This window comes from Gopherus flavomarginatus, chromosome 1, assembly GCF_025201925.1.
Source record: "Gopherus flavomarginatus isolate rGopFla2 chromosome 1, rGopFla2.mat.asm, whole genome shotgun sequence".
NCBI classification, from domain to species: Eukaryota; Metazoa; Chordata; order Testudines; family Testudinidae; genus Gopherus; species Gopherus flavomarginatus.
The window spans coordinates 363,658,304-363,802,482 of NC_066617.1; the positions used below are offsets into that span (position 1 = coordinate 363,658,304).

At 45.9% G+C, this 144,179-nt stretch overlaps 1 protein-coding gene across 2 annotated transcripts; it reads left to right on the plus strand.

The window, feature by feature from the left end:
• Positions 1–15,128: 15,128 nt before the first annotated feature.
• PGM2L1 (phosphoglucomutase 2 like 1) lies at positions 15,129–114,002 on the plus strand. Of its 2 annotated transcripts, XM_050935915.1 has the most exons (15): positions 15,129–15,548; positions 24,956–25,009; positions 40,676–40,843; positions 71,026–71,132; positions 77,612–77,696; positions 79,688–79,771; positions 81,983–82,176; positions 83,828–84,017; positions 84,195–84,292; positions 91,206–91,386; positions 102,484–102,577; positions 104,976–105,105; positions 107,942–108,131; positions 109,644–109,777; positions 111,619–114,002. In XM_050935915.1, the coding sequence occupies exons 1-15, from the start codon at positions 15,450–15,452 to the stop codon at positions 111,719–111,721; spliced, it is 1,911 nt and encodes a 636-aa protein (XP_050791872.1). In that variant the 5' UTR covers positions 15,129–15,449; the 3' UTR covers positions 111,722–114,002. The 2 variants fall into 2 exon arrangements, with proteins under 2 accessions (XP_050791872.1, XP_050791932.1); XM_050935975.1 differs by lacking the exon at positions 24,956–25,009 and having other exon boundaries at positions 15,131–15,548.
• Positions 114,003–144,179: the final 30,177 nt, after the last annotated feature.

Below are 144,179 nucleotides of genomic sequence, written 5' to 3' on the forward strand. Positions count from 1 at the left end.
CACAAAGAGCCCAATTATGCCTACATCTGTCACATTAATTTACTACATTAAGTAGTAAATTACTCTGCAAAAGCCCTGGAGGGCCTGATTCAAAGTAACTGGAAAGACTCCAAAATCATGTTGACTCTTCCCCAACAAATTATGTTCATCTATGTGTCTGACAATTCTGTTCTTTACTATAGTCAACCAGTTTGCCCGGTACTGAACTCAGGCTTACTGGCCTCCCAATTGCCAGAATCACCTCTGAAGCCCTTTTTAAAAATTGGTGCCATTAGCTATCCTCCACTAATCTGTTACAGAAGCTGATTTAAATGATAGGTTACAGACAACAGTTAGTAGTTCTGCAATTTCACATTTGAGTTCCTTCAGAACTCTTGGGCGAATACTGTCTGGTCCCGGTGACTTATTACTGTTTAATTTATCAATTTGTTCCAAAACCTCCTCTAATGACACCTCAATCTGGGACAGTTCCTCAGATTTGTCACCTAAAAAGAATGGCTCAGGATTGGGAATCTCCTTCACATCCTCAGCTGTGAAGACCAATGCAAAGAATTCATTTAGTTTCTCCGCAATGGCCTTATCGTCCTTGAGTGCTCCTTTAGCATCTCAATCGTCCAGTGGCCCCACTGGTTGTTTAGCAGGCTTCCTACTTCTGATGTACTTACATTTTTTTTTTGCTATTACTTTTTGAGTCTTTGTCTAGCTGTTCTCCAAATCCTTTTTTGGCCTTCCTAATTATATTTTTATACTTCACTTGACAGAGTTTATGCATCTTTCTATTTTTCTCACTAGGATTTAACTTCCACTTTTTAAAGGATACCTTGTTGCCTCTCACTGCTTCTTCTACTTTGTTGTTTAGCCACTGTAGAACTTTTTTGGGTCTCTTAGTATGTTTTTTAATTTGGGTTATACATTTAAGTTAAGCCTCTATTATGATGTCTTTAAAATGTTTCCATGCAGCTTGCAGTGATTTCACTTTTGGCAGTGTACCAATTTCTGTTTAGTTAACGTCTTCATTTTTGCATAGTGCCCTTTTCTGAAATTAAATGCTACTGTGTTGGGATGGTGTGGTATTTTCCTCACCAAAGGGATGTTTAATTTAATTATATTATGGTCACTATTACCAAGCGATCCAGCTATATTCATGTCTTGGACCAGGTCCTGTGCTCCACTTAGGACTAAATGAAGAATTGCCTCTCCTCTTCTGGGTGCCAGGACTAGCTGCTCCAAGAAGCAGTCATTTAAAGTGTCAAGAAACTTTATCTCTGCATCCAGTCCTGAGGTGACATGTACCCAGACAATATGGGATAGTTGAAATTCCCCATTATTATTGAAGTTTTTTTATTTGTATAGCCTCTCTAATCTCCCTAAGCATTTCAGTCACTATCACCATCCTGGTCAGGTGGTCAGTAATATATCCCTACTGCTAGATTCTTATTATTAGAGCATGGAATTTCTATCCAAAAGAGATGCTATGGTCCAGTTTGGTTCAAATTTTTTTTACTTCATCTGACTACGCTTTCTTTCACATATAGTGCCACTCCCCAACCAGCATGACCTGTTCTGTCCTTCTGATATATTTTGTACCCTGGTATTACTGTGTCCCATTGAATATCCTCATTCCACCAAGTTTCTGTGATGCCTGTTATATCACTATCCTCATACACGAGGCACTCTAGTTCTCTCATCTTATTATTTAGGCTTCTAGCATTTGTATAAAAGCACTTTAAAAAATTTGTCATTTTTTAGCTGTCTGCCATTACATGATGTCATTGAATGGGACTCTTTTTCAATTGACTATTTCTCATCAGATCCTACCTGTATTTTATCATCTTCCATCCTCTCCTCCTTACTAAGACATAGAGAATCTCCATTAATAGATCCTCCCCTAAGGAATGTCTCTGTCCGAACCACATGGTCCTCCGCACCTGTTGGCTTTTCCCCAGCCCTTAAAATCAAAAAGGTCATAGAGCAGTTTTTAAACTAAGTGCCAGCAATCAGATTTCATTTTGGTTTAGGTGGAACCCATCCTTCCTGTATAGGCTCCCCCTTTCCCAAAAGTTTCCCCAGTTCCTAATAAATCTAAACCTCTCCTCCCTATACACACATCTCATATACACATTGAGACTCTGCAGTTCTGCCTGTCTAACTGGCCCTATGCGTGGAACTGGAAGCATTTCAGAGACTGCTACCATAGAGGTCCTGGACTTCAATCTCTTACACAAGTAGCCTATTTGGCCTCCAGGACCTCTCTCCTATTCTTCCCTATGTCATTGGTACCTACATGTACCACGAACACCATCTCCTCCTCAGCACTACACATAAGTCTATCTAGATGTCTCAAGAAATCGTCAACTTCGCACCAGGCAGGCAAGTCACCATGCGGTTCTCCCGGTCATCGCAAACTCAGCTGTCTATGTTTCTAATGATCGAATCCTGCGTTACTATTACCAGTCTCTTCCTAATAACTGAAGTTCCCTTCCCTGGAGAGGTATCCTCAGTGTGAGAGGATACCATGACATCATCTGAAAGAAGGGTCCCAACTATGAGATCATTTCCCTTTGCTCCAGTTGTAAGTTCTCCTTCCCTGAGACTTCCATCTTCCTCAACAGCACAGAGGCTGTCAGACAGGGGTGCGGCAGGATGGGACTGTTCTACTGTGTCCTGGAAAGTCTCATCTATGTACTTCTCTGTCTCCCTTAGTCCCTCCAGTTCAGCTACTCTGGTCTCTAAAGCCTGTACATGGTCTCTGAGGGCCAGGAACTCCTTGCACCAAATGCACACATATGCCACCGGCCCATAGGGCAGGTAATCATACATGCTGCATTGAGTGCAATAAACTGGATAGCCCCCACTCTGTTGCTGGACTTCTGCCTGCATTCTCTTTCTACTCCTGCAGCTCATCTCTTTGTTGTTGTTTTTTTTATCGGATGGTGTTTTTGGCCTTAAGTAAGTTTAAAGAATATTAGGTGTAAGTATGTCCCCACTCTCCCATGCCTCCTCTAAACTCCCTCGCAAAACTCCTGTTAGCTGCTCTTGTTCATTAGCTCAGTAGGAACCTATGTTACACAGGAATGCCAGACTGGAGCAGACTCAAGGCCCATCGAATATCTTGTCTCAGGGGAAGGTGTAAGAACCCCACATTAGGCATATGTAGAATAATCTTTTCCCCATATTTAGGGTCCTACCAAATTCATGGCCCTGAAAAACATGTCACGGACCATGAAATCTGGTGTCCCCCTGTGAAATCTAATCTTTTGTGTGCTTTTACCCTATACTATACAGTTTCCATGGGGGAGACTGGCGTTTCTCAAATTGGGGGTCCTGCCAGAAAGGGGGTTGCAGGAGGGTCACAAGGTTATTTTAGAGGGGTCATGGTATTGCCACCCATGCTTCTGAGCTGCCTTTAGAGCTGGATGGCCGGAGAGTGACAGCTGTTGGCCAGGCACCCAGCTCTGAAGGTAGTGCCTCTGCCAGCAGCAGTGCAGAAGTAAGGGTGGTAATACCATACCATGCCACACTTTCTTCTGTGCTGCTGCTGGCAGCAGCTCTGCCTTCAAAGCTGAGCTTGTGGCCAGCAGCTGTTGCTTTCCAGCTGCCCAGCTCTGAAGGCAGCACCACCACCAGCAGCAGTGCAGAAGTAAGAGTAACAGTACCACAGTCCCACTACAATAACCTTGCAACCCCTCCACCCCAACAAATCTTTTTTGGGTCAGGACCCCTACAATTATAACCCCATGAAATTTCAGATTTAAATAGCTGAGATCATAAAATTCACAAATTTTGAAATCCTATGACCATGAAATTGACAATAATGGCCTGTGAATTTGGTAGGGCCCTACCCAAAATTAGGCTTTGTCTCGGTCTTTAATAGAGATTGCTTTAAACTCTGAATCATGAAGTTTGCTATCCCCTCCAAAAATATTATTAATCAAGATAACTCTGGCTATTCTTGTTATCCATATAAATGTCCAATCCTTTTTTGAATCCTGTTAAGTTCTTGGCCTCTGTGACTTCCTGTGCCAAGGAGTTCCACAGTCTAATTACACAGTGTGTGCAAAAGTGTTTCCTTTTATCAGCTTTAGATTTCCCATCTTTTAATTTCATTGAATGTCCCCCTTATTCTTGTGTTATTAAGATAGGGGAAAGAAGTTCCTGATCTACCTTCACTAGGCCATTCATTGTTTAATAGACTTTTATCATGCCCACTCATAGTAATCTCCTTTCTATGGTACCAAGCCCAGTGTTTTCAATCTGTCTTCATATGAGAGTTTTTCCAGGTCCTTGGTCCTTCTCCTCACCTTCCTCTGACCCACCTCTAATCTAGGGCACAATCTTGCACTAATCTGGTCAAGCCACATCACAGCCAGGGCTGTCAAAGTGTTTCTAAATGCATGATGGAAAATATAATTATGAAAACTAAGCTTTCTATGCCTGGATGTAAGTGATGTCTCTCCCCCGCCCTGCGGTGCATAATAATGTCAGAAGCTTGTCCACACAAGAGCCTGCACTGGGAAATCAGTGACGCTGGAAATGCCTGATAGAGCATTCCTTCTGGCATCTAAAGCTGTCAAAGATACTTAGTGGAGCAGGCTTCCCCAGGGAGTCGATGCATGGAGTGGTTACACTGAAGCTGAGTGTGCTTTCTCAGTAGCTTTTCTTGCCCCTCTTGACTTGGGCAGTGAGGGAAAGTATTTGGTTCCAAGCCATTATGCATTGCCCCTATTCCAGTGGTGCAGCTCAGCCCTCTCATACACTCCTCTATGTGAATCTCTTACCACCTGGGTGGTTTCTTTTCTCCTTTACCTCGTCTCCTCCAGTGACAAAAAAAGAAGCCTCGCTATGGAACCCAGAACACTTACCATAAGTGGGGGATTGCGGAGAATCCCAGGAGGGAGCGCCTTCTGCCTCCCCACCTCATCTGATTGCCCTGGGAGAGGTGAAGACGTTGGGCAACAATTCAGGTGAGGGAGGGTGTGAGGGTTATTGGTGATGACAAGGAGATGGGAGGGATTACGTGGCGAGCTGGGTTTTAAGGAGGAATTTGCAGAAAGAAAGAGATTTCTAGTCAGATGAATCCAAGGAGACTGCTCTGTGCACAGGGGCAGTCTGACAAAAGGCACAGTGCAAAGAGTGAGGGGAAGAAGATAAACGGATTGTATCACCTTTCCACATCATTGTGCCATGATCTGTAACAACCAGCTCTGAATCTCCACCTTGCTCTATCTATGCACCTCGGTCATATAACCTACATTACCCCTCCCCCTGCCATTCCACTCCTAGGTCTCTTCAGCAGAGACTGGGCCTTGTGCTGAACTGTGTGGTATTTGTGATGCAGACAAAATGTCCAGTGGTTTGGCCATTGACCTGCTAAACCCAGGGTTATAAGTTCAGCCCTTAAGGGGGCCACTTAGGGATCTGGGGCAAAATCAGTACTTGGTCCTGCTAGTGAAGGTAGGGGGAAGGACTCAACCCTAGCACACTATCCTACTGCACTATTTAGCTCCCTGTAAATACTTTTAGTCCACGTATGTGGCCGCCGATTAAAGCCTAGATTAAATACTCAGTCACACTAACCTATAAAATGCCATTTACTCTAATGGCTAGAGCACAGGATTAGGAGGCAGGGAGATCCTGAAACCTTACTTCCCTTAACCTGGGGAGTCAGGGCCACATTCTATTACTGGCAGGGTTGCAGGTCTGTACGCGAGAGCAGAATGTAACTCACGGTATTAAGCAAAAAGCAAAACACCCCAGTTCTCCTGAGAAGTATTGGTATGAGCTGTCAGAAGACATCCTCCCTGGTTTGAATTGATTTGCAAATTAGATACCATTAACTCTGGCTTGAATAGAGACTGGGAATGGCGGAGTCATTACACTACTTGAATCTATTTCCTTATGATAACTATCCTTACACCTCTTGTCAACTGTCTGTAATTGACCATCTTGATTATCGCTTCAAAAGTTTTTTTTCCTGCTGATAACAGGTCATCTTAATTAATTAGCCTCTTAGAGCTGGTATGGCATCTTCTCTGTATGTATATATATACTCTTCTTATATGTTCCATTCTATGCATCCGATGAAGTGGGCTGTAGCCCACAAAAGCTTATGCTCAAATAAATGTGTTAGTCTCCAAGGTACTTCTGTTCTTTCTTCTGGCAGGATGATTACCAGTATCTAGAAAGCGAATGTGGCTGACTCAGAGTCCGGGAAATCATCCTAACCTTCCTTGCAATCTGGTGCCAGAATATTAACTGGTGGATTCAAACAGGACCTCATATATTCTGTTGGATCTGTGTATTCAGGGCCCAATCCTGCTTTCAGCAAGGTCGGTGGGTATTTTGTCATTACCTGCAGTATGGGGGCAGGATTAGTTCTTTACTAGACTGACATCAATAGCCTATCAGAATTAAGATGCAGAATTCTAAAGCTGTTTCCTAATCCCTCTGCCCATTACTATAGAGTCCTTCACATTTCCCTGCCTCTTCCTTTTGTTTGTGATGCACCCTCCAGGCCTTTGCTGGTTCATTGAGACAAAGCACAGATGATCTGACCCCAGATCAGATTGGAAGATTCATTCAGAAACCAAGTGACATCAGTCCTCCCTGCAGCATGCTAGTCATTTGGCTGAGATGCTGTTGCAGTCTGGGTTTAAGGTTGCACTGGTTTTCTGGAAACACATTACTGTTAGAAGAACTGGAGTACTTGTGGCACCTTAAAGATTACCAAATTTATTTCAGCATAAGCTTTTGTGAGCTACAGCTCACTTCTTCGGAGCTGTAGCTCACGAAAGCTTATGCTGAAATAAATTTGTTAGTCTCTAAGGGTATGTCTACACTACGGGATTATTCCGATTTTACATAAACCGGTTTTATAAAACAGATTGTATAAAGTCGAGTGCATGTGGCTACACTAAGCACATTAATTCGGCGGTGTGCATCCATGGTCCGAGGCTAGCGTCGATTTCCGGAGCGTTGCACTGTGGGTAGCTATTCCGTAGCTATCCCATAGTTCCCGCAGTCTCCCCCGCCCCTTAGAATTCTGGGTTGAGAGCCCAGTGGCTGATGGGGCAAAAATCATTGTCGTGGGTGGTTCTGGGTAAATGTCATCAGTCATTCCTTCCTCTGGGAAAGCAACGGCAGACAATCATTTCGCGCCCTTTTCCCCTGGATTGCCCTGGCAGACGCCATAGCATGGCAACCATGGAGCCCATTCAGCTTTTTTTTTTACAGTCACCGTATGTGTACTGGATGCCGCGGACAGAGGCGATACTCCAGCGCTACACAGCAGCATTCATTTGCTTTTGCATGATAGCAGAGATGGTTACCAGTTGTTCTGTACCATCTGCTGCCAGTGTAACTTGGCAATGAGATGACGGTTATCTGTCTTTCTGTGCTGTCTGCTGCTATCATGGGTGGCCCTGGCTGAGATTGGCCAGGGGCGCAAAAGCAAAACTGGGAATGGCTCCCCGAGTCAATCCCTCCTTTATGGTTTCTAAAAATAGAGTCAGTCCTGCCTAGAATATGGGGCAAATGTACTAGAGAAGCAGTGTATCAGAGAGTACAGCTGCTCTGTGTCAGATCCCGCAGAAATGATGAGCTACATGCCATTCATGGGGGGTGCCCCTGCAACAACCCCACCCATTGCTTCCCTCCTCTCCCAACCTTCCTGGGCTACCGTGGCAGTGTCCCCCCCATTTGTGTCATGAAGTAATAAAGAATGCAGGAATAAGAAACACTGTGTTTTTAGTGACATAAAATGAGGGGGAGGCAGCCTCCTGGTGCTCTGATAGTCCAGGCAGGACATTAAGCAGTGTAGGGGAGAGGAGCCCAGCATCCCACTGCTGTGATAGTCGAGGCAGTACAGAATCTTTTCTTTTCACATGAAAGGGAGGGGGCTGACTGAAGCTCAGCCCCCAGTTGTTATGATGAAGACGTTTACCAACCGTTCTGTACCATCTACTGGGAATGACCAGGAGTCATTCCTATTTTCACCCAGGTACCCCCTGTCAGCCTCACCTGAAGCCAGCCAGGAGCACTCACGGGTTGATAAGAAGGACGGTTACCAGTCCTACTGCACCGTTTACCACCGGGGAGGGGAGAGGAGTGGATACTGCTCTTCACTGCTGCAGCATCGCGTCTACCAGCAGTATTCAGTAGACATAGGGTGATATTGAAAGAAGTCAAGAAACGATTTCTTTCCCTTTTCTTTCACGTGTGGGGGGAGGGAGTAAATTGACGAGCTATTCCCTGAACCACGCCGGACAATGTGTTTGACCCTGCAGGCTCTGGGAGCTCAGCCAAGAATGCAAATACTTTTCGGAGACTGCTGGGGACTGTGGGATAGCTGGAGTCCTCAGTACCCACTCCCTCCCTCCATGAGCATCCGTTTGAGTCTCTGGCTTCCCGTTACGCTTGTCACGCAGCACTGTGTAGCCTGTAGATTTTTTTTTCAAACGCTTCGGCATTTCGTCTTCTGTAATGGAGCTCTGATAGAACAGATTTGTTTCCTCATACAGCGATCAGATTCAGTATCTCCTGTACGGTCCATGCTGGAGCTCTTTTTGGATTTGGGACTGCATTGCCACCCGTGCTGATCAGAGCTCCACGCTGGGCAAACAGGAAATGAAAATCAAAATTTCGCAAGGCTTTTCCTGTTTACCTGGCCACTGCATCCGAGCTGAGATTGCTGTCCAGAGTGGTCACAGTGGTGCACTGTGGGATACCGCCCAGAGGCCAATACCGTCGATCTGCGGCCACACTAACCCTAATCCGATATGGTAATACCGATTTTAGCGCTACTCCTCTCGTTGGGGAGGAGTACAGAAACCGATATAAAGAGCCCTTTATATCGATATAAAGGGCCTCGTAGTGTGGATGGGTACAGCGTTAAATCGGTTTAACGCTGCTAAAATCGGTTTAAACGCGTAGTGTAGACCAGGCCTAAGTTGCCACAAGTACTCCTGTTCTTTTTGCGGATACAGACTAACATGGCTGCTACTCTGATTACTGTTAGAGAGACAAAGAAAGGAACTGTGTTACCACAGTATCATTACAGTGTAAACTGAGAGGCACAGAATGAGCATGGGGCATGCAGGTTAAATAAATAATGATGAGACACAAAAGGAGCACTGCAGAACAAGGGCATGGGTATGTACAGTACTGCTGACTCTGCTGGCATGTAATTTCTCAAGAGACCCACTGTGCTTATCTTGCATGATCTTGATTTCTAAGAAAATCTGAAGGTGGGAAGGGAAGTAAATGGAAACATTATGGGAGACCAATATTGAATAGGATTTAAAGAATCTGGAATAAACAATATACAGAGTGATTATGATGAAAACACTGGCCATAATCAAAAAAAAGTACCTAGTAAATTCAGGACCAGATTTTCAGCTGCAAATGTAAATCAGAGCAGCTTCATTAAAGTCAATGGTGCTATCCCAATCTACACCAGATGATGTATGGATCCAGCCCATAATAATGATTCCCTGGATTATACTAACTGATTTTGCATGTACAACTGAATTTTGACTAATGACCATATCACGGTGTTGTTAATATGTATTACACTTATCGAAAAGTAAAATATATTTTAAAAAGTTAAAAAATGATGCATCACTATTCAGAATGGTTAGTTATATGATACTGCTACCCTTTGGCCTAACTGTAGTCCCACTGAAGTCATGATAAAATTCCCATTGACTGAGGAACAGCAGTAAGCGCTTGTTCACTAGATCATATACTTGCAAATCCTGAAGTTTATTATTTTAAACAATATGTTAGCTTTCATTTTTCAAAGATATTATTTTCTCTGCATTTTAAAACAAACACTTTTTTTGGCCTAAACGATGATCACCTACCTCTTTGCAGTTGTCATGCTACATACCATGGCCACTCCTAGCTTCATGACAACAAGGCCAGACCTCACATCCTCCTATTGCGAAAATGCAAGCCACTTGCCACACAAGTGGAAGGAGAAGCTTTAGAGGCAGTGAACTTCCATACAAGGTTCCTTTCAGCCAGCTAGTCTCCCTTTTCATCAGAGTAGCTAGCAATAGGGTGCCTGGTACCAGAGTGATCCAAACCCACAGAAAGCAAGACGTCACTCACACTCTCTTTTTACAGTCCCTGTGGCTTTGCTCATTGGCAATTCCTGGTGAATGAGAGTTGGCAGCTGTATATTCTGCTCTGGGACAGAGAGTCAATTAACCTTTACTTTCCCAACTACCCAGGCAGGCTACACATACCTTTTCACACCAATTAGTCTGTTCATGTTTGTCTCTAGGGATGTGGCTTCCTTGGCCTTTCTCAGTTAATTGTCCCATTGGACAACTGACTTTACTGTTACGTTTTCCCCTCATGGCTGGATTCAGCTCTACAAGTTTATCGTATTGCCACTCTCCAACATTCAGAACCATGTGTCTGACTCCAAAAATTGTAAGATTAGGTTAAAAATCATCGAATTTACAAAAATAATAAAAGCTGGGTTCTTTTAATTGCCTTTTGGTTTCTGAGCACTTAGCGTTCACTTTTTCCAGCTAAAACCATGAAAGTTTGCAGCACTGGGTTACAATGAGAGTCAGTTGCATCTCTCTGCACCACTAACCTCATCCACCACACTGGCGGAGGTGTCTGTGGGGAGGGGCAGAGGGTGTTTCTATGGCTGAAACTCCACTGGTGAAGGTTGTAGCTGTGATCTACTGACTCAGCATAATCCCAGCCCCCTCAGCCACTCTACCTGACCAGCATCGCCCTTTTTGGGCAGCACCAGTCCCCTCTGGCTGACCCCTCCCCCTCTTATAGGAATAATTCTTCCAGGGCTTCCAGGCTGCCTCTATTACACCTTTTTACAGGGTGCAGCATACGCTCTGCCCTGAATGGGGTCAGTCCCTGGCTAGCGTGGAGAAGGATCAGGGGCCATCTCTTCCCTGCTTGGGGAGGCTAATACCAATGTGGTCACTAGCCTGAGGCAACCCTTCTCCTGTTTGAGTGCAAGGACTGTGATTGTGTCTGGCCCTTATGCAGGGCAAGCCAGACAGTGGAAATGCTACATCCTCTGTCTCTCTTGCACATCTATACAGGGACAGATACAACCTGGCCTTAGGATAGCTTCTTTGCATTACTTCTCTCAGTCAGCTTCAGCAATTCCTCCCTCTTTCGGTGCTATTAACCCTGACATATATCGGGCCAGTTGTCATATCCCACATTGTCGTCTTCTCTCTAGGATGAACATCTAAAATCTCCTTAATCCCTTCCAAGCGCTACAGCCTGGAATCCTTTTATTTTATTGCCCATGCTTTGGAGTCCCTCCAGATGGCTTTCATCTGTTTTCTACCAGCGAGCCTCAAACTGTGCATGGTACTTCACATCCAAAGCTCTCAAAAAAGAAATCATTGCTCCATTAACAATGCTGAGGGCCATTCTCTAGTCTTGGAGACACTTGGACGGCTCCCATGAGTTCCAAACATGACCCTAGATGTTGTGGCCAGTGCTGTGGGTAAGTGCTGTGAGACCCGGATGTCCACGGAGCAAATAAAAATAAACCGGAGTTTTCCTCTTCCACTGAGTTGTTTTATTTATAACTGGCATTCTGCTTTCCAGGTGATTGTCAAGTGCAGGTGTGTCACCCCAGACTCTATGAGCAGGAAATTAAGGGAAAGGGATGGTCTACATTTTGGGAGTTTCCTACAGTGGTATGTTTTATTATTATTATTTATATTATCGTAGCATCTAGGAGCTCCGTTCATATACCAGGGCCCCGTTGTACTAGGCAGAACAAAAAGACGGTCCCTGCCCCAAGGAGCTTACAGTCTAAGTACAAACCAAGAGACAACAGACAGGTATAAACAGATGAGAAGCACAAGAAGTCAGAATGACAGGCAATGTTCTCAGCACACCAGCACCCTAACTGTTGTCAAGTTAGTTGTAGGGTGTGTGTGGTGGCTTCCTCCAGGATTTATAACTTCCGCTGACCCAAATCCTCAGGCCTGACTCTGTTGCCAGAGGGTACCAACTCCCATTGCCTTGAATGGGATTCAGTTGTATCCTGCAGCCAGAAAACAGGGTGTCTTGGGAAGCTGACTCAAAATCCTTGAGACTGGTCCAAACTACTGTAAAATTAGATCAACATTTTCCATGGGATGGATAGCTCTCTCGTATACCTCAAGCTTTTAAATAGCTTTTGTTGTTATCCTGGTACATATTATTTAACTGAAGCTGCTTGCCTCCCATTTGAGTTGTATCCCACATTTTTTTTGGTCCCGTTCCCTTCTTCCACCCACATTGTATCCCTTCATTGTCTCTCCTTTCATTCTCTAGCCCCGCGTGCCTCCCCCACCCCATGAATTTCTTACACCCACAACTGTGATATCCCCATTCTTTTTTATCTCCCTTGATTTCAACCAGTCCCTAGACTGACATTACCAGGTCAGGCTTTTGTTTCCCTGCACAGCTCATAAACCACAGTCACCGCCTCCTGCACTGATGGTTTGGCCAGAGACTGAAACCATCACATTTCTCTGCAGTCAGTGCCTCCTATCACTATGGAAACGGAAGCAAGGATGTGCTGCAGAGATGTGATCACTACAATGGCTTAGTGGGGAATTGATAGGGTATGTGAGCAAATTCAACGTGAGTGGAGAGTGGAGGGGACATCAGTTATAATTTTCTTTTTGTGGTGGTTTAGCTCCAGCTGAGGCACAGCTGGAAATGCTGCTAAACAAAGGGTTTATTCCATAGATTAAAGGGCTTTTTCCTCACTTGCTGGAAGGCGGATGAGAACAGTCAATTTGGATCACAGAAATGTTCCAGGGATTTGCAATTTACAGATGACAGTGTAACTGACAATAAATGCTCATTTTCTTTAACTAGCAACTGGCTACTAAGTATTCTGAGCCAACATAAAAGGAAGGAATGATGAAGCAACTGGAGAGGATTTTCTTTGCTCATAGATGTGGCTTTTTTGGACAAAAGAATGACCTACTGGGTCACATCCATGGTCCTGTATCCTGTCTTCCAACAGTTGCTGGTTCTGGATGGTCCAAAAGTAATGAACAGAACAGGGCAATTTATCAAGTGATCCAACCCATTGTCCAGGCCCAGCTTCTGGCAGTTGAAGGTTTAGGAACACCCATAGCGTTGGGTTACATCCCTGACTATTTTGGCTAATAGCAATTGAAGGCTCTATTCTCCAGATATTTATCTAATTATTTTTTGAACCTGGTTATCCTTTTGGCTTTTACAACATCCCCTGATGAGTTCCACAGTTGGACTGTGCATTGTATGAAATACTTGGAAAAAATAACCCCAACTATACATACAATATGTTGGGGGCTAATTTAGCTACAACGAGTCAGGAAAAAGATCTTGGGAGTCATCGTGGATAGTTCTCTGAAGATGTCCACACAGTGGAAAAGAGGTCAAAAAAGCAAACAGGATGTTAGGAATCATTAAAAAGGGGATAGAGAATAAGACTGAGAATATATTATTGCCCTTATATAAATCCATGGTACGCCTACATCTCGAATACTGTGTACAGATGTGGTCTCCTCACCTCAAAAAAGATATACTAGCACTAGAACAGGTTCAGAAAAGGGCAACTAAAATGATTAGGGGTTTGGAGAGGGTCCCATATGAGGAAAGATTAAAGAGGCTAGGACTCTTAGCTTGGAAAAGAGGAGACTAAGGGGGGATCTGATAGAGGTATATAAAATCATGAGTGATGTGGAGAAAGTGGATAAGGAAAAGTTATTTACTTATTCCCATAATACAAGAACTAGGGGTCACCAAATGAAATTAATAGGCAGCAAGTTTAAAACAAATAAAAGGAAGTTCTTCTTCACGCAGCGCACAGTCAACTTGTGGAACTCCTTACCTGAGGAGGTTGTGAAGGCTAGGACTATAACAGCGTTTAAAAGAGAACTGGATAAATTCATGGTGGTGAAGTCCATAAATGGCTATTAGCTAGGATGGGTAAGGAATGGTATCCTTAGCCTCTGTTTGTCAGAGGATGGAGATGGATGGTAGGAGAGAGAGAGATCACTTGATCATTGCCTGTTAGGTTCACTCCCTCTGGGGCACCTGGCATTGGCGACTGTCGGTAGACAGATACTGGGCTAGATGGACCTTTGGTCTGACCCGGTAGGGCCATTCTTATGTTACTTCCTTTTGTTAGTTTAAAACCTGCTGCCTTTTAACTTCATTGGGTGACCCCTGGTTCTTGTGTTATGCCAAGGGGTAAATAACTTTCCTATTGACTTTCTCTACATCATTTATGATTTCATACACCTCTATTATACTCCCCCTCCCACCTCGAGACACAGGCTAAGGGCACCTGTTGGGCAGGCATGCTTGTGAGAACAGCTAAGCTTCACTTATGGCAAACCCTTCTGCTTTCCTTCTTAAGTGGGATGGGCTCCTGGAATCCTCCCTGCCAAGCGCTGAGCCCACTCAGCTGCTCTGTGACCTGCACTTCCTGTCTTAAACTCTTGGTGTGTTCAGCAGCTGCTCCCCGCCAGAGGCGGCTGCACATCACTGGTGGTGTGTGCACTTGATTTAGTTGAGGTTGGTTCTGCTTTGAGCAGGGAGTGGGACTACATAACGTGCTGAGGTCCCTTCCAGCCCTGATCGTCTATGATTCGCTAGGCCCCATCCTGCTGCCATCAAGCTGGGATTTGCCACGGGGAGCCCCAGTGGTCCATGGCTGCTTGAGGGATCTCAGGGCCCTGGAGAGAGAGTCTCCCCCCGAGAAGGGAACACTTGGTGGGCACCCGCAATGGTTCAGCCCTAGCCGCCTACGCACTGGCAGCGTCCAACCCCGAGAGAGAGAGAGAGAGAGAGAGAGAGTAGGGACTGCCGGGAACTGGAGTCCCTTACTCTCTCGATTCTCCTCCCACATCTCGACCCGCGAAGGGAGGGAGAACTACATTTCCCGTGGGGCACCGCGAGACGGGCCCTAGAGGGACTGGCACGCAGCAGCGCCGGCCGCAGGCGGTGGCGGGCGGGGCGCGGGGCCAGGAGCGCGCGTGCCGGGGTGGTGCCGCTGGCCCTGGGTGGGCGTGGCCTGGAACGGTGCTGCGGCGACCGTTGGGGCGGAGCCGGCGAAGGGGTGGGGCTGCGGCTGGTAGTGTTGTTGATAGTGGTCGGCTCGCGGAGTGCGCGGCGAAGGGACCGTTACTCTGAGGCGACGCAGTCTGGCGGCGGGAGGGCGCCTGAGGGGTCTGTCCTCGCGCCCGTACAACCCCCCCCCCTTGCGCAGTGCCCGCCGCGTGAGCCCGGCTCGCGTCGGGGTCCCTGTCCCGAGGCGGGGACGCCCCCTGCGCCATCGCCCCTTGTCCCGGGCTGAGGCACCGAGCAGCGACCCCGCCCGGGCGATGCGCTTGGCCGTGCTGGGCGCCGGCAGGTGATTCCCCAGCGTCCGCTGCTCGTGCGATCCGCCCGCCGCCGCCATGGGGGACGGGGACGTCAACTCCAACCTGCTCATCGCCCGCAGCACCGGGGACGCGCAGCTGGACAAGGCGGTCGGGCAATGGCTCAGCTGGGACAAGGTGGGTGCCCGCCCCGCCGGCCTGCGCGTGGCAGCCGGGCAGCCCCCTGATGGGCGGAGGTGCCTGCGAGCGTGTGCCCTGCCCGGGAGCGGCCGGGGCCGAGTCGCTGGGTGTGTGTGCGCGTGTCTGGGAGCTGCTGCCTGCCTGGGGGGGTGTGTGTGTCTGGGAGCTGCTGCCTGCCTGGGGGGGGGTGTGCGCGCGCGTGTCTGGGAGCTGCTGCCTGCCTGGGGGGGTGTGTGTGTCTGGGAGCTGCTGCCTGCCTGGGGGGGTGTGTGTGTCTGGGAGCTGCTGCCTGCCTGGGGGGGTGTGTGTGTCTGGGAGCTGCTGCCTGCCTGGGGGGGTGTGTGTGTCTGGGAGCTGCTGCCTGCCTGGGGGGGTGTGTGCGCGCGCGTGTCTGGGAGCTGCTGCCTGCCTGGGGGGGTGTGTGCGCGCGCGTGTCTGGGAGCTGCTGCCTGCCTGGGGGTGTGTGTGTGCGCGTGTCTGGGAGCTGCTGCCTGCCTGGGGGGGTGTGTGCGCGCGCGTGTCTGGGAGCTGCTGCCTGCCTGGGGGGGTGTGTGCGCGCGCGTGTCTGGGAGCTGCTGCCTGCCTGGGGGGGTGTGTGCGCGCGCGTGTCTGGGAGCTGCTGCCTGCCTGGGGGGGTGTGTGCGCGCGCGTGTCTGGGAGCTGCTGCCTGCCTGGGGGGGTGTGTGCGCGCGCGTGTCTGGGAGCTGCTGCCTGCCTGGGGGGGTGTGTGTGTGCGTGTGTCTGGGAGCTGCTGCCTGCCTGGGGGTGTGTGTGTGCGCGTGTGTGCGTGTGTCTGGGAGCTGCTGCCTGCCTGGGGGGGTGTGTGTGTGTGTGTGTGCGCGTGTCTGGGAGCTGCTGCCTGCCTGGGTGTGTGCGTGTCTGGGAGCTGCTGCCTGGGTGTGTGCGCGCGTGTCTGGGAGCTGGGGGGGTTCTGGTCCTGCCTTCTGGCATGATCATCTTGTCTGACCCCCCCTGTAAATCAGAAGCCCCAGAGCCCACCCGTGAGCCCTGCACTAAACCCTCCAAACGGAATTAGACCCAAGTATGACAGCCCGCAGGGGTAGCGGGCGTGTCTGCCTCTGGGAGTGACTGGGTTGCGCAAAAGGGCATCCTGTGGGGTTATCATCTGGTCACTGCCAGGACTGGCTGAGAGCTCTCCGATGGAAGGCTACATTCCCCCAGCCATCGCAGGTTTTATCCCACCAAGGTGCACTTTGCAGTTCCTTAAAAAGAGTATTTTAGTCGCCACTAGATACTGCTGTCTTAAGACATTTAAAAAACAAACAAACATGACCACTTTGTGTGTGTGCGGGGCGGGGGTGTCTTTGTTCTCTCTGAGGACACGTTAATTTGGCGTTAGTTGGCTTTGCCCTTGGTAATGCGTTTATCTTCCTCATAGTGTCTCTTGTTTTTTGTCAATAAGTGTCAGATCTGGTCTCATGACATCTCATTCCAGTTCTCCTTCTCCTTTGCCCAGTAACTGATGCTCCTTTTATGAGGTTGTCCGACTGCTCAGGTGGCGATGAGCTGACTGCTCTCACCCTTCTCCCTTGTTGCATGAAAAATATATGTGGGAAAGAATGTGGCATGTGAAGATCCTGGAATCACAGATGGGAGTAAACACTATGTTGTGTTTGTAATCTGTTTAGCCCATAATGCAGCCTATAAGAAGATGCATTGATTGGCAGATAAATTACTGAATGCATTGCTTTATGTGGAGAAGCTCTTTTCAAATAAATCTCAGAGAGAATTAATCTGGCCCTAATGTAGAAAGGCAACATAAGAAACTTTTTGTGGTGATTTGACAGGTTCTGAAGGGGGCATTCAATATGAAAAAGGCAAAAAAATTAAATGGGCAAACATTTTTAATGCAATGTATAACTAACCTAAAGGAATACACTACCTTAGAATATTGTGTTGTAAATACTAAAAAGGATGAGGCATCTATATAAATAGGGATAGCATTTACACATACTCTGTCTGTCTTAAAAAAATAAAGGCTATAATACTTCATGGCACAAGCTCACCACCAGCTGGGGTCAGTGAGCCAGATCATCCACTGGTATTACATAATTAGATGAATTATGGTGTTGGAATGCTTTCATCTGAAGCACTGAGTATTAGCTGTTGTCCCTGATAACAGACTAGATGGCTTATTAATTTGTTTTGATATGAGAGTTCCATTATTAGGCTTGATCCTGCAAAGACCTGTCTCCCACTGAAGCCAAAATTGCTTACATGTGATAAACATTTGCAGGATTTGGCTCATTGTAGGATATCAAAGCTCTTATAAATTTCATTGATTGTAAGAACTCTTTTTGTAAAGAGAATATTTTGGCTAGTACTGAATGCAGTCACCTGAAACCTAGCAACTGCTTAATAGCACATGCACAGCTGCTTGGGACAAGAAGTAAAGAATACCTTGTATTGACATTAAAGGAGTTTAAAAACAATAGGAACATGGATAATTACCAATATAAAGTATATTTACGCTGAATGATGTGAGTCTACTGTGACTTGACTTTCTGAATCTGGAAAACTAATGTGTAAACATAGACTTATGTCATTTCTTCAACATTAAACATAAAGATTGGAGTTCTAGCATGCTATTTTAAAAATAGAATGAGGCACCAAAAGGGCTGCACAACTATGCCGGTTTTCACAAAACACTAAAATTTAATGCTAGGATGTATTCAGGATCCAATATTGTGGATTATCTGGCTAATAATTTTTCATGTAAAGATTGATCAATTCTAAAACCAAAAGGGACCATTGTGGTAATCTAATCTGACCTCCTGTACAACACAGGGCATAGAACTTCCACAAAGTAAATCCTGGGTACATTTGTCAGGTTAAAAATTGTTTGCTTGCTTTTTAAAAAGCTTCCTGACCTGTGTTACTAAACACCTAAGATTAATAATGAATTTTAAAAAATCTAATTTACGAAGTTTACACTTTTAGACAATGGGAATAAAGTGTCAAAATCACTTTGTTTACACTAGCTTTTAAGTCAGTTTCACTTCGTGCTTGTGCCTGATTTCCAGAACTGCACCCTGAAGTGCAACATCTTCAGATCCAAACACCAGGCCTTATCCAGCAAACATCTCATTGAGTGAATGTATTTGAACAAAGCATGAAGGTAAAATGAGCAGGATTTTTGGTTTTTTGTCTCCTGAAATGATGCTAAATAGAAGAACATTTAAAGCAGGTTTCTTAAACACTAAATTTTAATAAGAGCTGCAAAAGCAGAACATATGTAATATGACATCTTTATCAAAATGAATATAGTGAATTAGATTTTTTTAATTAATCAGAATCTTTATGGTCTTTTGTGTTGTTTGATTTTAAACTCCTTAATTATGATAGCTTTCCTTTGGCCAAATGCCAAAGACAAAGCAAATGCCTTGCACATAAATGATTGATTTGCTTCTGTGAAGCTTTCATCCCATAGCATTGTCATTGTAAACAGATACTACTTGTCTCCATTTTAAAACCAGTTTCTTGAAGCCTAATTAATACACAACCCTCGCCTTTAAACTGTTATCATTTTAGGTTTTTAATGTACCTGCAACTGCCTGTGGCTAACAGAAACACCCACTTTAGCCATTCATCCGCAGTGCCCGAGAGGAACAATAGGAAACCATTTGACTCCAGGCTAAATAGCACTAGCTTGCTAATGTTGTCTTTTCCTTAATCTGAGAGGAAAAGGAACTGTAGGATGCTTTCCAAAGAATAACATAAGTAGGCGTTTGTACAAAGGAAACTTTCACTAATCTAAATTCTGTTTCCATCACAGTTTTCCATTTGTTTCCTTTTCTGCTCATTTCCTTTTTCTTAATTTCCTCTCTTATTGTCAGTTTTTTTTGTTGATCCTTGTCTCACTTTTCTATGCTGAAAAATTAGCATTTTCAAGTTTACAAGATACAGCAGCATCCTGTTTCCCCCCCACCCCTGTCGTCAGTCCTCTTCATCTGTAGACCACATACTTGACCAAATGAAACACTAGCCTATTCTGCTATGAGCATTTCCCCCTTTCCTTGGTCCTATTTTTCATGTCTGAATTCTTTTTATTTTCCCTTTTGCTCTCCCAAGATTGAGTTTGGGCATGTACAGACTTCTCAGAAAGGGGTCCCAGGACAAGGTATTTTTGAGCAGAACTTCTCCCACATGGAGCTGACTGTAGGGTCCCAACCTCAGTTGCGTGTTTTCATTAGATGACTTTTTATATAGTGCCGGACTATGCTTCTCGAGTGGCATGAAAACAAGATTTCACTGAAGATCTGATATAATCCTTTTATAAGGCCCTTGTCAACATAGTGTCTGAGAACCTGTTGTGGAGAGCAATGAAAAAGGCATCTAATATGAACCTGGAGGATCAAATACTGGATTCATACCTGAGGAATTTTCCAGGGCAGCAGTATATCTAGTGAAGGTTTGGAGCAACTAAATAAAAAAACAGGAGCCTAAAGGGAGGGATTTATATCTCTGTCTGGAAAAATGTAGTAATGTGCATAATGAAGGGGTATCTATCTGAGAGGTAAGTTCTCAATCAGCATTTTAAAAATAAATGCTTATGCTCTATTGGCCAGCTGCAGGTTTGTTGCTAGTTAGTTCCTGCAGAGCCTACATTCTCCAATGCAGAGATGGGCAAACTATGGCCCAGGAGCCGCATCCGGCCCTTCAGGCATTTTAATCTGGCCCTCAAGATCAAGCTGGGGAGCAGGGTCTGGTGCTTGCCCTGCTTCAGCCGGGGAGGGGGTTTGGGGGCTTGCCCTGTTCCACGCATGCTAGGGCTTCGTGCGACTCCTGGAAGCAGCAGCACGTCCCCCCTCCACCTACTACGTGTAAGGGCAGCCAGGGGGCTCTGCACACTGCCTCCATTGGCCCACAGCCCCTAATTGCGTGCGGATTCATGGCCTGCCATATGATTTTCATACCCAGGTGTGGCCCTCGGGCCAAAAAGTTTGCCCACCCCTGCTCTAGTGGATATCTGATTACTTGAGCATGCTCAGTGGAGGAGACCTGACTTTATCAGTGTTGACTATATGTGATATTAAGTTCTGGGGTTGAGTAAGTGGAGAATCCTCATAATGGGACTATTGATGTCGCTCTTTTCCTGAGAAGAGTGATTATTATGCTGATGTCAAGTAGCAGAAGACTGCAAAGTTTCTATCTGAACACCAAGTGGCGAAAGCCTGACTTGTGGAACTGCAGTAATTCTGGATGTGCAGATCCCTGTGAGGAGTCCCATTGATTTAAGTGGAGCTCTGCCAGCACAGTGGTGCACTTGCACAGAGCTTATTGCAGACTCAGGCCTTGGCTGGTGGCTATGATCCTTGATGTGGACTGGTAGTGGTGGCTGTGTATACACAGAGGATTATGACAGATGAGCTATTTCACTTTGAAAAGATGCTGCAGTGCCTCTGTGCTGTAGCTTTCATATTTTTGTTGTTATAAAGTTACATTTAAAGATAAAACTAAAATAGGTGCATTGATGAAATTAATATAAGATCTTTCTCCTTACAAAACCTTTAAAGCACGTTTCTCCAAGCAACAATTACAAATTGAGCACAACTAATTGTCAGAAGCGAAAGAGAAGAAATATTCTGAAATCACTCCATATGCGTTTCAGTGGCCAAAGGATTATTATAAAGTTGAAGGACAAAAGTGAAAATCGTAGCCATAATTCACTGTGGGTAGATTTTGGGGATAGCAAAAGTATCTCTAAGTGCAAATAAGGCCATAGGGAACTAGCAGCTCAACTAAATAAGAAGCTGTATGGTAAGGCAATACATTGGTATTAGTTTTTTAAAATTGAACTTAAGATGTACTGGCAACCAGTCTTCAAAAAATTAAAACCACTACACTGTTAGTATTTGTTAGTGAAGAATCCTTGGTGCTATGTTAAGCCAGACTTGTGGAGAGGCTTGAAAAATGCATTACTATGGTCTATTGCACACTGGAGTGTACAAGTCTAGAGATGTCTGCCATGTCAACCTAGGCAAACGTGTTGATGCTTTGAATTATTTCTGAGGTAAAAAGAACAAATGTCAAATGATCTGTAACAAGAGTCGATAAGGATCCCTAGTTAAAAGAACTGCTGTTCTGTATAGATTCAGGTGATACAGTGAACTAAAATTGATGTTGAGAACTAAATAGCACTTCATCTCTGAGGATATCTTGTAACAAAAATAGAAAAGGTCTATAAAGATCTTGTGTACAAGGAGAAACTAAAAAGAGTAGAATAATGTAGCTTAAACAGAATAAGGAAGAAATGGAGGTATCAAACTGACTAGAGTAATTTGAAGTAAATGTAGGAGTTGGGATACACAGTTTAAGTCAATCAAAACTAAAGTATTCTTTCTAACAGGTGGAAATACTAGAAAAAGCTAAACATTTTAAATATCTTATTTGCTTTGAAGTCTTCATGCAACTTCCTTTTTCATTTCCTTCAGCTCTTTTAGTGCAAATCAATAAAATCAATTTCCCTTTCATTGTTAATTTCACTTCCAGGTTCTCAATACAGCAATGTTTTTAGGTTTTGCTGAGATCCTAAGAATCTCTCTGGTAAAAGATTAATTGTTCTGTAACAGTACCTGTCTGACAAACTCACTACACCCAACATATTGCTCTCATAGTATTTATCCAAAGAAGGTAAAGTGTGAGGCATCTAATAAAAATTTGTCATACTGATTCTCATATTCATTGCATGATGTAGGTACATGGGATATTTGAGTTGCGTATATGTTCTCAAAAAAGCTTTAAAACCTGCAGGCAAACAGGTTTTGCCAGACAAAGGGATGTAGAGTCACCTATCGGTCTTGATTCATATGTAGATTAAGCATTGGAAGCTCTGTTTTGTATATGGTGTCAACAGGAAGATGTGAAAAAGCTTAAAGTCAGCACACCAGGAACAGAATCACTGGGGGCCATCCTGACCATGGGGACAAAAACAATGAGTTTTGGGAAATGCACAAAGTCATTTTGTTTGCTTTCGCTGAGGAAGCAAAAAGAACAGTACTTTTTGCATTCATGAGATAAGCTGTTTTAAACAAAACTTTAATAGGCTAAAAACCTAACTTCAGATCTTGTATTTATTGTGAAGGTGCAAATGCTAGTAAGTTGAGATGATTAATAATGAATAAACAGATCTTTGGATTTTTTTTCTACAATAGAATTTAAAAATCAAGAATGTGGTATAAGTGGTACTATCAGGGTGACAATGCTTTAAACTATATGTTAGAGATGCATTAGTTGTGTCACAGAAAATTCTAAACTCCATGTTGCTCAGGAACATTTATAAAATACTTACAGTCCTATTGGATTTTTAGGGACGGATCCTGCTTCCATTTGAAAACATTAATAAAACATCCACTGACCTGCAATAATTATAGCAGGAATTTTAAGTTTTGTATAGGCTGATGGCCATGGATTTGTGTACTTTGCAATTCTGTGGCTGTGGAATTTATTTTAGAATTGTGTTCCAGAATGAGTATTTTTTATATTTAAAAAACAAAAAGCTTTTAGTCCTTATGGATGGGAAGAAAACATAAATGCAAACAGTGTATCTAATACAATGTTTGCAGAAAGATAGGAACAATAGTTCTGAGGTGTGAACTGTCCTATTATCTCAATTAGTGTTTTTTCTGAAACCTAATTATGGCAGTTAAAAATGCAACTTTCACTACTGATCATGTTGTCATCACTCACTTTCTCAGGTGCCAAAAGTCCCAACTGTCTCCTCTGCTGCCAAAACTGTTTCCCCTGATTTTTATACTTCATCTGTTTGTCTTCAGTACAAACTGTGCAGCACATTGAAAATTTAAAAAAAAACGGAGTAGCAGAAAAGTGAATTCAACTGAGGCTATATTCTGATTGTAGTAATCAATTTGATATTCAGTAAAATCTTAATTTGTTAATCTAATTGAAGATGTCACAGAATTTTCAACCCTGGAATGTCTCAGGGTTCTGTGGTTTTGCCATGGAATATGTGACTCTGCTTGGGGAGTTTCATAAGTCGGCACTCAAACTTGATATGTGTGTCAGGAGGGAGAAGGAATCTATCGATACATCTACTGTCAATTCTAGAGTAACGCTTCAAAATTAGTTCCACAATACTTGCAATGTAAGCAAAAGTAATTTTGTATTGAAGCATGAAAACAGTAAGTCTGCCTCTCCTGATCATTAGTCTTAGGCCATGGCTACACTGGCACTTTACAGCGCTGCAACTTTCGCGCTCAGGGGTGTGAAAAAACACCCCCCTGAGCGCTGTAAGATACAGCGCTGTAAAGCCTCAGTGTAATCAGTGCTGCAGCGCTGGGAGCGCGGCTCCCAGCGCTGCAAGCTACACCCGTAAGGGATGTGGTTTACGTGCAGCGCTGGGAGAGCTCTCTCCCAGCGCTGGCGCTCTGACTACACTCACACTTCAAAGCGCTGCCGCGGCAGCGCTCCCAAATTTCAAGTGTAGTGCTTCAGAATGTCAGTCTAGAGCAGTATGCTTTCTGCAAATGTTCTAACTTCCCTGGACAAAATCGGGATGTGTAGGGGGTACAGAGGATTTAATATCTTCCTACTAGAGAACACTTTCAGGTAATCCAGATCATTCTTTTTGTAATACACCTCTACCTCGATATAACACTGTCTTTGGGAGCTGAAAAACCTTACTGTGTTATAGGTGAAACCACGTTATATCGAACTTGCTTTGATCCACTGGAGTGTGCAGCCCTGCCCCTCCTGCCCCCAGAACGCTGCTTTACTGCGTAGTATTCAAATTTGTGTTATATTGGGTCATGTTATATCCGGGTAGAGGTGTACCTTCTTCAAATCCAGGGACAAGGTTGTATTCTGTCACTGAGCCTCCTCCCCCATGTTTGGTTTTTTTTTTTTTTTTTCCATTTCATGTGCTAATTCATTTGAACTAGAAAGTGCCATGCAAGCTGAATTAAATTTAAAATTCAATTCAGATTAGCTTTAGTTAAAATGGGTTTAAGATATCTAATCTATCTATCAGTTAAACTCTCAGATCTGGTTTAGAAAGCAATTTGAGATGAGATCCTTCTCTTTCTTTATTTTATATTATTTTAAAGTTGAGCTAGTTCAGTGCAGCAGTGAAAGAAAATGATTCTAGGACAGTGACTTATTCCAATATCTATGCAAATATGTTGGCAGGAACAATATTCAAACTTGATGTTGCTTAGAGAGGAAATCATCTTTGTTGGTGCCTGTGGTGCTGTGTTGTTAGATAAATGTATTACATTTTGCTGTAGTTTTGTTGGTTCAAGGCTAACAGTTCTCGGTAGCTTTTGTTATTTACCTAACAATTCAGTCTTATTCCTCTTGTTTTCCAAATGGAATTTCCCTTCAGTTTCCAAAGAATATTCTTAAAATATATATTTTTTATTTAGCTTTCTGAAATCTTGTTTGGAGGGCTTACTGAGAGTGCCTACAAGGTGAAAAAGGTAGGAATTTTTATTACTAGTTTGTGCTTTTATAGATAAATATTGTTGCATTTATACACCTCATAGTAGGTTTTGTAACAAATCTTAACAATAGGGTTAAAATAACTATGTAATAGAATGCTAGGTGGCTTTTCCTTTAGTCCAAACCTTTGGTTTAACTGAAAACTGTACAGAAATAATTACTTATCGGAGGGAATATCTTTTCATAAGAATGGTGCACCAAACCCATTGGGAAGGGAACACTTGATCCAGTGCAGGGATTTGATCTCTGCTGGCCAGGCAGGGTGTGGGAGTGATGAGGGCAGCATGCTCATTTGCTTTGTGGGGGTGTTATATTTGCACTGCCTTTGAACAAAACCACTTATCCCCCAACAATGTTTAGACAACAGACTGAACAGCACAGACTCTTCAAATAGTAGCATAAGGAAGGTTGCTCTGTTGGGGCCTTTAAGGATGCTAGAGTGTCCTGGAGCATCTGTTTTATAAAACAAGGAAAACTTAAAAATAATTGAGGAGCAACTGCTAGGTTTTTTCACCTTAAAAGGTTTCAGTAAAGCCTCCTGTCACAGTAATTCTGGCAGCTGCCAAGAGGAGGCATGTAAGTCTACATCTGTATTTGATTTATTTTAACTATTCTCTTCTGACCCTTCTGTTTTATATTAATCGAATTTGGTCTGAATTCATGCCTGTGTCTGTTTCTACAATGCTTGTTTTCTGTAGCCTGAAGAGCATAATTCTAAGTAGCACATCCTCTGTGCTTTTGGTTAGTTCAGTAAAAGGTATTGTTTAACTTAAATAAACTTAATAAAGGTTGTTATAGGAAAAAGGTCTGTTGTATAAAGGTTTTGGTTCTTATACAAGGATCTTTCAGCTGTGTGTCTAGTCTGAGTTAAGGTTTACTTGTACCCCAGAAATATAATGGAATGCTGCATACTTTTACTAATCCCCTGCATCTTTCCTGAGCCCTATATTCATTTTCAGCCAGTGCTAAAGTTACTCTCAGTGAGAAGCATAATGGTGCAGTGATGCTGAAAGCTTTCCTGTACAATACAGTGCCTTTGAAATAGGGCGTGTCAGTTTTTTTCCTTTACTTCATGCACTCCCGGTTGTATTAAATCCATGCCACACAAATCTTAATTTTCAATGAGTATGCCGATTGCTGGTTCCTGTTTGTCTTATGGATCTAAGAACTGAACCTTTATAAGTGAGCCACTGCACACCTGAAAAACTGAGTACAGTAGAATTTATTTAATACACATATCTCTTTAAAAAAAACAACAAACAACAAAAACCTGGTTGTCTCACTGCACTTCTCAGTGAAGCTATAATAACACAAGCTGTGGTGATCGATTGATTAATGACAGGTTTCAGAGTAGCAGCCATGTTAGTCTGTATCCGCAAAAAGAACAAGTACTCCTGTTCTTTTTTCGATTGATTAATGTAAGACTCTGCTCTTACAAAATACACTTGTGTGTATATTTTTTGAATATTGTGTACAGTACAGTATTGAGTATTGAGATGGTGCCAAACTGGTATGACCCAACTGAATGAACGGTGAGAACGTGGCTTGACATGACTGAACTGTGAAAGAGTATTCTGGGAGAAGACTCCTTTTCTTAGCTTCAGGCAGATGCCAGAAGTGAAACTGACTGGCTCTGTGTTGCGTGTGTGATCAGTACTGATCTTTGCATTAGCAAATGTGTCCACTTGAAAGCAAACAACATGTGTTGAACATCTTGAGTGGAGCATAGGCTGACTGGGGTATCTCGACCCTGTAGAAGGACATCACGCAGGGGCTGAAGTGAGTGATTCATCAGGGAGTGAGTGTGGGGGGTAATGTTCAGTTAGCACCACTCTGCAGTCTCCTCCTAAAGTATTAGGTAAAAACTAATAACCACATTCCCACTGGGCATGCTTTTAAGATGTGAATCCTTTGAGGAAAAAGTATAAAAATCAAGCAAATTAAATTATGTTGGGGATTCCTTAATTGACACTTGAAGAAGCTGCTAGACAGAGTAGCCAAAACTCTGGTCCATGGGCTTGAGTAGGATTGTGACCGGAGGGGTTTCCAGGCAGCCAAGGCCTTGCCTCAAGGGAATCAGAGACAGACCAGAGGGCTGAGGAGATCAGACCTGGAGAGAAGAAGCCATCCGTAAAGTTGGTGACCACCTTCTCTGCGAAGCAGGGACTGAGTAAATCTAGCGCAGGGCTTGTTTGTGTATGTTTGTGAAAGAGAGGCTCGCTGAGAGGAATGTATAGCTCTTAACATATGGTTCTTAATGTCTAACATATATGAATTATGTGCATAATGTAACCCTTTACCACTTGTGTAATTCCTTTTCAATAAACTGCTGTGCGTGCAAGATAATTATTGTGGAACTTTTCTCACTGGTATCACAGTAATCTGCTCCAATGGGAGCCATTAAAGATCCATTTCAGGGGTAGTAGTACCCCCTGGTGCCAACATTGAGCACAAAGAATTAAATATGGCTAACCAGATTTTGAAAAGTTCCAATCCCAGGCCAAAATTGTATAGGAGTCAGAGATCCCTGAAAAAGATTCAGGGCTAGTCAACAGTGGGAACTTGCATGGGCATAGCTTAATCTCTCAGGGATGTGAAAAATCCACACCCTTAAGAGACATAGCTACACTGACCTATCCCTTGATGTAGACAGAGTTAATTCGATGGAAGAATTCTTCTGTTGAGCTAGCTACTACACCGCTACCCTGATATAATGCCACCCGATATAACATGAATTCACATATAACATGGTAAAGCAGCGCTCCGGGAGGGGTGGGGCTGTGCACTCTAGTGGATCAAAGCAAATTCGATATAACGCAGTTTCACATATACCATGGTAAGATTTTTTTGGCTTCTGGGGATAGTGTTATATCGAGGTAGAGGTGTACCTCTTGGCATAAGTAATCCACCTCCCCCAGCTGGAGAACCTCTCTCATTGACCTAGATAGTGTCTATGCTGACACACCACAGCAGCATAGCTGCAGCTGGGCCACTGTAGCAGATTAAGTGTAGACAAGTCCTTAGAATTAAAATGTTGCCAGCTGTGCTGGCATAATGGTAGCTATGCGTACAATGGTGTAATGGTTTTTAGCTTCAAGGTATGGGAATGTTGACCATAAAATCACAGCTTTAATTGCCTTTGGATAAATTTGATGTAGACGACTCACTAATATAACAAATCTTTCAATTTTTAAACCACAATATGCTGGTCTAGTGGATGGGAGAAAGCAGCAGATGTGATCTATCTTGGTTTTAATAGGCTTTTGATACATTCCTACATGACATTCTCATAAGCAATCTGGGGAAATGTGATCTAGATGAAATTACTGTAAAGTGGGCACAAACTCTTTGAAGAATCATATTCAGAATAGTTATTAATAGGACTTACTTAGTGGGCTCCCCTGGGGGTCTATCCTGGGTCTGGGACAGGTCAGTATTTTCATTAATGACTTGAATAATGGAGCGGAGATTATGGTTATAACCGTTGCAAATGACACTAAGCTCTGAGGAGCTGCACATTGAAGGACAGGATCAGAATTCAAAATGACCTTCACAAATAAGAGAATTGGTCTGAAATCAACAAGATGAAATTCAATAAAGACAAGTGCAAAGCACTGTACATAGGAAGGAAAAATCAAATGCACAACTACAAAATGGGGAATAACTGTCAAGGTGGTAGTTCTGCAGAAAAGAATCTGGGACCTATAGTGGATCAGAAACTGAACGTGAGCCAACAATGATGCAGTTACAAAAGAGGTTAATAAAATTCAGGAGTGTAGTAACAAGAGTGTTGTATGTAAGGGTATGGCTACACTTGCAACTTCAAAATGCTGCTGCGGGAGTGCTCTCGCGGCAGCGCTTTGAAGTGAGAGTGTGGTCACAGCGCCAGCGCTGGGAGAGCTCTTTCCCAGCGCTGCAGGTACTCCACCTCCCCATGGGGATTAGCTTACAGTGCTGGGAGCCGTGCTCCCAGCGCTGGGGCACTGTTTACCCTGGCACTTTACAGTGCAGTAACTTGCTGCACTTTGTGTGTTTTTTTTTTTTTCACCCCTGAGCGAGAAAGTTGCAGTGCTGTAAAGCGCCAGTGTAGCCAAGGCCTAAGATATGGGAGGTAATGGTCCTCTGCTAGGCATTGGTGAGGTCTCAGCTGGCGTACTGTGTCCAGTTTGGGGTGCCAGACATCAAGAAAGATGTGGACAATGTAGAGAGAGCCCAGAAGAGATGGTAAAAGGTTTAGAAAACCTGACATGAGGAAAGTTTGAAACAAACCAACAAAAAAAACCACCTGGGCATGTTTAGTTTCAAGAAAAGAAGGCTGAGGGGGGACTTGATAAGTTTTCAAATATCTTATAAAGAGGACAGTGAGTGAGTGATCATGTCCACTGAAGGTAGAACAAGAACTAAGGCTTAATCTGCACTAAGGGAGGTTTAGATTAGATATTATGAAAAGTTGTGTAATTACCAGAGTAGTTAAGCACTGGAATAGGTTATGAAGGGAGGCTGTGGAATCCTCATCACTGGAGGTTTTAAAGAACAGCTTGGACAATCAGCTGTCAGGGATGGTGTAGAACGGTTTACTTGGCCCTGCCTCAGTGCAAGGGACTGGATTAGATAAACTCGTGAGGTCCCTTCCAATCAGAGCCGTCCCTAGGGTATGGCAAATCAAGGTGACTGCCTCGGGCCCCGCGCTTTGAGGGGCCCCATGCTTCGTGAGGAGGCGGGGGGGTGGTGGTGGTGACGAGGAGCCCCCCTACCAACCTCCTCCTCTCCCCAGTGCCTTCTGCCTGCCAGTGGCCCCGCCAATCAGCACCTCCCCCTCCCTGCCTCCTAGCACCTACTGCCAATCAACTGTTTCACAGTGCCTGGAGGCGCACTGGGGGAGGAGCAAGGGTGCAGCGGGGGAGGGGGCAGAACTGTGTGGGGAAGAGGTAGGGTGGGTGTGGATCTGGGTGGAAGCACCCACTGGCCGATAGAAACTCGAGACCTGTGTCCTGGGCCCCCTACCCTCCCTAGGTAGCTTTCAACAGATAAACATCTGTTGAAAGCTTTGGGATTTACTAATTTTAGGCTCATAACTGGTACATTTAAAAAGATTCTAGTAATCACCTAGCTACTGAACAAGACCCTAACAAATTTATAATTCATTCTGGAAATTCTTGGCTGCTTTTCTTCCTGTGTAATGCACATCAGATAATTTCTTTTTGGTGCACCAGTGTTATTGGTGTTAGTACGCTTTTGTGGCAGTGGCAAACTTGTATTGGTAAAATATGCATTCAGGCTATGTTTAAATTGCACTACTTAAACCTAATTATTTTTGCAGAATGTACTTGTGACTGTAAGAGCACCCCAGTTGGGTGCTCTCTGGTATGTAACAGTAAATCTCAGCTGGCCTGACCAGCTCGACACACCTCACACTGTTGCCATGATATTCGTTTAAAAGTTGTCTTGTAATATATCATTTGAAAACTAATACCACATTGGTTGCTGATATCACTGGGAAATGTGTGTAATAACACTGTGTGTGAAATTATGGATGCTTTAATACTGTGTTTTAGAGACTGTAAACAGACAAAGGAGGCAAACCAGGCTCTTTTCCAGACAAAGGAGAAGGGCAAAAACCTCTTTGTCTCAATTGCAAACAGAGCCAGGTGTGACCAGAGGCTGGAACAATGGGCTGTTCACTTGCTTCGGAGATTGCAGGAAGATTATTTGCATTGTAAGCCACAGAAGACTGCAGAAGTGGTGTCTGCTCCCTACTGGATATAGGAAGCTGAGCCTCCAGGAGGGCTTTTTGACTTTGAAGACAAAAACTTTGGGGATATAAAGATCTGCTTGAAAGACTTCTAGGGGATCTGCCAACTGAGAGAAGCAAAGTGCTACCTCCTTTGACCTATGAAAGATGGCTTCTCCTGCTAATCCTGCTGGAGAATGCTGACCCATTGATGTGAGTAAGAAACTAGGTTAGGCAAAGATGTATCTTGCTAGAGTTAAGTTTTAGACACTAGAAATAATATTATTTTTGTTTATAATCCTTTCATATCTCTTGCACTTTAACAAACATATTTAAGAGCGTTATTTTAATAAACCTATCCTTAGTTTTACTACAGACCATCTCAGTGCTGCATATTGGCGTGGAGTGTATAACTCCAGCTGAGCTAACCAGTTGCTGTGTGTCCTGGCTTTTTGGAGGTAGTGAAATTGGTGTTACTGAGCACTCAGAAGTAAGAGGGACAGGATGCTGCAGGGAGACAGTTTTGGGGTGAGTTGGGACTGGAGGAGGTGTTGGGGGTGACCCTGCATGGAGTAGCTAGTCTGGTGGAAGCAGGGATGAAACCACTGTGCTGTGAGCATGCTGCTTTTGTATCAAGATTCTGAGCCAAAGCTGTGCAGCCCAGAGACACCCAGAGTTAGAGGGCAGGCAGGACAAAACCTCTTACTGGTTGGGGTGAACTCCCAAACTGTCTCAGTACTACAGTACATTTACTAGCATAACGTACAGTTATATGATGGTAAAACTAAAGTATTTATCAGAATAAATGACTAAATAGGATTGTGATGTAGCGTCTTTCATCTTCTTAGGGTTGGCTGGCTTGCAGAACCGTAAGCAAGCGAAAATATGGTAATCTGCAATGAGTCTTTCAATTAGCATAAAATGAAATTCTCTTTTAGCTTGAAAGTAAAACCCTCATTTTCGGTACACCTGCTTTTTGCCAGTATTGGCTCTGTCCCGGCAACCAGTTCAAATAGGAAAAATGAATCTAAACTAGATTAAATTCCTTTTTGGTGCACCAGCATTATTGGTGGTAGCACGCTTTTGAGGGGAACTAGCTGTTGCTGAACAGTGAGCTGAGAGAACTTGTGCACTGTGGTATTTGTCTTTTTGTGCATTTTAAACTAAATATTGCATTATTCTCTACCGTTCAGGGCTAATTTCCCATTGGTTGAAGAGTTTAAGTAGGTCAGACTTTTGGGCCTAAATTGCTTTTTCTAATGAAGGATCATTAGTTTTGACTGGAGAAAAATGTTAAGCTATTATTTTAATCCTCTCTACAGCGTTTCTCTTAAGTGTAGCAGAAGCCGAGTCATGCCAGGCAGTGCTAGCTCTAGCAACTGGCTGACCTTTGTGTGGTAAATGTCAACGTGCTCACTCAGTCTTTCAGATTCCAGTTGCCTTTTTTTTAACCTGTGTTTAGGACACTGCCTTAAGCTACTCTCTGAAGAACCGCTTCTCTAGTCTAAGCCATACTGTACCCAGTGTATGCATACAGTTGGGCTATCTGATTATTACAACACTTAATTGTGTTATAGCTATGTATTAATTGTATTACAGCTCAGTCTGCTTTGTTGGTGAGGCAGCTTTGAGTCTTGGGTTGTGTCTACACTACAAATGCTGCAGTGGCGCAGCTATGCTGCTGTATTACTGTAGTGTAGACATTACTACAGCGATGGGAAAACCCCTTCCATTGCAGTAATAATGAGTACCTTCAAGTACCTCTTGAGAAGTAGTAGCTAGGTTGATGGAAGAATTTTTTTCCATCAACCTAGCATTATCTGCGCCTTGACTAAGGTTGGCTTAACTATGTCTCTTGGGTGTGAATTTTTCATACTCCATAAGCAATATAGCTAGATTGACTGACTGACTGACTGAAGTTTTAGGTAAACCAGACCTTGGTTACAGCTTTCATAGATTGATTTCCAAGGCCAGAATGGACCACTGTAATCATCTAATCTGACCTCCTGAATAATACAGGCCATAGAACTTCTCCAGATAATTCCTAGAGCAGATCTTTTAGAAAAACATCCAGTTGTGATTTAAAAATCATCAGTGATGGCGAATCCACCACAATCCTTAATAAGTTGTTCCAGTTGTTAGTTCCTCCAACCATTAAAAGGTATGCCATATTTCCAGTCTAGAAGTTGAATATAGATAAATACAGTCTAGCCATTGGATCATGTTATACCTTTCTCTGATAAGCTGAGGAGCCCTTTATTAAATATTTATTCCCCATGTAGATTCTTGTAGTCTGTAATCAAGTCTCTGAACCCTCTCCAGTGTATCATTATCCTAGAATCGCGGGCATCAGAACTGGACACTGTATTCCAGGAGTGGTTGCACTGTTGCCAGTTTGTAGAGATAAAATAACCTCTCTACTCCTACTTGAGATTCCCCTGTTTGTGCATCCCAGGATTACATTAGCCTTTTTGGCCACAGCATCACAGTGGGAGATCATGTTCAGCTGACTGAAAAATGATATGGAGGTTGTGGTGGACAATCACTGCTTCCCAGGATAGAATTCCCCATTCTGTAAGTTTTTGGCTCACTTTTTTTTTTCTGTTTCTAGATGTACACATTTTCATTTAGCCAGGTTAAAAACTGTTTGCCTGCACCCAGTTTACCAAGCAATCCAGATCACTCTGTATCAGTGACCTGTCCTCTTCATTGTTTACCATCTGCAAATTTTCAGTGACTATTGTTTTTTTCCAGCTTGAGAGAAATAACTATCAAACATTACACCACCACATCCAGTTCAGGGTGTTCTCTGCTCAATTGTGTTGAAAAGGCTTCGTTGCTCCATGCTCTCTTTACAAGATGCCTGGAAGGAACTTTCATTTCTGTCTGTTGAACTGGTTCTCCTCTGTATTTGAGGGCTAAAAAGCTTTGCAAGGTGCCTCATAAAATAGAAGGATTCTCACAACACTGTATAAACTAAGAAGTCTGAACAGTGCCATAAAAGTAAGACGACCAGTTTTCTACTTAAGTATTTTATAATCTAAGGGTCTGATGATCTGTAGTTTTGTTTGGGTAAATGCTAGACTCCAGGGGGTAGAACCTTTTCTAGGTAGTACCATACAAATTGATGATGCTATAATCAATATAACTTTTATAAACTATTAAACGGTACATAATCAGTAATAGCAAAGTAGGAGTTCTCCAGTGCGATATGAGGCACTACTTCTGAGTGGATGCTTAGCACTAGTAAGGGCCACTGTGGTGGCATGGCTCCTGTAGTGAGCTCTAGGAGGCAGTGCACAGGTACTGAGCCTCCTTGCTGCCATTCATAAAATCTGTAGATTAAAGGACTGAGTCCCATTCCAGACTCTCAGGGAGGACTGTCCTGCCCTCATCTTGCTCTGGCATATGAGTAGGTGAAAAATGGAAGTACAAACTCAGTTTCCTATAGCTTATGGAGGCTATTCTCATGTATGGGGCAATTCTTCCCTAAGTAAATGGGTAGGTGTCCTTTTCAGAGTCTCATCTTCTTCCTCCACAGATCTGCTTCCTGTGTTGTCATTATATCCATGTTAACAACAGTAGGAAACACAGAATTTTAAACAGTTAATTTAAAAAATGTTTTCAACCTTCTTTCTGCCCTAACTCTCCATATCCTGTTAATCCAAGGCACTCTGGGTGAGAATGCTGTGATAATTTTGTCCTTCAACTTTCCCTTCAGCATATTTCTCTAACTGAGCTTTTACTTTTTTCAGATAGCTTTGTCCCTTGCTGATGTAAAAGAGGTAGTAGTACCAAGGGAAATGGTGGCAGATTTTGCCTCTTGCTGCTGCTGAATGAGTTCTGTGGGACAGGGCTCTTAATATATACACATGAACACATTGCCCCCCCCCCGCCAGCAAAAGATGTGGGGGAGGAGGAGTGCTTGAGGATCATATCCTTTGCCTCTTCTTTGATCATCTGCCTCAACACTGTCCTTGTGCTGAGTTTCTGAATGGATGGGGCACCTCCAACGGCCCTCACGGTCCTGTGTTACCTGCAGTGTTGTTTGCAGAGGGCTGGAGAAGCAGCATTTAAAAAAATTCCCCCTCCCAACCTACTTTCTGTAATAACTAAAATAACAAACTACAAGCAAGCACACTTCCATACTTCAAGCAAAAGGTCCCCCTGAAGTAGACCTCTGGCCATCCTGCCAACATATTCTATACAATATCTCATTTCATAGAACAGAACGTGTCACTGGACTTTTAAATACAGTAGAACCTCAAAGATATGAACACCAGAGTTAGACTGACCAGTCAACCAGACACCAAGTGAAGCTGTAAGTAACCAATCAAGCAGCAGCCGAGACCGTGGCGCCCCCCCCCCCCAAAAAAAGGCAAATACTTTACTGTACCTGTATTGCATCTTAAAGGTAGGCACATCTGGGCCATCTGTCTCCACCCTACTCCCACCCCCACGTGTGGGGCAGCCACTTACAGCAAGACACTGGGGTTGCCAGTCCAAGGCAGCCGGAGCCAGCCAGCAGAGCAGGAGCAGTGCTGGGATCTGCATTGCTTTCACCCCACCTCCCGCCTGACGGGGGCAGGCTGTTTTCAGACACATCTCTGCAGATAGGAGGACAAGCTTGCAAACTCATGCAGGGGCTGAGTAGGGAGCAGCTCAACTGCTGCTGAAGCATGGCCTAGAGTGCTGGATCTGGAGCCCGAACTGTGCTTTATTCAGAGTTACAAACATTTCAAAGTTACGGACAACCTCCATTCCCAAGGTATCTGTAACTGTCTGAGGTTCTACTGTAGGTATTCTGAGCAAGTTGAGGGCTTTCCATAGCATCTGCTTCCCCCCCTGCCCCCCATCACATACCCTTTCTATACCCAGAAAACTTGCAGAGTCCTCCACGTATCAAATAAGATTCAGTCTTCAATAATGTTCTACTCTTCTTTCAAGGTACTTGTCCACTGATCTCAGTGTGGGGGCCACAGTGGATGGACAGCCAGAGGAGGCAAAGAATTCTTAAGTGATCAGTGAAATAACGAGGGCTTAGATTGCCTAATTTAATGTCATCAAGGGAGGATAGGGGAGGGCCATTATATTTCATTTAAACTGGTGAATGTGATTGCAGCAAATTAATTCTTTTTTTTACATTTAAAAATGTACTCTGCACTGCGTGCACACCCAGATATCTCAAATTCTTGAATACATGTGACATTCTGTACCTTGAGGGAACACCCTGCACCCCCATGTTCATCCTAGTAATATGATTGTGTGGTATGCAGAGTTTGTCATGTGGGGTGTCTTTGGAAGGCTCATGATGCACTGAGCATTGTTGTTATAGTAATGTTATAGGTTATAATTTTTATGTATATAGGTATGAGACTGAAAAAGTGTATTTATAGCTTAAAACAAGCCCAGACACAAACTCTCCAAGAGCAGAGAGGCAGTTCATACCTCATCAGGGCACGTATGGGACAAACCCAGCCCAGCGTCACAGGAACAAAGAACACTGGCCTAGGCGGCAAGAAAGGATCTGTTGGACTCTCGAGTGAGTCACTGCCCTTCCCTTGGTCAGTTTGAGACTGTGATGAGGTAATGCTCCCTTGACTCTGACAGGGCGGGGGCGGATGGGGGCAAAACCAAGAGGGAAGAAAGAACATGATAAAAGGGAGAGACGTTTGCCATGCTCTTCCTCTCTTCCACTTCCATCTATAGACCTCACCACCAAGCGACTGAGGCACTGATCAAAGGGGAAAGCCTGGCTGAAGGCCAACCAGCCAACCTCTGGTGAGAAGCATCTAGGTTTGTAAGGCCACTGAAAGTGTTCAGATCAGCTTAGAATGCGTTTTTGCTTTTATTTCATTTGACCAAATTCGACTTATCTTTTGACTTATTATCACTTAAAATTTATCTTTTGTAGTTAATAAATCTGTTTGTTCTACCTGAAGCGGTGTGTTTGGTTTGAACCATGTCAGAGTCCCCTTGGGATAACAAGCCTGGTACATATCAATTTCTTTGTTGACGAACTCATATAAGCTTGCAGTGTCCAGTGGGTATAAGTGGACACTGCAAGGCCATGGTTTCTAGGGATGTGTCTGGGACCAGAGATATTGGCTGGTGTCATTCGGTTGCACAATCCAGGGAGCAGTTTACATGCCAGAGGCTGTACATGAACAGCCCAGGAGTGGGGGCTCTCACAGCAGAGCAGGGTAAGGCTGGCTCCCAGAGTCAAGGATTGGAGTGACCTAGCAGATCACTGATCTGGATAACACCAGGGTAACCTCACATGTAAGGAGGCTTTGCAATACTACAGCTTGGGTGAGCACTAATCAGAGGTCAGTTAAAACCAGTGTTGGAGTTAAGCCAGGTCTTGTCTGCCAACCGGTGTCTAGAGTTAAACAGCAATTATTAAGGTGTCAAACATGGTGACTAGACTCGCTAACTGTTTAGCTGAAATTTTATACTGAGATTCACCGTGATGTGTTGACCACAGCCATACGGAGACAAAATGGAACCGCCTTCTAGCCATGGGCTCTCTATTAAACTTGTTTCCTCTGGAAACTGGTCTTTGAATATGTTACACCCAGCGGGGCCGAGCCCTGACAGTTCTGTACTCTCTGATTTATCTGGTATCCTGAAAGATGATGGTAAAGAGGGTGAGACTAGTGCTGGCAGGTGAAATCCAGTACTGATGTAACATTATTCATGGAATTCAGGGGTTAGCCCAGAAGCTCCTTGGTGTGAATTCATCCTTGGACCAGCACTACTGATTTCAGTGTTTCTACAACTGGGATGGATTTAACCCTGTTGTCCAAAAATCAGAAATAGATGTACGGAACTGCATTTCCTGATACTCACAACATCTTTGTAGAACCTGCAGTGTAGATGGGCTCTGAAGCACATCAGTCATTTTTATCCAACCACTTCTCCCAAAATAACCTACTGTACTTGGATCACTTCCAGTCTGACTTCCACCCTTTCACAGCACTGGAACTGCTCTTCTGGTAGTGTTCTTTGACCTCTTTTGTTTTGACTATGGCTCCCTGCTATTTTTCCTTTTAACCCATTTTATTCACCTGTTACATACGCAAAGTGAAGGAAATATTTTATCTGCAGTCTGTTCAAGATAGCATGGTGGGGATGAATGTGACTCTGTCATCTTAGTTTGTCTGATATAGATAACAAAGCTGAAACTGTCCAATCCTCACCCCCTTTCATACATGTATTTTGACTGTACCAAATGTAAGATGTACTGTAAGCACACTGATCCTGAGTAAGAATTCCAGAGAATGTGTACTGAAGGACTATCCCTGAAGTGAACAGATGCCAGTTCAGATGCTGCTATATCCTAGTGACCTAGAGGAAATCTACAGTGGACAAGATCCTGATGATCTTGTAGAGCATGACTGTTTAAACACTTCTCTGGGAGGGAGGGGGGAGAGAGAGAGAGAAAGGAGCAACCCCAAAGAATTTTCCTTATTCACCAACCCTGGTATTTCTTCAGTGTCTTTTGATGCCAAACCTCAGGAGATGGGGAGAAGTCTTTAAGAAAGTCTTGGAAAATGTCAAGGAAATAGAGCAGCTACTTTTTCAGATGCAGTATATTCAGAATGCCTTATTGATGTTCTTTAAATGTCTGTTAAAGGGGGCCCACATTTTACATCAAGGTTCACCGAGGAAGTAGCTTCTTGATGTAAGTTTTTAAAGGTGTTCCAAGCACCTGCAGCTCCCACTGAAGTCAGTTGTAGCAGCTCTGGAAATGGGGCCATCCATATTACCTTGTGCATAGAATAACTTTAAAGAACAAATGGTGTATGTGTGGTGCAGGGGAGAAGTGAAGGTCGAGAAAGGCCTGTGTAAGGCTGAGATGGAAACGTGGAGAGGGGAAGCATTGGAACAAATAGTCAGTTAGCATAGGCGTTTATTACACACAGTGCTGGCGGAGTGTCTCCTTGCTTATTAGGCTCAAAAACACTGCCAATCAATTATAATAGAATATAACATTTTCCCCGCCCATGGAAAATCTATATCTAAAACCAGCCTCCACACTTCCAGCTTCCCCCGGCAAACACCAGGAAAACAATGCAGAAAACATTCTGAGGTTGCACAGTTGGAAATAAAAAGGGTCCAACTTCAATGTTAATCAGCTGTTGTGCAGCATAAGACATAAAGATGTGCCTTTTGTAATAAGCAGTAATACTTTACCCCAAAGAGGAATAGTAAATGGTTCATATGTACCATGTAGTATAAATACAGTGTACACCAGGGGTTCTCAAACTGGGAGGTCAGGACCCCTCAGAGTCACGAGGTTATTACATGGGGGGTCACGAGCTGTCAGCCTCCACCCCCAAACCTCGCTTTGCCTCTAGCATTCATAATGGTGTTAAATGTATAAACAAGTGTTTTTAATTTGTAAGGGGGGAGGTCACACTCAGAGGCTTGCTATGTGAAAGGGGTCACCACTAAAATAGTTTGAGAACCACACTCTTGTATTCTTCTGGATAAACCTCTAATTTATGTAATTCAGCCTTGCTTCAAATCAAGCAATAAAAGTTGCTGTCGGAACTGCAGTTTCTGCTTTGCATTGCCAGACTTTATAATGAACTGTGCAATCTTCACATTGCATGAATGCTGGGTTTTAAAATATTTTAAAATAGTTTTTACAATTCTGATTAAATTATTGGTACATCACAGTAGTAATTTTGTCACTACTTAGAGACACTGAAGCTGCTTGTGCATTCATATTTACATTGGCCTTACATAAAAAAAAAAAAAAAAATCTTGTCCTAACCATTTTTTTTTACTACTGTGGGTACTCACAGATCGAAAACACGTTTGATGCTGAATGTAACTTGAATATCCTGCACATGTCCTGACTGTGACACCAACTCAATTGTTGCTTGATTCCTCTGCTTGTCTCTCTCACCAACAGAAGTTGGTCCAATAAACGATATTTCACCCACCTTGTGTCTCTAATATCCTGGGACCAACACAGTTACAACAACACAGCATATCCTCTGCTTGAGTAACTTAATGCTAAACTGGACAAAGCACTAGAGAATGGTTCTGCATTAGCCGCTATAAACAAATAAGATTACCTAATGCTGTAGGGGGTAGTGTTTTGAAAGGTACCCTTGGAGCCCAACTCCCTCTGACTAACGGTGCCTTTGAAAATTTACCTGTCTTTTTAAATTCTCAATTCCTGGTGCCACTGACAAGCAATTTTGTTGCAGCTCTTTGAAATATAAACTACTGTAAGCTATCTGGTTCTGGGTCTTAACTTTGGAAAGGAACATCTTCTGGAGTACAATTCACTTCTTTAATTATTAAGTCATGCATAATTAGACTTTGACTTTATCAGTTTGATGGATAATATAAACACGTTTGTTTTTAAGCGTTTTTCTGACTTTTATGCAACTTTTCACAGCTGCAGGAAATTATGGGGTATTTCAGACAATAGGAAGGTCAGAGTATAATTATTAATAACAGTGGGTATTGAGATTCAGAAAGTTAAAGCTTTGTAACTGCTAAAACACAACTAGTTAACATCACTTGTCAAAATATACAAAGTATATTTGAGCCTTGACTAAATTCTAGCAAGCTCTCAAGCAGCATTTTTCTTTATTTGCCTATACGTAAATTTTGATTATTATAGATGAGAATATTTGTGTTGATATGCATAATTGAATATGTTTGAATAGAGAACATGTTAGAAGTGACAAAGGTTAGAGTAAAGAGTGATCCTTTCTTCCAACATGGAAATTGTATTATAAAAGAGCTTGGCTTGTGGACACGGAGGCCACTTCTTCCTATCCTGTGAATTAGAGAATTATTTTAACACAAACTGCACTGCAGCAGTAATTGTTCCATCAGATCCTCCTTGAGCAGTGGGAACAGAACCTTTGTTTTTCTTTTGCAGAACCCTAAAACAAAAGAGCAGATTGAAAACCTGGTACGGAATGGGATGAACAAAGAGCTGCGGGATCGCCTCTGTTGCAGGCTGACCTTTGGGACTGCTGGACTTCGTTCTGCCATGGGGGCAGGCTTTTGCTACATTAATGACCTTACAGTGATCCAGTCAACACAGGTAACCTGGGTAGCACTCTACAGGCAGACTTCTTTTGTTTATAATTTCATAGTAATCATCTTGATCACTTACAATTATGCCTTTCATCTTCAAAATTCACAATGCATTTAAACTTACTTGAAGCTATATATATGAATTGTGTCACCCATTACTGAAATCCAGCCTCGTGGGTGGGAATGTGGCAACTGTTCAACAGTACACAGCAACACCAAAAGGACAGGAAGTGTAAAAATACTCATCCAGCTAAATCTGCCCAAGGCATCTTAGGTAGGCCGGATGTAATTACCTAAAATGGAGTTTTGCCAGGGAGCTAAAGCTTTTTGTGTTAACTTCAGGGGACTCATCTGACATGACATGAGCAACCAAAATGCTCTTGTTTGCAGGTCTTTGAAAGATGTAAATAATGAGAAGGAATGTTCTGTATTCTCTATTTTTAGGGTTTCTGTACCCCTCCTCCCCCAGCATGAGAGCAGCTATCTAGTGAGGGAGGGGGGTGCTTGCCCTTTCGAGAGGGTCCGAGTGTGAATTGAGAATGTTTTTCTTAATATTGTGTATGGTTATTGTGCATACCTCAGTTTCCCCTATGTGCTGCATGTTGAACTAGAGTGGTGGGAAGAGTTGTCTGCTCTGGCAGAGTCTCAGCAGAATATGGCCACTTCGATGGCTGGACATGTGGTGCCTGTCAACTAATGACCCTGGACTGTCCCCAACCCCTGCAGGAAGCCAGCTGGGTTTTGTCCAGCTGCAGGACAGGGAGCTAGGGTAGATAATCAGGTGACCTTGTTCAGACCAGGAGGAGGAACCAAGGATGGAGGAGAGACCCTGGGGGTTGTATAATGTGGGCTGCTGGAAGCAGGAGACATGCTTCTGGACTGGGGACAAAGGAGGGGGGGCAGGACTGACCCAGGTGGACTATGCTGTAATTTTTTTCTATTCTCTATGCTAAATAAGGATTTTCTATGCTGTGTTCCAGATATGTAATATACCCTTCTATTTTTACAATGCTATGTGAGTCACTGAGGTTGGAAGTGCATTGCTTCCTTTGGATGTGCATGTCTCCCCCAGGTGGCCAATTCGAGTGGACTCCCTGAGTGAAATGGGTGCTCAAGGCTCTGAAGCTTGGACCCAGGAGGCAGTGAAGTGAAGGGGTTAACACTGGAAAGGGCTTCTCCCAGGGACTGTTCCAGAGCTGTGCAAGAGCACCAGACCTGTGGATCCTTAAGACTGAGGCTCTCTCACTGCCCCTCATTTGAACCAGCATCTGGAAAAGTTGTGTCCCTTTGGATGGGGAACAGAGAACATGCATGCTTCATGCATATCACAAACTGTAAAGCAGGAGGTGGATGGGAACACACATTGAGATGCATGGAGCAATTCACATGTCTCAGATCTATTATTTTAGATTATATTCATCACCATGAAGTGTTTGCATGCTGAGAACATCACATTGAAATGAATGTGCCACTTCACACCTTTCAGACCCACCTATGCTGTCAATGGATGTGTAAAGGAGCCCTTCCCATCCTCGCTTCCTCTTTAAAGGACACTTCTGACTGCTCTAAAATCTGCACGCTTGCATTGGTTTTCTTTACATTACCTGTGACTCCTGGGAGTGCAGAGTAGGGTTGGTGATTCAAACTTGGGGTCATTTGAACTAGAATTTCTAGAGATATAACCTGGGAGGGGAAAACCACCATTTTCAAAAATTGGTGTGTGTGTGGTGTGTGTTTATTTTATTTTATTTTATTTTTTGCTCCGAGGTAGAGATCCAACTGTTGCTGTGATGCAGGTCGAAATGGTCTCAGTCAGTTCTGATCTCAGGGCTTGTCTACATCAGAAAGTTGCAGCGCTGGTGAGGGAGTTACAGCGCTGCAACTTAGGAGGTGTACACATCTGCAGGGCACCACCAGCGCTGCAACTCCCTGTTTGCAGCGCTGGCCGTACTCCCGTTTTGTCTCGGGTGTAGAGGATCCAGCGCTGGTGATCCAGCGCTGGTAATCAAGTATAGTCACTTACCAGCGCTTTTCTTGACCTCCGTGGAATAAGCAGGTATCCCAGCATACCTGAGGAAGCCTCTGGTAATCAAGCTGGTCTCCTTTCCCGGCTTGCTCTCGCGTTCCGCGAACCCCGAGCAAGCAGGTCTCCTTCCCTGCGGTTTGCTGGGTGGTTCCGGGAAGGCGAGAGCAAACCGGGAAAGGAGACCAGCTTCGCCGCGGTTTGCTCTCGCGTTCCGCGAACCCCGAGCAAGCAGGTCTCCTTCCCTGCGGTTTGCTGGGTGGTTCCGGGAAGGCGAGAGCAAACCGGGAAAGGAGACCAGCTTCGCCGCGGTTTGCTCTCGCGTTCCGCGAACCACCCTGCAAACCGCAGGGAAGGAGACCTGCTTGTTCGGGGAACGCGAGAGCAAACCGCGGCGAAGCTGGTCTCCTTCCCCGGTTTGCTCTCGCGTTCGCCGAACCCCCGAGCAAGCAGGTCTCCTTCCCTGCGGTTTGCAGGGTGGTTCGCGGAATGCGAGAGCAAACCGCGGCGAAGCTGGTCTCCTTCCCCGGTTTGCTCTCGCGTTCGCCGAACCCCCGAGCAAGCAGGTCTCCTTCCCTGCGGTTTGCAGGGTGGTTCGCGGAACGCGAGAGCAAACCGTGGCGAAGCTGGTCTCCTTCCCCGGTTTGCTCTCGCCTTCCCCAAAACCCCTTGAAGCCGCCCAACAGCGCTGCAGTGTGGCCACATCTAACACCACTTGCAGCGCTGGTTGCTGTAAGTGTGGCCACTCTGCAGCGCTGGCCCTATACAGCTGTACTAATACAGCTGTAACAACCAGCGCTGCAAAATTTTAGATGTAGACATGGCCTCAGGTTTTGCATGGCACCTGCTAATTCTCTGTGGGACTCTGGAAAAATTGCTGCCCAACAGACCCACTTCTCTGCTGTATTTTGCTCTGCAGCAACTTCTGCCTTAATTTCCCTCACCTTCTTTTTGCCTCTTCTGTGTGTAGTAGTGTCCTGGCTACTTCCTGATCTCCGGGCAGATGAATATGGTGTTTTCAAAGACACACAACATGGAAGTTGATCGCTGAGGGAAAAGAAATGTATGCGCTGCCAGGGTTGGCAGCATGTAGATTCTGGGTGATTCCTGGATCATGAGGTTGCAGAAGTTTGCAGGAGAGTGAGAAGTGCATGGGGATTGCTGGCTACAGGCTGATCTGGGTGAAGAGTTGGCCTACATTAGTATTATGTTTTACCCACCCTGCAGCATCTAACTGGTGACTTAAGAGGTTGTGACCTATTGGACCTCATGGTGACTCACTCAGGTGGAAATAGTCTGGTTTTTTTTTATTCCTGGTATACACCTCAAACCATATCTGATAGCAGATTTGAACGGCATCAGAAATGCGTGTCCAGGAGCTGTGTAATAGTTTTATCTGATTTTGGCTGAACATTTGAATAATCAGTACAGTGACAATATGAAAGCTGTTAAGAGTCAGAACAGTATTAATCAGGAAATGGGCAGGTATGTGGCTACCTAGTAAATGTATATTGCAGAGGTCGGCAACCTTTCAGAAGTGGTGTGCTGAGTCTTCATTTATTCACTCTAATTTAAGGTTTCACATTCCAGTAATACACTTTAATGTTTTTAGAAGGTCTCTTTCTAGAAGTCTACAATATATAACTAAACTATTGTTGTATGTAAAGAAATAAATTTTTAAAATGTTTAAGAAGCTTCATTTAAAATTTAAATTAAAATGCAGAGCCCCCCGGGATTGGTGACCGGGACTCGGGCAGCATAAGTGCCACTGAAAATCAGCTTGTGTGCTGCCTTTGGCATGTGTGCCATAGGTTGTCTACCCCTGGTATATTGTATGACACAGAAACATTCTTCTCTGAGTTATTGTACATGTCCATTCCACTTTAGATCCGTGCATGCCTCGTGCATGGCTGTTGGAGAACTTTTCCCCTCCCTGGTACCGGTTGAAGCTGTTTGAGTGTTCTGTTGCTGCACGCTATTGCATGCTGGTATAAGAGGGCAGAACTGCCCCTGACCCCTCCCAGTTTCTTCTTACCATCAGTGATGGAATTGTAAGTCTTGCTATTGTCAGTTTATTTCCCTCACTCTTTGCATAAAGTCTGTTTCTCGTTCAGTAGTTAGTTACAGTGTATAGTTAGTGATTGGTCCAAAAGAGACCAAAAACTAAAACCTAATTTGATTCTCTGGTCTGGGACTGGTAGAGAGAGTCATACCTCTCTCTCTCCCTCTCTCTCTCTCTGGTGTTTAAGTTATAAAAACATAAAAATGGCTGTACTGAATCAGACCATAGGTCCATCTAACCCAGGTTCCTATCTTTGGACAGTGGCCAATGCCAGGTGCTTCAGATGGAATGACAGAACAGGTAATCATCCAGTGATCCATCTCTTGTTGCCCATTCCCAGATTCTGGCAAACGGGCCAGGGACACCATCCCTGCCCATCTTGGCTAATAGCTATTCATGGACCTAGCCTCCATGAATTTATCTAGTTCTTTTTTTGACCCCTGTTATGGTCTTGGCCTTCACAACATCCTCTGGCAAAGAGTTTCACAGGTTGACTGTGTGTTGTGTGAAGAAATAGTTCCTTTTGTTTGTTTTTAAACCTCCTGTTTTAAGTCCTGCTAGCTGTGTGCCAGGTCAGTGCCAGTCAGTGACCCACAGCCTAGCTTCCTAAAATGTTTGGAGAGTTTTACATCACTGATAAGTATCACTTTTATAGGCAGTTTAAATCTCACTCAAAAAAAGATAGAGCTGTGAGACTTAAATATTTCCTTATGGAGGCAGCACTTGGCCCTCCATTGGAGCTGTTGGGTTCAGAGTGCACTCCAAGTGCAGCACGTACCTCCTGAGAGGCCTTGGCACTGTGTTCTGTATCTCTAGAACTGATGAGACCCAGATCTGCCAAGGACATGATATGTTTTCCAGAAAGACCTTCAGTACCCAGGCCATCTAAAATCATAGAATATCACGGTTGGAAGGGACCTCAGGAGGTCATCTAGTCCCACCCCCTGCTCAAAGCAGGACCTATCCCCAGACAGACTTTTACCCCAGTTCCCTAAATGGCCCCCTCAAGGATTGAACTCATAACCCTCTGTTTAGCAGGCCAATGCTCAAACCACTGAGCTATTCCTTCCCCTCCGCCCACGCCTGAACTCTGAGAGGGACTCTGAAGGGAAGCATTCTCCAGCATGCTCATCTGCTGCAAAGGTGAGAGGGGTGTGTGTGTCAAGCCCAGAATCTGTGCCAGATCTGAGGCGGATTCCTGAAGTGTTCATGTCAGACCCAAGGTCCAATTTCGATATTGATGACACCAGAAGGGTCCACAGCCACTAGAGAATTAATGAACCTCTTCGTACCAGGGTCCCTTGTGGTTCAGGAACGGTTTCAGCCCGCACTGGAAACTGTGGTCCCTACACCACCTCTGCAAGAGCATGAAGTACTAATGCCACTTCTGGGGCCTAGGAGGCCTGAACATTCTAGGGGCTTGCCACCATTAATATTCCTGTTGCCACCATTTCTGGGTTTGGCTTACTGATCTGTCCACAGGGTTCCGCTCCACCTTTATCATATGATTGAGTCATCCTCTTTGGATTTGGAAATGGGTCCTATTGTGTCCCATACCCAGTAGGAAGTTTTTCCTGCATCAGAGCTGTGGGGTCTGGATGTCCCAGCAGTGGGCACATTTCAAGAGGCAATGGCCTGAGTAAACATTTCCACCACCATGTCAGTGGCTGTTCTGGACACGGTGCGGTGTCTCGCCTGCTGGTAGGACCTCTCCTCACCTGCCTGAGCTGGCTTCATCAAAGGTGCACTAAGATCATCTGCACCGCAGACAATGTTCTCTGATGACCAGGACTAGGACTGAGCAACTGGAAGATGTTCAGACAGCTCCTCCGCTACAAGAGGCAGACTAGCCATTGCCTCAGTGTCATGGTGTGTAGTGTTCCAGATGAGGTGATAGAGGTGGTGAACTTTTTCTTGACCACAAGAAGATTACAAAACTCACTAAAACTGCTTAAAAGAATGGCAGCAGTTTTACACATTCAAGGGAAGAGATCTGCAGGCCCTCCAGTTAACAGTGGAGATGCTTTGTGGCTAACACCAGTAGAAATGACTTGCTTGAAAGAGATGAAGGAGGTGCTTGTAAACAGTAGAAAGCTTCAGTTAGGCATGCTTACCTGGCCAAAAGGAAACATTTCTCTATTTGATCTCAGCAGAGAAATGTGTCTCCAGTGCATGCTTCCATTGACCACATTTTGGATTATTCGTTGCACCTAAAACATCAGGGCCTGACAGTTAGTTCCATTAAAGTACATTTGGCAGCCATTTCAGCATTTCACCCTCCGGTGGGTGGGTGCTCACTTTTTTCCAAGCCCATAACTATCAGATTCCTAAAAGGGTTGGACAAGTTATATCTTCAGGTGCAAGTATTTTTCTCATTGGATCCTAACCTGGTCCTAACAAAATTAATGGGACCTCCCCTTGAATCTTAACTGTGCATTTCCTGGTTCTCAGAAATTTGGAGTTTTGCTCATTTCAACATTCTGCAAGGGGATGATATACTGCCAAGCAATCTTAACTCTATATTTACATTTTTTTGCCATTGAACCTTGGAAGTGTTACACAGTCTGGGCCCAGGGTATCGAAAAGATTGTCTAAACCTCTAGGCCAAAGGCCATGGTTGACAACTACTCTCCTCTGGCACACTGGAATTCTCAACTGTAAGAGTATAAAGATTATCTGTACGGGAGACAGAACCTTCTCCAGGAGTGGTCCAAGATTGGGAAATGAGCTCCCCCAGGAACTAAGAACCATCACAAAGTGCACAGCTTTCTGTGTGAAGTGCCAGGTGCATTTCTTGACCTTGCTGTCTCTAATGCAAATATATAGCAAGAGGTATATTTGCTTAATTAAAAAAACTCCTACCAAAACAACACTCCACTGCACACACTTTCTTCTGGGGAGAGGAAGAGCAAACAAACACATGACAGATGTATAGTCATGTTGCTTAACACATTTACTGGAAGATGCTCAGATACTATGGCAGTGAGCGCAGTATAAAAACTTCTGTAGAGCAGAATCAGTGTTGGCACTTGGTTTAGCTACAGTAGTGATAGGGATGATGGAACTTCTGAAGGAAGAAAGTCTAGTGGCCTTGTTTGCTAAATAAAGGTCTTGCTGATGTAAAAGAAGTTTAATTAGTCACTTCACTTTTTGACCTGTGGTTGAGCTGTTCACGCTCCGAAGGCCTGAAAACTGCATGCTGCCTTTGTGTTTTGGTCTGCTGAAAGCATGAGTGAGCTTGGATTGGCTGACAGAATAAACGTTCTTGGCAGGAAGTGTAAAGTTTCATTTAATGCACTAGGGAATCAGTCTTTTCTAGTGCTGTATTGTGTGGGTTATTGGAAGTCAAACTGGTTGGTATTTACTCTGTAAAGACTCTCTCTTGTTTTGGTTGTTTACTTTCTGTGGTTAGGTATGCTACTGTGATGATATCAGGAGACAGCTAAAACTTACTTCTGAAGCAGAAAGGCTTTTGATTTAATCTCTGCGGAGTACTTTCAATCTTCTTTGCTTTGGGATTTTAACTACAGTACATTAGAGATAAGGTATAGTGGGAGTATGTTAAATGAGAGAAAAAATTTAGTAAATCAGGATTAAACTTCATTCCCATAGCAGTACTTTAAATGGCCTTTAGTGTAATTAAATTTGTTTCCTTTTAAGGTCTTCCATTGAAGACTTTGTTCTAAGTATACCCTATACTCCTTGGCACTGAGGTTTTGTGATTGAACTGGAGGTCATACAGTCACACAAAGGCCTGATCCAGAGAGGTGCCCAGCACCCACTACTATTCGCTCTCTTTGGGGATTGTGAATGTTTAGCACTTTTCTGAATTAGGCCCAGGAATGCAGTATAAATCCGCAACAAGCATTAGTTTCTAGGCGTTATGATGTTTAGTATGTTACTGAAATCTACATCCAAAGACTCTTCCAGCAGTACTGGAAACACGATTGCTCCTTTAAAACTAATATCAGAAACACAAAATGCTGAGCCAAATTGGGGTTGGGTCAGAGTAGGAGAAAACTCTAGCCTGTGTACGTCTGGATAAACATTAGATATTCAGCAAATTGATATTTTCCAAAGTGACCTGCCCTCATGTATGATCAAATGGCTTTGGTGCTCTATGGGCTTCAGTAGTCTCTGATCTTGCACCACTTTGTGGTACACTGAGAACTGTAGCATCATAACTAAACGGTTAATGGTCCATAGAATTATTATGGAAGTGTTTGAAAGCAGTCAGTGGGGATGCTGGAAATGGAAAGCAGAGAGAAGTTCCAAAAGGGAATGGGATTTCAAATAATTCTTGTAGTTTAAATATTGGCTATACTCTGGGCTCTCCCTGTTTAGCTTTTTCCTGTAGCAGTGGCACAAAGTACAAATGTGGACAAGGTGGGAGCGATTCAGCCAACTCAGATCTCAGACTTGGGGTCTCTTACTGGCTAAATGATATTTAAATGAGGTTGTGAAAAGACTTCTCTTTTATAGTGGATATTGTAACATGTCATAAGTGGCAGGGAAAACTCCCACCTGACTTGTAAAGCTATAAAACAACTGTTGTTTTACTGCACAGTGAATATGCTCCATATGAAAAGTTTTAGTAGGTGAACATTCTTGTAGGTTGTTGAATCCCTAGCCTGTAGAAAGAGGTGCAGTATGAAAAACGTGCCACACTTTGGAGGAGAGTGTTATCATTTAGATTGTGGTAGCACCCTGCCGTGCCAGAGACTTTCCAAACACAGACAGAGATGAGCTGTCTGCCTTAGAGAGCTCGTACTCTGCAAAGACTAAGGGTATGTCTACATCTACAATTTTGCAGCGCTGGTTGTTACAGCTGTATTAGTACAGCTGTATAGGGCCAGCGCTGCAGAGTGGCCACACTTACAGCAACCAGCGCTGCAAGTGGTGTTAGATGTGGCCACACTGCAGCGCTGTTGGGCGGCTTCAAGGGGGGTTCGGGGAACACGAGAGCAAACCGGGAAAGGAGACCAGCTTCGCCGTGGTTTGCTCTCGCGTTCCCCGAACCACCCTGCAAACCGCAGGGAAGGAGACCTGCTTGCTCGGGGGTTCGGGGAACGAGAGAGCAAACCGGGAAAGGAGACCAGCTTCGCCGCGGTTTGCTCTCGCGTTCCTGGAACCACCCTGCAAACCGCAGGGAAGGAGACCTGCTTGCTCGGGGGTTCGGGGAACGCGAGAGCAAACCGGGGAAGGAGACCAGCTTCGCCGCGGTTTGCTCTCGCGTTCCCCGAACCACCCTGCAAACCGCAGGGAAGGAGACCTGCTTGCTCGGGGGTTCGGGGAACGCGAGAGCAAACTGGGGAAGGAGACCAGCTTCACCGCAGTTTGCTCTCGTGTTCCCCGAACCCCCCTGCAAACCGCAGGGAAGGAGACCTGCTTGCTCGGGGTTCGGGGAACGCGAGAGCAAACCGGGGAAGGAGACCAGCTTGATTACCAGAGGCTTCCTCAGGTATGCTGGGATACCTGCTTATTCCACGGAGGTCAAGAAAAGCGCTGGTAAGTGTCTATACTTGATTACCAGCGCTGGATCACCAGCGCTGGATCCTCTACACCCGAGACAAAACGGGAGTACGGCCAGCGCTGCAAACAGGGAGTTGCAGCGCTGGTGATGCCCTGCAGATGTGTACACCTCCTAAGTTGCAGCGCTGTAACCCCCTCACCAGCGCTGCAACTTTGTGATGTAGACAAGCCCTAAGGCAAAGTTTTTTCGCTAAAGGGCAGCTTTTGGTGATGAAACAGCAGAGGTGTACACGCTGCAAAGCCACCTTTTGCAACAAAACTCAGCCGTTGCAGCGCTGTAATCAAACCACCTCCATGAGAGTGATAAGGTTTTATTGCCAAAGTGCCAGTGTAAACACCTTGTTTGCTTTTATCGCTGTCAGTGGCCTCTGGAGATGTCCTGCAGTGACTGCGCTACTCATTGTTTTGAACTCTGTAGCCTTGCAGGCATGTGCTTCTTCCCTTTCAAAGCTCCCTTCTGACAGCTGGTGTACTGTGCTGCTCCTGGAATCATAGAGCAAATCTTGAATGTGAAATGTTCCTGCTGTCTCCCATGCTACGAACGCAGAGGGGTGTGTGTATGTGAGAGAGACAGATAGACTCACTCTGTGCTGTGCAGAGCCAGAGAGGGAGCCAGGAGCTAATGTCAGGGGTTTCCCCCTGCTTCAGGACAGTTTTTTGCTTTTGGCAGCTGTCTGAACTTAGGACATAACCATAGGCGCCAACTTTTCCAGGCGCTAATGGGTGCTTGCCCCTCTCTGCCCCTATTGGACCCCTTCCCCAAATCCCCTCCCCGGCCCTATCTCTTCCCTGAGCATTCCCCTTCCCCTCCCAGCGCTTGCTGATGTGAATCAACTGTTTTGTGGCAGGAAGCGCTGGGAGGGAGGAGGGAGAAGTGGACCCATGGCGTGCTCAGGGGAAGAGGTGGAGCGGAGGTAAACTGGGGTGGGACAGGACAGCCCTGGAGCACCCATGGAGTTGTCACCTGTGGACACAATATGCCAACACACTCACTCTTCCCCCCAACACACACTGTCTGTCTGTCTCTCCCCTTAGAGAGAGAGAGAGAGAGAGAGAGACACACACACACACACACACACGTCAGAAACCTGCACCATGGGACGTTGTACCTGCCCCATGAGGCATTGCAAACCGTTCCCAAAGCACCCTGCAGCCAGTTGCACAGTGGGATAGCTACCACACTGCACTGCTTTCTTTGTCATTGCAAGAGCTGCTAGTGTGGAGGCGCTCCAGCCAGGGCCGTCCCTAGGGAGATGCGGGGCCTAGGACAAATCAGCTTCCTTCCTGGCTGCCGGGCCATCCTTCGCCTACTCACCCACTTCTCTCCTCCTCGCTGTTTGCACACCCGCCTGCCACTTGCTTCCTCACCCACCTGGCTGCGTCTCGCCTTCCCGTTAGTCTCCTCGCCACCTGTCCAGCACTCCACTCATCTGCTGCTCTCCTCCTCGCCGTCCGTCCACCCATCCTTCCACCTATGTGCCTGCCACTCGCTCCAAGCTCGCCTTCTCACTCCGCTCACCCTCCTGCCCCATCCGAATATTGGGACAAATGGCATCCCAATAGTACATCGGTCAGGATGTGAGAGAAAGGGCTAAATATCGGGACAGTCCCTATTTTATCGGAGCATGGAGGCCCCCTAAATGCAGGGCCCGGGGCAGTTGCCCCAGTTTGCCCTACTCAAGGGACGGCTCTGGCTTCAGCAATGCAAGGAGCATAGTGTGGACATGCAACAGCAGTTTAAGTAAAGCGGTTTAATAAAAGTGGTTTAACTTTTGTTGGGGAAAAAACTTGGGGTATGGCTACACTTGAAACTTCAAAGTGCTGCCACGGCAGCGCTTTGAAGTGCAAGTGTGGTCGCAGCGCCAGCGCTGGGAGAGAGCTCTCCCAGCGCTGCACGTACTCCACATCCTGATGGGGTTTAGCTTGCATCGCTGGGAGCCGCGCTCCCAGCGCTGAGGCACTGTTTACACTGGCGCTTTACAGCGCTGTATCTTGCAGCACTCGGGGGTGTTTTTTCGCACCCCTGAGCGAGAAATTTGCAGCGCTGTAAAGTGCCAGTGTAGCCAAGGCCTTGGTAGTGTAGACATAGCCTAAGGCAGATGTAGGAGAGGAGTCATAACATATTAGGCTAGTGATAGGCCCCCATCATTCTGCCAGAAGAATGAGCCGTTAACTGCTCATTTATGTGCAAAGAAGGATTTGAAAGCCGGGAGTGGCCTAAGGATGCTGGAGCTGGGCATTGCTGTGTGGAAGGAAGCAAAAGGGATAAATGGTGTCATGAAGGATAGGAAGGAGAATTTAGGCCAAGTCTAGGCTACCACATATGTCAGCAAAACCTGTGTCACTCAGGAGTATGGGAGGAAAAAACCCACTGCCTTGAATGACAAGTTTCACCAGTGTAACTGGTAGTGTGCATAGCGCTGGGGCTTTAAGAAAACTCAATGTGGAGGTTCATCATAAAATCACAAGAGTTGGCAGCACTCAAATAGATGAATGCAATTGTCCTTTAACGAAAGCAATTAAAAACCCCTTTGTGGGAGAACATAAATTCATAGTGCAGTCAAGAGGATAAGAAATATAAAAGCTGTGTGAACAGAACATACTGAGCATCAGATAAACATGTTAACTAGCCAGTTAGAAATCCCATGACTGAAATTTGTGCTGGCTGAACTATCCTGAGCTTGTCAGCATCTGTGCTGTGCCAGTTTCTGCATGGAGGAGGGAGGGAGGGAAGCTGATATACAGAACCCTGAACATATCAGAGTTTTTGAAGAGTTCAAGAAAAATCTCAGTCCAAAGACTGCAGAGGCAAGGATCTCAGGATTTATAAATGTGAAATGGAAATTAGGTATCATTGTGTTGGTTACGCAAAGACAGGCATGTTACCTCTGAGTTTGACTAAAAATATTAGACATTGTCTCTGCATTAGTCTCCCAATCTGTTGGGGCCTGTAGGAGTTATTTTAGTGTAATGAAAGCAATAAAATACGTGGTGCTGCTGACCTGCCTGTGTGATCTGGCTTGAGTGGATGGAGTCAGGTTTAAGTTAGCTTTGCTCATTTCTCTTTGACAATTTGCAGTGGGTCATGAACATCCCCTTCACAGATAAGTGAAAATCCTTTACAGAAGTCGAATGGGGCTCAATCTTGACATTGCTTCTATTCAGCATTTGTGAAGTTTCAGAGGGTGACTCTGAGGCCTTGGCTACACTTGCAGGTGTGCAGCGCTGGGAGTTACAGGTGTCTTCGTACAGCTGTGTAGGGAAAGCGCTGCAGTGTGGCCACACAGACAGCTACCAGCGCTGCAGTGTGGCCACATTTGCAGCATTTGCAGCGCTGTTGGGAGTGGTGCATTATGGGCAACTATCCCACAGAGCACCTTCTCCCATTTTGGCGCCGTGGGTTGTAGGAAGGGGATGGAGGGTGCGGGTCATTCTGCTTCCTGTCCCAACGCCCCGTGATACATCGCTTCGCAGCCCAGCAATCCCTGTTTTTCCGTCCACGTTTGGCACCATCTTCACTCTCTCAGCGGTTTCTGTGCAGTGCGATTTCTGTGGGAAATGAAGCCCGAACTGCTGAGTCTCTCCAGCACATCACGTTTGGCAGTTGAGCTATTCCTTAAGATCCAAAGTGATGAGGAGTCCGACTATGATAGCGAGTCGCGTGACGCGTATGACACGACATTGCTTCTGGCATTCATGGAAATGCTCAGCACCGTGAAACGCTGCTTTTGGGCTCGGGAAACAAGCACTGAGTGGTGGGATCACATCGTCATGGAAGTTTGGGATGACGAGCAGTGGCTGCTGATCTTTCGGATGAGAAAAGCCACTTTCATGGGACTGTGTGCTGAGCTCGCCCCAACCCTGTGGCGCAAGGACACGAGATTGAGAGCTGCCCTGCCAGTGGAGAAACGGGTGGCTATTGCAATCTGGAAGCTGGCAACTCCAGACAGCTACTGATCGGTCGGAAACCAGTTTGGAGTGGGAAAGTCGACCGTTGGAATAATTTTGATGCAAGTTTGCAGGGCCTTTAATCACATCCTGCTTAGAAGAACCGTGACTCTGGGAAACGTGCAGGACATTGTGGATGGCTTTGCACAAATGGGTTTCCCTAACTGTGGAGAGGCAATAGACGGGACGCATATTCCTATTCTAGCACCACCCCACCTAGCATCCGAGTATGTTAATTCGAAGGGGTATTTCTCTATGGTTCTCCAGGTGCTTGTGGATCACCATGGGCCTTTCATTGACATTAACACAGGCTGGCCTGGAAGGGTGCATGATGCATGCATCTTTCGGAACACTGGCCTGTTCAGGAAGCTGCAGGCAGGGACTTTTTTCCCAGACCGGAAGATCACATTAGGGGACATTGAAATGCCCATTGTGATCCTTGGAGACCCCGCTTACCTGTTAATGCCTTGGCTCACGAAACCATATACAGGGAAGCTTGACAGGAGCAAGGACCGGTTCAACTACAGGCTGAGCCGGTGCCGAATGACTGTGAGTGTGCTTTTGGCCGTCTAAAGGGGCGCTGGAGATCTCTGTATGGGAAGCTAGACTTGGGGGAAAGCAGCATCCCTGCGATTATATCCACGTGCTGTACCCTCCATAATATTTGTGAAGGGAAGGATAAAAGATTCAGTCAGGCATGGAGCTCCGCGGTTCAACGCCTGGAGGTTGAATTTGCACAGCCAGAGAGCAGGGCTACTAGAGAAGCCGAGCACAGGGCTTCAAGGATTAGGGATGCCTTGAGAGAGGAATTTGAGGCTGAAAACCAACAGTGATGTTTGGTGCCTTGCACGGGAGTGAAGTGCAGCAGTTACAATGTTAGTAGGAACCTGTGTTTCCTAAGCTGATTTGCAGTGCCTGTTTCTTTTCTGGGCTAAGGTATCTTTGACTTTCTGCAATAATAAAGACTGTTTTCAAAGCCAAGAATTCATTTATTGAAAAGAAAATAACTTTATTGACGGACACACAACATTTTGGGAACCTGAAAAGGCAGGGGGGTGCGGTGGGGAACTGTACAGTCACAGGTTTGAATATGTCCTGTCTGGAGTGCTGTGCAATGACTGCTGCACTTCAGGATGCCTATACTGCATGGTGATGGGGGTTGAGTGCAGAGGGTAAGGGTCATAGTTCTCAGGGCTGATTGGTGAACGTACAGGTGTTGGGGGCAGCTGGTGGTGATAAGAACCTGGATGCAGGGGAAGGGTGTTTTGAGCTGACATTGGGGCACAAGGGAAAGAGCTCTGGGACGGGGCGGGGCCGGCAAGGTAGTGTTCTGCCTGCATGGCTACGAGTGCCTGGATAGAGTCCGCTCGGCGTGCCAGGATGCTTATCAGCTGCTTTGTGCTTTTCTTCCTGGCCGCTGCGTTTTTCTGGCGGATCCTGCTTTCCCTTTCTCTCCAGTGCTGCACTTTTTGATTCTCTCTGGCAGAGTGATCCATAACTGCTTGCAGCTGGTCAACTTTGTTTTTTTGCGGCTTCTTCCGGAGGTTTTGGAGTCTTTGAGTGTTGATAAAACAGGCAGCCGAGAACTCAAGGTTGCTTGTGGAAAGGCAAAAAAGGCAACAGTTAACAGAGGCAGCATTGTTTATATCACATCAGACAGTTATTCCCACACAGTGAAGGAGTTTACAGTCTTTTCTCATACCAAAGAGAGCGCACATAACCCACAGGAGCCCCGAAATGGTGAGTAAGGGAGACTGCTTCAGGGCTGTACTGGGCTTTCTGTGCATCGGGGAAAGCAAACAGCTGCAGAGGGCACCTACACTGAACACTCTCCCAACATTTTCCACAGGAGTTGATCCTGGAAGATATCTCGCTGCTGCGGGTCACCTGGGAAGAGCGGGAGGGCCTTCTACAGCAATGCGGGTTCTTCTTCGAGTGCTTGCTCATATCCATTCCAATTAGGTGTGCGTGCGCCGTGTGCACGTTCATCAGAAGGTTTTTACCCTAGCAACACCCAGCGGGTTGGCTGGGTGCCCGCTGGCGTGGTACCGTTATGGCACCGAATGTATACCCCTGCCAACCTGTCCGCTCCTCAGTTCCTTCTTACCGCCCGTGTCGGTCGTTGGAACAGTGGAGCGCGGCTTAGCTGATCTCCACTTCCCTAGCTATTCATTCATTCTAGTACTTATTGTGTATATAGTTTAGTTTTATAGTTGTAGTTAATATTTTTAATACCCTTTTGTAAACGTAGTTAGTATATATAGTTCAGAGGGTTGGGGATTAGCCCCTTCCCCTCTCCCGGCGCCCAGACCCATGCCTGGTTCACTGGGTTTCAAATCGTGTTCGGCCTGCTGGTGGCCGATGCCAGCGGGAGACCTCCACAACTCCTGCCTAAAGTGCCTGGGGGAATCCCATCGTGCAGATAAGTGCCAGATTTGCAAGTCGTTTAAGCCGTGGACAAAAAAGGAGCGGGACTTTCGCCTTAAGCAGCTCCTAATGGAGGCAGCCCTCACTCCTCCGTCTTCTGCACCGTGTGCCGCACAGTTGCGCCGGGGAGAAGTGCCTTGGCACTGGAGAGCGCCGGCACCGCGAAGACGTCCCGGCACCAGCCAGCACCGACCCAGAAGCCAGCCAGGCACCACTCCCTCTCCCCGCGTGCCAGAAAGCTCAAAGCTCCTGCGGCTCCAATATCTACACCGCATTCTGAGCAGCAGCCGAAACCAAGCCGCCCGGCACCAGAAACTGCCGCGGCAACGGCAATCTCGGCACCATTGATTCTGGCCAGGCAAGAGCCGTCGAGTCCAGTGCATGACAGCTCCTCGGCACACCTCCGTAGAGCTTATCGTTCCCACCACGCCAGAGACCTTTTCAACGGCGAGGAACTCATTGCCCTAACGGAGCCCGCCCTGCCTCAACCCCCGGCACCGCTGGTGCGGGTTGTTACGTCAACAGGGAAGCCTGCCCTGGTCAGGCCACCTTCCATTGATGCCCCAGGCAGGCAGCACTTAAGATCGAGGTCTCGCCAACGCTCCCGATCTTGCCACCGGTCCCGATCTAGGCGCCGCTCGCAGTCCCAGTACCGATTTCCTTCTCGGTACCGGTCATACTCGTGGCACCACTCAAGATCCCGCTCTCTGGACCGATATTGCAGACGGTGGTCCAGCTCCTGGCACCATTCACGCCGCAGCCGCTCTCACCATAGAGCTTCACGATCGTGGTCAACCTCCTGGCACCGCGCTGGTCGCAGGTCCCGGTCACACTCTCGGCACCGGTACGACTCCCGGTACCGCTCTCCGGTGCCGCACGATGTACGGTACCCTGCGCACAGGGCTCCTCCTCACGTGCTCTCTGCTCCGCCATGGCCGTCGCGGCACCCATCTGAGTCTTCACACGCTGATAGCGCCACCTACGGGGATTCAGAGACGCATAGCTGTGTCCTCCAGGAGGCTCAGGGCCCAGAACAAGTGCCTCAGTGGTCCTTCTGGACTCCTTGGGCATATCACCAGGCCGAAGGCGTACCCACGGTACCATCTCGTTCCGCCCCGTTGGAACATCGCGCACCAGAGGCCACTGTTAGCCGCCCTCCTCCAGTGGATACAGACGAATCGGCTCTGGTGCCGGACCCTCAGGTGTTCCTGGACCCTGATGCTCCTCAGGAACAGGAGTCACTAAATGAGCCAGTCGTGCCGGGTCTGTCATCCTCCTCTTCACCAGAGGAGGCAGTAGCCGGTGGTACTTCATTGGACCCGCCCCCAATCGACCTCCGAGCCCGCCAGGACCTTCTGATGTGAGTCGCCTTAAATATCAATCTCCAGGTGGAGGAGGTCCCGGAGGTGGAAGACCCAGTCATAGACATACTGTCGGCGGATGCACCAACTCGCGTGGCTCTGCCATTCATCCGTTCCATCCAAGCCAAAGTGGACACCATTTGGCAATCTCCGGTGTCTATCCCTCCCACAGCCAGAGTCGTGGAAAGGAAATACATGGTACCTCTAAAGGGTACGAATACTTATATACCCATCCTGCTCCATGCTCTCTGGTCGTTCAATCTGTGAATGAGTGAGAGCGCATGGCCAGCAAGCCCCTGCCCCGACATCGCGGGAGGCTAGACAGATGGACCTATTGAGATGAAAAGTCTACGCCGCCGGAGGCCTCCAACTGCAGGTGGCTAACCAACAGGCTCTGCTCAGCAGATACAATTATAATACCTGGCAATCGGTGGGTAAGTTTGCTGAACTGGTCCCACAGGGCTCCCGCCAGGAATTCCAGGCCCTTCTGGAGGAAGGGAAGAAAGTGGCACGGACTTCCCTGCAGGCCTCACTCGACACTGCTGATTCGGCAGCCAGAACCGTGGCCTCGGGAATTACAATGCGGAGGATATCGTGGCTACAGGTGTCAGGCCTACCTCCTGAACTGCAACACACTATCCAGGACCTTCTGTTTGATGGACAGGGCCTTTTCTCTCAGAAAACGGACCCTAGACTCCAGAGTCTCAAGGATAATCGTGTCATCATGCGTTCCCTCGGGATGCATACTCCGCAAACCCAACGGAGGTGCTTCCGTACCCAGCCTCAGCGCCCTTATCCCCCACCCAGGCCACAACAAGACTTTGGCAGAAGGCATGGTCGCGGGAACCGCAGACGGCAATCGCGTTCCCAAGGGGGCCAGAATAAAGGTCCCGCCAAACCATCAGCGGGCCCCAAACCGAACTTTTGAAGGTGTGCCCAAGAGCAGAGCACTAGTCCTTCCCTAGGATCCCCTTCAGTTTTTCAACCGCCTTTCCTCCTTCCTCCCTGCGTGGGCCCAATTAACTTCGGATTGTCGGATCCTACGCACGGTGGAATTTGGATACCACCTCCAATTTATTTCGCCCTGTCATGGTACAATTCCCCACTCTGAACCTTAGCGTCCAAAAGATGGAGTACCAGCATGAATTCCTCTAAGCTCAATTACCAGCTTAGGACCTGTAGCGCTGCCACCAACCAGGAATTCCAGTGCCTGGTACACTCGGGGTTCCCCGGGCAAGGTTTTGGGGGGACCAAAGACCCAGACCCTCTGGATCTTAACACAAGGAAAGAAAACCCTTTCCCCTACCGTTGCCTCTCCCAAACTTCCTCTCCCTGGGTTACCCTGGAAGATCACTGTGATTCAAACTCCCTGAATCACAAAACAGAGAAGACAATTCACCTTCCTCTCTCCTTCTCTTTCCCCCTCGCAGACTCTTCCCGAGAGAGAAAATAATTCTGACACAGAGAAATTAGCCTCTCTCTCCCCCTTCCCTTCTTTCTCCCCACCAATTCCCTGGTGAATCTAGACCCAGTCCTCTGGGGTCTCACCAGAATAAAAAAACAATCAGGTTCTTAAACAAGAAACTTTTAATTAAAGAGAGAAAAACAGTAAAAATTAGCTTTGTAAATTTAAAATGGAATAGGTACAGGGTCTTTCAGCTATAGACACTGGGAATACCCTCCCAGTCTAAGTATACAAGTACAAATTAAAATCTTTTCAGCAAAATACCAATTTGAACTCCTTCTAGCCAAATACACATTTGCAAATAAAGAAAACAAACATCAGCCTAACTCGCTTTATCTACCTCGTACTTTCTATTCTGGATCTATAAGAACCTGTATCAGGGAGATTGGAGAGAAACCTGGTTGCACATCTGGTCTCTCTGAGCCCCCAGAGTGAAGAACAACCAAATTCTAACAGCACACACAAAATCTTCCCTCCCTCAAGATTTGAAAGTATCCTGTCTCCTGATTGGTCCTTTGGTCAGGTGACAGCCAGGCTTACTGAACTTGTTAACCCTTTATAGTCAAAGAGATATAAAGTACTTCTGTGCTATTAACTTTTCTTATCTGTTTATGACATGCCCCCTCCCTCCCTCTTCAGGGACCCCTCTCACGAGCAATTTCTCTGGCAAGAGGTTCGTACGCTCCTTTCCATTGGAGCTATAGAGGAGGTGCCAGAGGAATTCAGGGGCAAGGGATTTTACTCTCGATATTTCCTAATCCCCAAAGCAAAAGGAGGTCTCCGTCCCATCCTGGACCTGCGCAGACTCAACGTCTTTCTGAAGAAGTTGAAGTTCCGCATGGTGTCCCTGGGGATCATCATCCCATCCGTGGATCCCAGAGACTGGTACGCTGCTCTCGACATGAAGGACGCATACTTTCACATCGCCATTTACCCTCCTCACAGACAGTACCTACAGTTTATGGTGCACCATTAACATTTTCAATTTGCGGTCCTTCTGTTTGGCCTCTCTACCGTCCCGTGGGTGTTTACAAAGTGCATGGCTGTAGTGGCCGCCTTCCTCCGTCATCGGTGAATACACGTCTTTCCTTACCTAGACGACTGGCTTATTCACGGGACCTCCGAGGCCCAAGTCACCAGGCATGTTGCCATCATCACGGACCTATTCGAGCGGTTGGGCCTGATGATCAATCTAGAGAAGTCTACTCTAGTGCCCACTCAAAGAATAGAATTCATTGGGGCCATTCTAGACTCCAAACTCGCAACAGCCTGCCTTCCACTACCCCGGTTTCGGGCACTAATTTCGGTTATAGAAAGCCTCCAAACTTTTCCGACGACCTCGGCCCGCATCTGCCTCAGCCTTCTTGGTCACATGGCGCATGCACTTTTGTAACCAAGCACACCAAACTACACCTGCGTCCCCTTCAAACCTGGCTCACCTCAGTTTACCGCCCAGGCAGGGATGCCATAGACATGGTTGTCACCATTCCTCAGAGCTTTTTAGGCTCCCTCAACTGGTGGCTAACACGTTCCGTGGTGTGTGCAGGAATGCCGTTCCAACCGAGACAGCCCTCAGTATCCCTAACGACGGACGCGTCGTCTCTCAGCTGGGGGGCACACCTAGGCCATCGTCGCACGCAAGGCCTCTGGTCATCTCAAGAGCTAGCGTTGCACATAAATGTCTGGGAGTTGAGAGCAGTCCGCCTCGCGTGCCAGATGTTCCAACATCATCTGCAGGGCCATTGTGTTCTAGTGCTTACGGACAACACAACAGCAGTGCACTACATAAACAAGCAGGGAGGGACTCGATCCTCCCCCCCTTTGTCAGGAGGCGATCCAACTGTGGGAATTTTGCATAGCCCACTCTATAGACCTTGTAGCGTCCTTCCTCCCAGGGGTCCGGAACACTCTAGCAGACCATATCAGCAGATCCTTTCTCTCCCACGAGTGGTCGCTTCGCCCGGACATTGTACATTCCATCTTCCAGAAATGGGGCTTTCCCCACATAGACCTCTTCGCTTCCCGCAACAACAGGAAGTGTCAGAGTTTCTGCTCCTTCGAAGGTCTCGCCCCGGGCTCAATATTGGACGCCTTCCTAATCTCTTGGGCGAACCACCTGCTTTACGCCTTTCCACCCTTCCCGATGGTGCACAGGGTTCTCGTAAAGCTTCGCAGGGACAGGGCTCGCCTGATCCTGGTCACCCCTGCATGGCCCCGACAACACTGGTACACCACGTTGCTGGACCACTCGATAGCCAGCCCGATCCCCCTGCCCCTTCATCAGGATCTGATAATGCAGGACCACGGCAGGCTTCACCACCCAGACCTGCAATCCCTCCATCTCATGGTGTGGCTCCTGCATGGTTAACCCAATCGGAGTTACGCTGCTCTGCCCCGGTGCAAGAGGTACTCCTGGGTAGCAGAAAACCTTCCACTCGGTCTACTTGGCCAAGTGGAAGCGGTTTTCCTGCTGGTGTCAAAAGCGGAATGTCGCACCCATGGAGGTTCCCATCCCCACTATTTTGGACTACCTCTGGTATCTTAAACAGCAAGGCCTCGCTATCTCATCTTTGCGAGTGCACTTGGCGGCTATTTCTACTTTCCACCCCGGAGAAGGTACTCACTCCGTCTTCTCCCGCCCTATGGTCTCGAGGTTCCTCAAAGGCTTGGAGCGTCTATACCCCCTAGTACAACGCCCCACCCCTTTCTGGGACCTCAGTTTAGTCCTGACAAGACTTATGTCCCCTCTATTTGAGCCATTGGCAACCAGCTCACTCCTATATTTGTCATGGGAAACAGCCTTCCTTGTAGCCATCACATCGGCTAGGAGAGTCTCTGAGCTTCGGGCTCTGATGGTGGACCCACCATACACGGTGTTCCACAAGGACAAGGTGCAGTTATGCCCACATCCGGCGTTCCTCTCTAAAGTAGTCTCGGCCTTTCATCTCAACCAGGACATATTCCTCCCGGTCTTCTTCCCCAAACCGCATACATTTCATGGGGAGCAGCAGTTACATTCGCTCAACGTCCGTAGGGTTCTCGCCTTCTATATCGACCGAACGAGGCCTTTCTGCAAAACGCCCCAACTCTTTGTTGCAGTGGCGGACCGGATGAAAGGCCAACCCGTCTCTTCTCAGAGGATTTCGTCCTGGGTAACGGCGTGCATCCGGACTTGCTATGATCTAGCTCATGCCTCTCTGGGTCATATTACCGCACATTCTACCAGGGCCCAGGCCTCGTCGGCTGCCTTCTTAGCTCGAGTACATATTCAGGAGATATGTCGAGCAGCTACATGGTCTTCAGTACACACCTTTACTTCCCATTATGCCCTGGTGCAACAATCCAGAGACGATGCAGCCTTCAGCTTAGCAGTTTTGCATTCTGCAGTATCTCACTCCGACCCCACCGCCTAGGTAAGGTTTGGGATTCACCTAATTGGAATGGATATGAGCAAGCACTCGAAGAAGAAAAGACGGTTACTCACCTTTGTAACTCTTGTTCTTCGAGATGTGTTGCTCATATCCATTCCAAAACCCGCTCTCCTTCCCCACTGTCAGAGTAGCTGGGAAGAAGGAACTGAGGAGCGGACGGGTCGGCAGGGGTATATATTCGGTGCCATAACGGCACCATGCCAGGGGGCGCCCAGCCGACCCACCTGGTGTTGCTAGGGTAAAAATCTTCCGACGAATGTGCACGCAGCGCGCACACACCTAATTGGAATGGATATGAGCAACACATCTCGAAGAACATCAGTTACAAAGGTGAGTAACCGTCTTTTCTGCCCTGGCCCCTATGCAGCTTGCCTGTGTGCAGCAATGGTCCCCCCACCCCTCACGGCACAGTGGCGTGGACGCGTTAGCCTGACTGGGACAAGGATCACAGTGGCTCTCCCAATAAACTTGCGCAAGCGCATTGCCCATGCTCTGGCTGAAACTTTTGAAGAGTTTACCAAGGCCAATTACTGCGACGTGATAGCCCACATCAGTGGGCTATTCCACATCTAGGCATGCATGCATGCAGCGCTAACCCTCCCTCCTCTCCTGAAACATTTTCCATCCTGAAAATAAAAGCCACTTACCGGGAACCCGCTCCTCTGCTTGTCCTTCACCAAATACTGGCTGTTGTGACTGGCTACCTTCCTCCTGGCTGCATGCTTCCTGGGACTCTGGGGTGTCTCCCCCGACCCCAGTACCCTCACTCTCGGTTTCCTCCTTCTCCTCCTCCTCCGCCTTCCCCCACCCCCACTCTGAAGTGTCCATCATGGTCCTTGGATTGGCGGTGGGGTCACCCCCAAGTATCACGTCCAGCTCTTTGTAAAAACGGCAGGTCGTGGGGGCAGCACGAGAGCGGCTGTTTCCCTCACAGGCTTTGCAATAGGCACTCCGCAGCTCCTTCACTTTAACCCTGCACTGCAGCGCATCCCGGTCAAGGCCCCTTTCCAGCATGGCCCCTGATATCTGCCCATAGGTATCGTAATTCCTACTGCTGGAGCACAGCTGGAACTGCACAGCTTCCTCCCCCCAAACACTGATGAGGTCCAGCAAGTCGCCATTGCTCCATGCTGGGGCTCGTTTGGCGTGTGGAGGCATGGTCACCTGGAAAGATTCACTGATTGCACTCCACACCTGGCTAAGCAAACAGGAAGGAGATTTTTAAAATTCCCGGGGCATTTAAAGGGTGGGTCACCTGAGGCCAGGGCAGTAGAGTTTGAACTGATGAGCAGGGTGGCTGAACAGGCATTTTGGGATACCTCTGGAGGCCAATAACAGTGCTTTTGGTGGGCACATTGGCGGAGCAGCACTGCATCACCAGCGCTGCAGTCGTTATCCCCCAGGCAGAGGTGGAGTACAGCCAGCGCTGTATCCAGGGAGATACAGCGCTGGATGTGCCTTGCAAGTGTGGATGGTGTGTGAGTTGCAGCGCTGTAAAGCCACCACCAGCGCTGCAAATCTCCAGTGTAGCCAAGCCCTGAGATGTCATGGTCTACGATTCCATCAGTATGCAGAAAGACCGTAACTTTCTTCTTAGCATATGTGTTTGTATGAATCCCAGTCTAGGTGCACCTGCACATTATGTGTATGAGATTGGGATCTGTGAACAGCGGTGTCAATTGGGCTATGCCTGGCTGTCATGGTATAATTCCCCACTCTGAACCTTAGCGTCCAAAAGATGGAGTACCAGCATGAATTCCTCTAAGCTCAATTACCAGCTTAGTACCCATAGTGCTGCCACCAACCAGGAATTCCAGTGCCTGGTACACTCTGGTCCCCCCAAAACCTTGCCTGGGGACTCCCAAGACCCAGACCCTCTGGATCTTAACACAAGGAAAGTAAACCCTTTCCCTCACCGTTGCCTCTCCCAGGCTTCCCCTCCCTGGGTTACCCTGGAAGATCACTGTGTGATACAGACTCCTTGAATCACAAAACAGAGAGGACAATTCACCTTCCTCCCTCCTTCTCTTTCCCCCTCCCAGACTCTTCCTGAGAGAGAGTAATCCTGGCACAGAGAGAAATCAGCCTCTCTCTCCCTCTTCCCTCCTTTCTCCCCACCAATTCCCTCGTGATTCCAGACCCAGTCCCCTGGGGTCTCACCAGAATAAAAAAACAATTAGGTTCTTAAACAAGAAAAGCTTTTAATTAAAGAAAGAAAAAACAGTAAAAATTATCTTTGTAAATTTAAAAAAATGGAATAGGTACAGGGTCTTTCAGCTATAGACACTGGGAATACCCTCCCAGTCTAAGTATACAAGTACAAATTAGAATCTTTTCAGCAAAATACCAATTTGAACTCCTTTCAGCCAAATACACCTTTGCAAATAAAGAAAACAAACATCAGCCTAACTCGCTTTATCTACCTAGTACTCACTAGTCTGAACTTATAAGAGCCTGTATTGGAGAGATTGGAGAGAAACCTGGTTGCATGTCTGATCCCTCTGAGCCCCCAGAGTGAACAACAACCAAAACTAACAGCACAGCACAAAAACTTCCCTCCCTCAAGATTTGAAAGTATCCTGTCCTCTGATTGGTCCTCTGGTCAGGTGACAGCCAGGCTTACTGAACTTGTTAACCTTTTACAGTCAAAGAGATATAAAGTACTTCTGTGCTATTAACTTTTCTTATCTGTTTATGATACTGGCCATGAATGTTACTTTAAGGGCAGAGCAGCTGCAACCATGCCTCTCTTCTCTTACCGCTTGTGGCGGTAAGATGGAACAAGTTGTCAGCCCAAATCCCCTTAGCAGAATTACTCTCATAAATTGGGATTAATTCCTTTCAAATAGCTCCCTCTTTGATTTGAGTTACCAAACTCCCCCCACAAAAGCTTTAAATTTAAAACTTTTCCTCAGCTCTTTGCATCCCTGTCTGGGCCTAAAATGGTACATTCAAAATCCTTTGGTTTCAGTGTCTGTTCTGCCAGGGACTCATTCCTGTTACAGACTGCCACAGTAACTGTCTTTATCTTGGTGAGAGCCATGTGGCCAGATTGTCCTGGTTGAAAATGAACAGTGTTATGAGCAGCAAAGTCCCGGGAAACTCAGCTTAAGCTATGTTTTCTCAAACAATCAATAAGGGCATTCAGACATGAGCAAGGATCAACCTCCGACTGGATCTGATCTCTTCTGTGCCTCTGACATGGGACCTCTGGAGACCACCTTGGTACCAACAGCCATTCGAGCATAGAGGACCAGTACCACCACCTCAGTGAGGCAAGGGAAATCTTAACATTGGATAGATATAGCTCCTTGCACTGATTTCCTCCCCCCCCCAGCCTTCTTCCCACAAGAAGTTCAAACTCTTGCTCTCCTCCCAGATACAGAGCACTAATCCCACTTGTTCAATAGAGCCAGCATCCTCTGCCCCTATCTCCAGCTCACCATTGAAGAGGCACAAGTTACTTGGTGCCTACACTTGACAATACTAGTGGCAGTTAGCCATCGGCACCTGCATAGACACTGTACTTTCACCAGTACAGACAATGGAAGCATTAATGGTACCAGCTAATTCAGTATTAGAGGACGTTTGTCATGTCTCTGACATCACCCTTAGCACCAATGACACTACACTTGCCTCTCCAGCATTATGATACAGAAGTCACCTCAAAGATTGGCACCACCTCTGGAGGAAGCTTATCACTCATCTCCATCACCAAGAACACACCTTCTCTCTGCTGTCTAGCAGGGAGTCTTCTCTTCAATCCTAAAGCACAAGGGAAGGTCTCTGCCTAAATACGGGGACACTCCAGAGCCTCGACTCATCTGCCTTAGCCATGGTAATGGCCTAGTCAGCCTTACCAGAACCAGCTTTAGCCCTACAATGCTCCACCTTAGCCATAGGCATATACTGGGGATCTCAATCTAGAGCAGCCAGGAGACAATCTCCCTCCTACTATGTCAGCAAATAGAGGTCACACTCCCCTTCTGCTGGAGGAACAGACAGGTCTAAAGCATCCTGAGCAACACCCTTCTTAATCTTCTCCCAGAGACCCGTCGCTGTCCTCTCTTGACAAGTTTCTTCAGCTCCTGGACTTCTGATGATTTTAGAGCATTCCATGAAGCTGCAACTCTCATGTTGCAGAGACGCTCAACATAGAGACCCAGTAATTGAAGCAAAAACTTGTGAGCTTTTTGAAATACTGTATTCTTCCACTCTTTCAAGAATAGCACTGTGAATTACTGAGGGCATCTTAGAACCAGCCTAGACCCCTGTGGCAGATACCAGCAACCATATCACCAACAACTAAGAGCAGAAATGAAGTATCAAATACCACAAAATGGTTGGACCATCTGTCCAACACTGGATTCTTTAGAGGTCTCTGCAGTCCAGGACAAGACCAGTGTGCAAGCACCCAAAGAAATTAGCTATCATTGAAAGAGAGGCTTATTTGTCAGCAACACTCAACCTGCTCATCAGTTATCAAGCCTTATTTACAAAATGCCCTATCCTAAATCAGATAACTGTGTCCCCTTCTTGGCTGAACATCAGGAATCCAGAGTTAAAAGCCATCATTGCTGAAGGCCAGCTTGTGGTAAAAGCATCTGTACAGGCAGCCATGGATCCTTGACTATGTGAAGACTATGTGCAGAGAATCATGGTTACAGGCCTCTGGAATCTCTTGAGAGCTGTAAAACACAGTTGAGGACTTACCATTTAAGAGCACGGACCCTTATGTGTTCACATACAGATGAAGTTACATTCCTTAAAAAGCACCAGGGCTACACTTTGCTCATTGGGTATCTACATCTCTACCCCAAATTGCAAGCTTTTAAATACCAAGAGCAATCCATACAGAAGACACCTGCATACCCTCAGCAATGTTTTTCTGCATACCCACCTGGAAAGAAGTAGAGCTTCTCTTGGAGGAGACAATCTTTCTCAGTTTCTGGTTAACTTTCATCTGCTTTTCAGACATCAGGTTTGATACCGATCAGACAAATAATCCCCAAATACTACCTTTTGGATACTGGCTTGCTTTCTTCCATCAGGCTTGGTCTGCAGTAAAAAGTTCTGAAAGTTGTCTAATAGGACTATTCCATCCAGTTTGGTCCTTGCCTCCGACCCATCCCTCTTCAGGGATCCTTCTGATGAAAATAAACTAAAAGTGGCTTCTCTGATTCCTCTAGGAGCCCTGGGAGAGGTACCCTTTTGGAATTCAGTGGACTTCTTCTGTTCTTGATATCACCTTATTCCAAAGAAGAAAGGGGAGCCTTGTCTGATCCAGTTTTGAGATTCAGAATGGTGATGTTTGCTGCCATATGTTCTATTCATACTCAAGACTGGTTTGTGGCTTGCTGCCTCCACAACACTCACTTTCATAACTCAATCCATTCAATCCATGGTAGATCATCTACAATTTGCAGTAGGGCCCAGTTATTACCAATACAAAGTGCTGCCATTTGGTCTCTCCACAGTAATTTTTTTTTTTTTTATAAAATGCCTAATTGTTGTGGCAGCCCATGTAAGGAGAGATGGCATTTACGTTTTCCATATCTGGATGATTGGCTGAATTCAGACAGCTGAGCCACATGGTAAACTATTAAAAATCTCCCTATGTATCAGTTTTTAGAAACGTCAATCTGTTCAAAATCAGCAAAAATGTATTTCCCCAAGTACAGATTTTGCTCTGTCCAGATGATTGATACCACATAAAAAATCTGAGCCACATGTTAGCTTGCACATATGTCACATTACTAAGCAGACTTCATCTATGTGCATTAAAGGCTGGCTAAGGTCAATGTATCACGCTGCAAAACATCAAATAAGCAGGCCAGTTCTACTTAGAGCTCCCAGTCTGTCAGTTCCGAACAGATGGTCAAACCAGCTGGTACCCGTTTCTACACTACCGCCTACAAAGACATTGATCACCGATGCATAAGGAACAGGGTGCAGTGTATACCTGGACCACCTCCATATACAAGGACCTGCGTCCCAAAAGGGCATGAGGCTACACATAAAACCTTCTTGTCATGACCTGCCCCTTCCTGAACGCACACCATATTTATCAGGTCTGTGGATCACTAGTGCCGCCTTTTTACCTCCCTTATCTTCTTTAAATATTAGGTTATCTTGGCTGCTTTTCCTAATTCTGTTTTTGAGGGTCTTGCAGCATCCTTCCAAAACCCATCAACTGAGGACACTTCCAACTGCTTGGTTTGATAACAGTACACTTGCTTAACCTGACTAGACATAACACAAACAAAACAGTCAGTAACCTTCCTAGTTCTTATGCTGAAAGGGACATTCTGTGCTTTTGAGAACCTAGTGGAGTTTCCTCTCCTCACAGAAGCCACCCAAAGAATCTTCTCTCCCTCTCTCCAGGAGTCCACTGCTGATCCTTCAAATTAACACCCGCGCCACCGAATTACAAGCTGTCATGGCTGACCCTTCACACACTATTCCATAAAGATAAGGTGATTGTTGAGACCTCATCTCAAATTTATTTCGGAACTTGTCACACTTATTTGAACCAATCTAACTGTCTTCATTCCAAAACCCCATTCCTCTCCAGTGGAGAAGAAATTCCTCCACTTTAAATGTTTTTAGGCCTGTGATAGGACAGAGCCCTTCAGGCTCTTCCTTTCCTTTTTTGTTGCCATTTCTCATGCTTCTAAGGGACAAGTAGTTTCCAAGATAATATCTGAACCTAAATGGATTACAGTGCACATCAGCTGCTATCACTTGGCTGATATCAAAGCTTATTCCACTAGAGTGTGCTTTAGAAACATCCACATACCTGAATTTTGTAAGGCAGTTAGTGGCAAGCAGGATTCCTCAATCCCATCTTCCAAATGGGCCTCTGCTTATCAGTCATTTAGAATTGGAGATGCATGTTAACTGACATCTTGAAGAACCACAGTTACTATAAGGTAAGTAACCTTCTGTCTTCTAGTGCAGGCATGGCATTTCCCATATCCTCCAATGTCTGAAGGAAACTGGAAGCTTTGAGAAAACCAGTTGGTTCTACCTAAATTCAATAAGATGGTGATGTTATAGAAAACACTTTGGAACTGGCAGCTTTACATTGTCATTCTAAGAGAGGGCCTCTCACCACTGGGACTCAAAATGGTGCTTATTGGATGCATCAGTGCTCCTAGATACCTTTGCTACATAGCAATAATTGCCATAAACAACTTAATATTCAGACCATGCGAGACATATTTTTAATTTTAGCATTATCAGTAGTAAATAGCCTATTAAAGATAAACAGAGTGAACTAAATACACTTAATGGGATAACTGCTTCACCATTGGGATAGGTGTGTAAATTCACTTGTCATGAAAGATTGTTGTCACATTTTCTAAAGTAATGTGCAGTGTTGAAAGGATAATTATCTTAAGAAGTGAGAGCTAGTACGTATTCTATTCCGTAGATTGTGCTGTAAACACAAGCATGAAGGCTTAAGTGAACTATTTATATAACAAAGGTAGCCCTTTTGTGTGTGTGAATTATTCAGATTTTTCTTTAATGAATTGGTTCATTATTTACAATTATCTGACAAATGGTTTGAGCATGTTTCATCCTGTGGATTAATCTCAAGTATTTGCTGGTTCAAGGATCTGTTACCTAATTTTCTGTCCGTTCTGTCTGGTCATCTGTTTCTGCTACCTGACTAGATTCTCATGGGTATCTGCAACCTTTCTCTTCTGTGAACACTCTAGGAACAAAAATATGCTTGTACTGCAAACGCCATTAAAGTAGATTTTCTGTCTGTTTGAACCAATGCTTATTCATATTCACTTTTTATCATTAACCCAGTTCTAGTGAAGCAAAAGTCTTATTCCCATTATTGTGGCACAATGAATTCTAAATAGAGTAATCTTTGAGCTGTGTGCACTATAATGGAGCTAACTCTTCATGCTTCTGTTTTGCTGCAGGGAATGTACAAATACCTTGAGAGGTGTTTTTCAGACTTCAGGCAGAGAGGCTTCGTTGTTGGATATGACACGCGAGGTCAGGTGACAAGCAGCTGCAGCAGTAAGAGGTATGAGGATTGATTCCATTTGAAAGACTAGAATTTTAAGTATGGCTTAGAATGTTTCTCTTCATACACTAAATTCCTGATTAATTCCCCGTATTATCTATTTATATTTCCATAGTGCCTAAGAGTCCTAGTCATGGACCCCTAGTGCTAGGCGCTGTACAGACCCATAACAAAGACAGTCCTTGCCCCTAAAGAGTATGCCATCTAAATGCACAAGCACTCTAAACAGCAAGACAGTCACATGATGCAGAAATCATTATGTGTTTGAGACTTAAGTGTGAAAGGAAACTAAAAATGCTAAACCCTTAACTTGAATACATCAAAAAACTGCATGACTGGTTATCAGTGTGTCTGTATTGAGTTTTATTGCAAAACTGTAGTCCTGACTCTGTCAGACTACACATCTGATTTAAACTTTCACAGTGGAAAAGGAGTAATTCTCCTTCAGTCCTATGTAACTATTGTGTTACCTCTTGTAGCGTCATACACTGATTAGTCTCAGCAGTATGCAGGCATTAACACACTCAAACAAATTAGGAGTCTTTTTTCTAATTTCATGCTTAAAAAAATCCAAACTTCTACAAACAAAAACGTGCTTAATGTTGCTGATTTTACTGAAATAGCTCAGCCAGGCTGGTAGACTACTTTAAAAAACTGATTTACTATCCTTGTCTTTTTTTTACTTGGGTAATATATGGTTTGAAACGCAGAGAGAATTCCTGTAACATCATTAATTCTCACTTGATCATATTACTGAGACACTTGCTTTACAGTATGTTACAGTACACTTACTATTACACTATCACGTGATTAAAAAATGTAAATTACACTTCACTGTCAAAGTGAACAAAGTAAACATGGTATGGATCCTTAATTTTCATAGCCTGCTTGTTCACTTACAGTGACTCCCCCCATCATTTTTAATGATCAAAGTGCAAATAATTTTCTGGTTATAAATACCTATGAAGTTTGTTGTTTCAAAGACAAGAAACTGTTTTTTGAAATTGAACTAAAGTTTCCCTAGCCCTAAGGATTATTTTAAAATAAGGTCTGTCTGTCTGGCAGTAAAGCTAATGACTGTGTGAATTTCTGTAGCTGTTTTTAGACTGATGGGAATAAGAGAGATTGCTGGCCTATTGAAGTTTATTTTAGGAGTAGTTTATTGATCTACTTTATCAGAATCACCTTAAACTGCTAAACAACATTAAAAACTGCCAACCTCTGTTGGTTACCAAGATCTATTTTTACCCCTTGAAAGGCTTTTGTTGTAGGAATTTGGCGTTTTTGAAACATGTATCGTGGAGCTTAGATTTGTGTTTCTGTGATCAGATATGGTTCTCAAACAACCGGAGGCTTTGAACTTTGTATGTCTTTTGACTGTGATGTTGATTGCAAGGTGCTTTACAAGCAAATAAAATGACAAAAAACTGCTTCAAAGAGTTTTTACAATCTCATTATAGTCATGTCGCAGTTAGTGAAAGGATAAAACAGTGGATGAAAGTGGGAGACTAGTGAAGTGAGGGTTACAATAATGTCATATGATTTAGGTTTGTTATGTGGACTTATTGATGGTTTTGTTGTTATATGCACATTCAGCTTTGATGCTAACATGTAACACATGAATAGGGCTGATTTAATGAATGCTGTATGTGTGTTATAATACACACGAATGAGATTAGAGGGAATTAGAAATCAACATGCCTGGAAAACACTTTATCCATTCCAAGATGATGTAAATTATGTATGCTGAATATCACAACTCTTCCACAACTTGAAGAAAAAGGAAACCAAACTTCCCAGTGACATTGAATTCTTGAGCAAATGCAAGAAACAAAACATCATCTCTAGAGGAGTCACTATCTATAACCCTCTGATCCCAACATAAAACTTCAAATATGCTGAACAGCTCTGCAGAAGGACTTCAGAAAAAACTGAGGAACCATCTCCTGTACCTCACCTCTCCAGAAAGAACTACCTCAAACAAGAAATCATCACATGCTTCCCACACACTGGAACGATGACCAAGGAAACCTGCCTGGAGATCATGCAAGAAACCCAAAATATCAAAGAACCTGACGACAGCCATCCAACACAAAAAGGGGGACCCAACTACAACTCCACAACCCACAGAACACCATCTCCGAGAGACATTAGGACTCATCACGTGGATACTGAGTGACACCCTATCATCATCAACTTATCAAGAAAACCCCTAACTAGAGCCACATTCTCTGTACTTGCAAAGGGACTTATCTTCTTCTCCATCACAGAACCTGATACCATACTAATGTGGAGAACTAGAAGAATTCTTTCACAACAAAGACTACACCACCCACAACTACCACGTCTGCACCGATAGTCATAAGAAAAAAGAAACGTCTGACTGGACTCCTCACAGAGAACAAAACCACATACTTGATCATTATTTTGATTGCTTCAGGAAAAAAATTGCCTGAAATCATTAACATCATCACATCCACCATAATCTCTCCACTGCTGAGAGGATAGATATACAGTCCATGAAATCCAGCCACAAGATAGTGATCAAACCAGTAGATAAGAGGAGCTATCGTAGTTCTCAGCCTCAATGACTACATCAACAAAGCCAACCAACAACTCTGACATCACCTACTATAAAGAAATCAAAGAAGATTGCACACTGCTATTCACCCAGGAGTTTAAGGATATCATCCAATCCTTTCTTCTCCAAACAACTCCATGAGAATCTCTACAACCTCACCCTTTGTGAACCCTTTCCCCTCCAGGGACCTAGTACATGCTTCCCAAGATACACACATAAGATGGATCTGTATGGTTTTCCTTATCTGGCTACAACACTCTTACTGAAGGAATATCAGGACTCACAAAAAACATCCTCAAACAGTTCTCCACATAAAGGGCCGGTTTTATCCAGGACTTGCCAACTTCCACCAGAAGCTCCATAACATTAACAGCCGCCTTCAGAACACTGTCCAGGTCACCACAGATGTCACCTCCCTATCTATCAACATCTGTAACCCTGATTGCATTGCTGCCTGCCTCAAATATCTACAAGACCAATGAACAACTCTCAGATATCCACCTCAAATACATTGCCACACTTATCCATTTCATCCTCACTTACAATCATTTTACATTCAACAGACACTTTGTTCAAACCTTGTGTACTGGGCTGGCTCCCAGATATGCCAGCCACTTAATGGGTCACCGCAAGGAAGAATTTCTGGACAAATGCACCATGAAACCAATGATGTACTTGAGATACATTGATGATGTGTTCATCCTCTGGACAGATGACCTAAATTTCCACCATAACTTCAACAACCATCTGTGAAACTCTCTACAACGCTCCCAAAGCAGTGTCAACTTCCTGGACACCATGATCAACTTGAGCAATGGAACTCTACAAACACTATATACAAGAAACCTATGGATCACCATACTTATCTTCACAGATCTAATAACCATCCCCCCACACCAAGAAATGTTATCTACAGCCAGGTACTCAAGTTTACCTCAGAATATGCTCCAAGGAGAAAGTCCAAGACACGCCCTTAAACCACCTTCTTCAAACAAGATATGACACTCTGTACCTCAAAGTGTCACCTGGAACCCCCATATACACCACTGTGATATTATGGTATGTTTTGTACAAATTATACCTTGTGAGGTATCATGATCTGTTGAATAATAACTGTTGGGTTGTATGTGCTATCATTATATGTGAATTTATGAAGTATTACTATATATGTTACTGACATATGTTGTGAGGTTGGGAACACCCACAGCCAGCCTTTGTTATAATAAAAGAGAAGCCATCAATAGCCAGACAGCATTAATGGCTCATCAACACACAATCTGTTATACTAAGACTTCTCGGAGAAGGCATGTATGCCATAGGAGTGGACTAACCCACGTCACAGCAAAGATCATTCCGGCAAGCTGGAAGAAAATATAAAAGAGAGACAGTGACATCATGACTTAGCCTCTTTCAGTTGTTGAGTTGGGGAGGGGAAGGGGACAGAAAGAATGTCTGAAGGACAAAGACTTGGAACTGGGGAAATTTGGTTCCAGGCTGGAAAGTAGTCCCAGCCTGTGTATTGAGGAACTGTAACCTGCTTGTACCATCTGTCACGGTGAGAAAAGCTGTTTGCTTCAACACTTGCTTAGACTAAAAGTCAAGGATTTAAAAAGCATGTTTATTTTTTATTTTTTAAGGTAACTATTTCTGACCTTTTATGCCTACTGCGTTATAATTACTTAAGAGCTATCTTTCTGCAGTTAATTAACTTAATGTTTTATCATTACCAATGAGTTTGTCTAAAGTTCTTGGGAAATTGGCTTAGGTTACAAAGGCTGATGCATGTCCACTTTCCTGTGAAGAAGTGGTGAACTAATTGCTAGACAGTACAGTTCTGGGGTGTAGGGCTGGAGCTGGGGGGAAATTGGCTGGCACCTCCCTATTGGTTCATGAGTGGCTGTGAGATCATTCCTGTAATGCAGTAGTTGGGTGTGTCCCTGCCTGTGGATGTCTGTGTAAGTGTAGTGCCTTTCAGAAGTTTGTAGCTTGACATCAGCATCACAGTGAGCGGGACAACCCAGCTTGGTGGGTTTGGAGGACATCGGTGGTCCTGCAATCAAGGTTGCACCCTAGGACCCCCTCACACGAGGACACTGTGCTAGAGAAGTAGATAGCAGCATCATGGAACAGGCCACCCAAATAGTCTATGGGAACCTCAGACGACATCCTTCTGAGTCATAGGCACCGACTTCTGCTCCCGCTGATGGGTGCTCAACCCCTCTCTGCCCCCGCCCCCTTCCACCTACATTCCAACACCTTCCCCAAATCCCCGCTCCAGAACCATCTCCTCCCCGCCTCCTCCCCGTGCGTGCCACGTTCCTGCTTCTCCCCCTCCCCCCAGCACGCCGCCAAACAGCTGTTTGGCAGCGGCAAGGCAGGAAGCACTGGGAAGTAGATGGAGAAGCAAGGATGTGGTGTGCTGAAGGGGGAGGTGGGGCACGGCGTGGGGGAGCTTGGCTGCTGGTGGGTGCAGGGCACCCATTAATTTTTCCCCGTGGGTGCTCCAGCCCCAGAGCACCCACGGAGCCAGCGCCTATGCTCTGAGTTGTCACCTACCACCCCACACAGGAACACATACAGGGGGTGTCATCAAAGAGTTGCAGCCCATACTTGGTGATGACCACATCCTGAAAGAAATCTTTCTCAAATCCTCTTTTGTGGCCTTCAGTCAACACCCCCCCACACACACACACCCCCAACCTTGTTAAGCTCATCAGAAGCAAGCTCCCTGCAGGCTGAGACACGTCATCTCAAAGTGGCATTAGACAGTGACAGAACAGATGCAAAACCTGTAGACATATCTCCATTCCTACAACAATCAATTCTCTCTTCCCCCCCACCCCCCCAACACACCTTTCAAGATCCATGAGTCCTTCACATGTCTTTCACAACATAGTATATCTCATCCAGTGCACTAAATGCCCCAACAGCAACTATGTGGGTGAAACCAGACAAGTACTTTTTCGAATGAACTCACACTGAAAAGTGTTAAGACAAAAGCACCATATCACCTGTGGGTGAACAAATGTCACAAAATGATCACTCTATATCTGACCTATCCGTCCTCCTCATCAAAATAAACCTTCACAACACCTTCAAAATTTAAGCCTGGGAGCTTAAATTCATAACTTTGCTAGACAAGAATAGTCATCAGCTGAATAAAGACACTGGATGAATGCAACAAAGAGTCCTGTGGCACCTTAAAGACTAACAGATGTATTTGGAGCATAAGCTTTCATGGGTGAATGCCCACTTTGTCAGACAAAGTGGGCATTCCCCCACGAAAACTTATGCTCCAATACATCTGTTAGTCTTTAAGGTGCCACAGGACTCTTTTGTTGCTTTTTACAGATCCAGACTAACATGGCTACCCCTCTGATACTGGATGAATGGTTTATTACTACAATCTGTAACCTACTAACCAACCCTCTTATGTCTTTTTGAGGTGTTAACTGCCCACTTCACCTTAATTCTTATGTGAAACAATCTGTTCTACCTTGTGTTTAGCTGTGACAGTACCTTTCCCAGACCTTAAGAAGACCTCTGTATAAGCTCAAAAGCTGGTTTCTTTCACCAACAGAAGCTGATCCGATAAGATATATTACCCCACCTGCCTTGTGTCTCTAGCAGCTCCTTAGACACTCACTGTCATTTGAGATTTTTAAAAACAGGTTAGACAAAGCACCTGTCGGGGTTAGCTAGGTATACTTGGTCCTGCCCCAGTACAGGGGGCTGGACTAGATGACCTTTCAAGGTCCCTTCCAGCCCTACATTTCTATGATTCTATAATAAGAACATCTTGAGAGAAGGCAAGAAAAAGTACTTGTTCTTTGGATTGGGGCTTTTAGAACAGTATTGTGGATAATAGGATTCACTGAATATTTTTCCTGTTCAATAGACTTGCAAAGCTTACTGCAGCAGTCCTGCTTGCGAAAGGTGTACCTGTATACTTGTTTTCAAAATACGTACCTACGCCCTTTGTGGTAAGTCTTTTACACTTCATTCTGTCACAGCTAATGTTTTTAGCATTTCATCAAGGCTGTCCTCTTAATTTTAGCTATATATTTTTCTTGTAAGAATTCCAGAATGTATATCAAAGAATAGACTTTAAGGTCAGAAGGGACCATTATGATCATCTAGTCTGATCTCCTGCACAAAACAGGCCACAGAATCTCACCCACCCACTCCTGTAACAAGCCCCTATTGAAGTCTTCAAATCATGGCTTAAAGACTTCAAGGTGCAGAGAATCCTCCAGCAAGTGCCTCCCGCTGCAGAGGAAGGCAACTCCCTCCCCACCCCTCCCGGGCCTCTGCCAATCTGCCCTGGAGGAAAATTCAAGATGGGAAAACAGGTCCCTTATACCTTTCCTTTTTATTGTACAAATTATTGCACACGTAAGTAGTTCTGTGAGATCAATAGGTCTACTTGTGTTTGAGCATTTGCAGGATTGGGACCTGTAGACTCTTCCCAGGGGTTGGTAAAGGAAATGAAAAATACACTGCAGAGAACAATCCTTCATTTTAAACTTCTAAATATCTTCTGCACTGGGGCTTCCACTTGGATCAGTATTTGTAATGTAATGAGCCTGCTTTAGTGACTGGGCCCTAGTTTGTGGGCATGACTGGTACTATGGGAAGAAATATTCCCATTAGGTTTCTCAGTGTCTGAATTTTGCTAGTGTGTTTTTTATGAACTCCATTCCTAGTATATTGAATTTAGGTTACACAGGTGGCTGCAACCACAAGCATCTACAACCTTGGTATTATCAGTTCATTCAGCGGTTCTCAAACTTTTTTTCTTTTTTCCCCCGGACCACTTGAAAATTGCTGAGGGTCTTGAAGGACCACTTAGTGATCTTTCCAAATGTTGTTTGTACCATTAGCTAACTATTCTAAAGCGCTTTGGATAAAAGCACTATATAAAAAAACCTTAAGAATGAAGTTTTTTTGTTGTACAAATAAAAGCACACAACTCCATATTTTAATATCAGTAGGCTTACCTTTCTAATGCAATGGATGTGCCCTCTCTCCCCAGCCGTGGCAGCCTCCAGGCTGGGGCTGGGAAGGAGGGAGTCTCCCCAGCAGCCGCAGCCCTGGAGCTTGGGAAAGTTGCCTCTTTCTCTGGTCGCTGCAGCCCTGCATATCCCACATTTTCCCCCCCCCCCTTCTCATGCCACTTCCCCCTCCCACCTATTCTCTATACCCCAAGGCCACCACCTCACCTTACATGTGCATCTTCTGCATCTTCTCCAGGGTGCAGGCATCTAATTAGTGGAGCCACGCCTGTGTAGCTCCACTAATAAGGTGAGTGGCCCTTTATTCTCTCATGTGCAGCTGCCCAGGTGCACACCTTAGAGGAAACTATCCATGGACCACCTGAATACTGCGGACCACAGTTTGAGCACCTCTGAATCAATTCCTCCATATTGAAGAACAAAATTACTATTGATCCATGATGGATGGTTTCTCTGCCTTCTGGATTGTGATTTTTCTTTCTATAACTTTTTTTAAAATCTCTTTTTAGCTGTATTTATTAGCTTACCAAATATTTTGGTGAAGTCCTTCATGGATAGGAATGGTTTTTGACTTCTTGATAGTTGCTCAAGTTTTTTCTGTCCTCCTCCAATATGTGCAATCTAAGTGGAGGCTTTTCTTCACCATAAACCGTTAAAAAGTTTTGTGCCTGGGAGTACCTCCGGGAGATTCTGTTTTGGAAGTTTATTATGGGAATGTTAATTTAGCAGAGTAACTCTGATCATGCTTTTTCTCGCACAACCCATTGCTGATAACAGGGCACAGTGTGCTCATTGTCTGACTGTTCAAATGATACCTTTGAAATCAGCTTGTGAAATTTTAAGAACCTGTATTACTTATCCCTTAACTGACGTTACACCTTTATTTATTTATATATATATATATATATATATGTTTGTCTGCTCAGAAGTAGTGAACTTGAATTACTTTCATCTTTCAGCCCTATGCCGTTCGGCAGCTCAAAGCTGCAGCTGGTGTGATGATCACAGCCTCCCATAACCGTAAGGAGGACAATGGATACAAGGTAAGTCTGTGCTGCTTTTTTTTTTTCTTTCTCTCCAAATTTGTGACAGATAAGTTGATTTACCAAGTATACACTGTATGTCCCCTTGATCAAGGTTCTCACAACACATTTTTGATGGCATCGGAGTGTGGCCACCAACACTTGCTGGTGGCCACGCTGACAATTTTTCCTAAAATTCTTAATTAACTTCAGGAAAAACACATAAATATACACATGTTCAAATCATTGTAATCTATTTATGTAGGGTTTTTTCAGATCAGAATAGAAACACAAATAAGGTGCTTTGCATGTTCTTGTCTTTTTATTATTGTTTCTTTTGCTTTTTAGGTTGCACTTCTTTTTTTTCTTCTAAGACTTGCTAGCTGGTAAGTCTTCTGCTGTGAAAAGTGATCTTTGTAAGTTTGTTAATATCACATTTCACAGCAGACTTACTCAGCCCCGGCAAGTCCTGGGACAAATTGAGCCCTGGATAGGAAGGTGGGCAGGGAGGCAGTGGGGCCCAGGGATGATGGCAGGGTGGTTAGCCTGGGGCCAGAGCCTGGAACCAGAGCCTACCAGTGCACGGAGGGTGCCTGAAGCCCGTGGCCGAAGTCTGCCTCCTCTACCGCCAGGAAAGTGGGGAATTCACCAGCTGCCTGCACCTCCAGTGTTTGTGTCTCTGGAGGGGGGCAGGGCCCAACTGCTGCTGATGGCCCTGGGACCAGGGCCACTGCTTTGTGCCCGCCTTGCAGCCCAGGCTGCAAGAAAAGGCCCCGGTAGCTGCATTTGAGAAACACTTAGATGCTACAGCAACTGGCAGTTTGTAAACATCTATCTAATCTATCAATCAAAATTATATGGCTTCTTCTGGAGTTTTTCTATCTATACCCATTAGAAGGAAAAATAATTTCGCAAAATTGTTTGCTCTATTTTATTGGCTTCTGAATTATACCCCTAGTTTTCTGAAAACAGAAGCAAGGAAGTTTCCATTTCAAGTCCACTATAGGTCTTGAATACAGATGAAGAGGAAGTTTGCAACTCTGTTCCTATGCCATTCAGATTAATCAAGGAGCTGAAGTAACGTCTGAAGGACAGTACCTTCCTTCCCCAAGCTGGTAGTCTGAAAATGAGGTTAGAACTGAGCCCAACCTTTCTTAGAGAAATTTGTCTAGAACGTAGCCATAAAAAAATCAGTACCGTGAAGACTTACTTAAAAATACCTTGTTTACTGGAGTTACTTTGAGAGTCTGTTCTGTTTAAATGGTGGCTCCATTTGTCACTTCTATCTTTGGGTTAATTTGGAGCAATGTAATCAGCCACAATATTACATATTGCTTAAACAACACATGCTGTATTTCCTCTTTTTGTAATTCTTTATGGAAGCCTGCCCAACATGTGAGGGTTTTAACTTGACTGTACATTTAAAAACATGCATTTAACCTTTGAAAAACTTAATACACAAGATAGTGAGCAGGAGTTGCATGGAGCAATTCAACTCTTATTTTGAAGTCAGCATTGGGGTGTTGGCCTCAGTGCTGCTGTCCATGTGAAGTCCTTGATTTGCTTTTTTTCCAGAAGAAGTAGACCTGTATTGTATCTATCTCATCACCCAGGCTCCTTGTCCTTGGACTTCCCAGTTGCTTTTTGTTTTATGCTCCCACTGCATTCACATGTGTGGTACAAAGAGCAGCTACTTGTGTCAGCAATTTTTGAGGATTTGACTTGCTTGGATGACTGTGTGACCCTTCAACTGGATGCAGTTATGGAACAAAGCATCACATCTTGCATGTTGCTTGTCTATCTTGATCCCATTCATTTCTAATCTAAAAATGGGGCTGGGAGTTGGAGAGGTTTGGTTTTTTTAAAGGAAGTAGGATTTTATAAGTGGTGGTTGGTTTTCTTCATGTAGGACTTTTGAGGTTAATATTTTAAAACATGGGTACCTGACTTTAGGCATTCATAGTCTGATTGTAGCGGGGGCTGGGTGCTCAACAACTCTGAAATCAGGCCACCTAATTATGACTTTACATATCTAAAGTTAGATACTTAAAACTTTGGCCTGAGTGATCCCAAAAAAGGTTCCGGAGAGCTAAACCAGTCTGATACTGTTCTTTGCTACAAGTTTCTTGCTTACTATAGGACCTTATGTAACCATAAGATCATGTGGCTTTATAAAGGGTCAGTCTCGTCCATATAACATGCAGTTCTAAGTGTCAGTTTTTTTTATGCCAGGTTTATTGGGAAAATGGAGCTCAGATCACATCTCCCCATGACAAAGAGATCCTGAAATGTATAGAAGAATGTGTTGAACCATGGAATGGTTCCTGGAATGAGAATCTAGTAGACACCAGTCCTCTTACACGAGATCCTCTGGAGGAAATTTCTAAAATCTATATGGAAGACCTGAAAAAGATCTGCTATCACAGGTGCTGTAATGAGAAGAATATAACATAACTCCCACACTCTAATGTAGGGTTCAGTTCACAAACTTGTCAAAGTGTAATGGTTTCTGACCATGTCATGGTATAATTCCTCACTCTGAACCTTAGCGTCCAAAAGATGGGGTACTAACATGAATTCCTCTAAGCTCAATTACCAGCTTAGTACTTGTAGCGCTGCCACCAGCCAGGAATTCCAGTGCCTGGTACACTCTGGTACCCCCGAAACCTTGCCCGGGGACCCCCAAGACCCAGTCCCTCTGGATCTTAACACAAGGAAAGTAAACCCTTTCCCTCACCGTTGCCTCTCCCAGGCTTCCTCACCCTGGGTTACCCTGGAAGATTACTGTCATTCAAACTCCTTGAATCTTAAAACAGAGAGGAAAATCCACCTTTCCCCCCTCCTTCTCCCTCCACCTCCCAGATTCTCCCTGAGAGAGAAAGTAATCCTAACACAGAGAGAAAATTAATCTTTCTCTCTCCCTTTCCTCCTTTCTCCGCACCAATTCTCTGGTGGATCCAGACCCAGTCCCCTGGGGTCTCACCAGAATAAAAAACAATCAGGTTCTTAAACAAGAAAAGCTTTTAATTAAAGAAAGAAAAAACAGTAAAAATTATCTTTGTAAATTTAAGATGGAATATGTTACAGGGTCTTTCAGCTATAGACACTGGGAATACCCTCCCAGCCTAAGTATACAAGTACAAATTAAAATCCTTCCAGCCAAATATACATTTGAACTCCTTCCAGCCAAATACACATTTGAACTCCTCCCAGCCAAATACACATTTGCAAATAAAGAAAACAAACATAAGCCTAACTCGCTTTATCTACCTAGTACTCACTATTCTGAGCACATAAGAGCCTGTATTGGAGAGATTGGAGAGAAACCTGGTTGCACGTCTGGTCCCTCTCAGAACCCAGAGAGAACAACCACCAAACACTAACAGCACACACAAAACTTCCCTCCCTCAAATTTTGAAAGTATTCTGTCCCCTGATTGGTTCTCTGGTCAGGTGACAGCCAGGCTCACTGATTTTGTTAACCCTTTACAGGCAAAAGAGATCTGAAGTACTTCTGTTCTATTAACTCTTACTTATCTGTTTATGACAGACCAGCATGACAAATGTAGGTCAAACTTCAAAAATAAGGGTTGGAAAAGTACTATATGCAATCAAGTTGGAGTGGGGGTAAAGGATGGACTAAAATAGGGGATTTTATACATCTTTTCTGTGATACGTTTTTATGCCCTGTATGTAGGTGATTTCATTACCTTAAACTAGGTGATTTAGCCCTTGCCTTCTGCTTTTGCCGTGCACAGCAGGCTGATCACTCTTTCGGATAAAGAGCATGAGTCTGATGCAGAGGGGAGTAAAGGTCTCATTTTTAGGAACTTCCAAGCAGCAGAGGTAGAGTAAAGATCCAAGTTTCCAGAGTGAGGAAGAATCGAGACAGCAATCTTTATTGAATGCCTACAGTTGAAACTTTCCTTTTTCACACTTTCTTTGACGACACATTAGACATCTGCAGAAAGGCAGCTTTATTGTAAACTTCAGTCACATTGTCTTGGCATTTCACCATGTCACAGCATTTTGAGAAATAACCTATAATGTTAATTGAAGGCTGCTTTTTCTTTTTCAGGGAACTGAACACAAAGACCAACTTGAAATTCATCCATACATCTTTCCATGGCGTTGGACATGACTATGTCCAGTTGGCTTTTAAAGCATTTGGCTTTAAGCCTCCCATTCCAGTACCAGAACAAAAGGATCCAGATCCAGATTTTTCTACCGTTAAATGTCCAAATCCTGAAGAAGGAGAATCTGTGCTGGTATTTATTTCTTTAGTTCTGTCACTTTTGTTTTTCAGTTGGGTTTCCACTTGTTTTGAAATGTTAATGTAATAAAGTTAGAGACCTGGGTGTGTGGAATTTCAGCAGAGTTAATACACTTGAGGACTACAAATGAATTTGACTATCTGCATATAATGGCTCAATCACCTTTTTCAGGAGTTGTCTCTGAGGCTTGCAGAGAAAGAAAGCGCTAGGGTGGTGGTGGCCACTGATCCCGATGCAGACAGATTGGCGGTGGCAGAACTACAAGAGAAGTAAGAAATGAGACTTTTCTTTTTAACCTTGCCTTTGAGAGAAGAGAGGGAAGGGGAAAAGACGGTTACTCACCTTTGTAACTGTTGTTCTTCGAGATGTGTTGCTCACATCCATTCGAGTTAGGTGTGCGCGCCGCGCGTGCACGTTCGTCGGAAACTTTTTACCCTAGCAACTCCAGTGGGCCGGCAGGTCGCCCCCTGGAGTGGCGCCGCCATGGCGCTCAATATATATCCCTGCCGGCCCACCCGCTCCTCAGTTCCTTCTTGCCGGCTACTCCGACAGTGGGGAAGGAGGGCGGGTGTGGAATGGATGTGAGCAACACATCTCGAAGAACAACAGTTACAAAGGTGAGTAACCGTCTTTTCTTCTTCGAGTGATTGCTCACATCCATTCCAGTTAGGTGAATCCCAAGCCATACCTAGGCGGTGGGGTCGGAGTGAGAAGTAGCGGCATGGAGCACTGCAGATCCGAAGGCCGCATCCTCTCTTGACTGCTGGACCAGGGCGTAGTGGGAAGCAAAAGTGTGGACCGATGACCAGGTCGCTGCCCGACAGATTTCCTGGATGGGCACACGGGCGAGGAAAGCCAGCGACGACGCCTGCGCCCTGGTAGAATGCGCAGTCACCTGGCCCGTAGGGACGTGGGCCAAGTCATAGCAGGTCCTGATACAGGACGTTACCCATGAGGATAACCTCTGGGAGGAGATAGGAAGCCCCTTCATGCGGTCCGCAACCGCCACGAAAAGCTGGGGGGATTTGCGGAAGGGTTTGGTCCTCTCCACATAGAACGCGAGAGCCCTACGGACATCAAGCGAGTGGAGCTGCTGCTCCCTGCCTGAAGAGTGAGGTTTCGGGAAAAAGACCGGAAGGAATATCTCTTGGTTGATGTGGAAGGTCGAGACTACCTTGGGGAGAAAGGCAGGGTGTGGCCTCAGCTGCACCTTATCTTTGTGGAAGACTGTATACGGGGGGTCTGCCACAAGAGCCCGGAGTTCCGACACCCGCCTAGCTGAGGTGATAGCTACTAAAAAGGCAGTCTTCCAAGAGAGGTAAAGCAGGGAGCAAGTAGCTAACGGCTCAAAGGGGGGCCCCATGAGCCGAGACAACACCAGGTTAAGATCCCAGGTTGGAGCAGGGAGTCGGACGTTAGGGTATAAACGTTCCAGTCCCTTAAGGAATCTAGACACCGTCGGGTGAGAAAAAACAGAGCGACCATCCGCACCCGGGTGAAAGGTGGAGATAGCTGCCAGGTGGACCCGCAACGACGATATCGCCAGACCCTGCTGTTTGAGGGACCAAACGTAGTCTAAGATATTGGCCACCGAAACTTCCATAGGGCGGAGATCTCTGTCCACGCACCAACAGGAGAAACGCTTCCACTTGGCCGAGTATGTCGCTCTCGTGGAAGGCTTCCTGCTGCCCAAAAGCACCTCCCTCACCGGTGTGGAGCAGCGCAGTGCAGAGCCGGTCAGCCACGCAGGAACCATGCCGCTAGGTGCAGCGACTGCAGGTCCGGGTGGCAGAGGGTCCCATGCTCCTGGGTAATCAGGTCCGGGTGAAGGGGCAGGGGAACTGGGTCGGCTATGGCCAGGTCCAACAGCATGGGGTACCAATGCTGCCTGGGCCACGCCGGGGCTACCATGATCACGCGAGCCCTGTCCCTGCGCACCTTCAGAAGGACCTTGTGAACCAGAGGAAACGGGGGAAACGCGTAGTACAAGTGGGTCGACCACGGAATAAGGAAGGCATCCGCTATCGACCTGGGCTCCCTGCCCTGAAAGGAGCAGAACGCCTGGCACTTCTTGTTCCCCCCGGACGCGAAGAGGTCCACACGGGGATAACCCCACCTCTGGAAGATGGAGAGAGCGACGTCCGGGCGAAGGGACCACTCGTGCGATAGGAAGGATCTGCTCAAGCGATCCGCCAGCGTGTTCCGTACTCCGGGGAGGAAGGAAGCCATGAGGTGAATGGAATGGGCTACACAAAAGTCCCAGAGTCGCATCGCCTCGTGACACAGGGGAGAGGACCTGGTGCCGCCCTGCTTGTTGACCTAGTACATGGTCGTCGTGTTGTCGGTAAACACCGCGACACAACGACCTTGAAGCTGATGGCAGAACGTTTGACAAGCAAGGCGGACCGCTCTCAACTCCCGCATGTTGATGTGCAACCTCACCTCCTGCGGGGACCACAGGCCCTGCGTTCTCAGGGTTCCCAGGTGGGCCCCCCAGCCTAGATCTGAGGCATCCGTTGTCAGGGACACCGAGGGCTGGGGTGGGTGGAAAGGGAGCCCCGCACACAGTACGGACTGGTCTAGCCACCAGTCGAGAGAATCTAACACCCCTTGGGGGATCGTGATCAGCATGTCTAGTGGCTGCCTTGCCGGCCGGTAATGTTCGATGAGCCACAACTGGAGGGGCCTCATGCGGAGCCGAGCATAACCGGTCACGAACGTGCATGCTGCCATGTGGCCTAACAGGGCTAGACATGTCCGCACTGATGTCAAGGGGGCTGCCCGCAGTCGTTGAACGATCGCCGACAATGCCTGGAACCTCAGCAACGGCAGAAGAGCCCTGGCCACGGTGGCGTCCAGGACGGCCCCGATGAACTCCACCCTCTGTGTGGGAATCAGGGTGGACTTGTCCATGTTGATCAAGAGGCCCAAAGTAGCAAACAGGCCGGTGATCACGCGGACATGGCTGCAAACTTGCCGTTCCGACGTGCCCCGAATTAACCAATCGTCTAGGTAAGGGAACACGTGGATACGACTGCGTCGAAGATGTGCCACAACAACTGCCATGCATTTTGTAAATACTCTCGGGGCCGTAGAAAGGCCAAATGGGAGGACTGCCAATTGGTAGTGAAGGGGGCCCACCACGAAACGAAGGAAACGTCTGTGGTGTGGCCAAATGGCAATGTGAAAATAAGCGTCCTGCATGTCGAGGGCGGCGTACCAGTCTCCCGGATCCAGGGATGGGATAATGGTCCCCAGGGATACCATGCGGAACTTCAACTTCACCAGGTACTTGTTGAGCTCTCGCAAGTCGAGGATAGGCCTGAGGTCTCCCTTGGCCTTGGGGATCAGAAAGTAACGGGAATAAAACCCCCTGCCTTTCTCGTTTTCCGGAACCGCCTCTATAGCTCCTTTGCTGAGGAGTGTCTGTACCTCCTGCCGAAGGAATTGCTCGTGAGAGGGGTCCCTGAAGAGGGACGAGGAAGGGGGGCGGGAAGGAGGAAATGATGCAAACTGCAGGCGGTATCCCGACTGTACTGTGCGTAAGACCCAGCGGTCCGATGTTATTTGGGTCCACGCCGGGAGGAAAAACGAAAGGCGGTTGGAAAACGGGGGGAAGGATCTGTGGGGGAAACTGTTACTGCGCCCTCGGGCGCACCTTCAAAATGAAGGCTTGGGTCCAGGCGGGGGCTTAGAGGAGCCTTGGTTCTGCCCCCCTTGGTTCCCCGAATGCCTGCGCCTTCCATTCCTGCCACGGCGCCTATTAAGGTCCTGCCGTTGGCGGAACTGGGAATATGGCCTGCGCTGCTGCTGAGGCCGGAAGGGTCTGCGCTGCGTTCCCGGTGTGTGCATCCCGAGGGAGCGCATAATGACCCGATTGTCCTTTAGACTCTTAAGTCTGGGGTCTGTCTTTTCGGAAAACAGGCCCTGGCCTTCGAACGCGAGGTCCTGGATGGTATGTTGGAGCTCTGGAGGAAGGCCAGAGACCTGCAGCCAGGAGATACGGCGCATCGTTACCCCCGAAGCGAGGGTGCGGGCAGCCGAGTCTGCAGCGTCCAAAGAAGCTTGCAATGATGTACGAGCAACCTTCTTGCCCTCATCCAGGATGGCTGCAAATTCCTGGCGGGCGTCTTGCGGCAGCAGCTCTTTAAATTTGTCCGCTGCCACCCATGAGTTGAAAGCGTACCTGCTGAGCAGGGCTTGTTGGTTCGAAACCCTGAGCTGCAGCGCTCCAGCCGAGTATACTTTGCGTCCAAGGAGGTCCATTCGCCTGGCCTCCCTGGATTTGGGGGCTGGAGCTTCCTGCCCATGACGCTCTCTGTCATTTACTGACTGTACCACCAGGGAACCCGGTATCGGGTGGATATGGAGGTACTCATAGCCTTTAGAGGGGGCCATGTACTTCCTCTCGACGCCCCTCGCCGTAGGGGGGATGGAGGCCGGTGACTGCCAGATAGTATTGGCGTTGGCCTGGATGGTCCTTATGAAGGGTAGGGCGACCCTGGTGGGAGCATCCGATGAGAGGATGGTAACAATCGGATCCTCGATCTCCGAGACCTCCTCGGCTTGTAGGCTCAGATTCTGAGCTACTCGCCTGAGGAGGTCTTGGTGCGCCCTGAGATCCAGCGGGGGGGGGGGCTACTGGAGGAGGTGCCAGCCACCGCTTCATCAGGGGAGGAGGATGAGGAGACCCCCGGCAAGCAAGTGTCCAATGGGGGGTCCCCCTCGGCCCTCGCCTCTGTCTCAGGAGCCAGAGCGGAGTCTTGCTGCTTGGACCCTTCCTCTCCATCCGGGGAGGGAGGGGGGCGAGACAACGAGGCTTCCGGCACCCTGTGCTCCGCCGTCGCAGGCCTAGCAGGAAGCTGTTGGGGGCCCTGGGCTTGATGGTATGCCCATGGGGTCCAAAACTCCCACTGCTGCGGGCCTTGGTCGTGTTGTGGCGGGTCCTGAAAGAGCGCCGCCTGCCGGTCGGTGCCCAGCGCATACCCACTGTCCGTTTGTGAGGAGACCGACGGCTGTCTAGAAGGCCACGGCGGGGCCGACCCTGGCTGGTAAGGGTCTGCGCGGGTCGGCAGCGACGATCTTCTCGGTGCCGGGGATCGGTACCGGGAGTCATATCGGTGCCGGGACCGGGACCGGGTTCTGTCTCGGTGCCGGGATCTGGACCGGTACCGGCCGCCGCTTCGGTGCCGGGATCGGGACCTGCCACCAGCTCGGTGCCGGGAGGTCGACCGGGACCGGGACCTGCCACCAGCTCGGTGCCGGGAGGTCGACCGGTGCGGCGAGTGACGGCGGGACTGGTTCCTGGAGTCACGGCGCCGGTATCGGCGGCTGGAGTCCGACCGCGATCGCCTTGAGGTCGACCGGTGCTGCGAGTGCGACCGGTACCGCCGAGGGGAGCGGTGCCGGGACTGCGAGCGGCGATGAGATCTCGACCTGCCGTGACGTCGGGACCTGGACCGCGAGCGCGAGTCCCGAGACGGTGCCGACATCATGGGCTTGCCTCTGGATGCGACCCGCACCGGAGGTACCGGGGGTGGCAGCTGAGTAGGCTCTGTCAAGGCAATGAGGTCCCGTGCCGAGGCGAAGGTCTCCGGCGTGGATGGGACCAATATCTCAACCCCAGACCTTATGGGGGAGCTTGGCGGCACCGGACTCGACGGACCCGCCGGGCCCGGAGTCGATGGTGCCGGCGGCGCCGCGGCCGATGCTGAGGCCGGGCGCTCCAGTCGGGTCTGCCTGGCCGGAGCGGCAGACGCTGACGGTCTTGGTTCTGCACCCGGTGCCGGAGAAGGTCGGTGCCGGGGAGTCTTTCCGGTGCCGGTACGATCCGGTGCCGGCGGCGAGATCACGGCCTGCGAAGCCGCCGGGTCAAGTGCCGCCTCCATAAGGAGAGTCCGGAGTCTTTGATCTCTCTCCTCTTTTGTTCTTGGCTTAAAAGCCTTGCAGATGCGGCACTTGTCCGATCTGTGCGATTCCCCCAGGCACTTCAGGCACGCGTCTTGGGGGTCGCTGGTAGGCATAGGCTTCTTGCAGGCCGCACACTGCTTGAAGCCCGGCGAACCAGGCATGAGCCCGGTGCCGGGAAGGGCTAGAGCCCCCGGCGAACAACTATTTACTACACTATTTACACTTAATTACTACTATCTATACTTAACAATCGAACTAACAACTATAACAATAACGAGAGATAACTAGAGATTACAAGGAGAGCTAGGGACGTGGAGGACAGCTATGCCGCGCTCCACAGTTCCAACGACCGACACGGCGGTAAGAAGGAACTGAGGAGCGGGTGGGCCGGCAGGGATATATATTGAGCGCCATGGCGGCGCCACTCCAGGGGGCGACCTGCCGGCCCACTGGAGTTGCTAGGGTAAAAAGTTTCCGACGAACGTGCACGCACGGCGCGCCCACCTAACTAGAATGGATGTGAGCAATCACTCGAAGAAGAACTAACGGCTCCATCCTCTTATGCTGATTGTCACTTAGATTTGCCACGTTATTCCACCATCCCTAACAACATGACATTTGATCATATTGAGATTTTTTTAGTCTTCTTTTTTTTTCTTACATTTGTGTCTGTGATGCATTTTATGCAAGATTAATTAAATCCTTTCACTAGAGATCTGTCATGAAAAGTGATTGTAAGCATAGCACCTTTGATGGCCATATACTTTTACTACCTTTTGACTCCTGCATGCCATGCTGAATCAATACAGCTACGGGAGAGTGAGATGGATGCTATTTAATATGCTTGAATTCTCAACAGAATTGTTAACTTTGTTCCAACAGCGGGACCAAATCCTGGGCGCCCCTTCGCTTGTGAAACCCTATTGAAGACAAAGGGATTGCACAGGTGTAATTAAGGGTGGAGTGTGAATTGCCGATACATTATTATTGGTGATAGGTTCTTTCTGGTTCATTTATCTTGCTTGAAGGGCTGGTAACAGAGACAACACTTTTTTACTTGTAAACAGCAAATTTGGTCTGGGAATGCTGAGACAGGGTAACAGAGCCCTGTTAGTGTGCTGTTCATGGAGCTGCTTTTCAGGGTAGAATGACCTATTCAATTGTTCACTGTTCCACTGGTTGCAGAATTATGTTGTACAGTCTTTGAATCTTAATGCATGCTCCTGAGAAACTTGAAGGAACTGTTTGATGTTGTTTCCATTCTGTTTGCAGTGGTCGTTGGAAAGTGTTCACCGGCAATGAGCTGGCTGCTTTGTTTGGATGGTGGATGTTCAGGAGCTGGAAGGCGAACAGTTCCAAAGAAGCTGATGTGAAGAACGTTTACATGTTAGCAACCACAGTCTCCTCCAAAATTCTGAAGGCGATTGCACTTAAAGAAGGATTTCACTTTGAAGTAAGAGTGGCTCATGTGTGTTGTTATCCCAGGTGTTGTATTCAGGAAGAATATAATAGCCATTGCTATCATAACTGATTGCCACAGGTTTTTGTGTCGCCTCATTACCCCCACCTCCAAAAAAGTTCAGACACAAATTATTCTTTGCTACTGTTGGTGGAGGATTTTTACTCAATGTTTCTTTTGTCACTGCCAGTTTACCCGTTAGATCTCATTTGTTTACCTTGCAGATTAGCATGTGCTGTGCCTGCTAATCCATGTTGCAGAATATGCAGACTGTAATGTCTGTCTATGAAGAGCTGGGAGATGGTCTTGTGAGGCAATGTGGTACCCCCTAGCCTTAAAGAATTGCAAGGTTAATTTTTTAGGTCCAGTGTCCTAAAATGGGTCTAAACTCAAAGCTTTGCCTTGAGGAGGGGAATCCCTTTTGGTTGTGTCGGGTGAAGGAGAGAAGCTGTAGCATTTCCAGAGTGCATACTGCAAAAACTGTTGCTTCCTTAGATCTATGACATGAAACCTACTTGACTTGAATAGTACTTGTATTTAATTTGGCACGTGAGATTTTTGAACTAGATTTTAGTTAAAAATTGTCATAACTTGATCAGAAATCTTCTACACTGTAAATACCTTTTATTTTGTGTTACTTCCTCAAGGACTAAATAAAAAAATGTGAGGGTGCTGTGAAGGGAACTTTTTCTTGTAGATCCTACACCAACAATGGATCTTGCTCAGATTCTAGAGCTCTGTGAATATCAGCAGGTGATACAAGCACATAAAAACCATGTTTGACATAATATACTAAATAAGATTCAGGTCTTGTTTTAATACAGTTATCAGTTGAGACCATATGAAAACCCTGGAAGGTTTTTTCTATCAATTTTTCCAAACAATGAAGAGCAAAAAAAAAACCTAAAAAATATATAAAACAATTCTGCTATTGTGCTATTAATCAACTTAAGTGTTGTTGCCCTCTAGTGAAAATTCTGGAGTCTGTTACTAAATACTGTATTTTGAGCTGGAAAATATTGATTCTAGGAAACGTATATGACCAGTCTTTATAATTTCTTTCAAGAGTTTAAAAAAACTAATCTGGTTTGACATTTTTATCCTTAAATATCAGTCATGATACAGAATTTTCACTTTTTGTAGGTAGAGAGTAATATTTCTCTCGCCCAGGACTGCTACTGTATCATTATCACTGGTCCTTCTGTTAATCTCCTTTTTAAGAGATCTGACAGAATTATAAAGACTTTAGCTTTCTACTGTGCATGTTTGCCAGCTCCTGTCCCACCAGGCTCCTCATAAGAGCTAAATCTTTTTTGGGGGGGGGGGGGGCTGTTACAAATATTTATTTTTTTGTTTGTTTACATATGCAGTAGTGAATGCTGTTCTGAAACACTGTGCCTTAGATTCGTAGTCTAAACTGAGTGTGTTGGCCTCTTTATTTGCTGAGTCTAAACAGATTTTGCTGGGTTTAAATGTGGTTAATTGACATAACAGCTTGAATTGGGATCTCTTATTGATCTTAGTCTTAGTTTTAGAAAGGAGCATAAACACTGGCAAATCAAGTGTAGAAGTATAATAAGGCAGGCCAAGAAAGAATTTGAAGAGCAACTAGCTAAGGACAAAAACGAACAGCAAAAACTTTAAGTACAGCAGAAATCTTGCCAGTCAGTGAGGCCATTGGTTGATGGAGGTGCTAAAGGAGCACTCAGTGAAAACAAGGCTGTTGCGGAGAAGCTAAATGAATTATTTGCATCTGCAGTTAAGGCCAAAGATATGAGGGAGATTCCCACACCTCAGCCATTCTTTTTAGGTGATAAGTCTCTGGAACTGTTCCAGATTGAGGTGTCTGTAGAGTAGGTTTTGGAACAAATTGGTAAATTAAACAGTCACCAGGACCAGATGGCTTACCCAAGAATTCTGAAGGAACTCAGATATGAAATTGCAGAACTACTAACTGATATGTAACCTATTGCTTAAATCAGCCTCTGTACCAGATGATGGAAGGATAGGTAATATAACACTGAATTTTAAAAAAAGCTCCAGAGGTGATCCTGACAATTACAAGCCAATAAGCCTAAATTCTTCTTCGAGTGCTTGCTCATATCCATTCCAATTAGGCGTGCGGTCGCCACGTGCACGTTCGTCGGAGACTTTTTACCCTAGCAACACTCGGTGGGCCAGCAGGTCACCCCCTAGAGTGGCACCGGTATGGCGCCTGATATATACCCCTGCTGGCCCGCCCGCTTCTCAGTTCCTTCTTATCGCCCGTGTCTGTCGTTGGAACCGTGGAGCACGGCTAGCTGTTCTCCACCTCCCTAGCGTTTCACTCTTGTGTAGTATCATGTATATAGTTCTTTCATCGTAGTTATAGTTATAGTGTTAAATTTAGTAAATTGTAGTTCTGTAAATATTTAGAGGATCGGGGGTTCGCCCCTTTTTCCTCCCCACGGTACCGGGGCCCATGCCCGGTTCACCGGGCTTCAAGCCTTGTGCGGCCTGTCATCGGCCGATGCCCACAGGAGATCCGCACGACTCCTATCTGAAGTGCCTAGGCGAGTCCCACCTTGCGGACAAGTGCCGGATCTGCAAGGCATTTAAGCCCCGGACAAAGAGAGAGCAGGACAGTCGCTTAAAGCAGCTCTTGATGGAGGCAGCGCTGACTCCCCCATCTTCGGCACCGACTCCGGCACCGGGACCAAGCGTCTCCTCCGCTCCGGACCACCCGGCACCGACAAAGGCTTCGCTTTCCCGCCCGGCACCCCAGCCGGCACCGCTCCCTCTCCCCGAGAAGCAAGAAGCACAGGACTCTTGCGACACCTACAACTGCACCGCAGTCGGAGCGTGCTTCCAAATCGGACCATCTGACACCGTCATCCGCCGCGGCACCGAGCGTCGTCGCACTGTCGACTCCAGCTTCGCGGGAGCTGTTGAGTCTGGTGCCTCTTAGCTCCCCAGCATGACCTGCGGTTGACCTTGTCACGCCTTTCACGCCAGAGACCTTCTCCGTGGCACACGACCTCATCGCCCTGACAGAGCCCGAGCCGCCCCAACCCCCGGCACCGCTGGTGCAGGTTATCCAGTCGATGGGCAAGCCCACCATGGTGCGCCCACGTTCGCCAGGCGCTACCGAGCATCGGTCCCGATCCAGATCGAGGGACTACTCTTAGCGGCGCCGATCAAGATCCAGACGCCGCTCACAGTCCCAGGGCTGCTCCCCGCGGCACTGGTCATACTCGTGGCACCGATCAAGATCCCTGTCGCCGTGGTACTACTCCCGGCACCGGTCCAGATCGTGGCACCGACGTTCCTACCGCAGCCGTTGCTGGTACGGCAGCACACGGCACCGGTCGACCTCCCGGCAGTGAGCTGGTAGCAGGTCCCGGTCCAGATCGAGGTACTGCCATGACTCCCGGTACCGCTCGCCGGCACCGCACAGAGACGAAATCTCTATGCGCAGGGGCCTGGCACAGTCATCGACAGCTCCTCCATGGCCTTCATGTCACTCGTCCGCCTCTTCGCATGTGGACAGCGCCTCCTACGGGGGTTCCGATGTGCCGGCCACCCGGACCATGGACCACCACGATGGTCCTTTTGGACGCCCTGGGCATACCACCAAGCCCAGGGCGAACCACTGGGCCCAGCACGCTCCAGCCACTCGGAGCACCATGCACCAGAGGCTACAGTCAGCCGGCCTCCCCCCTCGGGTATGGAGGAAGACTTTGTGCATCCCCTGGCACAGCAGGATGCCCCAGAGACGGAGGTCCCTCAGGACGAGGCTTCCGTACAGGAACCACTCCTCCTTGGGTTATCTTCTTCCTCGTCCCCAGATGAGGCGGTAGCGGGCACATCTTCATCAGGGCCCCCGCCGATTGATCTCCACGCACATCAGGACCTTCTGCGGCGTGTTGCCCAAAATATAAACCTTCCTGTAGAGGAAGTCCCTGAAGTGGAGGACCCGGTGGTCAGTATACTCTCGGCAGAAGCACCAACCAGGGTGGCCCTCCCCTTCATCAAATCCATCCAGGCAAAGGCAGACACCTTATGGCAGTCTCCGGCCTCCATTTCACCCACAGCTCGCGGAGTGGAAAGAAAATATATGGTGCCATCCAAGGGGTATGAGTACCTCTACGTACACCCCGCCCCCTGCTCGTTGGTGGTACAATCAGTCAACGAGCGGGAGCGCCACGGCCAGCAAGCTCCTGCGCCAAAATCCAGAGAAGCCAGGCGCATGGACTTGCTGGGCTGCAAGATTTACTCCGCGGGAGGCCTTCAGCTCCGTGTGGCGAACCAGCAGGCCCTCCTGAGCCGATACAGCCACAACACCTGGGAGGCTGTCGGCAAGTTTACAGAGCTAATTCCCCAGGACTGACGCCAGGAATTTTCAGCTCTCCTGGAAGAGGGGAAGAGGGTTGCCAGGACCACACTGCAAGCGTCCTTAGATGCCGCAGATTCGGCAGCGAGAACGCTGGCGTTGGGTGTAGCCATGCGTCGGATATCGTGGCTACAGGCTTCCGGACTACCGCCGGAGTTGCAGTACACGATCCAAGACCTGCCATTCGACGGGCAGGGTCTCTTCTCAGAGAAAACTGATCCCAGGCTACAGAGCCTGAAGGATAACCGGGTTATCATGCGTTCGCTGGGAATGCACACACCCCAGACTCAGAGAAGACCATTCCGCCCACACCCTCAGTGCCCTTACCCCCCGCCTCGCCCCAGACAGGACTTTACCCGGAGGCGAGGCCGGCCGAACTGCAGACGACAGTCGGGTCCTCAAAGGGGTAACAATTCTGGGTCCGACAAACCACCGCAGGGACCCAAGGCAAACTTTTGAGGGTGCACCCGAGAGCAGCTTACCAATCCCTTCCCTGGATCCTCTCCATTTTTCAACCGCCTCTGCCCCTTCCTGCTGGCGTGGTCCCAACTGACCTCGGATCGTTGGGTCCTGCGCATGGTGGAGTTTGGATACCGTCTTCAGTTTATTTCTCCACCCCCCCTCCCATCCTCCCTCCTCGTCTCTCTTCAGGGACCCCTCTCACGAGCAACTTATCGTCCAGGAGGTTCGCAAGCTCCTGCTCATCGGAACTATAGAGGAGGTGCCGAAGGAGTTAAGGGGCAAAAGGGTTTTATTCCCGGTACTTCTTAATCCCCAAGTCAAAAGGGGGCCTTCAGCCCATCCTGGACCTGCGAGGACTGAACAAATTCATCAAAAAGTTCAAGTTCCGCATGGTATCCTTAGGAACCATCATTCCTTCCCTGGATCCCGGAGATTGGTATGCCGCTCTCGACATGAAGGACGCATACTTCCACATTGCGATTTTTCCTCCGCACAGGTGGTATCTACGCTTTGTGGTAAATCAGGATCACTACCAATTCACTGTCCTCCCCTTTGGTCTCTCCTCGGCCCCTCGGGTATTCACCAAATGTATGGCGGTCATCGCTGCTTCCCTGCGCCGTCGTCGTGTCCACGTCTTCCCTTACCTCGACGACTGGCTTATCCGAGGCACTTCGGAGGCGCAGGTGGTCGGCCACGTCGTCGTCATCAGGGAGCTGTTTGCGAGTCTAGGCTTGACCATCAACCCAGACAAGTCCACTCTGGTGCCTACGCAGAGGATAGAGTTCATCGGGGCATTGCTGGACTCCAACCTCGCGACAGCCAGTCTTCCCCTGCACCGGTTCCAAGCTGTAGTTTCCCTGGTCAAAGGTCTGCAAGCCTTTCCGACCACGTCTGCTCGAACTTGCCTCGTTCTCCTGGGGCACATGGCCGCATGCACCTTCGTCACGAAGCATGCAAGACTCCGCATGCGCCCGCTGCAGACCTGGATCGCATCGGTCTTTCGACCAGGCAGGGACGCCATAGACACAATCATAACGATTCTACCGACCATTATAGGCTCCCTCAGCTGGTGGTCGACATCCTCCCAAGTGTGTGCGGGCCTACCGTTTCACGCCTCCCCAGCCCTCAGTGTCCTTGACAACGGACGCGTCATCGCTAGGCTGGGGTGCACACCTGGGGACCCTGTGCACACAGGGTCTCTGGTCGCCAAGAGAGCTGACTCTCCACATCAATGTGCGCGAGCTGTGGGCAGTACGACTGGCATGCCAGACGTTTCAACGCCATTTACACGGCCGTTGTGTTGCGGTGTTCACGGACAACACAACGGCCATGTATTACATCAACAAGCAGGGCGGGACTCGGTCCTCCCCGCTGTGTCAGGAAGCAATACACCTGTGAGACTTTGGTATAGCCCACTCTATTCACCTAGTGGCCTCCTTTCTCCCAGGAGTGCAGAACACCCTCGCGGATCACATGAGCAGGTCCTTTCTATCCCTCGAATGGTCCATCCATCCGGACGTCCTTTATTCGGTTTTCCGGAGTTGGGGGTTTCCCCGAATAGACCTGTTCACCTCCAGATCGAACAGGAAATGCCAGGTGTTCTGCTCCCTACAGGGTCGCTCCCCGGGCTCCCTGTCGGACGCGTTCCTCATTCCGTGGAAGGGACGTCTTTGTTACGCTTTTCCACCCTTCCCTCTCGTCCACTGAGTCCTGATCAAAGTCCGCAGAGACAGAGCCCGCCTCATCCTGATCGCTCCGGCTTGGGCGCGGCAGCCCTGGTACACCATGCTGCTCGACCTGTCCCTGGCAGACCCAATTACCCTACCTCCTTGGCCGGATCTGATCACGCAGGATTTCGGCAGGATGCGCCATCCGGATCTACAGTCCCTCCATCTGACTGCATGGCTCCTGGCTGGTTAAGCCAGTCCGAGTTGCGCTGTTCTGCAGCAGTACAACAAGTGTTTCTGGGCAGCAGGAAGCCTTCCACGCGTTCAACCTACCTCGCGAAATGGAAGCGCTTCTGCTGCTGGTGCAACCAGCACGGCCACACCCCACACTCCGTACTAGTCCCCACTATCCTGGACTATGTGTGGTCTCTCAAGCAGCAGGGATTGGCGATCTCCTCTCTACGCATTCACCTCACGGCTATATCCACCTTCCATCCAGGCGAGGCTGGCAAGTCCGTTTTTTCTCACCTCATGGTGTCAAGATTTCTCAAGGGCTTGGAGCGACTGTATCCTCAAGTCAAACAGCCTACCCCTACTTGGGACCTGAACCTTGTCTTGACCAGTGTGAAAGTAGAATGAATTATATTGTGAAAATAGAAAGGATTAAAGAAATGCTGTCTGTGCCTTTAAGAAAAACTGTTGGAATGCTGCAATCCAGGTGTCAGGAATACAGACATTCACATAGAACAATTGCACCATTTAAGGGCAATTGGTGAAGTATTAGCCTCAGATCCATAAAGAGTTAGTAAGGAAGTAGGATATGCATGCTGTGCCCCAGGTGAATTTTACAGTTTTGCTTTCTTTGTTCCTTTGTCTGATTCCCGCTCTTTTATCTGTATAAATAAGACTGTTTTGGCCTTGCATGGCCACTCACATATTCTGAATGTTATTGGCGAAGCGCTGCGCTAATAAACAGAGTGGTCTGACAAATTGTGAGTCTTGATTCTAACTTTGACACCAGGCCCATGGCGCCCCCCTTCGAACCTTTAGCCACATGCTCGCTGCTGTACCTGTCCTGGAAAGTGGCCTTCCTCGTCGCTATCACTTCGGCTAGATGAGTCTCGGAGCTTCGGGCTCTGACCATGGACCCTCCGTATACGGTATTCCATAAGGACAAGGTACAGCTGCGACCACACCCGGCGTTCTTCCCTAAGGTCGTCTCCGCCTTTCATGTTAACCAGGACGTCTTCCTGCCAGTCTTTTACCCAAAGCCGCATTCATCCCGACGAGAGCAACAGCTCCATTCCTTAGATGTCTGAAGGGCTCTCACTTTCTACATTGACAGGACCAAACCCTTCCGCCGTTCACCGCAATTGTTTGTGGCAGTGGCGGAGCGCATGAGGGGCATGGCAATCTCCTCCCAGAGTATCGCATCCTGGGTGACGTCCTGCATCCGGACATGTTACGACTTGGCCCACGTTCCCGCGGGACCTCTTACCGCCCATTCTACCAGGGCTCAAGCTTCATCTGCCACGTTTTTGGCCCATGTCCCCATACAGGAAATCTGCCGCGCGGCCACCTGGTCTTCTGTACACACCTTTGCATCACACTATGCACTGGTCCAGCATGCTAGAGACGACGACGCTTTCGGCGCAGCGGTTTTACAGTCCGCAACGTCTCGCTCCGACCCCACCGCCTAGGTAAGGCTTGGGAATCACCTAATTGGAATGGATATGAGCAAGCACTCAAAGAAGAAAAGACGGTTACTCACCTTTGTAACTGTTGTTCTTCGAGATGTGTTGCTCATATCCATTCCACACCCACCCTCCTTCCCCACTGTCGGAGTAGCCGGGAAGAAGGAACTGAGGAGCGGGCGGGCCAGCAGGGGTATATATCAGGCGCCATACTGGCGCCACTCCAGGGGGCGACCTGCTGGCCCACCGAGTGTTGCTAGGGTAAAAAGTCTCCGAACGTGCATGCGGCGTTCGCACACCTAATTGGAATGGATATGAGCAACACATCTCGAAGAACAACAGTTACAAAGGTGAGTAATCGTCTTTTCCATACCAGGCAGATTTCTTTAAACTGTAATAAAGAACAGAATTATTGTATTCACTTATGTGTCAGAAATGTTAGAAGAGTCAGCACAGCTTTTGTAAAGGGAAATCATGCCTCACCAATCTATTAGAATTCTTTGAAGGGGTCAACAAACATGGACAAAGGTGATTCAGTGGATATAATGTATTTAAACTTTCAGAAAATGTTTGACAGGGTCCTTCACCAAGGCTCTTAAGCAAAGTAGGCAGCCCTGGGATAAAAGGGAAAGTCTTCTCATGGATCAGTAACTGGTTAAAAGATAGGAAGGGGTAGGTGGGAATAAATGGTCATTTCACAATGGAGAGAGGTAAACAGCAGGGTCCCTCAATGATCTGTACTGGGACCAGTGCCAGTCAATATACCGTATATACGCATTCATAAGCTGAATATTTTTAGTAAAAATGGGAAGCACCAGAGACGGGGGTCGGCTTATGAACGGGTATAGAGAGGGAGGGGTGGGACACAGCCCCTCCCCCTAACAGAGGGAGCAAGGAGACACAGCACAGCCAGCAGAACCAGAAGGGAAGAGGCGGGGCCAGAGTGTCTCCGTTTCTGGTCACACTGCTATCCCCCCCAGCCTCCGAAGCAGCTGCAGCTCCAGGGCTGGCAGGCTGCAGCTGTGCTGCTTGGTACCGCCCCCCAGAGCAGGCTGTGGCCACGCCGCCCGGGTGCCGGAGCACGCTGCAGCCACGCCACCCAGCCCAGCCCACTGGAACATACTGTGGCCATGCTGCCCAGCCTGCTGGAGCAGCTCCAGTGAGGTCAGAGACGTCCTCCCCTGGCCCTCCTCAGATAAAGTGGGAAGGGATGGGATGGGGAAAGTGTGGGGGTCCTGGGCTAGGGTGGGGTCATGTGGGGGGTGGTCACAGCAGTTACTCCCCTGACTCTCAGCTTCTTCTCCCCGCCCTCCCCCCCCCCCCCCCCCAAAAAAAAAAAAGTCCCCACCAGTTGCTGTCCTGGCCTGTCAGGGTAAGCAGCTGGGACACTGTTTACTTAGGTTTGCCTCTGCCTGTGGACACTCGAGGTAAACAAACCATCTCAGCCCACCAGCGGCTTATCCTGATGGCCCGGGAGCCAAAGTTTGCTGACCCCTGAATTATAGGGTCGACTTATGAATGGGTTATAACATTTTTTCCATTTTTACTTATGCATCTTGGGGGAGGGGGGAGGGTCGGCTTATGAACAAACTGGCTTATGATCTAATATATATGGTATTCATAATTATGAGCTGAAAAAAGGAATAAAGAGTGAGTTGGTAAAGCTTGCAGAATATACAAAATTAAAGAAAATTAAATCCAAAGCTGACTGCTAAGGGTTACGAAGTAACCTCACTAAAATGCATGACTAGGTGACAAAATGACAGATGAAATTCAAAGTTGATAAATGCAATGTAATGCACATTGGAAAACTTAATCCCAATTATACATACAAAATGTTGGGGTCTGGATTAGTTGTTACCACTCAAGAAAGAGATCTAGGAGTCATTGTGCATAGTACTCTGAAAACATCCACTTAATGTGTAGCAGGAGTCAAAAAAAGCAAACAGTGATGGGAATCATTAGGAAAGGGATAGATAATAAGAGAGAAAATATCATATTGCCTCTATACAAATCCATGGTACATCCACACCTTGAATATTGCATGCAGTTGTGGTCACCCCATCTCAAAAAAGATATTAGAATTGGAAAAGAGGGAGAGAGAGACACACACACACAACCAAAATGATTATGTGTATGGAAGAGCTTCTGTATGAGGACAGATTAAAAAGACTGGGACTGTTCATCTTATAAAAGCAATGACTAAGGGTGCAGGGATGCTAGAGGTCTATAAAATAATGAATGATATGGAGAAGTGAATAAGGAAGTGTTAGTTGTATACAACACAAGAACCCAGGGGTCACCCAATGGAAATTAATTGGCTGCAGGCTTAAAACAAACATAAGGAAGTACTTCTTCACACAACACACAGTCAACCTGTGGAACTTGTTGCCAAGAGATTTTGTGAAGGCCAAAAGTATAACAGGGTTCAAACAAGAATTAATCAAGTTCCTGGTGGATAGGTCCATTAATGGCTATTAGCCAAGGTGGTATGGGATGCAACCCCATGCTCTGGTTGTCCCTAAACTTCTGATAGCCAGAAGCTGGAACTGGGTCAACAGGATGGATCACTTGATAAATTGCCCTGTTCTGTTCATTCCCTCTGAAGCCTCTGGCACTGGGCTGGATGGACCATTGGTCTGACCCAGTATGGCCATACTTATGTTTATTTGATTGACCAGCATTCTTTGGTCCTGTTGCTCATGAGGACCTTTTGCATCATTTTACCTTTTCCGGTTTTCTGACATTCCAGGCCTTGCATTTAAGACTTCATACAAGAAATCAAATGGGGGTGAAAGGTGTTATTTTTATGTGAAAGCAGGAAATGTTCCTCTTGTTCCATGATACTGTTGTATTGAAACAAGTAGCTTTTACGGGTGGCCTTTTCATTTTTCAGGAAACACTGCCTGGTTTTAAATGGATTGGAAGCAGAGTAAAAGATCTCCTAGACAATGGGAAAGAAGTTCTTTTTGCATTTGAAGAGTCTATTGGTATGTACAATAATATATTCTAAAATATCTTAATGTGGAATGCTAGTAAACAATATATTATATGCTAATATACCTTGGTTGTGACAAGGAATCTTGTAGGATCTGTTTCTCTTTAGTTTTCCTCTTTGCATTTTGTTGAACTGCATGTTGTCAACATTAGTTAACAGAATGGCAGTCTCTGTCATATCAAATGTTGTGTGGATGATACTGGTTAAGTCACAGTGGAGGACTGTGGCACTGTTTAAACTTCTAACAAGACAATCAGAAGATCTGTAGCATCCATACAGAATCCTGATGGACCAGATTGAGCTAATGTCCAGTCTTCAGTTCATTTGATAATATTCTCTGTAATGGATGTTGAATTTTTACTTTCTTTTTTACTTTTTGCTTACCAAACCACTTAACTCTATTTTTGATCACCTTACTGAAAAGTACATTCATCTACTTGCCAGATATGTTCAGATACTCTCACTTAACACAGTCCTTTGAGAGGACTTTAGAAATTTGTAGTGTCTGACAGTTGATGTATCCTCCTAGAACTAACTGTACCCAACAGTACATAACTAACTGCCAGTTCAACTAAAGCTCCAGACCAGTGCATCCTTGTGTTAAGTTCCTGTCTCCACTGCAGGGTCCACTTTACTTTGTACATCATGAGCATACAGGGATCATTAATATGATTCCTGTTCTACTATCCCGTCTCCAACAGTGGCCAGTACCAAATGCTTCATAACAAAGTGCAAGAATTCCAACAGAGTACAGTTATGAAGTAGCCTGCTCGTGGTAATCGGGTGGGGAGGTGGCTTTATTTTTTTTCTACAGAATAATCGTTTAGTGTTTGATTAATGCCTGGTATTTTCAAATAAGATGAAGGGAGTGTTCCTTCCAAAAACTGTTTCTATCTTATCTAAGGTTCCAGTGAATAGCATACTGCAGAGTAACAGATGTTTGTAAAGCACTTTTTAAAACATAAGAATGGCCATACTGGATCAGACCAAAGGTCCATCTAGCCAGGGGCGGCTCCAGGCATCAACACACCAAGCGCGTGCCTGGGGCAGCAAGCCACGAGAGGGGGCGCTCTGCCAGTCACCGCGAGGGTGGCAGGCAGGTTGCCTTCGGTGGCATGCCTGTGGAGGGTCCACTGGTCCCACGGCTTCGGCGGACCTCCTGCAGGCGTGCCGCCGAATCCGCGGGACTGGAGACCTCCCGCAAGCAAGCTGCTGAAGGCAGCCTGCCTGCAGTGCTTGGGACGGCAAAATGCCTAGAGCCGCCGCTGCATCTAGCCCAGTACTTCTGTCTTCTGACAGATATCCCAGAGGGAATGAACAGAACAGGTAATCATCAAGTGATCCATCCCCTGTCACCCTTTCCCAGCTTCTGGCAAACAAAGGTTGGGACACTATCCCTGTCAGTCCTGGCTAATAGCCATTGATAGACCTAATCTTCATGGAAATACTAGAGAGACAAGGTGGGTGAGATGATATCTTTTATTGGACAAACGTCTGTTGATGAAAGAGAGAAGCTACATGGAATCGGACCTAAAGAAGAGTCTGTGTAACTCGAATGCTTCTCTTTCATCTTTTCTCTCTAATATCCTGGGGCCAACACAGCTACAATATCTGTACAACACTGTTAATTTTCTGTTAGGTAACTTATACCTTTATAGTTGGCAGTTATTCTATAGTACCTTTCATCTGAGGCTCTCTGAGCACTTCACAAACAAAGCCTGTTGACAACCCTTAGAGGTAGATAAGGACTATATAGGGTACACTTCTGCTGTGGAAATTCATTCACCTTTTAGATGGAACATGGCAATTGATTAGCAGCACATAGTAACATATCAATTTAGCACAGGAAGTAGATCCAATTAAAAGTGAAAGTGGAGGAAGCAAATGGCAATTATCCAAATTGGATTGAACAACCCTGATTCTTACATAAAATGTAGAGGGATCTTTAACAACTGGAAAGAGTCAAGACCTTGATTTTAGATGTCCTCCAAAAGATTACACATCTGGCAGCACTGTGGGGCATTGATTCATGATTGACTTGTGGGACTAGTTCTGCTTACAAAATCACTGGCAACACTCCCCGCAGCACACAAGTTTACTTGCTTAAACTAACCCTGCTTAATGTGCGAGATCTGAGGGGGATTGTAGCATAGCATGGTAAGGCTATAGGCTTCTGTTTACCTGAAACCAAAAGGTTGTTCCATACATCTTCCCACCCCCATAACTCTTAGGCTGGCTAGCATACTGGGTAGATGAGTGTAGCATATGCATAGATAGAGTGTTTAGTCTTGTGTGCAAAAAGGGCATCTGAAGTTTAACACTTCACCCGAGTAAAACAAATGGAAATCTATGGAGAGAACTGCTCTGAACACTAGTCTTGTGATTGTCAGGTTTCATGTGTGGCACATCAGTGTTGGATAAGGATGGCGTGAGTGCAGCTGTGGTTATAGCTGAAATGGCATCTTATCTGGAAACCAAGAACCTAACATTGGCACAGCAACTAACTGAAATATATGAAATGTAAGTTCTGTTTTTTAACATGCTCTACTTTCCTTTGATTTTTTTTCTGAGCTTTGCGTAATCAAACATAATTTCCTAATCACTATCAAAATCAGAACAGTATCTGTCACTTGCTATTAGGACACATTTTCTTCTGTACAAAATAAGTCAAAATAAAACATTAATACCATATAAATGTAAACTGGATTAATGTACATTAAATGTGTGCGTATTGTTCAGAGAAATACGATGCCTGTCAACTGTGTTTGGTACAGATAACATGGTGATTAGAGTGGGGAAGAGGGGAGGATATTAAAAACTTGGCTGCTAGAATAAATATCAGAAACAGTCTTTGTGCTTTTTAGTTAATTGTCATCTTAGTCAATCTACTATTAAATGAGTTAAATTATACTCTTCTACCTACTAAGTTTTGCTTGTTTAAACATCTTGCAAGAGAAGTTCTGACCTCTTGTTGAGGTTCTTTTCATATTGTGTTTAAGGAGGGAGGGCAAATGAAGTATAGAAGTCCAAGCAGAATCAAGAGGTGTGGAGAAACTAAATACAATGGCATATTTAGAGTATATTCATGATTTCCAGAAAATCACAAGGTTTTTAAAATTAACAATGAGCTCTGCATCTGAAAATAAGTATTTTGGGGACACGTGCTTTTTTTATTTATTTTTTTAAAGTTAACTACTTGTAATTAGATCTGATTAGTCTTTACAGAGTGAGTTCCTTTAACCTTACTGAAGGATGGTTTTAGTGAAAAGCATTAGACATAAAATGCCTTGATTTGCTGGAATCAGTTTAAAACCTCTCTGGCTCACTTCAACACTTCCTGTCCATGAGGTAGATACAGAATTGCATACAGGTCACGTTAGAGGATAGTCCTTTAGAATAGAGGAAGCCTAGTCAGCTCTGAATTGGCATCTTAAAAGATTGTGTAAGAATAGAGGTTTGCCCTGGGTCCGTCCTGTTTTAAAAAAAAAAAAAAAAAAATTCTTCTCCCACTGTTAGGTTATATGTTGGTTATCCTCCCTTCTGTATTTTAGTAGCATTCTGCATATCTCCTTGTAAACTGCTTGGAGTGTAAGCTAACTTGACTTATGCCTCTTTATTCCATGCGGACCACAGGACCGTCATTGCTGCCTTCCATCTTTGACAGTCTCTTGCTGCAGGCATAGCTTCTGCTCATGTCACTTTAATAGCTTTTGGTTCTCCTTCACTGTGATTTTTCTAAGTTTGTCCTTGTTTTACCTCATCGTCTTTTTGCCCTTGGGATTCCAGTCTAGCATCTGTCTTGCTTTGTTGTTTGGTTCTTTCCTCCTTGTGTATCCTCTCCATCTCAATTTTGTTCCATAATTTCCAATCCTGTCAGGGTTTAAAGATGTAAAAATACTCTGGAGGGTACTAATAAAATACCTCTTTATTTGAAGTGTGTGCTAGTTAGATTGAAACAGCTTGATTTGGATTAGTTAGGCTGTACTCTGTGGCAAGCTAAGGTTTATCACATACAGTAACCACTTAAAGGAATAATTGAAGACCTTGGATTTTCAGTTAAATCTCAGGTAAACTGATGCATTTTTGTTTCAATATCTGAAATTCTGGGTTTGTATCAATATTTGGTTCACTACAAGTTTTCACATGTATCTTACTTTTCCCGTATACCCAATACTGCTTGAGACTCTGTTATGTTAAGTGCTATATAAACACATTGGTCCCTAGAGAGCTTAGCTTCTAAAAAGGAAGTGGTAGTCGCCTGTTTAATTTGAAAATCAAGTTGCTGTCTTTGCTATGGCCTGTGGATTAGCCTCTGTTTTTTAAATATCTCCCATCACAGTGCTGCTTCTGGCCACTGTTCTGACTGCTGCTGAACTGAGTTCACTCTGTCACATGTAGATTGTGGCAGGACTAACTCAATGCAGAGCAGGTTTGGAGAATACTAGCAAGGGGCAACACAGAGGTAGGAAATTTGCAGTGCCTTTCCTAAGGCACAGTGGGAAAAATGGAGAAGCATGTAGTAAAGGTGAGAAAGGAGTGATGTGGCAAGAATTAGGCTTCTGTGGGTCCAGAAAGGAGCAGTTAGAGGAGTGTGTGGAGGCTTGGGGTCCCAAGGAATAGAGAAGGCTTATGGATCCAGACCAGGAATAGCAACATGGAGGTAGATGTTGGATCAGGTCTCTCCTCCAGGCACAATTTTTCAGGCTGCAAACAGGGATCCTATATCTTTAGTAGCATGAATTTCAAGTTCTTCTCTCAACTGGATTCAGTCCATTTCTGTGACTATGAAAGGTTGTCCTTCATTACCGACCCTCACTTTAAGGTGAATTGGTGAAGTTCAGTGACTTTGGGCCTGCAAACAGGCTGAGACCATCGTGCATCATTTTACATTGTCTAGGCCAGTGGTCTCCAAACTTTTTTGATCACATACCCCATCAGTAAAAAAATTTTTGAGCATGCACTCCCTGCTGCACTGGCTCTACCATTTTTGCCAAAGTGCAAAAAAGGCTGCTCGAACTCCCACCTGAACTGCCGAAGTGCAGCCAAAAAAAAAAAAAAAAAATCGCTCCTCCTCCCGCGCACCCCCAAGGATCCTCTTGCGCGCACTCCACTTTGGAGACCACTAGTCTAGGCTATCTTTTAAAATCCGAAGGTCTCGAAATATTCTAAAGTAAGCTTGGTTTTCAAAAAATGCAGTGAAATCTGCTCGAAAGATCCATTGTCTGCATAATGCTGTGTGCATCCTCATGAATATGGAGAATCATGGTCACTGTTCTGAATAGCTGATCACTCTGTAGACTTAAAGTGTGCAGAAGACTGTGACTCTTGTAATTTAAAATAATAATTTTCCTTGTAGGTATGGATATCACATTTCAAAGACCTCCTATTTCTTGTGCTATGAACCTTCTACTATCAAAAGAGTATTCGAAAAGCTTCGGAATTTTGATTCCCCAAAATCTTATCCAAAGTCTTGTGGCGCTTATGGTATATTACACGTACGGGATGTTACCACTGGCTATGATAGCAGCCAGCTTAATAAGAAATCGGTGAGTTACATGATACTTTGAGGAAAAAATTTAGTCTAGTGACTAATGTTTTAACCCTTTGACAAGGTGTTTTCCGAGCCTGTGCATGAATACATTAAGTTGATTTTATGATACAGAATGATGCCAAACATCCAGTATTTGGGATATAAACGTAGGGCTTGTCTACACTTAAATCACAGTGACACAGCTGTAGCACTTCAGTGTAGACCAGGGGTGGGCAAACCTTTTAGGCTCAAGGGCCACATTGGGGTTGCAAAACTGTATGGAGGGCTGAGTAGGGAAGGCTGTGTCTCCCCAAACAGCCTGGTCCCCTCCTACTTCCAGCCTCCTCCCACTTCCACTTCCAGCCCCCTGACTGCCCCCCCTCAGAACTTCCGACTCAGTCGTTCCCCATCCCCTGACCGCCGCCCCCCCAACTGCTTCCTGTCCCTTGACTTCCCCCTGGCACCCCGCACTCCTTATACAACCCTCCGTCCCTGGTCCACTTACCATGCCATGCAGAGTTGCATGTCTGGCTGCCGCGCTGCCCAGAGCTAGACTGCTGCCACTCTGCTCGGCGGGAGTGCACAGCTCCGCTGCCTAGAGCACCGCCTGTGTGGCGGCGAGACTGCGGGGGAAGGGCTGGGGGCTAGCCTCCATGGCTGGGAGCTCAGGGGCCAGGCAGGATGGTCACGCGGGCTGTAGTTTTCCCACTTCTGTTGTAGATACTACCTATGTTGACAGGCGGGATTCTCCCATCAGTGGAAGTAATCCACCTCCCCGCGAGGCGGTAGCTACGTCCATGGAAGAATTCTTATATATTGTATGTTTTCTTGAAAATACAGTGATGCAGACAATTTAAATCTATCACATTAATTAAAGTCTGTCCAATGCCCTTTCCACATAAGTACTGATTTCATTATAATGTAACTGAACCATGTTTGGTGAGATATGAACAAGTGTCCATCCTGTGAAGTTTTTTAGGTATGTTCCCTATCAAACTTTTAAAAGCAAATAGCTGTAAATGAAACGCAGAGATTTACAACCATGTTTTTCTTCAAGATGCTGATTAAAGGAAACTCATTTAAGTTACAGAAAAGCTCAGTAGCTTCAAGGTAATTTAAACACCTTTGATTTAAAGGATACCATCAGTGGATAAAATCTTTTTAATATTATTTAAACAATGGAATTATTCACTAATTTTTTTTTAATTTCCACTAACACAATCACAATTTAATTAAAATAGTTTTACATCTGGATAATTAAGGCCTGGTCTATATTTGAAAATTAGATTGGTTTAACTACCTCAGTCAGAGGCATGTGAAAAATCCACACTCCGGAGCAGTGTTGTTAAATTGGCTTAAGTCCCCATGTAGACAGCGCTAGGTCGTCAGAAACTAATTTTCATATTGATCACTTGTTCACATTGTGTCAGTTTGTATGCAGTGCATAATACTTAGTACAGCAGGGAGGGGAGATGCATGTTGTTTGTACAGATTAAAATGATGATGATTGATGATGATGTTCCATTAGGTGTTGCCTATGAGTAAAAACAGTCAAATGATCACCTTCACCTTTCAAAATGGGTGTGTTGCCACCCTCCGGACAAGTGGAACTGAGCCAAAGATCAAGTACTATGCAGAGATGTGTGCTCGGCCTGAGCAGAGGTGAGGGTTTCCGCTTTCCACGTTGTGTCAACACTTGGTTTGCTGAATCTGTCTTTTCTGTACAATCTTTATTCCTTTTGCTTGACCGGCCAATCCTTTTGCATGGTGAGTATTGGAGCTGCACCCATCTCTTTCAAAATATTTCCACAGGCCTGTAAGTGAATAGGCATTAGGAAAGACGCGTTCTCCAAAGACAAAAGCTTCCCCACCCTCCTTGCTGGGTGTAATGCACGTGACTTGACGGACAGGTGTTGAGGGTTTCGGGCTGTTAAGCTGCCTCCCCAGCCACTGGCATGCATGGATCAGCTCATGAGGCTTAATGCTAGCACTGTGTTAGCAATGGATAAAATGGACAAGAGTTGAATTTCAGTTGTCTGCTGCTGCAAAACCCCTTCCCCCCACCCAAAATTTTCATCCTGGAGCAAAGGCTTTTCTTTGACTCCTAGTCAAGCTCTGCTCATTCGGAGAGATCCATGAACTGTTGTAGACACCCACCCACCTGCCTTTTAGGGATCACACTATTGCACCTCATGTTATCTGGCGATGAAATCTTCAATAAGTTGCGCATATGAAACTCTCCTCCCTCTGATAGCCAATCTGGTTCACCCCTTCCCACTTCTTTTAAAAAACAGACAAGTCCCCCCCTTCTTTTTAGTGTCCTAAGTGCCTTTTTTGGGGAGAAGCATTTTATACCACCACATACCATCTATATCATTGTGTTTATTGCTCGGGGAAGGGGTTTAGGGTGGCCACACTACCCACTAAATTTTCTATAAAGGATTAGAGATTGAAATGGATAGGAAGAATATTGGCATTTACTTTCCAGGATAGAAATTAGAAAGACTATCAAGCCCTTCTGCTCTAGAGCATAAGATGATCAGCAGCTGCTGATCAGAAAGGCACTTTCTCCCCTGATGTAATAGCACTGCTCAGCTAGGTGAATGTATTCTTTGGTCTCTATCAGGAACTGAGTATTATGCTACACTGGATGTGCTCTTCTGTTTCAGTGTTAGTTTATATTTTAAGTTTTCAAGGGTTAAAGAGCAACCAGTCTCTTTTGGGTTCCTGGGCACGGTCAAAATGGCCAAAACTGATCTAAACAGGACAGAAACTAATTTGGCCTATTTCTACTTAATATCCGATTGAGTGAGTCAGTTCCTCTTGTGTCCAGTGGAAATATACTGTACAACAGGGAGTAGCAGGAGAGACATGCTGTTCTTTTTAATGGATTTGGTCTTGATTTTCTTCCCTTGCTGCTTTCATTAATTAGATTTAATAGGAGTTAAGGCCAGAAGGGGATCATTACATCATCTATTCTGACCATTTGTTATCGTGGGCCCTTAAATTTCACTATGTTGAGCTCAGTAACTTGTTGGACTAACTAAAGCTTCCAGAAGGCCTTCTTGATTTGAAGACTCCAAGACACTGAGAATTCACCACTTCCCTGGTAGTTTGTTCCAATGGTTAATCCCTCTCAGTGTTTCAGATTTGTGCCCATTTTGAATTTCTCTGGCTTCAGCTTCCAGCCATTAGTTCTTATTATGCCTTTCCTTGCTAGATTAAAGAGCCCTTTAGCACACAATATTTTCTGCCCAGGAAGGTACTTGTGTACTGTAATCAGGGTCACCTCTCAGTCCTCTTTTTTGTAAAGTAAACAGATTGACTCTAAGTCTGGAAGCTCAGAAGTAGGAACATTACAATTAGCTGAATGGCAAGAAGACTTCTAAGGCACTTTTGAGGTTTTTGAAATCTAATCAAACTCAGTTTGTTAAAGTGTTTAAAGCTGCCTTTTTTGGGATAGATCACTTGATATTACTCTAACATTTGATTTCTCCCTCTAGTGACAAAACCTTTCTGGAAGAACTACTACAGAAAGTCATTGAAGCTTTGATTGAGAATTTTTTGGAGCCCAGTAAGAATGGACTGATCTGGCGTTCCATGTAGATCTCTTCCAACAGTTTGTTGTAGAAGTGACTCTCCTTGTGCTGTATCATGTGAAACAAAGGAACCAAGTTCAGAACTCCATTTAGCATTAGTTGTGTGTACGTGTGTGTGTCAGTTACCTAACTGGCTAAATTCTTAAAACCAATAAAGAGGCAGCATCTTTTTGTCAGTTTTCCAGCAAAAAGCTATGGCTGGCAAATTGATTTAGGGGAGTTAATATCTACAGTTTCATGTTCTTTTGACCAAAAGACACGTGTATATTATCATAATGAAGTCAACTCCTGTAGTTCAAAATGTAGCACTCCAGAGGGTTAAGACTGCTAAACTCTGCTGTAGCGTAAGTCACCGAGTTTCATGGTGAATGAATTAATACCTAGCACCTTTTGATTTGAAAAGACTTGAATTCAAAAAGTTCTGTTAGTTATAAGTGTATTTGAAGGGAATTAGCAATCACATAAGACTGACAAAATGAGCCAGCTTCTTCATTGCTGTGGAGTGTGTAGGTATCATTTACTGTTACAGGTCTTAATTTACAAGTATGTTAAAATAGTTTCGTATTTAAACTGTCTAGTTTAGACAGGTTGTTATAGTATATGGTTTTCAGCCATTTAAATGTCCTAGTATTAGAGAGGCTTTTGGTGCATTGTATTTTTTCCTGTGTATCTTAAAATACAGATGTTTACTTAACGGTGAAACAATAGTGGCAACTCCATGCAATTTGATTCACAGCTTGGTTTTTGACTGATCAAACGGCGCCTTTCCAGGATGTCTTAATCAGGGGAAATAATCTGTGTCTTGTTTAAATTAGTGATTCTAACCACCAGATGCCCATTGAGCATAGTTTAATCAGTTAGCTTTCTTTCATTTTATAAAACTCTCCCAAAATATTCTGGATCTCATTCTATGTTATCTAAAAGCAGGCTGTTCTAAAATATAGATGCCTTGTGAATGCAGTTTTGGGAGGACTATGTGAAAATCCAGTTAATATTTCTCTTACATCGTGAAACTACAGTGTCCATGTTTTCTGCTCACTTATGAGAGAGGAAGCTAATGGAAGTTAAACATGAGATCTGTGTATTCACCCCTTTACTCTCACTTTTCTTCACTTACAGTTGCATCTACAAATTAGCTCCTGATATTGCCTGCCTGCAAATATTTGGTCCTTCCTCTAAACTCACTTTAATTATCTGTTTGTGTAAATGTTTAGCTATTCCTGATTATATAATTCCTAACTAGTCCCTTACTCTGCTTTGACTGGAACCTGGTTTTCTTAATGTGGAAAGTCTTCGGAAGGTTTCTGTGAGCACCTGGTCTGGGAAAAGTGCATTTTAAAAAGCATACTGCTTCCCTGTTCGGCCTCCTCTGGATGCTCATGTCCCTGGGGTGCAGACTAATGCTTGTCACTTTGTCTTTCTAAACTGGTGATAGAAATCTCTAAAATAAAACTCTGATGCTCTGGACATCTAGCCACTATGGTACTAAAATAGACTAAGTGGAACAATTGAACACATAACTACATAGTATGGTGTCTAATGCCCAAACATGGTTATAGGACTCTAGTAATATCTTTTTTGATTGATCAGCTCTAAATCAGTGATTAGCTGGGTTCATAAATCCCAAGAGGCACTTGTTTAAACCATTGTTTGCCACTATTGTTAAACCTTTGAATTTGTCCTCTATTATACCCTTATAACTAGGTTCTGTAGGACAGTGCAGAACGATGCTGTACATATCTCAGCTAGGCAGATATAAAGGACAATATGTTTTCTGTTTCTGTGCAGATATTGGATATGTTATGCTGACAGAGGCTTTGCACTATGACCATAAATACATATTTTAGCTATATATGAATGTACATGTACTGTAGGAAGTTGTTGCACAGATTCTTATTTTCAAGCAATGTTTGTTTATTTTTTTATTTTAAGTGATATTTCCAAGTTGTCCACACAATTGAGTGAAATTTCTCTTATGCCAAAAAGCGTTCTTTCCCTTGATTATTGTATATTTGTGAGTGCGATAGTTGGGGGGAGGAAGAAATGGGTGAAAGCAATGAAGCTTTACTGCTTTCACAATATTGCACAGAATTGGAAGGTATCCAAAGATATGTGGGGCAAGTCTTTTTAAGTTGCTGCTTGGACTTTGCATTTTTTTTTTTTTCTGATGGAAATTAAACTTCAGACCTGATTCTGGTCTCACTAAAGTGAGTGGACGCATTGCCATTAATTACATTGGCAGCAGGATCAAGTCCTTGGAGTTTTGAATCTTTTTTTTTTTTTTTTTTGTAATTCAGAAGAGAACAATTAATTTTTTGTGTGCGTGGTTTGAACAAAGCTAAACATTAAAGGTGTATGAAGTTGTGTATGTGGTTAGGTCAGCTTTGGGTATGGTGTAGCACATAGAATTATGTAAGGCTTTGAGATCTGCTTTCCTGGTCTGAATTAGGGATGCAAAAGTTTAAATGGATAACCAATAAGCTTGATGCTTATCGGTTTCAGTTAACAATTAAACTCTGTTGCTGCCCTGCATGCCTGGGGTCCTGGCTGCCACCCCAAGGTCCCGACTGCCACCCCACACACCCAAATGCTGGGCACCAGCGGCAGCCGGGACCCCACATAAAACATGGGGTTGCTACAGCGCCCTCTGCATCCCTAGTTCCCTGGTTAAACGTTTAACCAATAGAATTTTAATAGGTTACACGGTTACTTTTTTTACACATTATTTACATCCCTAGTCTGAATCTCATCCAGTATTAGGCAAATCTTAACATGTGCACCGGGCCATTGAACACATACAAGATGCAAGTTTTAAAATGCTTTTGAGACTGGATGAATCTGGCGGAGCTGAGTATCAGTGGTTTTCTTAAACTGATGATTAGGCCCTTAGTTCTTAAGCAGTACATCATGGATGAAGTGCTTTTGGAAGATGGGCAAGTGGGGCACCAGAATGACTGACTGTATTCTAAGGGTATAATAATTACTGGTGTTAAATCTGCTGCTACCATTGTTTTCCATTGATGTGTCTAATGCTTGAAGTATCCCTACTATTCCATTTGGAGAAGTTGTTTTCTTTCCTTTCTCTGCATTCCCTCCCCTACTTTTGTTACTGTGAAAGATGATCATCTTGTTACCTCACTGCTGAGTAACTTTTTGCTGTACCTACTGCCTCAGCACTTTGAACTTGTGCACAGTCTGGTTTCAGTTATGGGCGTTTTTAATAGTTTTTTTGTATTGTAGAAATATTTAAACTGTGTGTGAGGAGGGGACTAATTCTAAACCAAACCAGTTCTCTTTTGTCTGGATGTTTACTGACTTACAGCGCTTCCTGTTGATAAGATGCATTTTTAAAGGTTGGTGTCGAGCATTTCATCAGGTATGATAGAGCCAGTGATTATTTGTGTCTAGCATTTGAATAGTTTCATTCATTTTATTTTTTTGCACTGCTGCATACAGAGGCCTAATCCTATCCCATTCAAGTCTGTGGCAGAACTTCCATGGGACAAGGATATGATCCTTTAAAGCATAAGAAATTTGCCAGGCAAGTTGATGCTATTTATAATACACCTCTTCTATTTGTGTTTTGTATAAGCACCATCTTTTTCAGAATGTGAAGTGCTTGCTGTTCAGTTAGTAAAAGGAAATCAACAGCTTTTATCCACCTTCCTCAGTGGTAATATCACTGCTTGTCATGGCTCTGGAGGAGACTTGGAGCTGCAGCAGGAGTGGATAGCAAAAGCTGTCCCCTCTCTCCTGGCAGTGCAGCACTGAATGACTACAGGTATGTTCTAAAGCAAAACGTAGGTGAACCTCTTACTGTAGTGAGAAGTACAATTACTTCCTCTTCTTTGCAGTCAGGATGCTTTCCCATTAAAATGGGACTGAATAAGTGGAATACACTAAAACGATCTTTCTCAGCTGATGGCTGAACCTGATACAGTTCACCTGCAGGGTTCTCTCTCGTGTTTTGATTCAGTAAGACTTGAACGGGAATTAAGGAATTTAACTTGAGGTTTTGGCGGAGGGAAGCCCACAAGAGAAAGCGTACACTGATGTGCCCTTAGAATGCAAGCCCAATCATGGACTCCCAGGGCTTTTTGTCTTTGTGTATATGACAGATGACTTCAGTGAAGGGAAGCGACCTGAGGGGGAGCCAGTCTTATACTGGGTTGATCTTGTAACCCATTAGCGACGAGATTGCTCTGCATTTGTATTTACTGCAATACCCAGTTTCCCCTTGTGGCTTGAGAAGAGGGCATTTCCTCCCTCAGTGTAGTTGGCGCAGGTTGGTTACATGCTGGCTAACTTTGGTTTGAAGTCTGGGGTAGTCTATGATAATACACGGCAGCAACATCCCCGTACCGGCCACATGCAGCTCTGGGGTGGGCGTAAGCTTTGCATTCATCCATTCGCAGGGTGCCTGCCCACAGGGGTGCCAGCAATAGTTTTATCCCTGGTACTGCAGTGCTCAGGTAACACCTTTTATCCTCCACTCACATAGGCCAGGATACCAGCAATTTCAGTTCTTTTTTAATAAAAGGGGAAAAAATAAAGCCAAAGAGATTGGAAATTTTAAAGAAAACTGCCGTGTGTCTACCTGGGGGAACATGCCCTCTCCTCCTCTGAAATTCTTCTGCTCTCAGCCAGTGCCCTCTTAGTATTCCTGAACTCTGCCTCTCCACCAGTGTTGGCTTTTGCTCCCTATAGCTGTGGGTGAGGCATGTTTTATGGAGCACCCTGAGTCCTAGGAACTTCCTTGAAACTTCTGCATGGAAAGCAAGAGCGTGGTCGCTGCTAGCTTCAGGCAGGGCAAAGCCCCCAGTGCTAAGTAATGAACAAAGTAACCTGCTGAGTAAAGTTTAGGCCTACCCCTAAAACTGGCTGTGTGTGGGCATACCTCTGTTCCCCCTCCCCAGCCCCGTTAAAGTGAGATGAGCCTCCCCTCCACACACACACACATTGTAGGATCAGGGCCCTATGGGTTTACGGCTTCTTGCTTTGAGATGTATTTGAGACTCTATTTAGGCAGTCTCTGACCTGAAATGGCAGAGGCATTTGCCAAGACGCTGCTCTTCTACCACAGGAGTAATTCCTTTGCATTTAGATCAAGGGCCAAATCCTGTCTCCCTTTCTCCATGAAAGGCCTCAAGCTCAGTCTTGTTCTGCTACAGGGAGGTGTCTGGAGCCTGTGAATGGGCTCTCTGCTCCCCACACCAGAGTGCGGCGCAGAAGCAGTGATGGCTATTGCAAAGTCTGGGTTGTAGGGAGTCTGCTGTCACTCCACAGCCTGAGGGACAGAAGGATCCCAGTCCTCCGTGCCGAGCCCAGCTACGTGGCCTCAGCACAAGGGGGAAGATTTTTGCCATTCTTCAGAAAATTATTGATCCTAAAAGTTCAAGTGAGGATTTGAATCAGCACTCCTGATGGATATTTCTTTGATTTTTTTTGACCTAGAACTTCTAAAAGGCACAAACATTTTGTGAGCACTTCTTACCACGCCCAAGGGAAGAGATGGGTGCTTTTTGCCTGGGGAAATCTGGGCATTCCGAGCTCCTCAGATTCCCAGTGTGAGTATAGCAGCTGTTTCCAATGAATGCTCAATGGCTGATTCTTCCAAGATGATAGCACCCACAATACCTAAAGTCATTTCTCTCGATTTAGAACCCAGAAGTGTTTTAGATCTGTTACTTACTCTTGTTCCATTTGTTATTCCAAATGCCTTTTCTTTTTAGAAATCGGGGTGTGTTATAAATACAGACTGAGAATTTGCACTTTTTTTCTGAAGTATTTTCTGTATGGATTACTATGTGGATTTAGCTGAATGAAGTGATGTAACGAATAAAGCATTCTCTTCGTAGTAATAAATCTCCATGTGATTCTTTGGTGTTTGTTAGAGTGTTTCTTTAACGCTGCATGTGAATCAGTATTGAATCATGTGTCTTATTTAGGAATGCTTTTTAATTGATCAAGGGGGAAAATTGTCACGTAAACAATTCCTAAATATTTGACCAGCTCCAATCTGAGATACAATATACAAGATTATTTACAGTAGTGAAAACAGAATTTAGTCTCGATACATCTGTTTTGTAATAGTGGAGGTAATTTTTAAAAGCTTTGGTACTTCTTACCAAGCAAACAAACATGTACATAACAGACATACTTGACTTTTTCCAAAAAAAAAAAAGATGGGCTGAAATGAAAAGCACCTACTCTTTCGTTTCCTGGTTCAGATCTAAGACTGGAATACCTTGTAATGTGAAGTGGTGGAAACCCCTATTATTTGAGTCATTTTACGGTAGGCTGGACAAAGCCCTGCAAAAGCATAGGGAACTGGATTAGATAGCATGATGGGTAAAATTGTGTCCAACTCCCATTGAAATTCAGTGAGACTTAGGCATGTTTGAAAAATTTTCCCAGCAGGTCTCTTCCATTTTTGCCTTCTGATTCTAGTTTAAACTGGAAGACAGTGGAAAATTGACACAATGTCTACTTCTTAATGTAAGGGGAGGGTTTAGTGATCTTAAGCATCAGGTTTAAAATATCTAGGTTCCCAGGATGAACTGGTTCAAATCCCAACAGGATCTAATCAACACATCCTCCCCTCTGATCAAGGTAAAACTTGTTCTGTGAAGTTTAATGTAGTAGGATATTTCATAAGAGACTGTAAATTGAGGTCTTGAGATGGTAGTTTTCCATGTCACTTCTTCCAAAATGTCTTCATTTGGGCCTTCTGGGCACTACTGCAATACAGTCAAGGTTCAGGAGGTTTCATTATGCTAAGCACTGCATGCACCCATTGAAAACAGACCCTGCCCCAAAGAGCTTACATACCAAATAGGGAAAGGATTTACCTTGTAGTCTCGACAGTGTATGTTTGTGTTTAGGGGTTACTTGCTGTGTGCTGAGCTTGTGTTTGTCAGTCTGGTTGGTTGTTTGTTTGAAGGACCTTGTGCTGTGGCTGGCAGTTGGAGGCTGTGGGCTTCAAAGGAAGGTCTGAAAGCTCGAAGCCTCTGGTAATTGGCTGAGCCTTAATCAGTGGGTGGGGCATTCACACAGGCCAGGGCTTTATAAAGCAGCACACAAGTGACCAGGGAGCCTTGCAACCAGGGGCTGCTAGCAGGGAGTTTCGCAAGGGAGTTTGGAAGGGAGCAGGGTCCTGTGCCGGTTCTGTGTCCCTTTATTCCCCTTAAAACCTATAAACCAAACTACATTCAAAACCTCTTGCTTTAAACAACCCTTTCATTAACTAGGAGACAATGCAGGCAGAAGCCTAGCAGCAGAGTAGGGGCTATCTAGTTTATTGCACTGAGTGTAGCATGTATGGTTACCTGCCCTGTGGTTGGGTGGTGTATGTGTGCATTTGGTGTAAGGAGCTCCTGGCTCTCAGACCACGTATGGACTTTGGAGGCCAGGGTAGCGGAATTGGAGAAACTAAGAGAGGCAGAGAGGTATGTTGATGAGGCTTTCCGGGACACTGAAGAATTGTCCCACCTCCGGTCAGACAGCCCCTGCGCTGTTGAGGAGGATGAAAGGCCCAGAGAAGCAGAGCAGTCAATGAGAGCAGAGGGAAACTTTCCCATAGTTGGGACCCTCTTTCCAGATGGTGCTGGGGGTTGCCTCTCGCACTGAGGTTATCTCTCCGAGGGAGGGAACTCCAGTTGCTAGGAAAAGGCAGGTGTTAGTAATGGGAGATTCGATCATAAGAAACATAGATAGCTGGGTTTGTGATGACTGGGAGAACCATATGGTGACTTGCTTGCCTGGTGCGAAGGTTGCAAATTTCTCGAGGTATCTAGACAGACTTCTGTGTAGTGCTGCGTAAGAGCCGGTGGTCGTGGTACATGTAGGTACCAATGACATAGGGAAGGGTAGGAGAGAGGTCCTGGGTGCCAAATTTAGGCTGCTAGGGAAGAGACTGAAATCCAGGACCTCTATGGTGGCATTCTCAGAAATGCTCCCAGTTCCACGGTCAGGGCCAGGTAGGCAGGCAGAGCTTCAGAGTCTCAATGCGTAGATGAGACGATGGTGTGGAGAGGAGGAGTTTACGTTCATTTGGAACTGGAAAAACTTTTGGGATGAGGGGAGCCTATACAGGAGAGATGGGCTCCACCTAAACCAAAGTGGAACCAGACTGCTGGCACTAAACATTAAAGAGGTTGTAGAGCAGTTTTTAAACTAGGAGATGGGGGAAAGCCGACTGCTGCAGAGGAGCCTGTGGATCGGACAGAGACTTCTCTTAGGGGAGAGTCTAATGACAGAGAATCTCCAGGTTATAGTCAGGAACAGAGAATGGAAGAGGATAATGTAAGGGCCAGATCCAATGATAAACAGTCACATAAAGAATCTGACACATCAGAAAAGGGCAGACAAATAAACAGGGACAAGTTTTTAAAGTGCTTGTACACAAATGCTAGAAGTCTAAATAATAAGATGGGTGAACTAGAGTGCCTTGTGCTAAAGGAGGATATTGATATAATAGGCATCACAGAAACCTGGTGGACTGAGAGCAATAAATGGGACACAATCATTCTGGGGTACAAAATTATATCGGAAGGACAGAACAGGTCGTGGGAGGGGCGGTGAGTGGCATTATATGTGAAAGAAAATGTAGAATCAAATAAAGTAAAAATCTTAAGTGAATCCACATGTTCCATAGAATCTCTATGGATAGAAATTTCATGCTCTAATAAGAATATAACATTAGGGATCTATTATCGACCACCTGACCAGGACAGTAATAGTGATGATGAAATGCTAAGGGAAATTAGAGAGGCTATAAAAATTAAGAACCCAATAATAGTGGGGGATTTCAATTATCCCCATATTGATTGGGAACATTTCACTTTAGGACGAAATGCAGAGATAAAATTTCTCGATAGTTTAAATGACTGCTTCATGGAGCAGCTGGTACGGGAACCCACAAGGGGAGAGGCAACTCTAGATTTAATCCTGAGTGGAGTGCAGGAGCTTGTCCAAGAGGTAACTATAGCAGGACTGCTTGGAAATAGTGACCATAATACAATAGCATTCAACTTCCCAACACTGTGGCATTTAATTTCAAAAGGGGGAACTATGCAAAAATGAGGGGGTTAGTTAAACAGAAGTTAAAAGGTACAGTGACTAGAGTGAAATCCCTGCAAGCTGCATGGGTGCTTTTTAAAGACACCATAATAGAGGCCCAACTTCAATGTATACTCCAAATTAAGAAACACAGTAAAAGAACTAAAGAGCCACCGTGGCTTAACAACCATGTAAAAGAAGCAGTGAGAGATAAAGACTTCCTTTAAAAAGTGGAAATCAAATCCTAGTGAGGCAAATAGAAAGGAGCGTAAACACTGCCAAATTAAGTGCAAGAATGTAAAAAGAAAAGCCAAAGAGGAGTTTGAAGAATGGCTAGCCAAAAACTCCAAAGTAATAACAAAATGTTTAAGTACCTCAGAAGCAGGAAGCCTGCTAAACAACCAGTGGAGCCCCTTGATGATGGAGATACAAAAGGAGTGCTTAAAGACGATAGTCATTGCAGAGAAACTAAATGGATTCTTTGCTTCAGTCTTCACAGCTGCGGCTGTTAGGGAGATTCCCAAACTTGAGCTGGCTTTTGTGGGCAACAAATCTGAGGAACTGTCACAGATTAAAGTGTCACTAGAGGAGGTTTTGGAATTAATTGATAAACTCAACATTAATGAGTCACCGGGACCAGATGGCATTCACCCAAGAGTTCTGAAAGAACTCAGATGTGAAGTTGCGGAACTATTAACTAAGGTTTGTAACCTGTCCTTTAAATTGGCTTTTGTATCCAATGACTGGAAGTTAGCTAATATAACACCAATATTTAAAAAGGGCTCTAGAGGTGATCCTAGCAATTACAGAGCGGTAAGTCTAATGTCGGTACCGGGCAAATTAGTCGAAACAATAGTTAAGAATAAAATTGTCAGACACATAGAAAAACATAAACTGTTGAGCAATAGTGTAAAGGGAAATCGTGTCTTACTAATTAGAGTTCTTTGAAGGGGTCAACAAACCTGTGGACAAGGGGGATCCAGTGGACATAGTGTACTTAGATTTCCAGAAAGCCTTTGACAAGGTCCCTCACCAAAGGCTCTTATGTAAATTAAGCTGTCATGGGATAAAAGGGAAGGTCCTTTCATGGACTGAGAACTGGTTAAAAGACAGAGAACAAAGGGTAGGAATTAATGGTAAATTCTTAGAATGGAGAGGGGTAACTAGTGGTGTTCCCCAAGGGTCAGTCCTAGGACCAATCCTATTCAATTTATTCATAAATGATCTGGAGAAAGGGGTAAACAGTTAGGTGGCAAAGTTTGCAGATGATACTAAACTGCTCAAGATAGTTAAGACCAAAGCAGACTGTGAAGAACTTCAAAAAGATCTCACAAAACTAAGTGATTGGGCAACAAAATGGCAAATGAAATTTAATGTGGATAAATGTAAAGTAATGCACATGGGGAAAAAATTAACCCCAACTATACATACAATATGATGGGGGGCTAGTTTAGCTACAACGAGTCAGGAGAAAGATCTTGGAGTCATCGTGGATAGTTCTCTGAAGATGTCCACGCAGTGTGCAGAGGCGGTCAAAAAAGCAAACAGGATGTTAGGAATCATTAAAAAGGGGATAGAGAATAAGAGCGAGAATATATTATTGCCCTTATATAAATCCATGGTATGCCCACATCTCAAATACTTAGTACAGATGTGGTCTCCTCACCTCAAAAAAGATATACTGGCACTAGAAAAGGTTCAGAAAAGGGCAACTAAAATGATTAGGGATTTGGAGAGGGTCCCATATGAGGAAAGATTAAAGAGGCTAGGCCTCTTCAGCTTGAAAAAGAGGAGACTAAAGTGGGATATAATAGAGGTATATAAAATCATGAGTGATGGGGAGAAAGTGGATAAGGAAAAGTTATTTACTTATTCCCATAATACAAGAACTAGGGGCCACCAAATGAAATTAATAGGCAGCAGGTTTAAAACAAATAAAAGGAAGTTCTTCACACAGCGCACAGTCAACGTGTGGAACTCCTTACCTGAGGAGGCTGTGAAGGCTAGGACTATAACAGCGTTTAAAAGAACTGGATAAATTCATGGTGGTTAAGTCCATAAATGGCTATTAGCCAGGAATATGTAAGGAATGGTGTCCCTAGCCTCTGTTTGTTAGAGGGTGGAGATGGATGGCAGGAGAGCGATCATTTGATCATTGCTTATTAGGTTCACGCCCTCTGGGGCACCTGGCATTGTCCACCATCGGTAGACAGATACTGGGCTAGATGGACCTTTGGTCTGACCCGGTACGGCCGTTCTTATGTTCTTATGACTGAGTCTTCCTCCCTTACACTGCTGCGTAGCACGTACTGACTCAGATGTAGCCAGTTGTTTTATTACACTCACAGTTCACTCATTAAAAGGTTGACAAGACCAAATAACCAAATTTATTGTACTGTTTTGTCTTGAGCTAATACAAAAAAGTGACACAAATACACTCCTTCCAGGAAGCAAATTCTTGGTGTTTTTTCATGGAAGGTGTATTTTGGAAATATGATTTAAACTAGCTATATGTATGGTATGGTTTTACAAGTTACAAAATTCCTGATACCTCACTAAAATCCAACCCTCCAGTTCATAACAGTCCCTTGTCTTGTTCTGCACCTTTCTAATCTCTTTCGGATCCTACATTCCGGATACTGGTCTGAAAATGTACCTCCCTCACTTGTACTGGGGGCAAAGCACTGATGTGTTTTGCTTTGGACAAGTTTCCTGTTTTCTGATGCCAAAACTGACTTCAGCTTTGCACAGTACTGGGGGATACTTGACATGGGTGAACAGAATTGCAGGGAGAGTGTAATACATTGTTAGCATAACTTCCCAACACTTTTGTATATTAATGTGGCGTATATCACCCTGATATATGTATTAGCTAACGCACCTAGTATGCTAGTGCTAGAAGCGTCTGAATTTTTCGTGATGAAATTATTCTTGTGTCACCCTTTGGGATGAGCAGAATGCTATAATAAATGTAAGACTATCACGTACAAAGCTTACCACCTCCATCAAAAGCAAAGCAGCGATCCAGGAGTATTGTCACATCTGAGCCTTGTCTAGTGAGAATCCTTCTGCCCATTGTGATCTGTATTCTCCTCTACTTCTCTCTTGCACCAGTTTCAATGAGCTGAACTTGAATTAGCAGGAAGCATTTTGGTCAACACCAGAGAGACAGACATTGAGAAACATTTAAAGAGGAGCGACAAATGCTTTAGGGGATGAAGGGCTGTGTCATGGTATAATTCCCCACTCTGAACCTTAGTGTCCAAAAGTTGGGGTACCAGCATAAATTCCTCCAAGCTCAATTACCAGCTTAGTACTTGTAGCGCTGCCACCAACCAGGAATTCCAGTGCCTGGTACACTCTGGTCCCCCCAAAACCTTGCCCGGGGACCCCCAAGACCCAGACCCTCTGGATCTTAACACAAGGAAAGTAAACCCTTTCCCTCACCATTGCCTCTCCCAGACTTCCCCTCCCTGGGTTACCCTGGAAGATCACTGTGATTCAAACTCCTTGAATCTTAAAACAGAGAGGAAAATTCACCTTCCCTGCTCCTTCTCTCTCCCCCTCCCAGACTCTTCCTGAGAGAGAAAGTAATCCTAACATAGAGAGAAAATTAACCTCTCTCTCCCTTTTCCCTCCTTTCTCCCCACCAATTCCCTGGTGAATCCAGACCCAGTCCCCTGCGGTCTCACCAGAATAAAAAAAAATCAGGTTCTTAAACAAGAAAAGCCTTTAATTAAAGAAAGAAAAAACAGTTAAAAATTATCTTTGTAAATTTAAGATGGAATATGTCACAGGGTCTTTCAGCTATAGATACTGGGAATACCCTCCCAGCCTAAGTATATAAGTACAAATTAAAATCCTTCCAGCAAAATACAAATTTGAACTCCTTCCAGCCAAATACACATTTGCAAATAAAGAAAACAAACATAAGCCTAACTCGCTTTATCTATCTAGTACTCACTATCTGGACATATAAGAGACTGTATTAGAGAGAAACCTGGTTGCACGTCTGGTCACTCTCAGAACCTAGAGAGAACCACCACCAAATACTAACAGCACACACAAAAACTTCCCTCCCTCAAGATTTGAAAGTATCCTGTCCCCTGATTGGTCCTCTGGTCAGGTGACAGCCAGGCTCACTGAACTTGTTAACCCTTTACAGTCAAAAGAGACATGAAGTACTCCTGTTCTATTAATCCTTAACTATCTGTTTATGACAGGCTGGGATTAGCAAGAAAGAGCAGAACCACTGTATGTAGAAAGATGTTTGTTTCTTCCCAATCAGATGCAATCATATGTGTGGGCAGGGGAGGGAGAAAACTGGTTGGGATCCTCTGCCTTGAGTTCCTGAATGTAAATTGTAAGGTCTCTTGGCAGCAGATTAGCAGCTGTTTACTGGGAGATGGAAGGAAGGATTATCTCATGGAAGAAGGAAGGATAGCGGTCAGGGCACTGGGATTTGGGAGCCCTGAGTTCACAACCCTAAACTTTCCTTAATGACCATGAGAGAGTCACTTAATCTTTCTGTGCCTCCATTCCCCTTCTGTGAAGTAAGACTGATACTGAACTACCTTAGATGCCACTGTTTTTTGGTTTGGGGGGAGAGAAGGAGGAGGAATGCCTAAAGCAGAAACTTTTCTCTGGGAAGCTGGATGTTTTAATTTCTTTTATGGCAAATGCTTGAAGCTGCTCCAGGAGCTGGAATGTTCAAAGCAGGCCCTAGGGGTAGGGCCAGGTGGGTGGGCCCAGTGCAGGCAAGGCAGATGCAGATGTGTGATCAATACAATTTGTCACATGGTGCCACTAGTGCTCACACAGATCGTAACTCACCACGCATGCGCTAGCCCCCATAACATTGGTACAGAGCGGGATGAGGGCACAAGTGGCTGAAAGAAACATCCTCTGCAGGCTGGAGTGAAGCGACTGATGGTGTGGTTGCCCAGTGGGGCTGTCTCCTGCTTTGGCTGATGTGATAGGAAAGTAGTTTTGAGTTGTCCCAGCATTCCAGCCATAGTTCTTGCAGTCACCTATCCAGTGGGCAAGCCCACCCATGGGCTTGACCTCTGGTTCAGGGTTAGGCTCCTGTTCAAAGATGGGCAGCTCATCGCTGCCACCTCATACTCCAATCTGTCCTGAACAGTTGCTCAAATATATCTGCTCACTTCATTGTGACAGCATGCTACTCTGGGCTGTGAGGCCCTGCGTGGTCTAGCTAGTCAACATGTCAGCTCTTCTCTCTGTCCTCCTATCCCCACCCTCCCCCCTTCTCAGGCCTGCTACATCTGGAAGCCCCTCCTGGGTCCCCAGGCCTCCATCAAATCCTTCTTTAAACACTGCTCCTGTGGGGAAGGAGGCCTGCTCCTCTCCTCAGAGGAGCGTTATCAGCATAGACATGATAGTATCAGAGGGGTAGCCGTGTTAGTCTGGATCTGTAAAAGCAGCAAAGAATCCTGTGGCACCTTATAGACTAACACACATTTTGGAGCATGAGCTTTCGTGGGTGAATACCCACTTCGTCGGATGCATGTAGTGGAAATTTCCAGGGGCAGGTATATATATGCAAACAAGAAGCAAGCTAGAGATAACGAGGTTAGTTCATCAGGGAGGATGAGGCCCTGTTCTAGCAGTTGAGGTGTGAAAACCAAGGGAGGAGAAACTGGTTTTGTAGTTGACAAGCCATTCACAGTCTTTGTTTAATCCTGAGCAGATGGTGTCAAAATTGCAGATGAACTGAAGCTCAGCAGTTTCTTTGAAGTCTGGTCCTGAAGTTTTTTTGCTGCAGGATGGCCACCTTAAGATCTGCTATTGTGTGGCCAGGGAGGTTGAAGTGTTCTCCTACAGGTTTTTGTATATTGCCATTCCTAACATCTGATTTGTGTCCATTTATCCTTTTCCGTAGAGACTGTCCAGTTTGGCCAATGTACATAGCAGAGGGGCATTGCTGGCATGATAATGTATATTACATTGGTGGACGTGCAGGTGAATGAACCTGTGATGGTATGGCTGATCTGGTTAGGTCCTGTGATGGTGTTGCTGGTGTAGATATGTGGGCAGAGTTGGCATCGAGGTTTGTTTTACAGATCCAGACTAACACGGCTACCCCTCTGATACTTGACACCATGCAAGGCACTGCATTTAGCCGTATGGAGTGGAAATCCATCAACCTCATGAAGAAACTTGCACAAATACAGACAGATATCATCTTCCTTTCCAAATGCAAACGGATGGACATCATACCAAATGGACTAAAGTTAAAAAATCCACTGCTATCTACATACTACACAGACCACAGTGAGAGATTATGCCATACTCTATCAAAGAAACTGATGAACCACCTGATCAGCATCCTATACAGCAAACAGGAAAACATCAAAAAAGAGCTCTCCAACCTGGAGACTCTCATTAATAACCAAACTTCCATACAAATGGACTTCACTAAAATAAGACAGGAGATCTACATTACTCATGTCAAGGTTCCTTCCCCACTTTGAACTTTAGCGTCCAAAAAGTGGGGACCTGCATGGACCCTTCTAAGCTTAATTCCTAGCTTAGATCTGATAACACTGCCACCAGCCAAAAATATAGTGTTTGGCACACTTCCTGTTCCCCCAAAACCTTCCCTGAGGAACCAAGACCCAAACCCCTTGGGTCTTAAAACAAGGAGAAATAAACCATCCCCCCTCCTTTCCCCTCCCTGGGTTGCCTTGGGAAGCTATACAGATCCAAGCTCCTTGGATCTTTAAACTAAGAGGAATTAACCATTCCCTTCCTCCTTTGTCCCCCACCAATCCCTGGTGAGTTCAGACCCAATCCCCTTGGGTCTTAAAACAAGGAAAAAAATTACTCAGCTTCTTAAAAAAGAAAGCTTTTAATAAAAGAAAGAAAAAGTAAAAATTATCTCTGTAAAATCAGGATGGTAAATGTTTACAGAGTATTCAGATTCATATAGACTAGAGGGACTTCCCCTGCCCCCGGCCTGAGATTTAAAGTTACAGCAAACAGAGGTAAAAATCCTTCCAGCAAAAGAAACCTTTACAAGTTGAGAAAACAAACAAAAGACTAATCCGCCTTTCCTGGCTAGTACTTACTATTTTGAAACATGAGAGACTAATTCAGAAAGATTGGTGAAAACCTGGGTGTACGTCTGGTCCCTCTTAGCCCCAAGAGCGAACAACTAACAAAACAAAGAGCACAAACAAAGACTTCCCTCCACCAAGATTTGAAAGTATCTTGTCCCCCCATTGGTCCTCTGGTCAGGTGTCAGCCAGGTTCACTGAGCTTCTTAACCCTTTACAGGTAAAAGAGACATTAATCCTTAACCATCTGTTTATGACAACTCACTTCACCTCTCTACAAAGGAAAAAAGACTGTAAGCTGTCTAAACTCCTACCTGTCACATAGCGCCACAACTGTGGTATTCCTAACCCACCCAGCAATATTGTCAATCTATCCAGGCACACACTCAGCCCAGAAGAAAAGTCTGTCCTTCTCAGGGACTCTCTTTCTGCCCGGCCACGCCCACCAACATGATACAGTTCTGCGGCGATCTTGAAGCCTACTTTCGCCATCTCCGACTCAAAGAATACTTTCAGGACAACACTGAACAGCGCACTGATACACAGTTACCCTCCCACCAACAGCACAAGAAGAACTCCACATGGACTCCTCCTGAGGGTCGAAATGACAGTCTGGACCTATACACTGAATGCTTCCGCCGACGTGCACAGGCAGAAATTGTGGAAAAACAACATCGCTTGCCTCATAACCTAAGTCGTGCAGAACGCAATGCCATCCACAGCCTCAGAAACCACCCTGACATTATCATCAAAGAGGCTGATAAAGGAGTTGCTATTGTCATCATGAACAGGTCTGACTACCAAAAGGAGGCAGCCAGACAACTCTCCAATACCAAATTCTACAGGCCACTTCCCTCAGATCCCACTGAGGAATACACTAAGAAACTGCACCATCTACTCAGGACACTCCCTACACTAACACCGGAACAAATCATCGTACCTTTAGAGCCCCGACCAGGGTTATTCTATCTACTACCCAAGATCCACAAACCCGGAAATCCTGGACGCCCCATCATCTCAGGCATTGGCACTCTCACTGAAGGACTGTCTGCATATGTGGACTCTCTACTCAGACCCTATGCCACCAGCACTCCCAGCTATCTCCGTGACACCACTGATTTCGTGTGGAAACTACAATGCATTGGTGACCTTCCAGAAAACACCATCCTAGCCACCATGGATGTAAAGGCTCTCTGCACAAACATCCCACACACAGATTGAATACTAGCTGTCAGGAACAGTATCCCTGATGATGCTACAGCACAACTGGTTGCTGAGCTCTGTGCTTTTATCCTCACACACAACTATTTCAAATTTGATGAAAACATATATCTCCAGATCAGTGGCACCGCTATGGGCACCTGCATGGCCCCGCAATATGCCAATATTTTTATGACCGACCTGGAACAACGCTTCCTCAGCTCTCGTCCACTAACGCCCCTTCTCTACCTACTCTACATTGATGATATCTTCTTCATCTGGACCCATGGGAAGGAGACTGGAAAAATTCCACCACGATTTCAACAGCTTTCACCCCACCATCAACCTACATGGAAGTGGGAGGTCCACTTCCTAGACACCACAGTGCAAATAAGTGATGGTCACATTAACACTACCCTATACCAAAAACCTACCAACCCTATGCCTACCTTCATGCCTCCAGCTTCCATCCTGGGCACACCACACGATCCATTGTCTACAGCCAAGCACTGAGGGACAACCGCATCTGCTCTAACCCCTCAGACAGAGACCAACATCTACAAGATCTTCACCAAGCATTCTCAAAATTACAATACCCGGACGAGGAAATAAGAAAATAGATCAACAGAGCCAGACGTATACCCAGAAGCCTCCTTCTGCAAGACAAACCCAAAAAAGAAACCAACAGGACTCCACTGGCCATCACATACAGTCCTCAGCTAAAACCCCTCCAACGCATCATCAGGGATCTACAACTCATCCTGGACAATGACCTCACACTTTCACAGGCCTTGTCAGGCAGGCCAGTCCTCGCCCACAGACAACCTGCCAACCTGAAGCATATTCTCACCAGTAACTGCACACCACACCATAGTAACTCTAGCTCAGGAACAAATCCATGCAACAAACCTCGATGCCAACTCTGCCCACATATGTACCCCAGCAACACCATCACAGGACCTAACCAGATCAGCCACACCATCACCGGTTCATTCACCTGCATGTCCACCAATGTAATATATGCCATCATATGCCAGCAATGCCCCTCTGCTATGTACATCGGCCAAACTGGACAGTCTCTACGGAAAAGGATAAATGGACACAAATCAGATATTAGGAATGGCAATATACAAAAACCTGTAGAGAACACTTCAACCTCCCTGGCCACACAATAGCAGATCTTAAGGTGGCCATCCTGCAGCAAAAAAACTTCAGGACCAGACTTCAAAGAGAAACTGCTGAGCTTCAGTTCATCTGCAAATTTGACACCATCAGCTCAGGATTAAACAAAGACTGTGAATGGCTTGTCAACTACAAAACCAGTTTCTCCTCCCTTGGTTTTCACACCTCAACTGCTAGAAGGGGGCCTCATTCTCCCTGATTGAACTAACCTCATTATCTCTAGCTTGCTTCTTGTTTGCATATATATACCTGCCCCTGGAAATTTCCACTACATGCATCTGACAAAGTGGGTATTCACCCACGAAAGCTCATGCTCCAAAATGTGTGTTAGTCTATAAGGTGCCATAGGATTCTTTGCTGCTTTTATAGACAAGATACTGTTCCTGCAAATACACACAGAGCTGCTTATACACCTGTTTCATCCAACTATCAGCCATGCATGTTCTGCTGGGCCTCTGCCCTGTCATTTGTCCGTTTAGACTGCAAGTGCCTCAAGACAAGGACCGGTGGCACTTTCAGTGGTGAAGTGCCGTTTACAGCTTGAGAGAAGCATTGCAATAACGAGGGAACCCTGCGAGACGGATTCTGGTTTCATGGTTACCAGTGTAAACAGGGTAATTCCAGTAAGTTTAACTCACCAATGCCAATGAGATCCGAACGCTACCCTACACCTTGCACTAATGTTACGGTAGGGTTTAGGGTCATCACGGTAATGCTGATGTGCTTTCAAAGGGTAAGACACAATTGCGAGGATTCTCTAGAGCAGGGCTGGCTCTACCATTTTTGCCACCTCAAGCCGCACCCCCCACCAAAAGCGCTTGGCCTGTGCCGTCCCAATAATGGACAGATTCCACCCGTTAGCATATACCGCCTCAGCCACGTGCTTCCTCCGCTGGTGCCTGGAACCGGCCCTGCTCTAGAGACAACACCTGGATATTCATAGCTTCCAACGCCATGAGGGATCATTGTGATCATCTAGTCTGACCTATATATCACAGGCCAGAGACTTCCCCCAAAGAATGTCTAGAGCAAATCTTTTAGAAAAATGTAAAGTCTTGAATTAAAAATGGTTAGTGATGGGGAATCCACTGTGACCCTTGGTACATTGTTCCAAGGGCTAGTTGCCCTCTGTCATAAACAGATAGCTAAGGGTTAATGTCTCTTTTACCTGAAGCACCTGACCAGAGGACCAATCAGGAAACAGGATTTTTTCAACTCTGGGTGGAGGGTTTTTTGTGTGTGAGTCTTTTGTTCTGGGTCTTCTGCCGAAATCTCTCTCAGCTAGAGAAGGATTTCTATTTCCTGCTTTCTAATCTTCTGTTTACAAGTTGTAAGTACAAATATAGTAAGACAGTAAAGTTTCTATTGTTTTCTTTGTATTTACATGGATATAGTTGCTGGAGTGCTTTGAATTGTATTCTTTTTGAATAAGGCTGTTTATTCATATTTCTTTTAAGCAATTGACCCTGTATTTGTCACCTTAATACAGAGAGACCATTTGTATGTATTTTTCTTTCTTTTTATATAAAGCTTTCTTTTAAGACCTGTTGGAGTTTTTCTTTAGTGGGGAACTCCAGGGAATTGAGTCTGCAGCTCACCAGGGAATTGGTGGGAGGAAGAAGTCAGAGGGAAATCTGTGTGTGTTAGATTTACTAGCCTGACTTTGCATTCCCTCTGGGTGAAAAGGGAAGTGCTTTTGTTTCCAGGACTGGAATTAGAGAGGGTGGACTCCCTCTGCTTAGATTCACGGAGGTTGCTTCTGTCTCTCTCTCCAGGAGCACCTGGAGGGGGGAGGAAGGGAAAAGGTTTATTTCCCTTTGCTGTGAGACTCAAGGGATTTGGGTCTTGGGGTCCCCAGGGAAGGTTTTTGGGGGGACCAGAGTGCCCCAAAACACCCTAATTTTTTGGGTGGTGGCAGCAATACCAGGTCCAAGCTGGTAACTAAGCTTGGAGGTTTTCATGCTAACCCCCATATTTTGGACGCTAAGGTCCAAATCTGGGACTAAGTTATGACACCCTCACTTAAAAATTGACACCTTATTTTCAGTCCGAAATGTAACAGCTGCTGGCTCAGTCCTTGGCAGGGCTGGCTCACTCCCCTATCCTCAGATAAATGGATTTTTCAGCCCCTCCCTTAACATCCTCACAATTGCACTGTTTAAGGATCCCATGTTGGCAAAAGTCTCTTTATGCCAATGGTGTACGTTGTTCGCATTAAAGCTGTGTCTGGAAACCCTAATGCAGATTGGGCCCCTATTGGGTTAGCCACTGTAATGTGACAGTCCCTGCCCCAGGAGGCTTACAGTCTTAGTAGGCAAGACAGAACAGAGTGGGTCCCCCCTAGGGAGGCAAGTGATAGCCAGACACAGAACCCAGGTCTGCTGCATCCCAGTTCTCTATCCACTGGATAACACTGCCCACGCCAAAGTCTTAGGTGGATAAACTGGCCAACTGGCTCAAAAAGGTCATGAACCACTGAAAGTTAAGGTAGCCAGAGGTGGATTAAAAGCTTTGTTGGTCTTTTCATAACTCATTTGAAAATACTGTATAAGGCAGAAAGAGTAACCGTGTCCGGTTTTTTAAGTAGCATAGGAATAAGGGACACTTTTGGACAGGAGGACAAGCCTGCTTAGGCTGGTAATTTGTTAGAAGAAAAGGTGTCTTCTCTATCAGGCTGCCAAATTACCTGTCTCACTCCTTTTTCTTGGTGACAGGTTTCAGAGTGGTAGCTCCTGCCCCCAGCTGTCACACAGTTTTAAAACACAATCTGAGATTCAGTAAATGAGCAGAGTTCAGCAAATTGTTCCACCCAGCTGCTGCAGTGTGAACACAGGCGTGTCAATTTCCAGCTGATCAAACATCTGTACGTGCCCCATGAAAATCCAACGTGGTGCAAAAGACTGAAGGACCCCCTAGGAAGAACAAAAACTTGTATCTTTGACTTTTACTGGGGCACGTTTTGCATTTCCTTGCCTTTAGGGTGACAGAGCAATGTCTTATTCCCAGAGGAAGAGAGTCCAAAACCCCCCCTGAGAAACTGAAGGATTTATGAAAAGGCCCGAACATTGTATCATGAGCTCTTTCCTCTAATCAAAGCTTTACAGCCGTCTCCAGTGTATCCAACGTCCCCATCCTGGCAGCAAAGAAGTCAGGAGGAAGTAAAGGATAGAGGATGGAAAACACTTCATTACACCTGAGGTCAGCAACCTTTCAGAAGTGGTGTGCCGAGTCTTCATTTATTCACTCTGATTTAAGATTTCGCATGCCAGTCATACATTTTAATGTTTTTTAGAAGGTCTCATTCTATAAGTGTAACCCTTCTGCCCCTCTGAGTTGGCAGCAACAAGGGCCGGGTTCTGTATCCAGGGGTTCCTTTTCAATAACGCAAAGCAAAACTAGCTCGAGCCCCCACCCAGTGACCTGGGACAATTACATACCACTCCCCGGGGCGCCTCTAGGAAGCAATACTTCCCCTCTCGCAAGCACAGAGTCTCAGTGCAGCAAAATCCTTTTAATAAACAATGTGGCATCATATCGGGGAAACATCACAAACAGGATTCATAACATAAACCATGAGCAAAAGACCCACCCAAATAAGTTTTAATAATGTCCTTTTCCCCTTAGGGTCTTAAGTCCAATCACCCCAAAGTCCAACAACTCAAAAGTCTCTGTCCCTGGGTTCAAAAGTTTATCTGCAGAGTTTTACCACCCCCTCCCCCCCAGCCTGGGTGGAAATGAGGGGGAGCACAGGGTGTTAAGGGACACCTTACATGGGTCAGGGCTGACTGCCCTGCCTCTCCGTGGAGTTCTGCTGCAGCCTTCACCAAGACTGGCTCCACTCCACCAGCTGTGCCGCTCCTCCAATTGCTCCTCCAGCCGACCTGGCAAACTGCTCCACTCTCTGTTCTGTGGGCTGCTCCAACCGTGCTGCAAACTGCTCCACTCTGCCAGCCGCTTAGCGACAGATCTTCAGGCTCCCCCACTAGTTAACACAGCACTCAGCTTGTAAGTTTAACTCTTTCAGTGATTTCAGCTTGTAATAGGAGAGCCCCAGTGCTGGTGCACCATTGGCCCAAAGTGAATTCAGCTCAACTATCTCTAGATGGATTCCTAATAGAATCAAAATTAGCTCTGCTCTTCAGCTGTAGAGAGAGGAGAAGGTGCAATTGGTGTTCCAAGCCATCAAAAGGGACCCATACCATCAGATACACATACCAATCCCCAGCCTCTCTCAATTCACTGGGTTTTGGAACCCATGTCCCTTGTCTAGCAAGTGTCACTTAGTTGATGGTGAGATTCTTTGTCATAAAACAGCTTCATAGTCCCTCATTCACATAATCAGGGTAACAACACTTTATTCCTCCTACCCCAATAACAGAGAAATTGAGGATCCCACCGCTGTCAAAGTGACCATTTTAGGCTGCCGTGGGCTATGCTACGCGGGGTGGGTGTGCCTATGCAAACAAGATCAGCCTGAAATTCTTTTCCACACTTGCCATAATTCACCACCAGATGTCAGGGTAGAGCTCATCCTGACTCTGCTTACATAAGTCTATAATATAGAACTAAACTATTGTGGCATGTAAAGTAAATAAGGTTTTTAAATTGTTTAAGAAGCTTCATTTAAAATTAAAATGCAGAGCACCCCAGACAGACCCGGGCAGTGTAAGTGCCACTGAAAATCAGCTCGCATGTAACCTTCGGCACTCGTGCCATAGGTTGCCTACCCCTGCATTACACTAACAGCGAACGTAAGGATTAGTTTCTTGCAACCCTGGATGTAAGTTAAAGGAATATAGTTCAATAAATGCTAGTGACACGATCAAGGGCATTCTTTTTAAAAGGGGACAGTCTCCTACTGCTAGTATAAACAGGAAGGGGAAGGGTGACTTTGTCTTGTTGTTTTGTTGTCATGGCTAATTTCCACCGTAGCCACTTGGTTAAACATCCGTTTGTGGTATAATGAATGCAAACCTGAAAGTTCTGCCAGGAAGAGACGCGCCAGCTCAATACACCCCCTCAAGAAGCTCACTGGCTTCAGGGTTTGCGGGAAACTGTAGCTCAAGGTTTCTCTGGTGTTACTTGAACTAAATGATTTTTATTTTGTGCGTTTCACCTGGTTTCTCAGGTGTGATCCCAGCTATGTCAGCACAGGAGCTGGGCGCGTGTGTCTCAGACACGTGCTTGGGCTGTTCGAGCGGATGTGCTCAAAATCCCGTGGCCCCAGTAAGATGGGCGACAACTCAGTCTAGCCACCCCTGTGCATGCCCAGGGTGTCAGGAAGGATTGGACTCGCACGCTGAGTCCAAGCTGCCGCCTGTGCTTCCATGGCCGCACGGCTATTTTTTAGCACTTTTGCTGGAGCAAAGTGAGTGTCTTTCAGAGGTGAAAGTAAGTCGGTACAGTCCGGTACGCCGTGCCGGACCACACCGGATTCCGCGGCAGGGATTTAAAGGGCTCTGGGCTCCCCGCCAGGGCCCTTTAATTTGCCCCTGAGCGCCAAGGCTCCCAGCCATGTCTGCAGCTGGGAAGACCGGGGTTGATTTAAAGGCCCTGGGCTCCCAACTGCAGCTGGTGCCCCAGGGCCTTTAAATCTTGAGAGGCCACGCCTCTTCTGGATGAAGCCACGCCCCCCTCAGGACTCCGTGTAAGTCCTGTAAATTACTTTCACCCCTGGTGTCTTTCTACCTGGGCGGGGTGGCCGTAACCTAAGTGTAACAGACTAACTGAACCCAGCTGTTTGAGGAGGGAGGCTGAAGTGATTTCCATATGCCCTGATTTCACCTGTGTGTGTGGACTTCAGCACCCCCCCCCCCCCACCCCCGGTCGTTTCTTAAGCCTGTGAGGGAGGAGGAAGAACAAGGGCCCAAGGACCCATAGCACAGGAAGAAGCAGGGACAGTCAAATTCACAGGCATTCACAGTCTCCTTGGAAAGCTTGATCTGTTGCAATCAGTCATTTGAATTGGGAGCAGGAGAGAGAGATGGGCCAGGGCAGTTTTCGATGGGTAACTGGGCTTGGTTTGAGAGGCCAGGCCAGGGTGGAGGTTTCAGAGAGGCACCAGAATACGTAGGTAGCTTTGGCATAGGCTGAGCACAGAATGGGCCCTGGCCTGCTAAGGAGGATCAGAAGTGAGGGGCCAGGAGGAGAAGAAGGTTTAAAGGGTCAGGGGGCCAAGATTGAAGGGAAAGGCTGATCCTGTGCGCCCTCGCTATCCAACCCAGGCGCTGCTTTCTCTGCCCGTGGGGGACCAAGCATGATTTCAGGGGCTGCAGGGTGTCTTCAGCTGGAAGGAGTTCTATATGGTAGTAGGCCTGATGTGCCACCTTAAAGTGCCCCCTGGTCCTGCACACCAGGCAGAAACACAGCAATTATCAGACAGGCCTGTTTCAGGCCTCCCTCACTCCCACCAGCTCGCTGTGAGGGGCTCTGCCCCTGGGAGGGAAGCAGCCTCCTGAGTCTGAAGGTCTGGTTCATAGCATCTGGGCCCATTGTAGTCAGCTCATTGTACAGAGAGGAGCAGGGTGAACAACTCCTCTCATGCGCTCTGAAAGCAGGTGTCATAAACAGATGGTTAAGGGTTAATGTCTCTTTTACCTGTAAAGGGTTAAGAAGCTCAGTAAACCTGGCTGACACCTGACCAGAGGACCAATAGGAGGACAAGATACTTTCAAATCTTGGTGGAGGGAAGTCTTTGTTTGTGCTTTTTGTTTTCTTTGTTGTTCGCTCTTGGGACTGAGAGGGACGGGACATCATTCCAGGCTTTCCCAATCTTTCTGAATCAGTCTTTCATGTTTCAAAATTGTAAGTAATAGCCAGGCAAGGCGGATTAATCTTATGTTTGTTTTCTCAACTTGTAAAGGTTTCTTTTGCTGGAAGGATTTTTTACCTCTGTTTGCTGTAACTTTGAATCTAAGGCTGGGGTGGGGGTCCCTCTAGTCTATATGAATCTGAGTACCCTGTAAAGCATTTTCCATCCTGATTTTACAGAGATAATTTTTACCTTTTCTTTCTTTAATTAAAAGTTTTCTTTTTAAGAACCTGATTGATTTTTCCTTGTTTTAAGATCCAAGGGATTGGGTCTGAACTCACCAGGGGATTGGTGGGGGGAAAGGAGGGGAGATGGTTAATTCCTCCTTGTTTTAAGATCCAAGGAGTTTGGATCTGTGTGAAGCCTCTCAAGGCAACCCAGGGAGGGGAAAGTCTGGGGGGAAAAGGAGGGGTTTTAAGACCCAAGGGGTTTGGGTCTGGGTTCCCCAAGGAAGGTTTTGGGGGAACAGAAAGTGTGCCAGACACTAAATTCTGGCTGGTGGCAGCATACCAGATCTAAGCTAGTAATTAAGCTTAGAAGCGTTCATGCAGGTCCCCACTTCTTGTACTCTAAAGTTCAAAGTGGGGAAAAAACCTTGACAGCAGGTCTCTGGCCCCTAACTCAGGGGCTGGGTGCTAGCGCCTAGAGTTGCTGCCAGGGCAGCATTCAGGAGCTGCTGGTGTTACTGACATGACTACAGGCGATGAAGCCTCACATGTAAACACCAGGGCCAACATTTTCAAAGTGGCCATTGACCTTATGATCATATTTATTACGGTAATGCCTAGCGACCAGCCAAGAGCCGAGCCCTGTTGTGCCAGGTGCTGTAAAACCAAAGTGTAGGAGACAGTCCCTGCCCTGACGAGTTTACCATCTAAATAGATAGGATAGATGAAGGGTTAGAGCTCCCGGCAGGGTGAACAAAGCAATGATGGCAAATACCAGAGTGCCAAGGGGGTGGGGAGGCTAGTGAGGAGGGGAGTAGCTCAACAGGAAGATGAGGGACTGGGGGGGAGGGGCAGCGCAGAAGAGGTGCGGGAGGACGGTATCACGGTTAGGTGTGGCATGAGGCTGAGGGGACAAGGCAAAGACCTAAAGGACATTGCAGCAAACAGCCAATCAGTCCAGGGCAGAGGAAGTCCAGGCAAAACTGCGGAAGGTATTATCAGGGTCTGTCAGGTCCGACCTAAGTCGCTTCTGCCGCTGCTTTGCAGATTCAGGGCTCGTCTACACTCACAGCGCTGGACTGGCACAGCTGTGCCACTGTAGCCGAGTGAAGACGGCTACCTGTGCCAACGGGAGAGCTTCTCTTGTCAGCGTAGGGACTCCACCTCCCCCAGAGATGGTAAGTCTGTCGGCGGGAGAAACTCTTCCAGTCCCATTGACATAGTGCTGTCTATACTAGGGATTAGGTCAGTATAATGACAGGCTTTTCCACACCCCGGTGTGACGTCGTTCTACCCACATAAGCAGGGGTTGTAGACCAGGGCTCAGTCTCTCTCTGGCTCCTAACAAACAATGTAATCACGTTGTTAATATCTTGCTTTCAAAGGGCACATCTCAAAGCAGTGAAGTTATTTTTGTCATAGACATTCCCAAATGGAAACCTCCCAGCATGGTGTTCTGCATGCTCAGAGAACCAGAGCTCCCCTAACCCGCATGCTCTGTGTGGAGTCTCCCCGTGAGCTCATTGTACCCGGGTTCAGGAAAAAAGTGAGACTCAAGGAAGCCAATTTCCAAAACCATCTGTTTTTGCTTACAAAATATTTGCAAGTGCCTGACTCCCCTACAGCTCCCCACTGGGCAGGAAATGCAAAGCCTTCCTACACACTAGTTTGGATCGTCTGGTGTTTTTACTGAAGATAAACATTTAGCAGATGTTTTTCTTCCTCATTAAACACAAGTCTCTGACGCGACCTTAACTATGGCTTTGTGACCACTCCACTTTCATCAAAACCAGGCACAGCACAGGGCAGTGGTTTAGGTCTGGAAAGATGCCTGGTGAGCACAACAAGCTTAGAAGGAACTGGTTACACAGGGAGATGTGAAAGAGGAGAGGAGTTGTTCAAGAGACAGTGCAAGAATCAGAGCAAGTCAAACCCAGAGGGCTGTGAGGACCTGAGCTGGGTCCATGAGCAGCACCATGGCAGATGGAGTTCAGTGCTGATCCATGAAAAGGAACGCACGTTGGAAGGGAAAGTTTGAACTATTTGGACACTACTTGACCCTGCCTTTCTCCACTGTAAAAACAGAGCTAATTTAGACTCAATTGAGAGTCTTGTTACATGCTGCAGAGCAGAAATCACTGATACCTAGATCTAAATATTCCTGCTTTGGGACAGTGTGTCTGAAGCAAGAGAGAGCTGTGTTAATTAGGGGGGCCTGAAAACATTTTTGTGTATCCAGAAGGGTGGCTGGTGGAGAGGTGGGGCCAGCAGGGTGGCTGGCAGAAAGATGGGGCCAGCAGAGTGGCTGGCGGAGTGTGCCAGAGTAGAGCCCCGCAGAGAGGGATGGTGAGTGAGTGCCCAAGCAGCGGAGTGAGTAAGATGCCTCCTTACCCTCTCTCCAGGGTGGGAGGTGAACTCTGCAGATGCACCTCTGGGTCTGCACTGTCCCAGGATAGCAACTGTGAGTGGGGTGCAGAGAAGGGATGGGCACACTAAAGGGACTTTTGAGTTACTGGATTTAAGAACCTGAGGGGAAAAGGACACTGCCCAGCTTACATGGTGGTGGGTCTTTGGATCATGGTTTGTTTATGAACCGTGTTTGTGGTGTTTCCCCAAATTAATGCCACATTATTTCTCTCCTTTTATTAATTTTTTTTTTTGCTACACTCAGACTCTGTGCTTGCAAGACTGGAAGTTTTGCCTCTCAGAGGTGCCCAGGGGCTGGTGTGTAATTGTCCCAGGTCACGGGGTGGGGGCTCGAGTGACTGACCCTCTTCTCAGCCAGAATCTCTCCCAGAGGCCCAAAGGTGCTGGTATCTTCTGGGTGAAAGAGTTGACTTGCAATTCTCCGCCCCCTTTCTTTTATACTTCAGAGAATCTTTGAAGTGGATTCTTCTGAGGGTGACCCTTCAAAGCCAAGTTTATTCAAGCAGTGAGGGAGGCTCATGGAGTCTCAGGATGAAGGAGGCCTCGTGCTCGGTACACGCATGTTTCTATGTTTGGGATAGGCCTGTTTAATAACTTTTGCCGAGGCAGGGCTGGATGGGTTTTGACCATGTGCTAATAACATCATACGGGAGGAAATCTGTAACTTTACGCATACTGTTGCTACATACATATCACCACAATGTCATTGACCGGGGAATTATTCATTTTCATATGATCTCTCACAAGGCATATTTTGTACAAAGATGATTACACTAGCGTGCAAGGTGTGAAGATGAGGGAACTTTGGGTCACACCCTCAGCTCTTGCCATTCCAGGACTACATCAGACTTTGTAGTTTTCGCTGCTTTTTCAAAACTTGATTCTCCTGCGCTAACCCCCTTGTCCTCGCAGTGGTGTTGGCTCCCTGGGTCTTGAGACAGCATGAAATGACAGCTCGGAGGGGGCTGAAATGCCTCATGCTCTTCAGTAGGGTGTTAACACCAAGGCCCATCACTCTGGATGCACCACTCAAGCAGGCACACCCCAGCTGTTGAAGTAAGTATGGACAGCCCGTCTGTTACTGTCCATCTATCTCTGGGGGCAGGTGGGTGAAGGAACCTGTGTTGCTGTCCCTATCTCTCTGGTGGGGAAAGAGAACCTGTGCTGCTCATTTCTGAGGAATGGGGACCCCATGCTGCTGCTGCACCTGTGCCTCCTTGGGCAGGGGAGACCATTTCCTAATGTCAGCCACGGGCCGCCTGGGACCAAGGCATGGGGGCAAACCACAGGCGCAGCTTTGGCAGCCCTCAATCAAATCACTGCATATCCAGGGCCCTGGATTGCCTGAATCTGGCCCTGCCCACAGCTGGAAACTCAGCTCTGAGTGAGAATGAAATTTCAACCCAATATTCATTTACCATTGACAAAATAATGAAGGCAACTAATAGATGTGAGAGGGAGAGTGCTCACCCCACCCCGGTGTGAAGCATCTCTTTATCCTGAACAGATACACAAACAGCCAGAGGGGGGCTGATGATCTAGATCAGTGGTCCCCAACGTGGTGCCCACAGTTGCCATGTGCCCGCCGGGGCATCTATGTGTGCCTGCGTACTGGCTGGTGGACAAGCATCTGCCGAAATGCCGTTGAAAAGCGGCATCACTGCTGAAATGTCACTGATTTTTGGTGGCATTTCGGCGGATGTTTGTCCGCTGGCCACGGTCCTCGGTGGCTCATTGTCCGGAGCCCGCCACCCGGAAAAGTTTGGGGACCGCTGCTTTAGACAGAGAGGGGGCCGAGCTACAGGTCTAGATCCCAGGAATACCTCAGACTTTGAAGTGAAAGCTAAAAATCAAGATCTGGCTCCTAATTATGCCTCCATCCATCTCTAGACTAATTGGCTAGGGGAGAGAGACCTGTTCAATCATCAGTGGGATCTAAAGCAAACCCTGAAAGATTAGGAAATTTCTGAGAAACTGAATAAATGTTATGAGCTTTGTGCCTAGACCTGTTTTGGCGGAAGTCAATAGCAGTTTTGATAGTGGTGATGATGATTGATGATTAATGGTAATAAGAAACATGATTATTTTGGTAGTGCCTAAGGGCAACTAAGAATGGGGCCCCATTCTGCTAGGGACCTTAATGATCCAGAGGCAGCAAGATGGCTACGAATTACTCTATGCTGAGTGACTTCTTACTTAGCATGACTAATGGAGAATATGTCAGAATGGAAATGTGTAAAAAAACACCTGCAGGCTTTCCTGTCTTCAGAAACATTTTGATTGAACATTATCAACTGAGCAAAAAGGAAGATGAAACAAGGCTTGTGGGGTCACTAGGTCTCTTGGAATAGGGTAATCTCTGATACAGCTGGGCTAACGCAGGAGAGGCAGGGTACCCAAAGAGACAGTACCAGCAGAGGCAGCAATCGGTAGGAAAAGATGAGGGAACAGATCCTCTCTTGGACATATTTACCTGTAATTACCAAAGGTGGTCACTGGGTGTCACTACAACCCCATAAAACGTACAAGTGTAAGGGCTCTAACATTAGCAAAAAGGAGGAGGAGGAGTACTTGTGGCACCTTAGGCTATGTCTACACTACCTGCCAGATCGGTGGGCAGCGATCGATCCAGCGGGAGTCCACTCCTGTACTCCAGCGCCGCGAGAGGCACAGGCAGAGTTGACAGGGAAGCGGCAGCAGTCAACTCACCACGGTGAAGACACCACAGTAAGTCGATCTACGTACGTCGACTTCAGCTATGTTATTCACGTAGCTGAAGTTGTGTAATTTAGAGCAATTTTCCCACCCCTCACCCTCAGTGTAGACCAGACCACCCCATACTCCAACCCACCCTGAAAGGCTGCTCAGATATATCTGCTTGCTTCATTGTGGCAACATGCTACTCCGGTCTGTGAGGTCCTGCGTGGTCTAGCTAGTCAACCTCTCGGCTCTTCTCTCTGTCCTCCTATCCCCACACGACCCCCTTCTCTGGCCTGCTACATCTGGAAGCCCCTCCTGGGCCACATCTGCCAGGCCTCCATCAAATCCTTCTTCACACACTGCTCCTGTGGGGAAGTGGGCCTGCTCCTCTCCTCAGAGGAGTGTTATCAATGTAGACAAGATACTGTTCCCACAAATACACACAGAGCTGCTTATACACTTGCTTCATCCAACCATCAGCCATGCATGTTCTGCTGGGGCCCTGCCCTGTCATTTGTCCATTTAGACTGCAAGTACCTCGGGACAAGGACCGGTGGCACTTTCAGTGGTGAAGTGCCTTTTACAGCTTGAGAGAAGCATTGCAATAACAAGGGAACCCTGCGAGACGGATTCTGGTTTCATTGTTACCAGTGTAAACAGGGCAATTCCAGTAAGCTTAACCCACCAATGCCAATGAGATCTGAACGCAACCCTACACCTTGCACTAAAGTTACGGTAGGATTTAGGGTCATCACGGTAATGCTGATGTGTTTTCAAAGGGTCAGACACAATTGCAAGGATTGTCTAGAGACAGCACCTAGATATTCGTAGCTTCCAGTGCAATGAGGGATCATTGTGATTGTCTAGTCTAATCTGTATATCACAGGCCAGAGACTTCCCCCAAAGAATGTCTAGAGCAAATCTTTTAAAAAAATGTAAAGTCTTGAATTAAAAATGGTTAGTGATGGGGAATCCACTGTGACCCCTGGTACATTGTTCCAAGGGCTAGTTGCCCTCACTTAAAAATTGACACCTTATTTTCAGTCTGAAATGTAAGTGTATGTTACAGCCGCTGGCTCAGTCCTTGGCAGGGCTAGCTCACTCCCCCATCCTCAGATAAATTGAGTTTTCAGCCCATCATAGGATCTAACCACATCAGCCACAGAATCAGGGGCTCGTTCACCTGCACATCTACCAACGTGATATATGCCATCATGTGCCAGCAATGCCCCTCTGCCATGTACATTGGCCAAACTGGACAGTCTCTACGCAAAAGAATAAATGGACACAAATCAGTTGTCAAGAATTATAACATTCAAAAACCAGTTGGAGAACACTTCAACCTCCCTGGTCACTCAACTACACTTCAATCTCCCAGTACACTCAATTACAGACCTCAAAGTTGCAATTCTTCAGCAAAAAAACCTTCAAAAACAGACCCAATGAGAAACTGCAGAACTGGAATTAATTTGCAAACTGGATACCATTAAATTAGGCTTGAATAAAGACTGGGAGTGGATGGGTCATTACACAAAGTAAAACCTATTTCCCCATGCTAATTTTCCCCCTACTGTTACTCACACCTTTTTGTCAACTGTTGGAAATGGGCCATCCTGATTATCACCACAAAAAATTGTTTTCTCCAGCTGATAGTAGCCCACCTTAATTGATTACTCTCATTACAGTTGGTATGGCAACCCTCATTTTTTCATGTTCTGTGTGTGTGTGTGTGTATGTGTGTGTGTATATATATATATATATCTTCCTACTGTATTTTCCACTCCATGCATCTGAAGAAGTGGGCTCTAGCCAATGAAAGTTTATGCCCAAATAAATGTG

Excerpts from the sequence above, each read along its gene's own strand:
- PGM2L1 (XM_050935915.1), top strand. The coding sequence starts at position 15,450 with ATGGGGGACGGGGACGTCAACTCCAACCTGCTCATCGCCCGCAGCACC. Across the intron at positions 40,844-71,025 it reads CAGTGATCCAGTCAACACAG|GGAATGTACAAATACCTTGA; the intron begins GTAACCTGGGTA and ends GTTTTGCTGCAG. Across the intron at positions 102,578-104,975 it reads TGCATTTGAAGAGTCTATTG|GTTTCATGTGTGGCACATCA; the intron begins GTATGTACAATA and ends TGTGATTGTCAG.